Here is a 119943-nt window from a genome sequence, read left to right on the forward strand (position 1 = left end):
CGCCCCGACGCCGTACCCCACCCAAGTGCACAAAGGGAAGAAAAGCTTCCTGGTGGGGGCAGTTGTCCACTGTGTGTCTGCCCGGCCCGCCTTTGCCATTCCCCGCAGATTCTTCCTCACTGTGATGAACGGGGGCCGGGGGGGCACAGTGGGAACAAGAAGGGTCCCCGGGCTCTCACCCAGCGCACCCGCCTTCTCCGCTGCCGTGCAACTGCCCATCAGGGCGGCCGAGGTCACAGGAGCACGTGTACTTATTCCTCATTGTACGTGTTCCCCAGCCCCCCAACCCCACCCCACCCCACCCCGACCTGCCCAGGGTGACTCCCCGGGGCCCGGGTGAGGGTCATGGCCCTAGTCTCCATCACCGCCCCGACCACAGAGGGGGCTCCAGAATCTCCACTTGCAGAGCCTGGAGGGGGCAGGAGGCCTGGAACTGGGATCCAGGCCCCCAGGGCTTCTGTTGATTCACAGGCTGTGGCTTTGGGCCCAGACAGAGTTGGGGGTGAGGGCTGGAGGCCTCCAGCTTCCTGGAGCCAAAGCATCGCCCTGGCTTCAGGGCCTGGGAGGGCGGCAGCATAACAGGGACCCTGGCCTGGTCCCTGTTACGGGCTCCCTGATGTGCCTCCTCATGTGGGGAGGGGCAGCGTGCTTCTCCTCTGGGGTGCAGCGTCCCCTTCTTGGGAAGATGCTCCAAGAGGCATTGTTTCTGTCCCGGGGAGGCCCGGGTCTCTCGTCCCTGGGGTCTCAGCAGCCTCAGAGCTTCCTGCCCCTCTCAGGTCACCACCACAGCAGGGAGTACATCGAGATCAACCCCCTGAGGAAGCTGCCCAGCCTCAGAGACGGGAAGTTCATCTTGTCTGAAAGGTAACTGTCCTCCCAGCGCTCGCACCCCAAGTCTCTGCTCCTCCTGGGGGAGTTTCCCACCCGGCCTGGCCCACCTGCGCTGCTGATCGCTGGCTTTCTTTTACGGAAAAGTTCACACGCACCAAAGTAGAACAAGCGCTAGAGAACCAGGGGCGTAAGGAGCCCAGTAGCCACCCCCAGCTCCGTCGGTGGTCCACCCGGGCTCACTGTGCATCGCCTGTACTCTGCTCAGTTCCTCTGCCTCCGGGCCACCCCATCCTTCACCTGCAAATGTTTAGGAATGACCTCCTAAGGGATTCCCCCACGTGTTCTGCCCTGTCTGAGGCCACCCACCAACACCCCCTTCCCTGCAGGGTCCTCACCACTGGGGGTGGGCTTGACTGCCTTTCCCAGGGCCGCTGGGCTCAGCCCCCTCCAGGAGGGGCGCCGGGTGGTCGGCGAGCAAGGGTGGGCTGGCCTGGGGAGCGCCCTGACCGTCCTCTCTGCAGCGTGGCCATCCTTTTCTACCTGTGCCGCAAGTACAGCGCCCCCTCACACTGGTACCCGCCAGACCTTCACATGCGTGCCCGCGTGGACGAGTTCATGGCCTGGCAGCACACGGCCATTCAGCTGCCCATGAACAAGATACTCTGGATGAAGGTGAGGGGGCCCACGGCTGGGGCTCCGGCCAGCGTCCGCCCCGCTCTGAGCCTCATTTCTGCAGCTCCCTGTCCTTGCCCGCCTTACAGAGCCGTGGGGGTATGACACGGACCACTGGGCAGGAAAGAGCCTTATAGGGACGAGGGGAAGGACACCCAGGAGGGGCTGGTGTCACTCAAGCCGGGATAGGATTCAAGACATTTCATTCTGAACTGGAGGGATCAGAGCTGGGAATTCCCCTGTGTCCAGTGGTTAGGATGGTGCTGTCACTGCCGGGGGCCCGGGTTCAGACCCTGGGTGGGGAACTAAGATCCTGCAAGCCTCGAGCTGTGCAGTGGGAGAAAAGAAAAAAAAAACGTGAAAGGGCCCGTAAAGACCGTCATATTTGAAGCTGACAGATCAACAGTACATGTGCCCCTACTTCTTATGCTACACCTGTGGCAGACGTCACCAATCAATCACAGGATTCCTTCCTGCTGGGACCTCAAGTCCTTCTTTAAAAAAAAAAAAATCTTTTATTAATCAATCTTTTGGAGCTGTGCTGGGTCTTAGCTGGAGCACGAAGCATCTTCGATCTTTGCGGCAGCGTGGGGATCTTTAGTCATGGCCCGTGAACTCTTAGTTGCAGCGTGTGGGATCTAGTTCCCTGACCCGAGATCGAACCTGGGCCCTCTCTTCATTGGGAGCTGAGGGTCTTAGCCGCTGGACCACCAGGGAAGTCCCTCATATCCTTCTGAACAAGGGCCCCAGGCGCCTTCTACCCACTGGAACTGCCAACGGAGGCGATACCACTTCACATCCTTGGCACTGCCCACCACCTGTCTTAGCAGGCAAGGGTCAGACGGGGCCTCCAGAGGCCTGGAGAGTCAGACGGGGCCTCCTCTCCCTCCCCTCCCCCACCCCGGGCAGCTGCTGATCCCAATGATCACGGGAGACGAGGTCCCAGCTGAGAAGACGGAGCAGATGCTGGCGGAGGTGAAGAACAACCTGAAGCTCTTCGAGGAGAAGTTTCTGCAGGACAAGATGTTCATCACTGGGGACAACATCTCCCTGGCCGACCTGGTAGCCCTGGTGGAGATGATGCAGGTTTCCAGCGGGGGCAGGCGGACGGAGCAGACGAGGGACTCCCTTGAGACCGTAACTTGCAGAGAGGCTGGGGAAGGGGGAGCCGTGCCTGGGTGCCTGGCCTTGACCTGGGGGAACCACGGGAAGCCCAGGTTGGGAACCAGGGAGGATCATGGTCGTTAGTGCCTCAGGAAGAGTCCTCCGTGGGGACGGGAGCTGGAGGGTGAGCCTGCTCAGTCAGCCGGGATCCCAGGGGCCTCCTCCTCCCAAAGGACCCTCCAGGAAGAATCCAGAAGCTTCCAAAGTGTCCTTCTGACCAAAGTGCCCCTCTTTTCCAGAGCTCCAGTCAGGGCAGTTGGACAGGGCCGCTCCCTGGTTTTGGGTCTAAGGGTCCATCTGCTCTGCATGGGGGGACACTTCTGGGTGGGGGACATTCATGCAGCTTCTGCGTGCAGGGGAGGGTGGCCACTTGTGACTGAGCTGGTGTGTAGGATGGAGCTGAGATCCTGGCCAGTGTGCAAAGCGGCCACTTTGGCCCTTGGTCAGTCTGCAGGATGGACCAGCCCAGGGAGAGAAACAAAGTCCCAGCTGAGATCCTGGCCAGTGTGCAAAGCGGCCACTTTGGCCCTTGGTCAGTCTGCAGGATGGACCAGCACAGGGAGAGAAACAAAGTCCCAGTCTTTCTGTCGCAGGCGGTGCAGTCCCCTGAGTCTCACCCCCACACCCACCCCAGATGTCTTGGGTTCCTGTTTCTTAGGCTGCCGGCTGGGTGTCTCATCGCAGTTCCTGTGCTTGATCACAGAGGGAGGTTCAACACAGGGAGAAATAACTGAATTCCTCCCACCTCCATCTGGGGGCAGGGGGTTTCCATGGAAGAAGGCAAGACCCCTGGGAGGTTTCACACTGGAGAAGTGGGAACCCCTGGGTCACGGGCCCCTCTGAGAGGGACTCAGGAGCTGTGGAGCAAGACCAGCGACAAGAGAGCCACTCGGGGTCCTCCACCCCCGCCTCCATCTGTTACATGACCTGTGAGCCCCGGCCAGGCCTCGGGGGTCAGCAATCCCACTGGCCACAGGGGCGAGTGGGGAGAGTCTTCTGGCTGTAGGCAGGGCCCAGGTGGGGCTGGTCCCCAGGCTGACCATGCCTACCTCTCCGTCTGTCCACAGCCCATGGCCGGCAACCATAACGTCTTCCTCAACAGTGCCAAGCTGGCCGAGTGGCGCATGAGGGTGGAGCTGGCCATCGGCTCCACCCTCTTCTTCGAGGCCCACGACCGGCTGGTGAAGTTGGCGGAATGGGACTGCTCCACACTGGACCCGATGGTCAAGGAGAGGATCTGCGATTTGCTGCAGAAGTTCAAGTAGAGGCAGCCCACCCCGAGGACCTGGCCAGCTCAGCCCCCGGAACCCCTTTCCTTAAGGGAGACGCTGAAATTCACTGCTTCTTTGCCTAATAAAGAACTGAAACAACTCCCGTGGCTCCCGAGCCTGAGATGCGCCTGGGGCTGGGTGGCAGTCGTGAGTCCCCCCAGCTTCCAAAAAGAACTGGAAAATTAAAGGTTACTCGTGAGTAAACTGTCAGTGTGACAGCTGATGACTTTAGTGCTCCACTTTCACTAATGGATAGAATTACGAGATCGGAGATCCTGCAGGAAACGGAGGTTTGAACCACATTCTAACATTATAGGAGAACTTCCCTGGTGGCCCAGTGGCTAAGACTCCATTCTCCTGATTCAGGGAACCCAGGTTCAACCCCTGGTCAGGGAACTAGATCCCATGTGCCACAACTAAGAGTTTGCTTGCCCAAACTAAAGGCCCCACATGCCACAGGGAAGACTGGAGATCCCACTTGCCGCAACTAGGCAGTAAATGTTTATTTTGCTGCAGCCAAATAAATAAGATAGATAGCTGTTAAAAAATAACCCCATCGGCCTGCCGGCCACACACAGCACAGCACCCACAAATACCTGATCTTCTAAATGGCACATGCAGTATTTTCCAGGATAGACCCTGGGTGAGGTCATAAAATAAATCCCAAGAAATTTAAACTGATTGAAATCATATGATGTGTGTTTTCTGAACACAGTGGAATGCAATGAGAAATCAATAACAGAAGGAAAGCTAGGAAATGAAATACTTTTAAAAATGCATTTAAACAACCAATGAATCAAAGAAGAAATCACAAGGGAGAGTAGAAAGTACCTTAAAAAATTAAAAACACGACAGACCCAAACTTACGGGAGGCAGCAGAAACAGCTAAGAGGCCATTGTATAGCTGTGAACACATACAGATCTCACCCCACTCCAGTACTCTTGCCTGGAAAATCCCACGCACGGAGGAGCCTGGTGGGCTGCAGTCCATGGGGTCTCGAAGAGTCGGACACGGCTGAGCGACTTCACTTTCACTTTTCACTTTCATGCATTGGAGAAGGAAATGGCAACCCACTCCAGAGCTCTTGCCTGGAAAATCCCATGGACGGAGGAGGGGCCTGGTGGGCTGCCGTCTATGGGGTTGCACAGAGTCGGACACGTGTGAAGCGACTTGGCAGCAGCAGCATACAGATCTCAAATCAACAACCTAACTTACACCTGGAGGAAGTAGAAAAAGAAAGGCAAACTAAACCTATAGCCAACAGGAGAAAAGAAACAATAAAGATCTGAGTGGAGACAGAGGATAGAGGAGATCAGCGAATCCAAACAATTGGATTTTTGAAAAGGCTACTGTTCTCCGCAAGACCCTGGATCAAACCTCACTCACAGCATTCAGGCTGTGCTTTTCTCAATAGACAGTTACCATTTTTTTGTTGTTCCTGGTGAGAATCATTAAGAACTACTCAGCAAGTTGCACGTGTATCTCGCAGGCCTGTTAACTACAGTCACCACGCTGTGCGTTAGATCTCCATAACTTATGCGTCTTGGGTACTCAAAGCTTCCTACTCTCTAACCAGTGTGCTGCCATTCCCCCTCTCGCCCCAGCCCCTGGTAACCACCGTTCTAATCCCCGCTTGTAAGAGTCCCACCTTTTAAGATTCCACACAAGTAAGATCAGGCAGTATTTGTCTTTTTGTGTCTGACATTTCACTTAGCATAATAACCTCCAGGTCCATGCATGTTGTCGCTAACGACAAGATTTCCTTTCTTAAAGCTGAATACAAGAGTCCTCGATACGTGTGTGCTCACTCAGTCACGTCCGACTCTGTGCGACCCCATGGACTGCAGCCCGCCAGACTCCTCTGTCCTCGGGGATTCTCCAGGCAGGAATACTGGAGCGGGTTGCCATTTTCCTTGTCCACCTCAATACACGTCCGTGAATAATCTCTAGATTTTCTGGATCCACTCATCCCTTAACCGACACTTAGGTTGTTACCCTATCTTGGCTGCAGTGAACATGGGGTTGGAGATGTCTGTCTGTCTCTTGGAGATCCTGTTTTCATTTTCTTTGGATATATGCCCAGAAAGCTGGATCTTTCCCATCATTTTCAAAGATGGAGAAACAGAGGCCCAGAGGAGGAAGAAACACACTCAGGGAATGAGACGGAGGCACTGTGCTGGAGGCAGGAAGACCTGCTGTCAAACTCCAGGGGTGCGCTGGGGCAAGGGAGTGAGCGCTGAGGCTTTGCCTCTTGGTCGTATCAGTCCTGAGTGTTCACTGGAAGGACTGATGCTGAAGCTGAAACTCCAATACTTTGGCCACCTGATGCAAAGAGCTGACTCCTTGGAAAAGACCCTGATGCTGGGAAAGATTGAGGGCAGGAGGAGAAGGGGACGACAGGGGATGAGATGGTTGGATGGCATCACTGACTTGATGGACATGAGTTTGAGCAAGCTCCAGGAGTTGGTGATGGACAGGGAGGCCTGGCATGCTGCAGTCCATGGGGTCACAAAGAGTAGGACACGACTGAGCGACAGAACTTAGCTTGCTTCTTGATGGCGCCGGATCTCTGCAGCTTGGGGCCAAGATCGTGGATGCTGGAGTCAGACTTTCTGGACCCGTGATCCCTCTGGGCCTCGATTTCTTCATCCCTAAAGCAGGAACTTCTGACGCACGCCGCAGCCGGCATGAGTCTTGGCGAAGTTCTGCTCTGTAAGACGAACCTGGGCGTGACCGGCCCGCCTCCCCGAGGGGGACCTTCCGGAGCCCCCGCCCCGCAGGCCCTCCGGGCGCAGGCGATTGGACCCGAGCGAGCGGCCCGAGCGCCTATGGGGAGCAGCGCGTGGGGGGCGGGCCGAACGCCGCTGGTCGGTCGCGGCCCGGGGCCCTCTGAGTCCCGTGTGCCCTGCGTGGCGAGGCCGGTCCGCCCCCGCCATGGGCCTGGAGCTCTACCTGGACCTGCTGTCCCAACCCTGCCGCGCGATCTACATCTTCGCCAAGAAGAACCGCATCCCCTTCGAGCTGCGCACCGTGGACCTGCGCAAAGGTGGACGCCCGGCCGGGGTTTGGGGGACCGAGAGGTGGGGATGGGGAGGGGAGGTCAGGGGAGCCCCTCCCCGAGCCTCACCCGTCCTGCGGCCAGCCACCAGGAAGATCGGAGATTTGGGGATCCCCAGACTTGGCTGGGTCCCTGGAATGGACGACGAGGAGTGGGGGGCTCAGTTGAAGCAGAGTAAAAGAGCCGGGGGGCGGGGCGCATGAGGAATGCAGGAACCTGGCGAACAGGGCTACCACCAGGCATGGGCTCAGGGACTGGGTGAAGAGACAGGGGCAGGAGGAAAGGAATTTAGGGGGCTGCTTGGGGTGGGGCAGAGCGAGTCCCTCCATTGTGGCCCCAACTGCTGATGCTCTGGCCCTTGCTGCCCTGGGTCCCCTCCCCCTCCCCTCCCCCACCCCCGCTGGCCCCCTTACCGCCCCCCTCCCCCGCTTCCTTCCTCCTCCTGCTTTGCCTGCGCGCCTAGCTTATCCACTGTCTCACTGGTTCTCAGAAGGCGGCACCCGTTGTGGGGATACGGAGAGCAGGAGGGGGACTGCGGGGCGGTGGGCGGGGTGGGGGGCGGGCGTTGATGAGCCCTGCAGGCTGAGGGTTTGTTCTTTCTCTGGCAGATCCCCAGAGTCCCAAGGGCACAGCTGGCATGCCAGGGCAGCTGAGGGTAGGGAAGGCCGTGCTCCCGTGTTGCTAGTGCGGGGCGGGGGAGCGTGTGGGGGGTGCACAGAACAAGTCAGGCAACTCTGCAGGGCTGAGCCTTCCACCTAGCGCCCCCAGCTCGGTGAGGCTCGCCTGCCGTTCTGCCTTTGTGCCAGCCTGTCCTGAGGCCTGAATCGCCATCTCGTCCAGCCTCCTTGGGGGACTGGCCCCCAGGCTTGCCCAGCGGTCACCTCTGCTGAGTGTGGGGTAGGGGCAAGGGAGTGGGCACAAAGGGGCGTCCCAACCAGGCTGTCCCACAGAGGGTACTGTAGGAGGTGTGTTTCGCCAGGAGAGGAGGGGAGGGTCCTGGTGAAGGGACAGTCTGAAGGGTGGGGGGAAAGGGAGGAGAGAGGCTGGAGAGGTGAGGCCGTGGGGGACAGTGGATGGCTTTGAGCAGCTTTGCCTGCTCCTGGGTGCTGGGGAGCCCCTGAAAGCTGTTGAGCAGGGGCAGCAGTGATGACCCGTGCGCCCCAGAAGTTTCTCTCTGGCTGCATCTGAAGGGGCAGAAAACACTCCCTCGAGCTCAAGCAGAGATCAGGGTCCCAGGAGACTCTGGGCTGCACCTTTCCACAGAGCTTCAGTGGGACCCTAAGCATAGGGCCAACTCTGTCCCTGGTGCCCAGGGCGGAGTGAGCAAGGGGACACAGAGGGTCCAGGGGAAGTTGGCTGCAAGTAAGTGGACACCCCCTCATAGCTCAGTTGGTAAAGAATCCGCCTACAATGCAGGAGAGCCCGGTTCGATTCCTGGGTCAGGAAGATCCCCTGGAGAAGGGATAGGCTACGAACTCCAGTATTCTTGGACTTCCCTGGTGGCTCAGCTCATAAAGAATCCGCTTGCAATGCAGGAGACCTGGGTTCGAACCCTGGGTTGGGAAGATCCCTTGGAGAAGGGAAGCGCTACCCACTCCAGTATTCTGGCCTGGAGAATTCCATGGACTGTGTAGTCCATGGGGTCACAAAGAGTCGGACACGACTAAACGACTTTCACTTTCACTTTTCAAGTGGACGCTAGGAAGATGGCACTTGTCTGTGTTTGGGGATCTATCCTTAGGGTCCACAGGGAAAGTGGCATTGAAGGAAGCCAGAGTCCACTCAGGGGACCAGTCTCCCAGTCCCCGCAGCTGCAACACCCCCAGACCCCACGTGGGAGCCAGAGATGCTGGCGATGGTGAAAAGGCAGAGGGTGGGAGTCTGTGGGCCCGGGCAAGGACAGGCCCTGCCCTGGATGGAGCTCCTTAAGCTCTGTTTTAGGGGGGCTCCTAGTGGGGGAGGTTATGCCCACAGGAACTTGGCAAGGGGTGTCGAGCTCTCTTTTGTACCAGCTGGCAGAACCTCCCACTTCTCCCACAGTAACCCCCGCCAGCCTCTCCCACACCAAGAGCGGCCGGGGGCTGGAGACGAGCCACGACATTGCGGTTGGGGCCTTTTGAGGGGGTGGGTACAACAGGTGGGCATAGCCAGGCAGGGCGGGGCATTTTCCTCCCCACCACCCACCACGCTGGGCTCTCTGCAGGCCAGCACCTCAGCGATGCCTTTGCCCAGGTGAACCCCCTGCAGAAGGTGCCAGTCTTGAAGGACGGGGACTTCATCTTGACCGAGAGGTAACTGGGACCCTGGGGTTGCTGGCAGACCCCGCTGGAACCATCTCGTCTCTCCGAGGTGAAGGGCCCTCAGTCCAATATCCCGCAGAGAGTCAGGGCTGGACCCCTAGCTCCTGCCTGCCCACAGTTCCAGTTCACGGGACGACTGGAAAAGCAAGCATCTTACTAGTCATGTGGTGGTTGGTGAGGGGTCCCCAGGCCAAACTTGTACTGAGATCTCCTGGTGGCCCCATCTCTGGACTGCCCGTCCCTGGGAGGACCACCAGACACATGGACGTTTGCCATCACAGCAGGGACCCTTGTCTTGCTCAGAACTCCCTTGCTGGGAACAAAAGGAGAAAAAAAAAAAAAAAAGTGAACTGTTTAGCTTGGTGTGGAAGCAGGATTCCCAGTAGGGAGCTTGGGCCAGGGGCAGATACAGAGGTTTTCTGCCCCTTTGGCTGGGGTGCCCAGCCCCTGGGGTACCCGAAGTTCCTGAAAGCCTTCCCAGTGGCCCCAAATTCCCACATTCACTGTCCTTCCTGGTCGGCCCTGCCATTCCAACACCAAGGCAGCCCGGCTAACCTAGGGCAGGAAGGGGGCTGCAGGAGGCTTGTCTGTCCCGCTGGTCCAAGATCCCACAGCTCCCATATCCTCCTGTGTTTCCAGCAGGATGCTTTAGGGAGAACAGAGGGACGACAGAGAACAAACGATGATGGGTTGGCAGGAAAGCCTTTTTGAAGCGTCAGGCCTCCTGGGGGTCTGAATGTGGGATGATGAGAGTGGACGCAGGCTGGAAAGAGTTGGAAGCAGCTGAGCTTCTGCAAGCCTCCGCTTTGGTGCTGACTCCTCCAGGAAGCTATCTCTGGTCCTCCCGTCAGAAACTGTGCTCCGAACTCTTGGCAGGACTCGCCGTGGAATTTAGCCCGGTGATAGAAGGAGCTTGCCTGTTAGCCTCAGGGAGACTCTCAGCTCAGCCTCCAAAGCCTGTGTGCCCTGAGCAAGTCCCATCCTTGTTCTAAAGCCTGGCTTCCTTGTCTGGAAACGGAGAAAATAGTTTGGTGTGTGGTCAGGAAGATTCAGGAAGGGACTCTGTATCAAGCCCCGGCTCAGTGGGCCCCCCGCCCCCTGCCCTCCAACATGTCCTCCCCTCGCCCACAGCGTGGCCATCCTGCTCTATCTGGCCCGCAAGTATAAGGTCCCCGACCACTGGTACCCTCAGGACCTGCAGGCCTGTGCCCGTGTGGACGAGTACCTGGCCTGGCAGCACACAGCCCTGCGGAGAAACTGCCTCCGAGCCCTGTGGCATAAGGTGAGGTGCTCTCCCTGGGGAGGGGGGGCGGTGAGGGCATCGCCCCATCAGGGCACGGGCAACCTCACATTCTTCCTTTCAGTGTAAGTAGCTTCTGTTGACCCGGCTTTGACTCCCCAGTTCTTTCATCTGTTTGCCCAAGCTGCCGTTAAGCCTGTCTAGTACATTCTTTGTATTTGAAATATGTGTTTTTCCAGTTCCAGAGATTCCATGTGGTTCTTTTTTAGAGTTTCCATTTCTCTGGTGAAATTCACCATCAGCTCACCCACTTGGTCTATCTTTTCTTCTAAATTCTTTAACATATTGATTCTTATAATAGTTACTTTAAAGTTTTTGTTAGCTAATTTCAGCCCCTGGCTTTTCTGTGGGTTAGTTTCTATTGGTTGTCTTTTACCATCTTGATTATGGGTCACGTTTTCCTCTCTTTTTTTCTTTTATATTTTGGCCACACCATGCAGCTTGTGGGATCTCAGTTCCCTGGCCAGGGATTGAACCTGGGCCACATCAGTGACGTCGAATCCTAACCGCTAGGTCACCAGGGAACACCCACATTTTCCTCTTTCTTTACATGTCTTATAATGTAAAGACATTACATTATAATTTCTCACTTTCTTCTTTCTTCTTAATCCTGATAATTTCTTACTGTGTGCTACGTATTCTATAAAGGAGAGTGGACACTGGATGCACAGTAAATCCTGACCCAGGGCTTGCTCTTTCTTCTGCCAAGCATCCTCAGTGGGAGGTTCGTCTCTTCCAGCTAGTCAGGATTGGGGCTGGAACGCGGCTTCAGTTACAGTTCCGTTCCGTTCAAGAAGTTTCAGAAACGTCTTGAGGGTGGAATCAGGTTGCTCATTTTCCTCCAGCAAGGATTTGGAATCTAAGCACCAACTGCAACCAAGAGATGGCCCTGCTTCTCAGCCCTGCTGAGAACCCCACATGGCTGCTCCATCAGAAAACTCCCAGACAGATGTCAGGCTTGCACCCTGACCTGCTTGGACCCCAGGGATGAACGTGGCTTACCTTGGGAGGGTTCATGCCCTCTGGAATTTAGCTCATTTTGTCCAGTGCTGCCCAAAAGTAAAGAGTGAGACACATATGTACTTGAAAATTTTCCAGTAGCCATAATTGAATATATTTAAAATATATTCAGTTGAATATATTTTACTAAACCCAATATACTCAGAGTATCAGTGGTATGATTTTGGCTAATAAACACATGAAAATATGTTCAGTATCACTAATCCTTAGGAAAATGCAAATTAAAACTATGATGAGGGGACCTCCCTGAGGTCCAGTGGTTAAGACTTTGCCATCCAGTGCAGGGGGTGAGTGCAGGTTCGATCTCTGGTTTGGGCACTAAGATCCCGTATGGCTTGCAGCCAAAAAACCAAAACGCAAAACAGAAGCATTATTGTAATAAATTCAATAAAGATTCTTTTTTAAATGACTATAATGAAATACCACTTCATCCTTACTGGGATGGCTGTTACAGAGAGAGAGATAGGTCAAGGATTGCTTGCTCGGTTGTGTCTGACTCTTTGTGACCCCATGGGCTGTAGCCCACCAGGCTCCTCCGTCCATGGGGTTCTCCAGGCTGGAGTGGGTTGCCATTCCCTCCTCCTTCCTGACTCAGGGTTGAACCTGTATATCTTGCATCTCTTGGATTAGCAGGTGGATTCTTTTACCACTGCATCACGTGGGAAGCCCAGATAGGTAGGTAGATAAGCAAAATAATAAGTGTTAGTGAGGATAACAAGACATCGAAACTCCCGTGTGCTGTTGATGGGAATGGTAAGGGGAATAGCTCCTGTGGACAACGCATGGTGGTTCCTCAAAAAAATTAAAAATACAATTGCCGTATGACCCAGCAAGTCCACTCCTGCGCGTATACCCCAAATAACTGAAAGCGGGATCTCAGAGGGATGCTTGTACCCACATTCACAGCAGCGTTACTCACAGTAGCCAGAATGCGGCGGCAGCAGCAGTGTGCATCCCAGGGACGCCTGAGTGCCCCTCAGGGCTTCCGCCCAAGTTTTCTGCTAGGAGTTTTACTCTTTCCGGTCTCAAGTTTAAGTCTTCAGTTCGTTTTGAGTTTATCTTTATGGTGTTAGGGAATGCTCTAATTTCATTTGTCCTCATGTAGCTGCCCAGTCCTCTCTGCACCACTGATGGAAGAGACTGTCTTTTCTCCCTTGTGTATTCTTGTGTCCTTTGTCGTGGATTACTTGGCTGGAAGCGTGTGGGTTTATTTCTGGGCTCGCTGTCCTTTCCATTGACCCGTGTCTGTTTCCTGGTGTGTATTTTACACTCACGGCATATTTCGTCTAAGACCAGTCATATTTTAAGAGCCCGGGAACCTCTCGTGGCTGGTGGTTTCCGTATCAGACAGGCAGGTTTAGGCTTTTTTCTTTCCTACTTTTTGTTCTTTCATTTTTCCTTTTTCTTTTAAAGTTCTGTATTCTTTGATGACTTGAAAAAAAAAAAAAACAAGGTTATTTTCTCTCTAGCGTCATCATGGCGGGTTTTTCGTGATGTTCCGTATTCTTCTCAGAGGTGCACGCCTCCTTTCTGAAATTGTATCTTTAATTTTGGGTCACCAGTTTCATTGTTGTGTCTTCTATCATTTTTGATATATATAAGAAAAGAAACATTAGGGAACAAAAATCAACAGGCCTCTTTGCTGCCCGTGTCCCTTCCTGAAGTCCGCCCCCCACTTCCTGTCCCCTGAGATCTGGTTCAAGTCCTTTCAGTTCATGATCTTCTACATTATTACATTTATGTGTAGCCCCAAAACAATGCTTTGCTTTGAGCGCTTACAATTTTATATAAACGCCCGCAGATCATCATGCAATGTGCGTTTTTCCACAGCGCTGCGGGTGGATCTAATGCATTTTTTTCTAACTACTCTATAGCATTTCCAGACATGAATAAATCAGAATTACTCTCTGATGGTCTTTTATAGTTAAAGACCTTACATTTATATTTAAGGACCTTTTACATTTAAAGTCTCAGGTGCTGCCCTGGAGGTCAGGTAGGAATGCCGGCCCCTAAGGCCCCACTCTGCCTGCCCGCCCATTAGGTGATGCTCCCTGTTTTCCTGGGTGAGCCGGTCTCTCCTGAGATGCTGGCGACCACGCTGGCAGAGTTGGACATGGCCCTGCAGGTGCTTGAGGGCAAGTTCCTCCAGGACAAAGCCTTTCTCACCGGGTCCCACATCTCTCTGGCTGACCTGGTAGCCATCACGGAGCTGATGCACGTGAGTGCTGTGGGTGGTGGTGGGGGTATGAGGCAGGGGGGTCCTGGGTGGCGCTGAAGTCCTGCTCACACCATGCCCCTGGCTGTGGGACCCTGTGGAGAAACCTTCTGGAGTTCAGTGGCCTCCAAACCAGGTTGGTGTTGCGATACGTGGTCACCCATCCCGTCCCCTCTCTCCCTACAGCCCGTGGGTGCCGGCTGCCAAGTCTTCAAAGGCCGACCCAAGCTGGCCGCGTGGCGCCAGCGCGTGGAGGCGGCGGTGGGGGAGGTCCTCTTCCAAGAGGCCCATGAGGTCATCCTGAAGGCCAAGGACTCTCAGCCTGCAGACCCCACCTTAAAGCAGAAGATGCTGCCCAAAGTGCTGGCCATGATCCAGTGAGCCAGGAAGCTTCGCCTCTGCTCTGCCCTTGGCAGTTCACAGAGCAACTTCATTTCCATTGTCCCTTGGGAGGCAGACCCGGAGAGCAGGCATGGCTTGCCTGCCTGAGTCCTCCGCTCCTGGGGCCAGGTTCCCACCCATCTGTCGCTGGGGCTGCAAAGCCACAAAGAGAATGGCACACACAGACCTTGTCTCCTTTCATCTGCGTTTTCTTTCCAGTCTGGGAAATAAACCTGGGCTCAGCCTGAGCCTTTGCTTCTAACTCTGAGGTGTGATTTATTTGACGTTCCATCTGTCCTGGCTGTTGGTTTTGGCCTCTCTTTGAAAGACAGCCAGCTTCGTAGGCCCGGTGGATTAGCTTTCCCCAGACTGGTTGTCCATGGTTAAATTAATGAACGCCCTGTCCTCCACTGGTTCTTCGACAAGGACGGTAGAGGCAGCAGGTCTCCACGTGTGTTGGCTGCAGAGCGTGGGCCGGTCATCCTTTCAGCACCAAGCACTGGGAATCACGAGTCCTGCACCCACCCTGAGGGGGCGGTGGGGAGGAGACATCAAACAGCAGCTCCCCCAGTCAGGACTCGGTCAAGTGGGGCCTGAATTGCCACACCTCAGAGTTGCAGAACCTGAACAAGAATGGAATGCTCAGATTGCATTTTAGAATAACATTCTGACTGGTGGTGGGGGTTGGACTGGAGGGTGGCCAGGGAGGAAGCAGGGAGATTGGATATCGCGGTAGTCTGGCCAAAGGTGAGTTATGGAGGAGGGCAGTCCCCTGGAGGGGGTGGAGAACATGGCCCCATCCAACCTGGAGAAAGTTCTCTCCTGATGGGATAGGTCCTTCTTAAACTGGGAGCCAGGGGCCCAGGAAGGCTAAGCTATTCTCAAGGTTTTGTTTTGTTTTGTTTTCCCCCAGTTGGGCTTTCTCTGAATCTTGGGTTTGGGAATAGGTTTTTTTTTTTTCTTTTTTTAAAAAAATTATTTAGTTATTTATTTGGCTGCCCTAGGTCTTAGTAGGTCTGCAATACAGGAGAGGTGGGCTCAATCCCCGGGTAAGGAAGATCCACTGGAGGAGGAAATGGCAACCCACTCCAGTATTCTTGTCAGGAAAATCCCATGGACAGAGGAGCCTCTCGGGCTGCAGTCCATGGGGTCTCAAAAAGTCAGACATGAGCAGCACAGGCACTCACGAGTCTTAATTGCAGCTTGTAAGATCTTTAGTTGTGGTATGTGGGATCTAGTTCTGTGATCAGGAATCCAACCTGGGTGCCCTGCCTAGAGAGCAAAGAGTCTTAGCCACTGGACCACCGGGGAAATCCCTGGAAGTGAAGTGAAGTGAAAGTCACTCAGTCGCGTCCAACTCTTTGCAACCCCATGGACTAGCCCATGGAATTTTCCTGGCGAGAATACTGGAGTGGGTAGCCTTTGCCTTCTCCAGGGGATCTTCCCAATCCAGGGATTGAAACCAGGTCTCCTGCACTGCAGGCAGATTCTTTACCAGCTGAGCCACAAGGGAAGCCTAAGAATACTGGAGTGGGTAGCCTATCCCTTTTCCAGGGGACCTTCCCAACCCAGGACTGAACTGGGTTAGGGTTAGGGCAGATTCTTTACCAACTGAGCTGTCAGGGAAGCCTGAAGTCCCTGGGGACATGGCTTTTTTCATCTGGGAGACTTGCTTAGAGGATGAAGGCATCACAGCCAAAGACCTCAGGAGCACCAGGCTTGAAGTTGGAAGGGTTTGGCCCTACAAAGGAAGTGGGAAGATTCTGGGCCCACCCGAAAACCTCATAGATCGTTTCACGAGGCTTCTGTTTTGCAGGAGGGAGGCGAAGATTAGCCGGGAGCGTAAAGAAGTTTGGTGAGGGGCGGCTTCTTGAGGTGGTGACCTGGTCTTTGCTGGACGCAGAGGACCACACGCCCTCCCCCGCCTCCACCCTGGGCCGTGGGCCCCCGGGAGGCTGTGGCATCTTTTACTTCTCCTCTGTTTGTGTTCCTGGGGACTCTGAAGTCCCTCCTCTTTCAGCCCCCTCTCTGAGGTGGGAGGTGGCCTGGGCTAACCCTTTGACCCTAAATTCACTGAGTGTCTGCGCTGGAAGCGCCCTTGATCTCATTCCCCTAGTACCCCTCCCATCCCGTTCCATTTGACGCAGGTTAGACACTGATGTCCAGGTGAGGGGACTGACCCGGCGGAGAGACACAGAGTCCGTCTCCCTGAACCCTGCTGGGCAGGAAAGGGAGCCCAGCTCAGAACCCCGCAGAGGGAAGGCGGGAGAGCGAGGCTGCCGCTGATTGGCCCAAAGTTCAACGGCGCCGTCCAATGGGCGGGGAGGGTGTGGCCGGGCTCGGGTACCAGGAGCTGCGCACATCCCTCTGCTGGGTGACCGGTGGAACTCGCCCGCTGCCGTTCCTGTCGTGGGTCCTGCCCGCTGTTCCCGCCCCCGCCATGGGCCTGGAGCTCTACCTGGACCTGCTGTCCCAGCCCTGCCGCGCCGTCTACATCTTCGCCAAGAAGAACAGCATCCCCTTTGAGCTGCGCACCGTGGACCTGCTCAAAGGTGGGCCGGACAAGCAAGGAGGCCCGGGGTCTGGGTGTCCCTGCGGCCCCCCGAGTCGGGCGGCCGGTGCAGACAGACTCCCGTCGGAAACCGTGGCTTCGGCCATCGGTTGTGTATTGTCCGTCTTACCTTTGCCTAGTGAATACCAACCGTTCTTCACACCCAGGTTAAGGGGGAACAGAGCAGGTAGACAGCAGTGCGGGGTGCGGCTGGGGTTGGGGCGGGGCGAAGAAGTGGAGGAAAGTGGAGAGACGGCTCTCCAAACCAAGGCTCAGCTCGGAGAAAACAGTGACGCGGCCTCCTGGTTCCCAGCAGAGGCAGCCCCCATGTGACTGCCCAGAAGACTGTTCACCTATATCTGGCCTCCTCTTTACTCCTACCTGTGCCCGCCTAGGTCCCCTCCACTTGGGCAGAATCCCACGGAGGGGGCAGGGCTGTCACCGGACCTTAGGAGGAGCTCTGGATTCAGAACCCCTCAGGCAGGCTGGGAGGGACACCTGTGCTTGGCTGAGTCTGCCCACCTTCTGCCTCTGGCGCCCCAGCCTGAGCCACCTACTGCTTTGGTGCCACCTTGCTCTGCCTTCTCAGTGATCCTTGGGGTGAGGGCCGGGCACAGAGGCTGTTTTTGGAGGGAGAATGGATCGTGGTGATCCTGCCCACGAAGGAGAAGGAGCAGAGAGTCCCGCAGGTGGTCCTATGACCAGGCTGGAGCCCCGCTCTGCTGAAGCCTCGGGCTTCACACGCACTGCGTGGTGTCCCCTCCGCACGGGCCTGAGCTGGTGGTGGTGGTGGAAGGGCTGCAGTATGCAGAAGGGAGCCGGACAGGGGGGCCCTGGTGGGAAAGGAGTCTGGAAGGTTTGGCACAGGAAGGAAAGAGGAGCAACCTGCGGGAGGCTGAGTGGCTGAGTAGGTCAGGCGTGCTGGTGAGAGTGAGGTTTGCTGAGGCCTGGGAACAGGTGTGTGGACAGGTCACCCAGTTAGCACAGAGAGGGGAGGCTCTGCAGGGGGCAAGCCTAGAGCCCAGGGAGGGGGCTAGAGGGTCTGATGCAGGGATGGAGTTGACCGGGGCGGCGGGTTACAGCTGCAGAAACTCACCCTCCGCCCAAGCCCAAGTTGAGATGCTCTTTGGCCCATGTCCAGAGCAGGTAGACACGGGAACAGGAACCTCTGGTGGGCTCAGGGGATGTCACCCCCTGACCGGCAGAGTGGCCTCCTCTTCCCTGACGCCCCATGAGGACAGGGACCCCAGAAAGTTGGTGGCTGGCTGTTGGGGTGGGAGTGGACAGAGACCTTAGAGGCCTCGCAGTTCTGCCCACCTGCCTCACTGGTCACTCCACAGGCCAGAACCACAGCGATGACTTTGTCCAGGTGAACCCCCTGAGGAAGGTGCCAGCCCTGAAAGATGGGGACTTCACCTTGGCTGAGAGGTAACGGGTCCCTGGGCCGCACCTGTCAGCCATCTGTGTGTCCACCATTGATGGCTTGGCTCATGGCTTGCATGTCCCAAGTCCCTGGTCTGGGTGGAGAGTGGCTTGAAGTGGGCAGAGGTGCCCAGGGCTGGAAGGGGCACCTGGTCACGTTCCTGGCACTGCGTGTGCTCCGGAGATGGCGGGGAATGGTACTGGAGTCCTCTGAAGCCCCACGACACTTCGTTTTTCCCTCGGTGCCCTTAGTTGAGATGCTAGATGGCCCAGTGTAGAGCCGTGTGGCCCTGGCTGCCACCTGACCTCTCTGGGCCTCGCGTTCCTGCTTGTGCACCAGAACCAGGCAGACGCTGAGATGCTCCACCCACAGGATCCGGGGAAAGACGTGTGCGGTCAGGGCCTGGCCTCACCCAGGACCTGGTCCCTGTGGAATGGCCAAAGAGTAACTGGGGCATGTCCCCCGCACCCCATGTCCCCCAGTGTGGCCATCCTGCTGTATCTGGCCCGCAAGTACGAGGCCCCTGACCACTGGTACCCCCAGGACCTGCAGGCCCGAGCCCGCGTGGACGAGTACCTGTCGTGGCAGCACACGGCCCTCCGGACGAGCTGCACCCGGACCATGTGGCAGAAGGTGAGCCCCGGCAGGGAGCCCCCCCGGGACGGCCAGGGGGCCAGGCTCTCTGTCAAAAGTGAGCCCTGGGGCAGGGAGCCCCCCCGGGATGGCCAGGGGGCCAGGCTCTCTGTCGAAAGTGAGCCCCAGCAGGGAGCCCCCCCGGGAAGGCCAGGGGGCCAGGCTCTCTGTCAAAAGTGAGCCCCAGCAGGGAGCCCTCCCGGGACGGCCAAGGGGCCAGGCTCTCTGTCGAAAGTGAGCCCCGGGGCAGGGAGCCCTCCCAGGACGGCCAAGGGGCCAGGCTCTCTGTCGAAACTGAGAACACTAAAAAGGCCAGAGGTGCTCCAGGGCAACGGACTTGTTTCCCAGAGGGGAAACTGGGCACACAGGCTGGGAACGACCCCCACAAGGTGTCTTATCAAAAACACTTTTATTTGCTTAGTTGTTTTCGGCTCCGCTAGATCTTCCTTGCTGGGAGCAGACTCTGGAGCACACGGGCTCCAGGACTCATGGCTTGTGGGCCCCGGCTCGCAGGCTGAAGGGCCCCAAGGCACGTGGAGCCTTCGGGGACAGGGGATGGAAGCCGTGTCCTCCCCTGCACTGGCAGGTGGACACTAAACCACTGAGCCACCAGGAAAGCCTGCCCCCATCAGGTCTTGATTACCGAGTTGCTGGAAACGAATCCTCTGCTTTCCTGCACAGGTCACACTGCCCAGGAATGTTGCCTCTTGTGGGGGAAAAGCATCAAGCCCTCACTTTGCCACACACATACTTTTCAGATGGAGAGATGTTAAGTGAAAAACCTCAAAGTAGGAAGAAATGAGATATTTCACTAAATGTTGATCTAATTTCTGGGTATACAAAGATTGATAAGCCTAATAACAGTGAGAGACATAAAGACAAGGTTCATCAATTTTATGTGGTGAAATCTGTAGAAGAAGGAAAAAAAAAAGAGAATTAAAGCCAGCAAAAATACACTGGGAAAAATCTTGGCAAAGATATGTTAGAAAGAAGTAACATTCTTGATATTTAAGATGTTCTCAGAAGCCCATCAGACAAAGACACAGGAGAGAAACAGGCAAAGGAAACCAGCAGAGATGTAGCTGAAGGACAGAGAGAAAGGGTCAGTAAATGGATGAAAACATTTAACTTAAGTAAAAACCAAGCAAATGCACATTAAAGGAGCATGCAGATACCATTTTTGCTTATCAAATGTGCAGAGGCCTTTGACATGAACCCTGAGCCATGATCAGTGCCCAGTACCCAGCAGTCATCCTGTGTGTGTGAGGGACTGAGCACTGTGCCTGGGTCCTCAGCAGTGCACTGAGAGCGTGGAGTCCTAGCACCGCACCACCAGGGAGTTCCATCTTGGGGGCCATTCGGCCCAAAGAAAGTTTTAAAAGAAAAACTTTTAAAAGAAAAGAAAACTTTTAAAAGAAAAAGTTTTAAAAGAAAGCTTTAAAAGCCATGGGCTTCCCTGTTGGCTCAGTGGTAAAGAATCTGCCAGCCAGTGCAGGAGACTCTGGTTCAATCCCTGGGTCGGGAAGATCCCCTGGAAGAGGAAAGGGGAACCACTCTTATAATCTTGCCTGGGAAATCCCATGGACAGAGGAACCTGGCCTACAGAGGGCCTACAGCGTGTGGGGTCCTAAAAGACTTAGGGACTCAACAATGACAATAAAAGCTGTAGAGGGGGAGGGAGCCTGGTGCCGAATGGAGAGAAGCTGAGGAGAGCGAGTGTAGACCTTTGCTACTGAGTGTGGTCCATGGGCCGGGAGCAAGATGGTCATCTGGGAGTTTGGCAATGCAGAGGCTGATCCCACCCAGGTGCACTGGTTAGGACCATACACCTGAAGCACATCCTAGAGGGATCTGCAGGCCCATTCCCACAGATTCCCATCTGAGAGGCCTGGAGGGGGTGGGGGGTGGTGGGAGAGTGGGAGAGGATGGCTGCTGCTCTGCGTTGAGACCTTTGTGGGGAGGGGGCAGTAGGGAGCCATGGAAGGCTTTATGCAGGGAGAAGCTACAGGCAGACTGGGATTGCAGAGGGATCCCCTGGCTGCCTGATGTGAGGACCCAGGGAGAGGTGGAGGTTGGCCATGCGTGAGTCAGCGATGAGGCCTGGGCTGAAATGCGCAGGATGGCCGGTCAACAGGACGAGAGCCGGAATGAGGCCGGGCCCTAGGCATACGCTGAGCCCTCTCTCTGCCTGCCAGATGATGTTCCCCATATTCCTGGGCCAACGCGTGCCCCCTGAGACACTGGCGAACACTCTGGCCGAACTGGACAGGTGCCTGCAACTGCTTGAGGACAAGTTCCTGAAGGACCAGGACTTCCTGGCTGGGCCCCACATCTCAGTGGCGGACTTGGTGGCCATCACAGAGCTGATGCATGTGAGTGCTGTGGGGCAGGGGGGCTGCTTAGCAGTGGGGTACCCCAGGAGGGAGCCCGTGCACCAGCTCACATCGCCCTTTCTGGCTGGGGGTAGAGGGGGGCCCTGGGTGGGTCACGTCCCCTCTGAGCCTCAGGAAAAACGGGCCTAAAAACCCTCAGCCTGCAGGGATATTGAGCAGTTTCACCGTGTTTCCTCTAGTGGCAGAGGAGGGAAAATCCACCCAGGGGATCCCCAGGCCAGGGGTGGTCTCCTGCTTCCCTGGGCACCTCCCCGCTCCAGTTGGCTCCCTCTCCCGCAGCCCGTCAGCGCCGGTTGTGACATCTTCAAAAGCCGGCCTAAGCTGGCCGCATGGCGCCAGCGCGTGGAAGCTGCAGTGGGGGAGGACCTCTTCCGAGAGGCCCATGCGGTCCTCATGAAGGCCAAGGACCTGCCTCCAGCAGACACTGCCATGAAGGAGAGGCTGAAGCCCTTAGCGCAGCTGTTCTTGTAGTGAGTCCCGGCCAGCCTGCCACGGCACTCTTAAGAAGTGGTGCTCCCTCCCCTCGGCTGTGGGCCAAAACACGGCTCCCCGCTCAGAGTCCGGGCCACAGTGCTCTCCACACGCCAGTCCTGCATGCCTTCCCCGTCTGCCCACTAGCTTCACCCTTACCCCTTGCACGCTGACTTCCATGTGAACTCTGGAAAGAGCTCTAGTAAACACAAAAGTGCCCCTGGCCCTCTCTTGTTTGAAAATTTCCCCTGGTTTCTGCCCTGAGGCTAAAGGACAAAGGATGAGTCCTTTAATACGCCCACTTACATAAAATCTTAGATATGTAGTTGGAATCGTTCATAGGCACCCACATAATTTCAACGACCTTCGTTATTTACAGTTCTAACAACTTTCCAACGCTGATGAAAGTACCACGTTTGGCCACATCAACAGACATCCACGTATTCAATAACAGCTTTTGTTTCATCTATAAGAAATACAGGGCCCCGTAAACATTGCTGGTAATTCGACCAGCTTTGGCTTTGGGGCTTTGGCTGGCTATCACCACCCCCTGGTGGGCGATCCTTCACCGTGAGGCCAGGTTGCCACAGGCACAAGAAGCCACAAGGGTGTTTTTGTCCGTGGGTACCAAGCAGGGATGCAGTGAACCTGAGGGTCTCTGCCCAGCCCCACTCAAGCCCCCAGGCGTCACCTGGTCTAATCAAAAGAAGAGCATTTTAGCACGTCGAATATGAGTTGCCCGACGCAGAGACAACTCATTCAAAAATTTTTTAATACTCAGAGACGATGTAGCATTGTTAGCGTGGAGCCTGGGGATGGCCCCTCCGGGTGTGTGTGTTTGGGCGTTTTCAGACCTCTAACTAAATATTAGCCAAGAAGCGCTGGAAAGCCACAGGGGACAGGAAACCGCGGCCAGCAGGGCTGGGGCGGGGCGCGGGCGGGGCCTGGTGTGTGGGCGGGGCCTGGCGCGCCAATACCTCGCTGGGGGCGGGGTCACACGGAGGGGGCCGGGCTACCACACTTCCGGAAATCAGCGCCAGCCCTCCCGGCGGCTCTCTGCTGAGACCCGGGGGATGTAGCCCAGGCAGCCAATCAGGGGGCGCTGCGTTTCTGTCCAGCCAATGAGGAGAGCAGGTTTCCGTGGCGCCCCGCCCCCGCTCTCCGTCGCCCGACCCTCAAGAACATAGACCCGGACCCCGCACCTTCTTTCTTCCCGGCAACCGTACGCACCCTTCCCGCTAAACATGCCGTTCGTTGAGCTGGACACGAGCTTGCCCGCCGGCCGCGTGCCCGCGGGGCTGGAGAAGCGGCTCTGCGCGGCCACTGCCGCCATCCTGAGCAAGCCTGAGGACGTGAGCCTGGGCCGGGGAGCACGGGGCGGGGAGGAGGCTGGCGGACCGGGGTCGGGCTCTGTCTGCGACCCCGCTTCCCTAGCGTGACCCCGACTCTTCCGCGCCCGCCCGCCCGCCGCCGCCAAGTCCGACCTCCCGCACTCCAGGGCCCTGCGGGCCCCGTCCGCAACACGTGCTCCGTGTCGGCTTGGCCAGCCGTGACCCCGAAGTGACCTCCAAGGACCCCGACCCGTGCCCCCAGCCCTGACCCCCGTGGAACCCGCGCGTCTGCACCCCCGCGCTCCCTCACCCCGCGCTGCCCAGGTCCTCAGCACGATCCCCGCCTAACGCCGGCTTCAGGCTAAACTCCCGTGTCCCCGCAGCGCGTGAACGTGACGGTGCGGTCCGGCCTGGCCATGGTGGTGAACGGCTCGGCGGAGCCCAGCGCCCAGCTGCTCGTCTCCTCCATCGGTGTGGTGGGGACGGCCGAGGAGAATCGCGGCCACAGCGCGCGCTTCTTCGAGTTCCTCACCAAGGAGCTGGACCTCGCCGAGGACCGGTGCGTAGAGGGGCAGGGAGAGGACCCTCTTGGGACTGCTGTCCACTGGGGGCCGGGATCCCACCTCAGGCCCCTCCTAAGCTTGGGGGAAAAATTAATTCCTCACCCTGGACAAGAAGGATCTGGTGCCGCTAGGCCCCTTGACCCCATGGGCCGGTGGACGGCCCACCTTGAGAGTGGCGGTGGAATTGAATGAATTCCTGGCTCTGCAGTGGTTCCTGTGACACCCGGGCAAGATATGGCCTCTTGGACCTCAGTGTTTCCATCTGTGAAATGGGAAGGCTCCCCTTTAACGACTCCTGGGGGCACTGCATGGGATGGCACTATACTGTACCTGCCTTGGCACCTGGCAGGGCAGGATGTTGCTACCCCGACAGAACCAAAGCCACTTATCATCTGCCCTCAGGTTTCTCCATATGTTAGGGAAAGAGGAATAATCTTGTAGAACTTGTCTAAGCTGGACAGGAGGAATTCGGGGTATGTCCTGAGGCTGTGAGCTTTGGGTCCCATGCAGCTGGGGGAGTCCATACAAACCTGGAAGTAAACCGTGTCTGGTTTGTAACCTTCGCTTCTGTGAATAGAGAGGGTGGATTAAATGGTTCCCAGGCAGCCCTTTGCGATTGTTGCTCAGTCACTCAGTTGCATCCAGCTCTTTGCGGCTCCATGGACTGCAGCACACCAGGTTTCCTGGTCCTTCACCGTCTCCTGGAGCTGGCTCAAACTCATGTCCATTGAGTTGGTGATGCCATCCAGTCATCTAGTCCTCTGTCATCCCCTTCTGCCTTCAATCTATCCCAGCATTAGGGTCTTTTCTATTGAGTCAGCTTCTAATAAGAAGGCCCCACGGCTCCCAAACCTGGGATTCTATGGCAAGGTCATGGTTTCTTCTTGGGTGAAAAATATTCCCGAGCTGAGTCTATGCCTATGAGGAACTGACTGCATAAGAATCTTGAAAGAACCTTTCAGAATGGAGCCTTTGTTGGCCCAGAAAGAGTGGGTGAAGAATGGTCACTTCTGGGGCTGCTTAGACCTGGTCCTTAATCTGGGAAGCCATAAGAATTCTAACAATGATATGTAACCTGTGATCTACCGCATACCAGAGATGTGGTAGGTAATCCACACGCAGGACCCCGTTTGATCCTCAGAAGCTTTGTGCCGCTGTCTATACCTTCCCTGTGAGCATGCCATCCCATGATGGGGACATCTCGTCCCACACTGGAGATAGCTCCATTATGCCCATTTACAGACGGGACGACTGAGGTTGTCACATATACCTCCTTGGCCCTAGGCTATCCCAAGTATCCTGTTTCTGCGAAAGAAACTTCCTGTCGCTTCTGGGAGAGGAGCTCATTCACTCACTCCACAGATATGTGGGGATGAGGGGAGGGAGGAGGTTATGCCTGGACTCCTTGAGCCAGGCTTTGCAAAAACGGGCTGGGATACTGCACATGTATGTTCCTGGGAGCCTGCAGTTTGGAAGAGAGAAGGCTCCCCTGTGAACCCACATACAGTGACCGCAGAGGCTGCCTGTCTGTCCTGGGTGGGTGATGATGGTGTACACTCACCATTCCACCCCTGACATGCCCACTGCCCTGTCCGGGCTTCGGGGAGAGTGTTCATGGGGTGAGACAGGCTTGCAAAATGCCTGGTGGGGCTAAGGCAGGCTCCTTGGAGCCCACAGTGGGTATGTCTGGCTGGGGGGGGTATTGGAATGTAAGGCGTTAGCCAAGGAGCTGATGACATCTTTTTCTCCATCTCCTGAAGGATAATGATCCGCTTTTTCCCCTTGGAGCGCTGGCAGATTGGCAAGAAGGGGACAGTCATGACCTTTTTATGATTGGCACGTAGGGCATCCAGGGCCTCTGAGCTGACAGCCCTTCCAGAGAGGCCTCCTGGCAGTGAGGGCCTGGTGGACACCAGCTTCTGGCACCTCCGTGTGGTTCTCCTCCCCATCCTCACAACAAATAAATGAAGAGAGCTTTGTCTCAAACCTGACTTCTCTACTTCCCTTTACCACCACTCCCCCCACACCCCCTGGCATTCTGGGTCGCTCTGGACAGCAGGTTGGTTTATGAGGTGGCGGCCTTAAGGGAACCTGGGAGGCGGGATGTTCCTGTCCTCAGGGGCTGTGTCTCATGTCTTACATTTGGCTGCTGGAATCTGAGGGTGGAGGGCTTCTTGGAGGCGCTCCTCTTCATGCCCCTGTTCAGGCTGGTGGGGAGCAGCAGGCAACTGGTCCAGCCTGGGCCTTTCTGCAGACTCTGCTGACCCGACATTCCTGTCCTCGGCCTGGGCTTCAGGGCCCTTCCCTGGGCATTGCCAGACTCCCATCATCTCCTGTGAGTCTTGCTGAGAATTCTCTGTAGCTGTGTGCCTTGTAAGATCCACATGCCAAATGGCAAACCCAGAAATGCAGCCTCTGCTTCTGGAAACGGAATGAATAGAATCTTGTTACTGCCCCCGCCCCTGCCCCCAATCTAAAGCCTATATCATGCTTTTTTGCATTTCAGAGGATGCGGGGATGGGGCAGGGGTCGGGGGGAAGGTGTGGCATGGAAGTCTCCTTTTCAGCTTTCTTCCAGATGCAGAGTTTACATCTCTGGGCATTACCTTCCCTGCCCCATTAAAGCTTAGATCATTCTTGTGCACCAATGAAATACCAAACTGGTTTGCAGCCTGCCTGGTTAATAAGTTTCCTAAGGAATGTGCCTGAGCCTACCGTGTTTACCTGACCACCGCTGTCATTCAGTGGCTCAGTTGTGTCCCAACTCTTTGGGACTGCAGCATGCCAGGCTTTTCTGTCCTTCACCATCTCCTGGAGCTTGCTCACACTCACGTCCACTGAGTCAGTGATGCCATCCAACCATCTGGTCCCCTGTCGTCATCTTCTCTTCCTGCCTTCAATCTTTCCCAGTATCAGGGTCTTTTCTAATGAGTCAGCTCTTCTCATCAGGTGGCCAAAGTACTGGAGCTTCAGTTTCAGCAGCAGTCCTTCCCAGTGAATATTCAGGGTTGACTTCCTTTGGGATTGACTGGTTTGATCTTGTGGTCCAAGGGACTCTCAAGAGTCTTCTCCAGCCCTCAGCCTTCTTTATGGTCTAACTCTCACATCCATACATGACTACTAGAAAAACCATAGCTTTGACCACCACTGAGAACTTGTTAAAAGCTACAGCTTGGAGGTCCTACCCCTGGCTCCATGTCCCAGCTGTCTCTGCACTCATTCCTTCCGCCGGCATGGATGTCCTGCTTCCCAAAGGGGCTCAGGGAATGTTTGTGGGTTGGATGTAAATGAGTGGTTGAAGCGCTCAAGGAGGGATTCATGCCTAACCTATCCAGGACCACAAGGTAACAGCATCCAATCTGGTCTCCCCGTCATCAGTCTCATCCCCATCAGTGAGTGAGGGTATCTGTTTGCAGTGAGGACTGGCCCCTCCCCGCATGCAGGCATCATGGCCCCCATTCTGCCCCTTGATAACACCGCAGTGCATGAGACTCCTGCATGGCCTGCACTGTTTCTCAGCTCAAACCTTTGCCACACAGCTCCCTGCTGCTTGGACCACCCTCCCCATCTTTTTTCAACTTCAGAACATCTTTTGTGATAAAACTCAGGGGTGAGAGCTGCATCCAAGTTTGCAAATTACCTCTGAAACTTTGAAACCAACTGTTTATGGTCTGTTTAAACCCTCCCACCACCACCACCACCTCCCATCCGATTATACCCAAAATTAAGGTTGGTGACTCAGTTATTTTTGTACTTCCTGGCATATCAATAAAGCTTTATTGTACTTAACTGTCTACGAGTTCTTCACCATGATTTTACTAAAGTCAAAGAGAAAGCCATAACATTCGTCCTTTAAATCATTCTTGCTGGACTCAAGCCTCTATGAATGTCAACCAGTGTGAAGCCCCTTCCTAAAACACGTAGCTCCCAAGACCGTTGCCCTCTGGTCCCAGGCCGCGTGTCGGAAACCCTTCAGATCTGCTTGTATGTTGTGGAAATGGATCCTTTGTCACTTTCATTTGTTGTTATTCTCTCCCATTCTGAGGGCTGTCTTTTTACCTTGCTTATCCTTTCCTTTGCTGTGCAAAAGCGTTTAAGTTTAATCGGGTCCCACTTGTTTACTTTTTACTTCCCATGAATCTAGGAGGTGGGTCAGGGAGGATCTTGCTTTGATTTATGTCATCAAGGGTTCTGCCTGTGTTTTCCTCTAAGAGTTTTACACTTTCTGGTTTTACATTTAGGTCTGCCCTTTTTTCTTCTGCGTCAAGAGTTGCTTGTATCTGTGCCTTTTAGGCTTCAAATCCTTTTCGGAACAGGTTGAGGCACGGGCAACGTCAACGAGGATGCTCTTTCCCTTGTTCCCTTTAAGTGTCCCCACGTTGCCACGGTCTCCACGGCACCTGTCCGAAGGCTGAAACAGGAGTGCGTTACTGTTACTACTGTGCAGGGCCGCGGGCCTGGCCCCTCCAACTGAGCGCCTCCTAGATAACAGGACCGGTGGGAGCTGGCGCCGAGTCCGCAGCCGCGGTCGAAGCTCTGAGCGTGGCCGCGTCCGCAAGCAGCCAGGGCCCCGCGCGCCAGATGGCGCGTGCGCGCTCTCTGATTGGCCGGCGGAGCCGGCGCCTGAGCCAATGGGAGCGCACCTTGTTGTCAGGCGCGCAGCCGGCCGGCGCAGGGGGTCCGGCCGCCCTGGCGGTTGCTGTGGAGACGCCTGGTGAGCCCGCGGGCGACGGGGTTGCGGTGATCCGGGGTTGGGGCGCGACTCTGAGGGCTGGGGTGGGGGCGGAAGCCTGAGGTGCGGCGGGCGCGGGGCCCGGCCGCGAAGAGACCGAGGCCGGGAGCCGGAGCGGCCTGGCGGGGGCCTTTAGTCAGGTCCCTGCTCAGCCCAGCGGCCTCAGAGTGGGGGGCTTCGCCTGGGGACGGCGGTCGCGGCGCAGGGCCCCGCGCTGACCCCCCGCCTCGCGTCCTTCCATTTCACCTTCGCGGCGGTGCTGCGCGGTGAGCGCCCCTTGCGGGTGGTATCCCGCGTCCCCGGCTCCCCCCGCGGCCCGGCGGCTTCAGGCTGCAAGCCGTGGCCGCCCCGCCGCCCCCGGGCCGGATCGAGTCTCCGGACCGCGGCGGGGGGCGCTGCGCAGGCGGCTCTGGGGCCTCTCACTTCTCGGGCGCCTGGGTCACTGCAGGGCATGCTGTGTATGCGGCTTCCACGCGGCTGGGCTTGCCTCCGTGTGACCCTTTTGGTTGTTGCTCAGTCGTGTCCGACGCTTTGCGACCCCAGGACTGCAGCACGCCAGGCCTCTCTGTCCATCGCCAACTCCCGGAGTTCACCCAAACCCATGTCCATTTGAATCGGTGATGGCATCCAAGCATCTCATCCTCTGTCGTCCCCTTCTCCCAACTTCAATCTTTCCCAGCATCACTGTCTTTTCCAGTGAGCAGGCTCCTCTTTGTTTTTTTATAATATTATTATGTCTTGTGACTATAATGTGTATACTTTTAGTGATATAAGTACTTGGGGGCTCTACATTGTCTTGTACTTCAGACACAGCCAAAGACAGTATGTAAGAGTGGGGCAGTGTTTTCATAACATCTTGTTTAAGGACACCGAAGTTTGAGTCTTATGTAAGTTTTATGTAATTTTCATGTGTCCCAAAGTTTTTCAGCCATTTGAAAATGTAGAAATCATTCTTTGCTCACTAGCCCACTGTTTTGCTACAGCCCAAGAGCAGAGGATGGTTTTTACATTTTTTAATAGTTGAAAAGCAAACTCAGATTAGGTCCATCGTCCCCCGCCACCCCCCATCCCCAAGATTGGGAATGCAAGGTCATGTGGTAGCTCTGTTCTTAGTGTTTTAAGGAACCTCCAGACTGTGCTCAGTAGCGGCTGCACCAGTTTACATTCCCGCCAACAGGGTGAGAGGGTTTTCTTTTCTCCATGCCCTCCAGCACTTGTTGTTTGTAGACTTTTTAATGATGGCTGGGAAACAATGGCAACAGTGAGAGGCTTTGCCCTGGGGGGCTCCAAAATCACGGCAGATGGTGATTGCAGCCACGAAATTAAAAGATACTTGTTCCTTGGAAGAAAAGCTATGACCAACCTAGTCAGCATATTAAAAAGCAGAGACATTACTTTGCCAACAAAGGTCCATCTAGTCAAAGCTGTGGTTTTTCCGGTGGTCATGTATGGATGTGAGAGTTGGACTATAAAGAAAGTTGTGCGCCGAAGAATTGATGCTTTTGAACTGTGGTGTTGGAGAAGACTCTTGAGAGTCCCTTGGACTGCAGGGAGATCAAACCAGTCCATCCTGAAGGCAGTCAGTCCTGAATATTCATTGGAAGGACTGATGCTGAAGCTCTAATACTTTGGCCACCTGATGTGAAGAACTGACTCATTGGGAAAGACCCTGATGCTGGGAAGGATTGAAGACAGGAAGAGAAGGGGACGACAGAGGATGAGATGGTTGGATGGCATCACGGACTCTATGGACATGAGTTTGAGTAAGCTCCAGGAGTTGGTGATGGACAGGGAGGCCTGGTGTGCCACAGTCCATGGCGTTGCAAAGAGTCGGACACGACTGAGCGACTGAACTGACTGAATAATTAGTGATGTTAAATGTATTTTCATGCGTGTTTTGCATGCTTAGTCACATCCGACTCTTCGACCCCACGGACTGCAGCACACTAGGCTCCTCTTTCCGTGGGGATCCTACAGGCAGGGATACTAGAGTGGCTCACCATGCCCTCCTCCAGGGGACCTTCCTAACCCAGGGATGTAACCCAGGTCCCCGCATTGCAGGCGGATTCTTCGCGGTCTGAGCCACCTGGGAAGCCCCGTGTGTCTTTTGCGTCTGTATTTTTATTCTTGGCGGTGCTGGGTCTCCGTTGCTGTGTGGACTGGTCTCTAGTTGGGGTGAGCTGGGGCCACTTTCCGTTTGCTGTGCACGGGCTTCTCACGGTGGGGGCTTCTCCTGTTTAGGAGCGCGGTCTCCAGGGTGCCTGGCCTGCAGTGCTTGCGGGTTGAGGACTCCATGGCACAGGCTCAGTAGTCCTGGCACGCGGGCTTAGTTGCCCCTTGGCATGTGGCATCTCCCCTACTGAGGACTGAACCTGTGCCCTTGTTTTGGAAGCATGGAGTCTTAACCACTGGGCTGTGTCCAGGAAGTCCTGTATGTCTTCTTCAGAGGAGTGTCTATTTAGAACTTACGCCTATTTTTTGATTGTGTATTTTTCGATATTGAACTGTGTGAGCTGTATTTGTATATTTTGGAAATTAATTCGTTGTCAGTTGCACCATTTGCAAATATTTTCTCCCATTCTGGAGGTTGTCTTTTAAACTAGGCTTGGATTTAGTGGAAAGTTGCAACAATGATGCAGTGAGTTTCCAAATGTTTCTCCCCCTGCTTCCCTAACTTTAACATCTTATATAACCCTAGCGCAATTGTCAGTAAAAGGAAAGTCACACTGACACAGTATTATCAACTCAACTGTCACTTTTCTGCATAGTCACAACCCTAGTCCTTAAAGTTGTTCGGTGTTTTATTAACTTCTTGGCCTTGCTACTTTTTGTCTAATATTGCTCAATTTAGGCTGTCTGCTGTTTTCTCATGATTAGAGAGAAATTATGCATTTTAGGCCAAAAAACACAAACATGCTCTACCTGTGGGGTAAGATTTTAGAAATGTTCGTATTCTGAATACTTTATCTTCCACTACCAACGTATTCTGTTACCTGTATACATTTTGTGGAGACAGGCATAGGCATTCCACTGATGAAGTTTTCTCCTATTTGGCCACATGAAATGTCCGTTTCTCCTTTATGTGTGCACTGAATTGGTAGGTATGTTATATTCCCAAATAAGATGTGTATAAAGTTCCTAGAATTCGAAGAAATGTCAGTGTTCTCCCAAATGCACCAGGATGCCAGGCTGTACGAGGTTAACTCGGATGATTTTCCTATTGATGCAGAAATAAATAGTTGGATTTTAAAAGATCTGTGTTCTGGACGATCCATAATCCCTTTGCACGTGCTTTTCTCTTGCTCCCTACCATGCCCCTCCCGCCGCCCCCTGACTGTTTGGTGATCACAGTGTCCATCCCAGCGTAGTTTATGGTGAAGCCAGTTTCCAGAGTTAATCAGCAGCATGTTTTGCTTGTTTAAATGTAGAAGCCAGCAGATGAAATGGCTATCGACCTAGTGGGGTTGTGTTTTCCTTGTCTGTGAAGAAGACTGTACTTTTTCCTGCCTTGTAAGAGCCCTTGGAGAACACAGAGCCCGTGTGGAGGTCGTAGCTGAGAGCTCTGTTGGCGGGAGTTGTGTCATTTTGTTTTATACGAGTAGAGCTCGTATTCAGTGCCTGCTGGGCCCGCACGGGGCTCTGTGCTGACCCCCGGGTGCGCCGTTTCCTGTCGCCTTGCTCTGCCCTCCCTGGAGCGTTTGGTGGTGCTGCGTCTTCATCCCACCCCTCAGGCTGGAGCCCGGTGTTCCCCGGCACCCTGCTGCTCCCTGGAGGCCCCTGAGGGCTCAGTTCTGTGGGTTTCCTCCTGGGGCATACCCTCTGCTCCCCACGCTGCAGTCAGGCTCCTGCCCTGTCTTCCTTTACCAGACCCCACAGATCCGTGAGTGTGGGCCTGTCCACACAGCTGTGCAGCCTCCACCACTGTCCCCACCCCAGAAAGGAGCCCTGTTCCCCACAGGAGTCACCCCCGTCTGTCCCTCTCCCCGGCCCCCACCTCCTTCCTGCTTCTGTGACCTCGTGGAGTCTGGACGCTGCACATAAATGGAAGCAGCGGTCTGTGGCATTGGTGATGGCTTCTTTTAATGGCTGTGTCCTCATGGTTCATCCAGGTGGTAGCAAGTGCAGCACTGTGGTCTGTTTTGTGACCGGATAATAATCCATTGGTTGTCTGGACATCCCACATTTTCTGTGTCCATCTGTCAGCTGATGGGCATTTGAGTGGCTCCCACCTGGAGTCTGTCATGAGTAATGCTGCTGTGAACGTTTGTGGGCGAGTTTTGCTATGGCCCTGTCTCCGTTTCCCTTGGGAGTGGACTAGCGTTCTGAGCAACTGCCACTGCCAGCAGGCGTCACTGCTTCATTCCCACCTGCAGGGTGTGAGGGTCGGATTTCCGCGCGTCCTCACCAGTCCTGTCGTTCTCTACAGATTTCACACTGGTCTGCCTGCCTCTAAGTTTTTCCCTTGTATTCCGCGTAGTTTTTTCTTTTGCATTGCCCTCTCGCCCTCCAGGCCCCTGCACCCCTCCCACCTGCCGCCTGCACCCCAGTCTTAGCGCAGGCCTTCCTCCTTCACTTTCCGCATCCCGGCGGGTGACCTGGTCTCTACCTGCTGCCTGTGTTTCCATTTTATTCAACTTTTGAAGAAATAACTGTTTGTCGATCTACTACTTGTGCTGAGCAGTGAGCCCTGGGGGCATGTCAGACTCACTCCTCCGTGTCCCCAGTTGTCTGGCCAGGGCAGGCGCTCCGTCCCCAGGCCAGGGGCTCCCCAGGTGGCAGACCACAGGGCGGTCCCGAGGTGCGCTCGCCTGTGTGCCTGGAGCCAGAGGCCGTGGTTTTGGACCTGGTTCCTGGTGGCCCGGCTCTTCCTGGACCCCCCTCAGCCTGTCCTCCCTCCCTAGGAGCCCGTGGGCCGCCCTGCCCCGCCGCCACCGCCGGGTGGCGCCAGAGGCTCTGACGATGGTATGTGCTGGTGCTTGGCCTCGCCTCCCCCCCCCTCCCCGGGCGAGGGGCGGTGCTAGGGTGGGCCCTGAAGGCCATCCGAGTGGGGCTGTGGGCACCTTCGGGGGTGTGGGTGTCCAGCTGGCAGGGCTGCGTCTCTGTGGCAGAGAGACACAGCCCGTGTCACTGGAGTCAGTTTCCCGATGCCTGGGTCTTCTGCTGCGTCAGGCTGCTGCTGGGTGTCCTCAGCCTGTCCCTTCTGTAGTGGGCATGTTCCCTAAGCAGGTTGGCGTGGTCCTTCAGAACGTTCCAGGTCCCCTTTCCCTGGGTGGTCCACTCAGCCCCACATCTGGGGAGGCCGTAGCTGTTTGAGGCGGAGTGTGTTACAGAGAGCTGTGCGCTTTGTAGGTTAGTGACGAGACGAGCCACGTTTTATCTAAAAGCAGCTCTTCTCCTCCCTCACACCTCTGCCTCTAGATCCGAATCGCAGCCTTAAACGCCAGCTCCACGGTCGAAGACGATCATGAAGGAAGCTTTAAAAGTCACAAGACCCAGACAAAGGAGGCACAGGTGTGCGGTCACGGGCTCCTCCTCAGCTGGCCCTCCTGGGGTCTGCGTGGTTCTGGCTGACGTGGCCACCCTCCCAGGAGGTGTCAGCAGGGCTCCTGGGACCGTGGCCTTGCTCGGGCTGTGCCCTTGGCGCGCTGCCTGCTGCTGTTGAGGCTCAGCTGGGCCCACCTTGCTCGTGTCCACCTGGGGGGCCGCTGAGCAGTGAGCCCCTGGCAGCGTGGGGCCTCAGGGCCGTCTCCACCGCAGCGAGGCTGCTCACACGGCCTGGAGTGCAGCCCCCGCACGCGTGGTCGGTTGGCTTGAAGAGACACACCTTTGTGCTCTTGGAAAACGCCTCCCATCTTGGTTTTCAGGAAGCAGAGGCTTTTGCCTTGTACCACAAGGCCCTGGACCTGCAGAAGCACGACCGATTTGAGGAGTCCGCCAAGGCCTACCACGAGCTGCTGGAGGCGCGCCTGCTGCGGGAGGTGAGTGCCCCGGGCTTTCCCACCTGCGGAACGCCCTCCTCGCGGGGGTGCTCCGAGGTTGGGCGAGTCCGGAGAAGCACGCGGAACAGTCGCAGGCACAGAGACCCCCAAATGCCCTTCCTACTGGGGCGTCACAGTCTACCGGGTGGGGCGCTCTGTCCCCTCTCAGTGTGGAGGCGGCCATGTGAATGGCTCGGGGCCTTATGTTTTGTGAAGTGTCAGAGCCGGGCATGGGGGGGCCACCAGGCGGCTGGGCGCCAGTGCTCTGGACGCTGCCATCCACGCTCGGGCCTCAGGCGTGACAGGCGTGCTGGACGCGTCCCTTCCCTGTCTTGCTGCCCAGATGGCCTGCAAACTGCTTCCCGGGGGTCTGGCCTTTCTCGTCTGTGTGCTTGGAGCTGGGGCGGGGGCGGAGGGGTCCTTGAAAGACCCCCGGGGCCACACTGTTCTCCAGTGGAGGGTGGTTCCGGACTTGCCCCCAGGCCTGCACGGAGGCCAGGGGCCCTGCTGACGGCCTGCGGAGGCTTCAGGGCCTGGCTCTCACTTTGCGGCTCTCTGCCACGTTCCCAGGCGGTTCCGTCTGGTGATGAGAAGGAGGGGCTGAAGCACCCTGGGCTGATGCTGAAGTACTCCACGTACAAGAACCTGGCGCAGCTGGCCGCCCAGCGGGAGGACCTGGAGACGGCCATGGAGTTCTACCTGGAGGTGCTCCCCGCAGGCCTCGGGCAGCCCCTGGGGGCCGGTGGCTCCCCTGTCGTCCCTGGGCACTCTGGGGGGCTGGGCCGGGGCTGTCCCCTCGGACGCCTGCTGGAGGGGCAGGGCTGACTGAGCACGCGTCTGTGGCGTTGCTTGCAGGCGGTCATGCTGGACTCCACGGACGTCAACCTCTGGTATAAGATTGGACACGTGGCCCTGAGGCTCATCCGGGTGCCCCTGGCTCGCCACGCGTTTGAGGAAGGGCTGCGGTGCAACCCTGACCACTGGCCCTGCCTGGACAACCTCATCACTGTCCTGTACACCCTCAGCGACTACACCAGTGAGTGGGGCGAGGCTGAGTTTTGCATGCACTGCGTCGGCATGCAGGCGGGCGGGCAGCTTGGCTGAGCTCAGGGCCTGCGCTGATGTGCAAGGGCTGTCTGCCCAGCGTTCAGGGGAAATGGAGACGCGTTTGCTTCCCCACCATGCTCTGCTGGCTCTGCTGGCTCTCTTCCTCGGTCGCGGTTTGCCGCTGGTGCTGTAGTGGGAAGACAGGCTCCCTTCAGCCTTCACCCCTACCCACCCCCGCTGCCTCCTGCCCCACGCCTGCTCCTGTGATTTGCTGATGGATGGCCTGGCGGCTGCAGCCTCACCCCCAGTGCCAGAAGCGCCCTTTCTCCTAGCGGCTTCTGCTTCCCCCCTCTGTAGAGCCGCGTGGCTGCTGGAAACACCTGTGCCAGATGCAGCCCCCTCTGCCTTGTGGTGGCGTCACTCGCTGCCCTGCCTGGCCCTCTGCTCTGCAGGGGACACATGGCCCCTTGCGGGCCGTCCCGAGGTGGGCACTGACAGGGTGCTGGGCCTCCTGGGCCGGCTCCTCCCGGCAGCTATGCAGGAGGGCCCTGGGCAGGACAGGGTGCAGGGGAGCTGGCCTCGGGCACAGACGTGCTCCAGCACCCAGCCTGGGTGAAGGTTTCAGCCAGGAGGCTGGCTCTGGCGGCTCTTCCTTCCCTTTCCAGGGGCGGGTGGGGCAGGACGGGGTGGCGGAGGCTGGGAGGCTGGGCCCACACCCCTCCCTGGCTCCGTGTGTTCGAGCCTGGCCAGCTGCTGGGTCCCTTCCCTGTGGTCACTGCCCGAGGCGACCCCAGCCTCTCCCCAGGTCCCCAGAGCCAGCTCAGCCGCCCCTGCCCCCTCCAGGCGGGGCGGGCACGTCTCGCCGCCTCCGCTGTGGGGCTTCTGCTGTCTGTCCTCTTCTCTGCACGTTTAACATCTCAGGCTCGCACGTGGGGTCAGCTCCGGCCGCAGGCCCTTGTGTCCCGGCGCAGATGTGCATGTGCGTCTGTGGCCGTCCGCGTGTCACCCTGTTTCCCCGTTTTGACTCTGGCGCTTGCATCTTCCCGTCTCCCTGGGGCTCGTCCTGGAGCTCGGGCGCCCCCTGGAGGCCCGGCCTTCGGTATTCTGCCATCTCTGCACCCCGGCTCAGGCTCTGCGCTTGGTAAACCAGTCTTGAGCAAAAGATGGCCTCGGGGACTGAGTGGTGTGTGTGCCTGTGAGGGCGGAGGGCCGTCCCTGAGCCGAGGAGGCAGGCCTCCCTCTGCTGCAGGCACGGCAGCTCTGCTGCAGCCCCGTCTTTCTCTCTGCTCCCACCCCTCCCCTGGGAGCCGTGCTCTCCTTCAGTGGGTGGCTGGCGGGGCGGCCTGGCTCCGCCCTCCCTCCGGTGCTCCGTCCTGGCTTTCCTCCCCTCTCCCCACTTTGTCCTTCTCTGCTCATTCCTGATGGGAGTGCCTCGCATCCCCACTGACTGTGGAGCTGGGCCGGGCCCTGGGCCATCCCATCCAGAGCAGAGCGAGCTGGCAGTAGTGCTCCGGTTTGCAGGCAGCTGGGCCCTGTAGGGTGGGTTTGCTGGGTCAAGGGTCTGTGTGTGACGCCACCCCCCACCCCGCCACCACCGCTGTTCCCCAGAGAGGTTGTCCAGCCTGTCCTCCCCTCCCCGGCAGCCTCGGGGTTACTATTTTCAGAAGCGGTTCCTGATTGGATGGGTCCAGGTGGTGTCGCATCCTTGTTTCCCCGGCGTCTCTTGGGCCCCAGAGCAGGGCCCCTTCCCTGGCGTCGCTGGCAAGGCCAGGGTGTCAGAGTGCAGCCCGAGGTCACGCCTTTCTCTTCTCCAGCGTGCCTGTACTTCATCTGCAAGGCCTTGGAGAAGGACTGCCGCTACAGCAAGGGGCTGGTGCTCAAGGAGAAGATCTTCCAGGAGCAGCCATGCCTCCGCCAGGACTCCCTCCGCATGTTCCTCCAGTGGTGGGTCCCTTATGGTCTGTCCTGCCCGCGCCTCTGCTTCAGGCTCTCAGGGCTGCCTCTGTCCGCCTTGCTGCCCGCCTTCCCCTCTCTGAGGCTGGGCTTTCCGCACTGCCCGGCCCGCCTCTGACCCGCCCTGCCTGCCTCCGGGATGGGGCCCTTTGCAGCCTGACCGCCCAGTCCTCCTGTCTCCCTCCCCGGGAGGAGAGTGGGCCTGGGCCCGGCAGGCGCTGGGCTGGCCCTGCTGGCCCTGCCCTGTCCGCTTCCCTGGCTCCCCAGCGCCCTCACTGGAGTCCCCACCTCTCCTTGGCCCCGCTCTCCTGCCTCTTTCATGTTCTGGCTCCCAAGTCCCCCCTTGGCAGCTTGCCAAGCTTGGGCTGCCTCCCTCGCCACTCCCCCCGTCCGTGGTATCAGCTTGGCCCCGGGAGTTTTCCACTGGGAGTTAGTGGTCATTTGTCCCGGTGTTTATGTGTCAGGAGACCGTGTCTCTTGTTCCCACCCGTCCGACGGGACTGCCCTTCTTTGGGGAGGCGGGTGATGAGCCCACGAGTGCCGGGGAGCCCTGCAGGGAGGGGCTCTGCTGGCAGAGGTGTGTCCGTGGGCGGCACGCCGGCCTCAAGCTCCCGCCCTTGCTGCTGACTTCCATGGGCTTTGTGAGCTTGGCTGCTCTGAGGGCTGCTTTTGGGTGGGCAGTGTGGGATAGTTAAATCCTTAGAAGCTCTTCAGCAAAGGATGGGAGTAGCGTGTGGTTTTTCTGCTGTCAGTGCGGTCCTGCTGAGGTGGATGAAGGCCCGTTGCCCGGTTGTGAGCAGATTAAAGGGCGTTAGTCATGCTGTGTACATGGGTGTTAAGGACGCTAATTACTGCCCTTTCCAGCCCAAGTGGTAATTTTATTTGTGGGAAGAATTAACACAGACCACAGGGTGTTAACTGCACGCCGGCATGTAGGATCTGCACCGTGGCGCTGTGCCCCGGTCACGCCTCTGTCCCTTGCACTCTCAGTGACATGTCCATCCACGAGGTGTCGGTGAGCACGGCCGAGGCGCAGGCCATCGTGGACGAGGCCCTGGGGCTGCGCAGGAGGCGGCAGGCGCTGACGGTGCGCGAGAAGGAGCCGGACCTGAAGCTGCTGCAGCCCATCCCCTTTCTTACGTAGGTTGTCCAGGGTGCCAGGCGGCCGCTGGGCGCTGCATGGGCGGGGACACGGGGCACACACGGGCAGGTGGCCGCAGGACATGATCCGGGCCTCCCCTGCCGGGATTCCTGGGTCCATGCCGTCTTCTACCTGCCGCTTGCCACGCTCCTGTCAGCCCCGCTCACCGCCCGCCCCAGGAGAGAGGGGGTGGCGGACGGGGGCCCTCAGGGCTCTGAGGGACTAAGGGTGGGTGGGGAGCCCACCCCAGGGCCTGGTGTCCTGCTCGAGAGTCCACGCTCACGATGGGGTCACGCTGCTGTGTGGGTTGGAGAGGGTTTAGGGCCAGAGCTGTAGTGGGCATGGGTCAGGCAGGGGGAAGCCTGTGCAAAGGCCCGGCAGCGTGTGGGCTGTGATTTTGTTTGCAGAACTGAACGAAGCTACGCAGCTGAGGGTGTGTTGGGCGGGGTGGGGCAGTCAGGTCGGGCAGGCAGCACCATGGCGACAGGTGGAGGCCTTGGTTTTTAGTCTAAGGGCCTGGGAAGCTGTTCAGGGATGGGTGGATGGGTACCTTATGCCACACTTTGTCATACCGCAACACCACATGGCATGCAACACGACACGGGATGACACGTAGAACACAGGACAGACAGCGGGCCACGTGGCCATGGTGCACCTCAGCACAACACAGCACGCGGCACGCTGGCTCACGGTGGCACACACGCTCTTGGCCTGTGCCCAGCAGGCTCTGGCCCAGGAGCTGTTGAGCCCCTTTGGAGCACATCCCTGTCAGTAGCCCTCCCCCAGGAAATCAGACGAGTGGCCGCCGCAGGGCGAGGCTACCGGGCGGTAAAGACGGGACCTTGCTTAGAAGGGCTTATCGCGTGAGCCCGCAGCTGCCCCTATCTGGTGGGGCTGAGATGCCTTGGGGCTCCTGCATGGAGTGCGGGGGGTGTGGGCTCCACTCCAGCCCAGCGGCTCCACCTCAGCGGTCAGTCGCCCTGGCCCCCCGCCCTCACAGGGACGGCGGCCTGGGCTCTGGGCCCCCTGTGGTGTGTGCTGAGCCTGCGTGGTGACCCTTTCCCTGCAGCTGGAAGTGCCTCGGTGAGAGCCTGCTGGCCACATACCACCACCTCACCACGTGCGAGCCCCCGCGGCCCAGCCTGGGCAAGAGGATCGACCTGTCTGACTATCAGGACCCCGGACAGCGCCCTGTGTCCCCCGAGGAGGTGGCGCCTGTCAGCGTGCTCCAGCCAAGCCCTGCCAGCGCCAGCCCTGCAGCCTCCGTGGCAGAGCCTGTGCTGACGTTCACCCCCGTGCCCACGGCCAGCTTCCCACTGCACAGCCCCAGCCTGCTGGAGACGGGCGTCCCCACCGGTGAGCGGGCCCCGGGGAAGGCTTCAGGGGACCCCATCTGCTGAGCGGCAGTGAGAGTTGGAGAGCCCTGCCCTCTCCAAAGGCCGGGTCCTGCCACCACCTGGCCCTGCAGGAGAGCTCCGGGCTGCTGGCCGGCCTCCCTCCACAGTGGGGCCCTGGGGGTGGGGTTGGCCTCGGGGACAGTTCCTCAGGCCCCTGCCTGCTGTGCTGCTGGGCACTGACACTCCCAGCTTAAGCAGCAGCCAGCAGTCACTGCCGTCTGTGGTCATGTCCACTGGAATGGCATTACTGATTTTTATCATCATTGGAGCCTTCCAAAAACACTTCGGACCAAAGCTTCTGAGCCTTTTCTTGATTTCTGTGTCACTGATAAAGCCTATGTGGCAGCTGAAGAAGGTTCTGAATGAACACGTATGTAATGGTTTCTAACTTTTTAACTTCATCACGAGTGACACCTGTCTGCTATGAATCACGTGACCCTCTTGCCCGCATCCTGTCACTGGGCCTTGGGCCTGGGCAGTCAGGGTGCCTGCTGCTTGCTTAGCCCCGTCCCAGGACAGCCAGTGGGGGGGCTTTGACCCTGAGACCCTGGCATTCTGTAGCTATGGAAAGTAGTCTTGAGGCCTGGCCTGTGGGTGAGAAAGGGGTGAGGTTAAGGGATGTGAACTGGCCTTTCCTCAGGCTCTGTTTTGATAGAGGGGATGGAAATTTCCTGAACGTCCGAGGAGCCGCACATTAAACGCGCAGGCAGGTTATAAAAGGACTGAGCACTTTGAGGTGCGTTTCCCTGGCCCAGCTCTCCTGAGCTTCTGACTCACTCTCTTTGTAAAGGTGATGTCTCCGGGGGAGATAAATCCAAGAAAGGGGTGAAACGGAAGAAGATTTCCGAGGAGAGCGGGGAGACGGCGAAGAGGCGGTCTGCCCGCGTCCGAAACACCAAGTGCAAGAAGGAAGAGAAGGTGGACTTCCAGGAGCTGCTGCTGAAGTTCCTGCCGTCCAGGTGCGGCCTGTCGGTCTCGGCAGAGGAAGCACACAGCCTCCCGCCTCCCTCCCACCTCTGGTTCTGGGGCCACCCTCCCCTGTGGGTGCCTCCTCCGCCCCTGGATGGGGGCCTCCAAACGTCCTGAAGGCAGGAAGCGGGACTCGCGTGTCTTCAGAGCGGGGGCTGCCTGCTCATGCCTCACGCCTGGGCCTCCCGTTGTTCAGGCGCAGATGCCAGGACAGCCCGTGGGAGGGGCCCGTGCTCAGGGAGGTGCCCGCTTGGCTTCTCCAGGCTCCGCAGGGTCCCTGGAGCTTGAGAAAGTGGATGGCGGGTTTGGGAGGCGTCCCGTTTCTCGGGCTCCTGAGAGAAGCCTCCCAGGAGGAGGTGGGCCCGGCTGCCCGGGGAAAGGGGTCTGCGCCCCCGCGCTTGTCCCCTGGGTCTTCTCTGGCCCCGGGTCTTGCCCTGTCCCCTCCCTCAGACGCTCCAGGCCTCAGTGCCTGTGCTCTCCCGGGTACGGTGCTAGACTTCCTACCCCCCGCCCGAGCGCAGAGAGCAGGCGGGTTCTCTCTGCCCACCGACGTTTGAGGGGCACGTCTCGTAAGCCAGGGTGTCCTCTCCCGTGCCCTGTGTCTGTGTCTGTGAGACTCTACCGCGTTTTCTCCCTCCTGTGGTCCTGGGGTCTGGGAGGTGGCCGTGTGTCTGTGAGCATCCTTCTTGGGTCCTCAGCTGGCTCTGGCTCCTGACCGTCGGCTCCAGGGTGGTGCATCCAGGCTGACGAGGGCGGGGCCGGCCAGGAGCTTCCTGTGGCTTGTGAATCTCTCTGGCCACAGGGTTTGGTTTTCCTAGTTCTCTGCTTTTCTGTTTCTTTGGGGAGAAAGTGGAGCCGTTCTCAGCGGGAGCAGGACGTGGGCTCTCAGGTGGCTTCCTCCCGAGCAGAGCAGGCCTCCCGGCGGGAGCCCCGGGGTGCTTCACCCTACCCCCTCCCGCTGCCCTGCCTGGGTCCTTGTTCCCCAGCCCTGCTGGTGGGGAATAGTGTCTTCCTTCTCTTTTACCTTAGTTTCAACTGCTGGTTTCCTGTGTGGTTTTCACGTCAGCTTCCTCGAATGGCTGGCAGGGGCTCACAGTGGCTTGCTGGGTGTGGTCCCCAGAGAGGGCAGCAGTGCATTTGTGCATCCTTGGGGGGCGGCGGGGACAACTGAAAGCAGAGTCCCTGGGGGGTCTGCCGGGAGAGATCCCCCTCCCCTGAGCCCAGAGCACTGTGAGGCATCGTGGAGGTGCTGCCTGCCCCCCCTGCTCCCCCAGCCTGCTTTGGCCTCAGCATGTGGAGGCTTGGCTGACTGCTGTCCAGGCGAAGTCCTGCGGCTGCTGTCTCCAGTTCCCTGTAGGTATCAATCCTATGTGGGTCCTTTCTGTGTTTCCCACTTGAAGGTCAGCTTCCTGTGGACAGGGGTCGCCGCAACCCCGGCTGTATTCCAACCTTGGCCTGATGCCTGGTGACCACCTAATGGGATGGGTGAAGACAAGCATGGGCCAGACTTGGCCATGAAGGCTTGCAGAAGCGGAGCCCCCTTCCCTGGGGCCAGCCGTGCCGGTGTGAGTCTGGTGTGTTCCCTGCAGGTTGAGAAAGCTGGACCCTGAGGAGGAAGATGACCCCTTTAACAGCTATGAAGTCCCGCCAGAGGCCAAGCTGGAGAGCTTCCCCAGCACGGGGCCCCACAGGCTGTCCTCCGACTTGGCCACGTTCGTGGAGTCTGGTAGGAGGGGCCACGGGCGCTGCTGGGGGCATGTCTGGGCGGTGGCCCGGGGGTGGCCCAGGGCTGCCCGGCTCTGTCCCACCTGAGCTCTGAGCTCGGCCGGCTGAGGCGCTGGACCGTCCTGGCGCGGGCCTTGCTGGTCCGATGGTGCGTCTCACTGTCGGGGGTGGCTGAGTGCTGGGCGCTGTTCTGCCGCCTGAGACCGTACCCCCTCAGGCCTAGAGGTTCAGACAGGTGCACCCACAGCTGTGGGGGGCGTGGGCTCGCCACACTGCTGTCCTCCTCTCCCGAAGAAGGCAGGCCTGGCGTGGAGGACCCCCTCATGTCGGCCCCCCCACTCATGTCGGGCCCCCCCCCCCTCACGTCGGGTCCCCCCTCGTGTCGGGCCCCTCCCACGTCGGGTCCCCCCCTCCCTTCGGGGCCCCCTCACGTCGGCACCTCCCTCCCGTCAGACACCCCCTCATGTCGGGCCCCCCATCATGAGGGCCCCCCCTCACGTTGGGTCCCCCCCCGATGTCAGGCCTCCCCCCTTCACGTCGGGTCCCTCTTGCATCTGGTCCCCCCTCCCGTCGGGCCCCCCTCACGTTGGGGCCCCCTCTCCTTTCGGGCCCCCCACCTCACATCAGGCCTCCCCACTTCACGTCGGCCCCCCCCCCATCAGCCCCCCTCACGTTGGGTACCCCTCCCTCACGTCGGGCCCCCCTTGCATCTGGTCCCCCCTCCCGTCGGGCCCCACCCCTTGCAGTTGGGTCCCGTGTTGGCCCCCCCCCTCATGTCGGGGCCCCCCTCCCGTCGGGCCCCACCCGTGTTGGCCCCCGACTCCCTTCAGGCCCCACCCCTCCCATCGGGCCCCCCCTCCCGTCAGCCCCCCATGTCGGCCCTCCCCTCCCTTCGGGCCCCCGCCCTCACGCCGGGCCCCTCCTGCAGAGGAGCAGGACGTGCAGGCCTTCCTGCTGGGGAACCTGAGCAACGGGGGCATCCTGGAGCTGATGATGCGTTTCTTGAAGAGCATGGGCCACAGGTTCCTGCTGCGCTGGCCGCCGGGCCTGGCGGAGGTCGTGCTCAGCACCTACCACAGCTGGCGGAGGCACAGTGCCAGCCTGCCCAACCCGCTGCTCAGGGACTGCAGCAACCGGCACATCCAGGTGGGTCTGCGGGGCGCTCTGGCCCCTCTTCCTCGGAGGAGGACGGCTGCTTCTAGGGGCAATGCTGGGGGCGTTCAGGGCTCCCAGAGGTGGAGGAGCCCCGGCTCACAGGTGCTCAGGGACGTGTGGGTCAGGGGCCCCTGGGCAGGCAGCCTCTCCTGGGACACTCCTGGGACTGCCTCCTGGCAGCATCTGCCCGGGTCTGCTCCCCCGGGGCAGGGTGGAGCGGTGGCGGTGCCGAGCTTTGGTCCCTGGACGGACTGCTTGGTCACTTCTTAGCTGTGCCGGCACCTCCTTACTGCTGAGCCTCAGCTTCCTGGTGTGCGGGGGAGCCATGCACCCACCCCGGGCGCTGTCAGGGCTGAAGGCCTGTGCTTGGCTGGTGGCAGGGCCACCTCTTGCATGGGATGGTCCCCAGGACCAGAGGCGGGTGGGTCTCACCGGTGTTCCTGAGTCCGTCCCAGGGAGGTCCGTCTGTCTGTCCTTAGATCCAGCAGCAGCCACTGGTTAGGACTCACGGAATGGATAGCCGGTAGAGAGCAGAGTGGCGTCCCCATCAGGGTCGAGTCTAGCTGAGGCTTCTTCTGTCCCCACCCTTGGCCCTGGGCCCCGTTGCTGACCCCGCGCCCGTACTGCAGGAGATGATGCTGATGTCCCTCTCCTGCATGGAGCTGCAGCTGGACCAGTGGCTGCTGACCAAGGGCCGGAGCTCTGCAGGTAGGCCCCTTCCGTGTTCCTGGAGGTCCACTTTCTGGAGTGGGCAGGAGCCGGGGACCGAGTCACTCCTCCAGGAGCACATTTCCTGGGTCACTTCATCAGGCCAGGAAAGACCCGGGTCTCTGAGAAGTGGCTGGGCCCCACAGGAGCCACCCACCTGCTGGTGACTCGGGACGAGGGCCGTGCCATCTCCGTTTCCTCAGTTCATCACAGGACGCTTTGCGTGTCCCCAGATACGCCAGCTCAGTCTGCTTGGTGAGGGCCACGAGCCCCAGGGTTTCTGCATCCCTCTTGGGCCCGTTGGGCTCTGACGCCGGCCACTTGGGGCCATGGGGCTCCGCGGGCTCAGCCTCAGCGAGCAGGAGGGCATCTGGGCCCCGCTCACGAGGTTGACTCCTTCCGGCCTGACGGTTTTCAGTGTCTCCTCGGAACTGCCCCGCAGGCGTGCTGAATGGCAGGTTCGGCCCCGACTTCCCAGGGGCCCACTTCCTGGGGGACCTCCTGCAGCTGTCGTTTGCCTCGTCCCAGCGGGACCTGTTCGAGGACGGCTGGCTGGAGTTTGTGGTCCGTGTGTACTGGCTGAAGGCTCGGTTCCTGGCGCTACAGGTTGGTCCAGGGGCAGCTGCTTGGGGAGGAAGCCTGGGCACCCAGCAAGGAGGGGAGGGGCTGGCCATGTGACGCAGAATGTGTGCACACGCCCGGTGGCACCTGGGCACTGGGCTCGGCTTCAGGAAGCGGGGTGTTGGGGGGACGTCAGGCCCCTGGAGCCAGCACGCCCACCGCCCATCTAGCCACAGCAGCGGGAGGGTCTCGTGGGCCCCACAGACCTAGAGAGGTTGCCTTGCAGCCTTGGCCCTTTGCTTGTGCTTCCCGAGAGCTGTGTGGAGCACCGGGGCAGGCTAACTGGCCCCCAGCCCCCTGAACACCGTGGCACCCTTCAGTTGGTTCTGGAGTGGGGCAGGGCCAGTCGAGTCACAACTCTGCCACCTTCGCTTGAGCTCTGGACAGGTTCTGGGCCGCGTGCCCCGGCCACAGGGGTCACCGTGCCCCCTGGGGCCCTGGTGTGAATCATTCGTTCATTCACCCATTCAGCAGATATGTGCTGAGCCCCACTCTGGCCAGCTGCTGTGTAGGGGGGAAGGTGGGCATTGGCCAGCCCACCCCCATGGTGCCCCCCATGTGAGGGGCTTGGGAGGCAGGCCCTGGCGAGCACGGTGAGTGCGCCTCCTCTGCCCAGGGAGACATGGAGCAGGCCCTGGAGAACTACGACATCTGCACGGAGATGCTGCAGAGCTCGGCCGCTGCTCGGGCCGCAGCGGGGGCTGAGCAGAGAGACGTGGTCATCCGCCTGCCCAACCTCCACAACGACTCCGTGGTCTCCCTGGAGGAGGTGAGCAGAGCTTCCTTGACGGTGTTTTCCTGTCAAAGGCCGGACCTGTCCGTGCGGACTAGGAGACAGGGCAGGAGGGGGCCTGGGAGAGGCAGCCCTGGTGTTCAGGGTGCCGTGGACTTGAAGGCTCCACCCTGATGGAGCACCTGCTGGGGGCCGGGGGCTGGGGGCCGGAACAGGGTGGGGGGTGTCTGCTGGGGGTGGGGAGGGTTTTTGCTTGGTCCCCAGGCCTGTGTGTGGGGGCAGCTCCAGCAGGATGAGGGGAAGCCCCCAGAAGCAGACCACCACTGCTCTGGCCCAGGGCTGGCCAGCGGCCTGCGGTTCTCCTCCTGTCCTCACTGTGCAGCCCCCGACCCCCACCCACAGCTCCGTGTCTGTGACACGTCCTTGGGCTGAGGGTGGCCATCAGGCCCTGCAGAGTGGCTTCAGGGCCAGGCCCAGTGCAGCAGCCTGCTACCCGTGTCCCGCAGGCCTCCTGGCAGAGAGGGCTCCAGGGGTCGGTGGTGGGTGCTGGCCTCTGGTGGGGGCCTGCTTGGTCTCTGAAGCCTCGTACCCCGGCCCAGGGGTCTGGGTTGCTGAAGTGTGACTGGGAGGCTGGCTAACTGTTTTGGCGCTCTCTGTCTGGAGTCTGTGCTTTTGGGGTAGTTGTGTTTTTCGGTGTATTTGTTCTTTGGAGACTGGAACGCCTTGACCCTCACAGAGGTACTGTCTGTAAAGCAGCCGCTTGCTGTGAATGCCTCTCGTCTGCGTCTGATAAGGGCAGAACCCTGGCCGCCTCAGGGGGCCCGCAACGGCTTGGTCAGCCAGTGATCCGGGCCTTTTCCAGATTGACAAGAACCTGCGGTCACTGGAGCGGTGCCAGTCTCTGGAGGAGGCCCAGCGGCTGTACGAGGCCGGCGACCACCGCGCCGTCGTACGCCTGCTGCGCCCCACCTTGCGTCCCAGCGGCTGTGACCGCGCCAAGCACCTGGAGTTCATGACGTCCGTGCCCGAGAGGCCGGCCCAGCTGCTGCTGCTGCAGGTGAGTGCTCCCGCCTCGCCCGCGCCCTCTGCCGTCTCCTCTGAGGGAAGCGGAGCGAATTCCTCCCCGCAGCGGCAGTGGGCGAAGGTGGTCAGAAGGTGCGCTCAAGGGAACCCCGCCTTTGGCTCTCAGCCTCGCGTGGCTAGTCGGGCTCAGCCATCCATTCACCTGATGGTCCATCTGCCTTTTTTTGCTTTTTATTTTCTTTTTTTCTAAACGCATTTTTCTACTTTATTGCTTGGTCTTCTTTTACTGGTTTTAAAATTAACTGTTGAGTACCGATAAAACTAGATGAAATCCGTGTACATCGACAAAAGCACGGTGAGCTAACCAGCCCCGGAGGGTCGCGCCGCTGAGGGAGGAGTGAGCGAGCGTGGGTGAGGCCTGTGTGCCTTTCAGCCCCTGCATGCCCCGCCCCAGCGCCCAGGGCCTAGCCGGGCGTGGCGTCTGTGGGGCAGGGCATTCCCGCATCTCATCCCGGCCCAGATGCTCGCCCTTGCCCCAGAGGCCTGCTGTGGGGCCTCACAAGCTCGGGCGTGTGGGCGTCCTGCCCGGCATGTGGGCGTGGAGGAGAATGCCCGGGGCGTGCTGGGCGGTGCGGGCTGGGCTGGCAGCTCCTCCCTCAGACTCGTTACCTCCCTGGGGCCTTCCGCTTGGGTTTGGGAAGGGAGCCCCGGCTTCTCTCAGGCTTCGTGAACTGGAAAACAGATAAGAGGTGTGGCTGGGAGCAAGTGGAACCAGAAGGGGAGGCAGGGAGTGAGGAGGAGGGGAGAGGAGGTCAGGCAGCCCTGCGTGAGGACGGGGAGGAGCTGCGATGCCCTCGGTGCCCTCACTGGGGGTAGGGGGCAGCCAAGTGTGTCCAGGGAGGGGCCACCCAGGGGCTCAGGTGCTCCTGCTTTGTGGTCTGGAGCTTCTGGGTGAGAGGACAGCACCCCCCCCCCACTGCCCACAGCCCCGGAGGGATGGGCACCTGCTGAGGAGGCACCACGCCGAGCTGGGCTGAGATGAGGCCGGCCGGCTGCCCGGGAGCTGCTGCTGCCCGCGCAGGAGTGACTTGATGTTTGCCCAGCTTCCTGTTGGCGGAATGTGCTTTCTTTTTGGTTTGGACGCTTCTGATAAATTAAAGGTCTTAATCTTTTCCCACTCAAGTGCTTTTGTCAGTTTCTGATTTTAAATTGTAGCTTCTGAAAAAAAAAATAAATTGCAGCTTCTGTTTTCTTTGATGTACAGAAGTTTTGAATTTTTAGCGCATCAAATCTCTTGATGTTTTCACACGGTGGTGCATTTGTTCATTATGCTTGGAAAGCCTTTCCGAGGCTCGAGCAGCCTTCGTCCTGTGGTTGCAGACTCAGGGTGGAGCTCCTGCAGTGCGCCTGGCACGAGGCAGGTGGGGGCCCTCTGACGGAGCCTGCTCTCCACAGCGAGGCCGGCCGGCGGCGTGACAGTGCACAGGCGGGGGTCCGTGCGCTGGGCTTCTCCCAGCCACGGTAGGTGTGGGGTTTGTGCTTGTAACTCGCTTCTCTGAGCGTTTGTAGGGCGGGAGCCTGACTTGGAGCCCCCTCTGGGACACGCAGGAGGCTCAGTCGCCCCGGGTAGATGAGCTGCCTGCCGCGTTCTTCAGCATAGGGTGGTTTCCTCACGGTCGTGTGGATTCCAGTCCTGATGTTTTGGGTTGCTGTTTTAGCACGATGTTACTGCAGGTCGTTATGTCTTCTGACTGTGCGTTTTCAGTTTATAGGCACCCTGGTGAGTTTTGCGTGTTAGCTTCAGACGTAGCCGCTTTACTGCATTCCCATTATCCCTGACGGCCTGTTTTGGGGGGATGGTCTGTTGCCCCAGGCAGGGGTGACCTGTTCTCAGTCGCTAGCAGGTACTCTTCTGCCTTCTGGCTTTTTCTGGCCTCGAGCACTGGGAGTGGTGTCACGCGAGGGTGATGCTGGGGGCCCCAGTCTTTTCCTTGACTTTGTCACAGCCTCACCTCCTGTGTGCTCTCATCGAGAGGGCTCGGCTCCGGCTGCGGCCTCCACCTCTGCCCATGGGCTCAGCACACCTCAGCAGCTCCTGCCCGATGCACCAAGAAACACAGGACGGCCCTGCCATCCCTGCCCCAGGCCCCAGGGCCCAGGGGAGCGTGGCTGCCATGTGTCCTTACCCTCTCCTCCTGCGCAGGACTCCCTGCTCCGGCTGGAGGACCACCGGCAGTGCTTCGAGTGCTCCGACGTGGCTCTGAACGAGGCGGTCCAGCAGATGGTCAACGCCACCGAGACTGCCGCCAAGGAGCAGTGGGTGGCCACGGTGACCCAGCTGCTGCAGGGCATGGAGCAGGCTCTGTCGGCGGATGGCAGCACCCTGCGGGACTTGTCCGCTGCCGGTGGCCTCACCCGGCTCACCAACAACCTCATCCAGGTAACCTGGCCGCTTCCCTCCCCGCCTGCCCCCAGCCAGCGCCTGCAGCCTGGCGAGCTGCCCGCCGTGACACCCCGTCCTGCAGGTCATCGACTGCAGCATGGCTGTGCAGGAGGAGCCCAAGGAGCCGCACGTGACCTCCGTGCTGCCCTGGGTCATCCTGTACCGGGTCATCCGGCAGGAGGAGGACGCTTTCCGCTCCCTGTGCCACCAGCAGCAGCTCCAGAGCCCGGCGGACGAAGGTGCGGGGATGCAGGGGCCTGCCTCTTGTCTGTCTGCATCAAGCTACGAGCACGTCTGGGCTCGGGTGCCAGAACTTTCCTGGACGGAGGCAGAGGCAGCGTCTTCGTGGACCGGGTGGTGGGGCGGGGCCACGGAGCGCGCCCTGCTTCCCATCGAGTGCAGGGGGCGAGCCCCGTGCGGAGTGGGGCCCCGGGGCCTCGAGCCACCGGCTGCTCCTGGCTGGGGGCCTGGGCGGCACAGGGCACGTGGCCACGGGCTCCACTGCGCGGCTATGACCGCAGGCCAGTCAGGCAGCCTCGCCCGCTCTGGGGACAGTGGCACGTCTCAGAGTCGCCGGAGGGCAGCCGGAGCAGCAGAGTCGCAGCCGCAGCGTGGGCTGGGCCGGCTCCAGCGGCGGTGCTCAGGGTGGGCCTGCGGGGCGAGCAGGGCCTTCACAGGCTGGCACTGGAGCCTGGGCAGCACCTGCGGACCTGTGCTCAGAGGGCGAGGCTAGAGCAGACCAGTGGCTCAGTGGCGTTCGGCCAGGAGTGTCGATACCTCCACCAAGTGCGCGCTATCCTTCGGTTTTCTTGCGTTTTCAGTATAAACTTGATGAAGGTACACGTGACTTTTATATAGCTGTGATTACCACACACACGTGTATGTGTTTATTCACCAGCTTGAAACTGCATTTACTGGGGGTTTTCGCTAGTCCCTGGCCGGGTCAGCCAAGTGCGCGAGCAGTGCAGTCAGCCGTGTTGCGGCGCCCACAGAGCCCACGTGCTCTCCTGCTCGGAGGGCTGCACTCTGCAGCTGTCTGTCAGCGGCTCTCTGCTTGTCAGGCCTCTGTGAATGAGAACTTCTGGGCCTGACGGTTCATGGTCAGGGGGAGAAGCAGGACCACCAGCAGCACCCACAGAGCCCTGTCTGAGGCCTGGTGGATGGCCGGGCAGGGGGGACACGCAGCCGTGGGGCGGCTGGGCAGGGCCCCCGGAGAGCCGGGCGTGTGGGCAGGCTTGGGGAGGCTCAGGCAGAGGAAGGTGCCCGCCCGTCTGCAGCCGGGAGCGCCCTGCTTGGCCCGGCCCGCGGCCGGCGGCGCCCGCCCGTCTGCAGCCGGGAGCTCCCTGCTTGGCCCGGCCCGTGGCCAGCGGCGCTGCTGTCTACTGGGCCACACTGGAGGCAGCACCTCATGCGTGCCTTTTTGTTTCTGCTAAATTGACCCTTTTGGATAAATTTTTAGAACAGATATCTTTAGAACTCTTGACAAATAGAGCCTCTATGTTTTCAAAAAAAGTTCTAATGGTGAAAAACTAAGGTTTATACCTATAAACGTGGATTATTTTTTTATAAAAATAATACAAAAAGTTTTGTGGATTAAGAGTCTTCTGTTAATTATGTAAACACAATATAGTATTTTTAAAAAATTGCCAATAAGCAAACAAGGAAAGGAAGACAGTCCAATGCCATAAACCTTGAACAAGTGGGTGGGGAGACAGGAATCCCAGTGGGCTGGCTGCCCGTGTAAACCAGAACAGCCAGGAGCATACGACTGGACCCGTGGGGGGCGGTGGAGAGCTCACGGTGCTGGAGAAGGTGGAAGACGTGGAGGACAGAGGTGGTCCAGTGTGGGGTGAGGGAGCCCCCGTGGCCGCAGGGAACCCTGCGTCAAGTTCAAGAAGAGGTCCCTGAGTGGTAGCTTTAGCGCCGAGCCTGCAGGTCAGAAGCGTGTGGTGTGTCCCCTAAAGGCTGATACACAGCAGTCTATATCCAGGTCCATCGTGGCCAAGGGGGTCTTCTGAGGACAAAGGCATGTTAGGTTTCTAAACTGAAGAAGCAGTTAAAACGAGGTTTGTTTCAGATTTTTCCCTGGCACGGTTCAGTGCCATTGGAGTGACGTCCGTGTGTCGACGTGGTTCTCACAGCAGGCACGTGTGGGCCGAGGCACGCAGCCGGGTCGTTTGTAATCACAGTGGACTCCAGCTCCTTGAGGGCGTCTCAGGAGCATGGCTGGAGGACAGTCAGTAATCCAGCGGGAGGCAGGAAGGGAGAGCGCTGGGAGAGAACGTGCCTCGGGAGGGAGCCAGCAGCCAGGCTGAGCGCGTGCAGAGCGGGACGTCCGCGTTATCCTGGGCAGCACCGGAGCAGTGTGCACGAGCTGGCAGATGGAGCCGGGACAAGCCGCCACCGACCCAGGTGGCAGAGCATCCAGAGGGCTTGAACTTCCTTGTGTTCTGACTTTTTTAAGCAGTGCTTTTCAAAGTTTTTTTGGCTGGGACTGACCAGTAATAGAAAGTCTGACACAGGTGTCGTGAAGGAGCCCTGGTTCTGCTGGGCGGGGCTCGCCCTAGTACTCTCTGTCCTGAGCCGACGGTTTCGGCTCAGAGTCTGAAGCACACCAGGAGTCCAGAGCAGCTGGCGACAGTGCCAGCGCGCACAGGCATTAGCCGGGACTTGGTCGCTCTTCCTCCTCCTGTGACAGTTAGGGAGACCTAAATGTGAGGGTTTGGAAGTTAAGCAGTGGTGTGTGCGGTGTGGGCTCTACCGTTGTACATGACTTACCTGTGTCTTTCAAAGTGCCTCACACGTGCATGGAGAGATGCTTCCTGGGATGTTCACCAGATGTCAGCCCGGTTATGGCCGGGGCCGGCGGGCGGGGCGCCCTGCCGCCTGGGGATGGGCCCTCCCTGCTGTATACCTCCCCGCGTGAGCTGAGCTGCTTTCTGATAAGCGCCTTCTAGGGTGGTAAAGCCAGACACGTCATCACTGATTTAAAAAGAAAAAGATGAGAAAGGAAAGTGGGGCAAGCAGGGGGCCCACTGTGGGGCCCTTGGTAGATGGGGCGGGGGCCCGCTGCTCCCCGCTGCGTGCACGCTGACACCCCGTCGCCCGGTCTCTCCCCAGCGTCGGCTGAACCGCCCATGCTCCCCTCATCCCTCATGCTGCTCAACACGGCCCATGAGTACCTGGGCCGGCGGGCCTGGTGCTGTAACTCGGACGGGGCCCTGCTGCGATTCTACGTAAGTGCCGCCCCCCGCCCGCCGTCAGCCCTGATCTGGAACGTGCGTGCACGTCCTGTGTGGCTCTCTGCCCTCTCCGCCTCTCTCTCTCTAACACTTAAACTTGTTGACTCTGTTTCTTTGGTGATTATAGAGTCATTCAGACTAAAGTCTGAATTCATTCATTCTAAAGTCAGTTCTGTTTTTTGGAGTAGGGTTCACGTAAGCATGAAATTGTTCAGGCGTTTGCTTCGGATTTTACAACCTCTGCAGTGCCCCTCGCCACTCCAGTGTTCCTGTCTGGAGAATCCCAGGGACGGGGAGCCTGGTGGGCTGCCGTCTACGGAGTCGCACAGAGTCAGACCCGACTGAGCGACTTCACTTTCACTTCTCACTCTCATGCATTGGAGAAGGAAATGGCAACCCACTCCAGTGTTCTTGCCTGGAGAATCCCAGGGACGGGGAGCCTGGTGGGCTGCCATCTATGGGGTCGCACGGAGTCTTATCTGCGCTTCCTCGTCCTTTGTTGAGAAGTCTTGCATGCGCTTGGTTGCAATCAGTTTCTTCACCTAAACCAGCTGTTGGCTAACCAGTGTTAACCAGCTGTTGGCTAACCAGTGTTAACCAGCTGTTGGCTAACCAGTGTTAACCAGCTGTGAGCCTGCTTTCTCTTTGCTTTCTGGGTCGTTGAGTAGCACTCTAATATTAATTACTTTTTACTGTGTGTGGATTTGCTCTGCTTTTTCTAACTTACTGAAGTAAACGCTTATGTTGATCACTTTCTTTTTTTTTTTTTAATTTTATTTTATTTTTAAACTTTACAATATTGTATTAGTTTTGCCAAATATCGAAATGAATCCGCCACAGGTATACCCGCGTTCCCCATCCTGAACCCTCCTCCCTCCTGCCTCCCCTACCCTCCCTCTGGGTCGTCCCAGTGCACCAGCCCCAAGCATCCAGTACCGTGCATCGAACCTGGACTGGCGACTCGTTTCATACATGATATTATACATGTTTCAATGCCATTCTCCCAAATCTCCCCACCCTCTCCCTCTCCCACAGAGTCCATAAGACTGATCTATACATCGGTGTCTCTTTTGCTGTCTCATACACAGGCTTATTGTTACCATCTTTCTAAATTCCATATATATGCGTTAGTATACTGTATTTATGTTTTTCCTTCTGGCTTACTTCACTCTGTATAATAGGCTCCAGTTTCACCCACCTCATTAGAACTGATTCAAATGTATTCTTTTTAATGGCTGAGTAATACTCCATTGTGTATATGTACCACAGCTTTCTTATCCATTCATCTGCTGATGGACATCTAGGTTGCTTCCATGTCCTGGCTATTATAAACAGTGCTGCGATGAACATTGGGGTACATGTGTCTCTTTCCCTTCTGGTTTCCTCAGTGTGTATCCCCAGCAGTGGGATTGCTGGATCATAAGGCAGTTCTATTTCCAGTTTTTTAAGGAATCTCCACACTGTTCTCCATAGTGGCTGTACTAGTTTGCATTCCCACCAACAGTGTAAGAAAGTTCCCTTTTCTCCACACCCTCTCCAGCATTTATTGCTTGTAGACTTTTGGATTGCAGCCATCCTGACTGGCGTGAAATGGTATCTCATAGTGGCTTTTATTTGCATTTCTCTGATAATGAGTGATGTTGAGCATCTTTTCATGTGTTTGTTAGCCATCTGTATGTCTTCTTTGGAGAAATGTCTATTTAGTTCTTTGGCCCACTTTTTGATTGGGTCATTTATTTTTCTGGAGTTGAGCTGTAGGAGTTGCTTGTATATTTTTGAGATTAGTTGTTTGTCGGTTGCTTCATTTGCTATTATTTTCTCCCATTCTGAAGGCTGTCTTTTCACCTTGCTAATAGTTTCCTTTGTTGTGCAGAAGCTTTTAAGGTTAATTAGGTCCCATTTGTTTATTTTTGCTTTTATTTCCAATATTCTGGGAGGTGGGTCATAGAGGATCCTGCTGTGATGTATGTCAGAGAGTGTTTTGCCTATGTTCTCCTCTAGGAGTTTTATAGTTTCTGGTCTTACGTTGAGATCTTTAATCCATTTTGAGTTTATTTTTGTGTATGGTGTTAGAAAGTGTTCTAGTTTCATTCTTTTACAAGTGGTTGACCAGTTTTCCCAGCACCACTTGTTAAAGAGGTTGTCTTTAATCCATTGTATATTCTTGTCTCCTTTGTCAAAGATAAAGTGTCCATATGTGTGTGGATTTATCTCTGGGCTTTCTATTTTGTTCCATTGATCAATATTTCTGTCTTTGTGCCAGTACCATACTGTCTTGATAACTGTGGCTTTGTAATAGAGCCTGAAGTCAGGTTGATCACTTTCTAATACACCTGCAGTAAAGATTACTGGTTTTCCCCAAGTACATTTTTAGGTGCATGCCATAAGTTTTGATATTTGCTGTCTTCATGTAACCCATTTCTAACTTTACTGAGTTACGTTTAGAGGATCTGGTCTGTACTGTGCCTGCTGCTGCTGCTAAGTCGCTTCAGTCGTGTCCGAGTCCTAGCGACCCCATGGACCGCAGCCTACCAGGCTCCCCCATCCATGGGATTTGCCAGGCAAGAGTACTGGAGTGGGTTGTCTGTGGAGACTCGCTTTTTATTTCTAGTCTTGATGGAAAATGCCACTGATAGTTGAAGAGGGCTTGCGTTTGCTAACAGCAGGGCATAACGATGTGGCATAATCTGTGGCTCTGCCTCCACAGATTCACCCATTGGCTGTTGAGATCACCTTCTCTGAGGGCCTCACTGGTGTCTGCCATAGGTCCCTGCGGCCCTAACGGGACTCACCGTCTGCCGCGTGACTAACTCTAATTCACACCCCTCCGGGGCAGCCTGAGGGTCCCACGGGCAGCGACGGTGTCCACCGTCATCCTGGACGGTGCCCAGCATGAAGTGGTGCTCATGTAGAGGCCCGGGGGGTAGGCAAATGGTGACTTGAATGAGTGTGGCCAGAAGCTGCCTGGGTGCTGGCAGCAGGAGGCTGGGCGGGCCCTCCTCAGGCCCCGTGGAGTGGCCCCAGGGCTGGCGGGCCTCCCCCAGGCGCCTCTTCCCACCCGCCCGCCTGCTAGGTGCGCGTCCTCCAGAAGGAGCTGGCTGCGCCCACCCCCGAGGACGCCCACCCGTACAAGGAGGAGCTGGAGACGGCCCTGGAGCAGTGCTTCTACTGCCTGTACAGCCACCCCAGCAAGAAGAGCAAGGCCCGGTACCTGGAGGAGCACTCAGCCCCGCAGGTGAGCGCTGCCACCCCGGCAAGAAGGGCAAGGCCCGGTACCTGCAGGAGCACTCGGCCCCGCAGGTGAGGGGCTGCCACCCCGGCAAGAAGGGCAAGGCCCGGTACCTGCAGGAGCACTCGGCCCCGCAGGTGAGGGGCTGCGGCGTCAGGGCAGCAGACCCAGCAAAGGAAGGGCGTCCTTGCAGGAACGGGTGTGTGACTGTGAACTGATTATCCAGAAACGCGGCAGCGTGGCAGTTCTTCAGTAGATTTTTCCCCCTAGTTGGAGTCATACAGATAATTCCTTAGAGAGTTTCCATTCATTTGGTGTTGGGTTTTCAGACTGCAAGTAGGTGTTAGCTTGTGGCCCCTGAACACAGTCAGTGAAGCTTTGATCTGAGGGAGCCCACCCCCAAAGTGCGCGCTCCTGTGGGCACAGTCCTGCTGTGACCCCTTCGCTGTGCAAACTGCCCCGGCCCAGAGCAAGCCCTTGCTCAATATTTGGCAGCCAGGTGACTGCCCTCCAGTGCGGCCGTGTGGACTCACAGGGGGAGCCCTCAGTCCCGGCGTCTGTCTTTGTGGAGGCCGGGCTCGTGTTGGTTCACGTCCCCCGTCACGCATGTGGGTGTGGGGTCGCTGTCCGTGAGCCGTGTTTCAAGTGCACAGGTGTAGTTTCCGGCTTTCCCGTGTGTGTGACCTTGCTGCCAGGGGCCACCGAGCGTTCGCATGAGGAGCTCTCACCGTGCATGCCCCGATTGCACTCCGACCGCCTGTCTGCCTGCAGGTGGACCTGCTGTGGGAGGACGCCCTGTTCATGTTCGAGTACTTCAAGCCCAAGACCCTTCCCGAGTTTGACAGCTACAAGACCAGCACCGTGTCCGCCGACCTGGCCAACCTCCTGAGGAGGATCGCCAGCATCGTGCCCCGCACCGCGCGGCCCGCCCTGAGCCTGGACAGAGTGTCCGCCTACATCGAGGGCACCTCTGTCGAGGTCGGGGTGGCTGCCGGCCGGGGCCCGTCTCCCGCACCGCGGCGCCTGTGCGCCTCAGCCCCTCACGCTTGCCCTCTCGCCTGCCAGGTGCCCTGCCTCCCTGAAGGGGCCGACCCCTCCCCTCCAGTGGTCAACGAGCTCTACTACCTCCTGGCCGATTACCACTTCAAGAACAAGGAGCAGTCCAAGGCCGTCAAGTTCTACATGCACGACATCTGCGTCTGCCCCGACAGGTGAGCGGCTGGCTGCGGGAGGGCGGGGCTGGGCGAGGTGCCCCAGAAAGAGGAGGGCGAGGGCACGGAGCCCTCTTCCCCGGTCCCGGGCGGCCCTCTGCTCCTGGCCCGCGGTGGGGGGGCTGCCTGGCTCCAGCTTGGGCGCAGCCTCTGCTCCTGGTCCCGCCCCCAGCCCTGGGGAGTCGGCTGGACACCTGCTTCCTCCAAGGCCACATCTCTCATCGTGGCTGTTTGCATCTTTGGGGCGAGGCTGCCATGGTGGTGCTGATCTGCGAACCGGTTGTACCTGAGGCCCAGGCTCTCTTCCCAGTGAGCAGGCCCTGGTGGCCTCTGCCCGAAACACAGGGCCTGGCTTGCCCCTCCCGAAGGGCCAGCTCAGTCATGAGGTCCGGCTCGCTGGACTGAGAGCCAGCAGAGAGCCAGCAGAGAGCCAGCCATGCCTCAGAGGGCCAAGGTCGAGAGAGGTCCCTCTGCGGGTGACCTGTGTCTGAAGGGTCTGAGGGGCACTCGTGGGCAGCCTTCCTGGGTGTTCTCGGGGATGGGGAGGTCTGCCTCATCAGTGAGTGGGGGGCTGGGGTGTGAGGGGAGAAGCCAGCATGTGCCTCTCACGGCTGAGGGAGAAGCTGCCTGGAGGAGCCCTTGGGGACCCTGTGACCCCGTGTCCGTCCCACACACTCGTGTTGGTGACCAGGGTGGCGGAGCCTGCCCTGGCTGCAGGCAGGCCCGTGGGTGCTGCTGTGGCAGGTATGGAGGGACCTGCCCAGGCAGAAGGCCCCCAACTATTCCCACCGTGCTCCCCCCAGCCTCCTCCCCCCGCCTGGCGAGAAAGGCTGCTCACCATCTGCTCAGGCCTCCCCTTCCCTCATCCCCAGGCCCAGGGGGCGGAAGTGCCCGGGAGAGAGCCAGGGAACTTTGTGAGCCGGCAGGCTCCCCGACATGGCGTGGCCCGGGGACGCCAGGGGCCGGCTTTACGGCTCCGCTCAGATGGGTGGAGACTGAGCTACCGGAGGGCAGTGTGTCCATGTGGACGCTGCTTCTCTCTGTTGTGCACTGAGAATGCTGGCCTCTGAGGGCCCACATGTGGCCTCGGGTCTGAGAGAGGCCCCTGCGTCCCCCCCGCAGCCTCTCTGGGGTGGTCTCAGGATGCTGGGTCTTGGGCATCCCATGGTCCCCGCGCTGTCATCTGGCTGCTGGGGCCTGCCCTGGGTCCCGGGGACAGCTGGTGGAAGCTGGGTGACGGGGGTCTCAGGGTCTGAGCTGCCCCAAGCTGAGGCTCAGGGAGGCTACGGGGCATGAGGTCCCAGCTGCAGGACAGCCCCTGTGCACCCCTCGGAGCTGCCCTGTGGGGCCACCTTCCAGGCAGGGAAGTGGAGGGCAGCAGGGTGGCAGGCCTGGCCTGTCAGGGTAGTGCCCGGGCGCTGGTGAGGGGCCTGGAGACCTGTGCCCTGCACGCTTCTCGGGTGGGTCTCTGGCTCGTGGTGCCTGTGGCAGCAGGGTGCTGAGCCGTGCCCCGCCGTGCCTGCAGGTTCGACTCCTGGGCGGGCATGGCCCTGGCCCGGGCCAGCCGCATCCAAGACAAGCTGAACTCCAACGAGCTGAAGAGCGACGGGCCCGTCTGGAAGCACGCCACGCCCGTGCTCAGCTGCTTCCGGCGGGCGCTCGAGATCGACAGCTCCAACCTGTCCCTGTGGATCGAGTTCGGCACCATGTCCTACGCCCTGCACTCCTTCGCCTCGCGCCAGCTGAAGCAGTGGAGGCCCGAGCTGCCTGCTGAGCTCGTGCAGCAGGTGAGGGCGGTGGGGAGGGGCTGAGGCCCTGCTCCCTGCACGCCCTGGCCGGGGGGTGAGCGCTGGTCAGCACAGGCTTCAGGGCCGTGGCAGAGCCGTTGTCTCCTCCCTCTTCCTTCCGAGGGGCTTGTTGAGTCCTTGTGAGACTGTCAGCACCGTGCTGGGGTGTAGGGTGGGTGCTGTCGGGGCTCCCGTGGCTCCTCGAGGGGACGCAGAGGAGCTCCGCGGTGCGTCCAGGCACGTGTGGCAGGACATCTTTGTCCAGGGAGGTTTCCCTGGAGAGTAGGCACGAAGGGGCCTGCATGTGGACTGTCTGTGGTCAAGGCCGCTGATGGTCGTGGGGCCGCAGGGAGGCCTGGGGACAGCAGACGCTTAGCCAGTGGGACCCTCGCCCCGGGCGAGCACCGTCAGCTTGCGCTTGAGTGAGGTCTCTGTCGCCAAGCCGATGACCCCCCAGCACCTGCAGAGCAGCACACGGGCTTGCAGGGCCTTGGCCTCATGCCTCCCCTGACCTCTGCGCAGCGCGCTGATTTGAGGCGGCCTGGGCCTGCGGAGCCGTGAGGAGCGCGCAGCGTAGGGAGCCGAACTGAGGCAGGAATGCTTGCAGGAGAGGCTAGTGTAGAGCCCTGGGGACTGCCCCAGGGACTGTAGAGGGCTGGTGGGGGTCCCAGAGTCAGATGAGGGCCCAGGGTGGTCCGGGGGCCATCTCAGGGCTGTTGGGGGTCCCAGAGTTAGATCCGGGGGCCTCCTTCAGGGCTGTTGACCCCACAGTCAGACGAGGGTCCTGGGGGGTCCGGGGGCTGCCCTCAGGGCTGTGGCGACCCCGCAGTCAGACGAGGGGCCCTGGGGGGTCCGGGGGCCGCCCTCAGGGCTGTTGCGACCCCGCAGTCAGACGAGGGCGGGCGTGTCCCCTGCAGTTGGAGGAGCGGCGGGACAGCATGCTGGAGACGGCCCGGCACTGCTTCACGTCGGCGGCGCGCTGCGAGGGTGACGGGGACGAGGAGGAGTGGCTCATCCACTACATGCTGGGCAAGGTGGCCGAGAAGCAGCAGCAGCCGCCCCCCGTGTACCTGCGGCACTACGGGCAGGCCAGCCACCTGCTGCACGAGGAGGCCGCCCGCTACCCCAAGAAGATCCACTACCACAACCCCCCCGAGCTGGCCATGGAGGCCCTGGAGGTGGGCTGTGCCGGCCCGGGCGGGCGCGCGCTCCCGTCCCAGCGGCCATCCCCTCCAGGGTGCTCACAGTCCCTTCTCGGGGGCAGCGTCAGCCCAGCACTGCAGCTCCAGGCCCTTGTACCTGCAGCCTGCTCCCTGGGTGCTCGGCGGGGCTCCCAGCTGGGGCACGGGGGAGCCGAGGAACTGCGACCCTCTGGACCCCTGGGTCACGGTCTTGCATGCTCCTCCCGAGCAGACTGTGCGCCCTGCCTGGGTGTGCGTGTGGGTTCAGGTGGCGCGCTCGGGGTCCTCCCTGGCGCGCACGTGGTCCACGAGGCGGGTTCCACGGACATGGTGCAGGCCTGAGGGCTCCTGGCTTCCTGGGCCTGGGGCTCGTCAGCGCCTTTTCAGGCTGCGTGTCCACCCCACCATTCCTCTGCCCAGAAAGCAGCTGGGAATCTGGGGCAGAGTCTGCTTGCCTACCCCTTTTTTGTATTTATGTATTTGCTTCAGTTTATTAAGTTAACAATCGTTAGTGGTTAAGGAAACTAAGAATCGAATTGTTCGAAAGGATTTAAACTGAAAAGTTGAAAGTCCCCGGCAGTCCCAGTTCCCCGCTCGCAGTACTCTACGTTAACAGCTGGGTCCTGTCCTTGTCTTTCTGGACGTGTTTCCTGTTAACACGCAGACACGCAGTGACGTGCTCAGCACTTGATAGCCAGTCTTTCTCCCCTGTTGAGACGTAGTGGGAGGGCCTGGCAGGCCCCCCCCCGCCGCAGGCACCCAGCCCCTTCTCTGGTGTGGCCTCTCGTCTCGGTGCCCGCAGTGCAGGGATGCCTGTGCAGGCGCTGTCCGCTCTCCACGGTGCCGGCCGGAGGAGGAGTGCAGGGAGGGCGGTACTGGATGAACCCTGGGGGGGTCGGGGGCGGGCAGCCCCGCTCGGCCTCTGGGGGCGCTGCTCACACCGTGTCATCGTCGTCTCAGGTGTACTTCCGGCTCCACGCGTCCATCCTGAAGCTCCTGGGGAAGCCAGATTCTGGGGTCAGCGCGGAGGTCCTGGTGGGCTTCATGAAGGAGGCTGCAGAAGGGCCCTTTGCCAGGGGTGAGGAGAAGAACGCACCCAAAGCCTCAGAGAAGTGAGTGGGGTGCTCCTGGCGGCCGGGTAGGGTGGGGTCTGCTGCGCCGTCGAGAGCTCAACAGTCAGGCCAGGCCCCAGGCACCCAGTGACAGCTGGGGTCCTTCTGTTGAACCCCAGATGCAGAGGCTGCTTGAGCGCCCTGCACCTCCCCGTCACCTCCCAGCACAGCTCTGCCTGCGTGGACGCTGCTCAGTGCAGCGTCCTGCCCCAGACCCAGGCAGGGGTCCTCTCTAAGCCTCACTGAGCTCAGGGTGCTGGGGCCGTGGTGTGATTGCCTGGCGGGCCTCCCCGGGGTGTGGGTTACCTGGTGTCCATGTCCTGGAGCTCTGGCTTGGTTCGCCCCATCTCTGAGCCCACGCCCAGCCGGGCTCCGTGCTCTCAGCTTGTGGGACAGGTGGGCACACGTGTGGACGCCACCCAGGTGGGACGCAGTGTGCCCAGAGGTGATCGTCAGAAAGGGCCCTCCAGGCACAGCAGGAACAGGCTTCGTGTGATTACAAGTCTTTTTTTATTTTGACTTGAAAACTATACAAGTGATGCGCACAGACGCTAGTTGCAGCAGCTCCGGCGGGCGTGAGCGTGGACTGGCATGTGGCGACCTACCCGGCTGTCCCCAGGGCGCGCTCTGTGCGTCCGCACACGCTCCAGGGCCGCACTCAGCTCCCGGCTCCTGGACTCTGTGGAAACGCGCCCCCACAGGAGCTGGCGGGTTGGCGGCCCCACAGTGGGTCTGGGACTGACTCTGAGACACTACCCACCCGCGGGCACGTGCTACTCCCGAGCGGAGCCCCGGGCGCCGTGCTTTCTGCGGCCTTTTCCTTGTGCACATGTGAGCATGGCCACACACTGACCAGGATGAGATCCCTCAGGCCCCGGGCGTCACACGAGGTGCTGGGGGTGTGGGTTGGGTGCTTCCAGGGAGGCATCTACCTGCTGTGAGACTTGAGCTGGCAGCAGGCGCAGCCGTAAAGATTGGGCTGCGACTGGCTAGGGCTGGTGCCCGAGTGGGGCCCTTGGGGCTACCCCTCCAGCCCTGGGACGGTGTCACTCAAGGAGACGGGTGCCACCCGAGGGGACAGTTGCCACCCGGGGACAGGGGTCACCTGAGGGGCTGGTGCCACCCGAGGGGAAGGGTGCCACCAGAGGCACGGGCCCCGCTCAGGGGAGATGGGCCCTGACGTACCTGCCCTCCGGCCCGCAGGGAGAAGGCCTGCCTGGTGGACGAGGACTCCCACTCTTCAGCTGGGACACTGCCGGGCCCCGGAGCCCCCCTCCCCTCCTCTGGCCCAGGTCTGACTTCCCCACCTTACACAGCCACTCCGGTTGACCACGATTACGTCAAATGTAAAAAACCCCACCAGCAGGCCACGCCGGACGGTACAGTCCCTGTTCCCCCTCCCGCCAGCCCAGGGCGGCACGCCAGTCCCGGGGGGGCGCTTTGGGCAATGAGTCGCTTTGTTGTGTGAGGGGGTGCTGGGTGTGGGGTGACACGGGCAATGTTGCGGTCTTCATCAACCTCATGGACTCACTGTGACCCTCTGCTCCCCACATGCTCAGGGCCGCCACCTGCCCTGCCCCCAGGGGCCTCCCCGAGCTCGCCTTGCCCGCTGGGGGCGGGGGACCTGAGAGGCCTCGGGGATGAGACGAGCTGGCGGGGGATCGGCCGGCTCCCCCCGCGGGCCGGGCAGGCGGCGGCCGGTCACGCATTCTCACCGACACCGCAGGCCTGCATGCCGGCCTCGCAGTGCGGCCTCCTCGTGCTCCCCGCCTGCGCAGGGCACACCTGCCCGCGGGCCTGGGGGCCGCCCAGAGCCCTGGTCCCGCGTCACCTGGCACAGCAGGACCCGGGCAGGGCCCCGAGGGCAGGCGCGGGAGCAGGGCCCGCAGAGCCGCAGGAGGGCCCGGGGCACGCTCGACCTCCTGGGCTGCCGTCTGTGCCCTGAGGGGAGCGCGTGCTGGCTGGGTCCCCGCCAGGGCTGTGGGTGTGCGTGTGCAGATCTGCGTGGGTGGTCTGAGTGTGTGCTGTGTGTCTCCGTGCCCTCTCACCCGCCCACCCCGAGCAGGGAGCACGGATCCGGAGCTGGCCGGCCTGTCCTCCCACTACGACCCCACAGACATGCCCCAAGCAGGGCCTTCCCCACCCCGCACCTCAGGGTGAGCCCTCTTGGGACCTTTCATCTCGAGGACACTGAGAAAACACTGGAAACGGGTCCCTGCTCGGGAAGTCCTTTCTGCCAGGTGCTCTCTGGAGGACTCGGGGCCAGGCCAGCCTCAGGGTTGGCAGCACCGCTCGGGTGCCCCGCCCTGGCACACGCCTGTGCGTGGCGCTGGGGAGCAGAGCACTGCAGACAGGTGCTGGTGTCACGTGTGCTGGGCACCTGGCTTTGGAAGCATGTGCAGGGAGCCGTGCACACAGCCCAGGCGCCACCTCAGCCCTCAGGCTACCCTGCTGCCCACTGGACAGGGCGCTGAGCGCCGGGCCCACCTCAGGCCGCACTGCTCCTGAGGACAGCTCTGCCTCAGCCCCAGAGGGCGGATGGGTCAGCTCTTACCTGGCGAGACTGGGAGAGGTTCCGGAAGGTGGCCCGGGTCTGTGTAGGGAGCTTGACGACTGCTCACCATCTTCATGATCGCTTAGCATAGCGTCAAAGGCCCGGGTGCTCTCTGAACTGCCCACACCAGGGTGGGGAGCTTTCTGCTGCCCGCCCACAGCCCTGGGGAGAATCCCTGGAACCAAGCAGTTCCCAGGCAGCGGGAGGTGCGCATGGCTGACCGAGGGCCCCGGCTGGGCCAAGAGGGGCAGGCAGACAGCGCAGGGCCTCTGCTCCGCAGCCCTGCAGCCTCGCCTCTGCCCGCCTCGGGAGATGCTGTGGAGGATCTCAGCACCAGAGTGCGCTGGCGCCTTCGGGGTGCTTCCAGAGATGGCTGTTGACACGGGCTTGACCCAGCAGGATGAGAGCCCTGAGCAGGTCCTGTGCTCCCCAGCGCTGCGGTGGGGTGCCAGGTCCGGGTCCCTGCGGGAAGCTCTGTGCGGTGGCTCCGGGCCGGGTCCCAGGTGTGGCACCGGGCACCCGTGCTCGCGGTCACCTGGCAGGCTTGGCCGTGGGTCCTGTCCCCTCTGAGGGAGCGGGCTGAGGGCAGGAAGCTGCAGGGCTAGCTGGGGCAGGGCCAAGGGCGGCTGGGGTCTCAGGTGGGCAGTGGGGAGGCCCCACTGGGAGGCCCCTGCAGGCCGAGGGTGCTGGGTGTGTGTGTCTCCCTGGTGGGGGGTCGCTGCCAGCAGGGTCCAGGGAGTAGGCCTGACAGAGTAGCCCGGCCCTGGCATGGACTGGCCAGGGCCCTTGCTGTCTCCTTACTTCCTCCACGTCACCTTGGAGTCCCAGAGCGGGCGGGGGCCTCAGGTGGGCCCTCCAGGCAGCCTGTGGCCCTGCCCTTGGGGAGTCCTGCTCCCTGAGCCAGGTGTGGGCACCGCCCTGGCCCACTTGGATAGGAGCAGGTGTGAGTCTGTGAGCTGTGGACAGAGGGCCTCCCAGGGTGGGAGGCCTTGCCAAGGGCGAAGCTCAGCCAGGACGGGGGTGTGCGGGTCAGGAGGGCAGGAGCCGCCGGGCTGGGGGCTGTGGGGTGCCCGTGGGCCCATGTGCAGCAGAAGCCCCGGGGTGGGTGGGCCGTGCGGGCCCTTGGGCAGCCCCCGCAGCACGCATCGTCACTGCCACGCCACCATTCCCCCACCTGTGTTGTGTCCACCTGTGCCCGTCCCTGTGGTCGCCCGCACTGCCTCCGCCAGCATTGCCCGTGCCACCCCTAACCCTGAGCGCGCTGCCCCGGCCGTCCCGCTTGCGCTGCCCAAGCTCGCTTCAGGGACCGAGCTGACGCATGCTGGCCCTCGGTGCGGCTCCCTGCTGCCCGCGGCCGGGGCGCCTCCGTGTCGCTGTGCTGTGTTTGGAGAATATGCGTCTGATGTGCTTGGCTTCCGTCCCGGCTCCAGCCGGACGCACCGCAGCCCCGGCCCCCTGCACCGCCCGCCTGCCCGGCAGGCCCCTCTGTCCCAGCTCCAGCTGGACGCACCGCAGCCCCGGCCCCCTGCACTGCCCGCCTGCCCGGCAGGCCCCTCTGTCCCAGCTCCAGCTGGACGCACCGCAGCCCCGGCCCCCTGCACCGCCCGCCTGCCCGGCAGGCCCCACCGTCTGCACTCCTGTCGCTTTGCTGCTTTTCGCTTAGAAAGGCTGCGAAGGCAGCAGACTCTTGCGTGGTCTCCCAAGGACAGGGCCTGGGCGTGTGTCTGGGTGGGGCGGGGCAGCGTCCTTGAGGACAGGTGGACGCAGGGCAGGCTGTGTTCTGGGCACAGACCAGCCCACGGCTCCTGGGCGCTCCTGCATCCCATAGGGCGGGCCCAGCGTCGGGCCAGGGCAGGGGCTGGGAGAGGGCTGGCCCCTGCGCCTCCTCTTCCCCCCTCCCCTGCGCCTCCTCTCCCCCGCTCCCCTGCGCCTCCTCCCCCCTCCTCCCCTGTACCTCCTCTTCCCCCCTCCCTGGTCCTCAGGCCGCAGCTCTTCCTGGTGTCTGGGGAGTGCCTGCTGGTGCTCAGCCTGGGAGAGGGCGCTGTTGGGGGAGTCTAGATGAGGCCTCGGTTGGGTCTGCGTGTCCCTGGGGCAGTGCTCAGTGCCCCGAGGGAGCGTCGTGAGCTGCCTCTGGGGTTTGGTGGGTCAGGAGAACTTCGTGGAGGAGGGCCATTTCAGGCGAGGGACCGTGGGAGCAAAGACATGGAGCTTGGAGTTTGTCATGGTGTTCGGACGCTGAGTGACCAGGTCGGAGAAGAGAGACCCTGAGGGGAAGCTGCTGCTGCCTTTCTTGGGAGTGTGGAGTGGGTTCCCGGTGTTTCTTCTCCGGGGCATCTGTCCAGTCTCCTAGGCCTGTATGGGGGGGCCCTGTTCCATGGCCAGCCCTGCTCCCGGTGGACGAGTCCTTTCCTGGTGGTCATCGGGGCCTGACGGGGCAGACCTCGCCAGTTTAAAGAGTTCTGAAAATACTGACTGCGCTCAGGTTAACTTTTCTTAGAAGCCTGTTGTTTTCTGGCCAGCGGAACAGGGTCATCCTGTTGGGGTTCAGCAGCCAGAGTGGCCACAGTTCTGACCACACCGGCATATGGTTCTTTCCTTGAGCCTTCATGTAGCCCAGCTAAGGGACTGGATGGCTGTGGGCCATTTCCAGTCATCCTGCCAGAGCGAACGGAGAGAACACAGCAGGAAGCACGCGTCTTGTCAGCAGAGCTCTTTGGGGCTGGCCTGGGAGTCCTCAGAGTCTAGGGGGTGTGGGCTGAGTCAGACCTGCCTGAAGAGAGCCCCAGGGGACGGGCCCCCCCCTTAGTCAGCGGGCCGGGCCCTACTCCCTGCACCCCCAGCTCTGTTCCCTTGCCCTGGGCTCCCCCTGAAGGTTGGGGAGGGGTGCCTGGGTGGTGGGTGGTCCCCAGGGTCCACCGTGTGCCTCTCCCTGGAAGGCCCTCCCGTCCAGCCCTGTGGGTCTCCCGGCTCTCCCCTGGGTCTGGCCCTGCCTTAGGACTGGGGCCTGGAAGCCCCCAGCATAACCCCTGCAAAGGCCTCACGGGGGCTTGACTGGCTTCTTGGTGTGAAACCTTGCTTGCTTCGTAGTACTGGAAATCAGGATCGTTTTCAGCAGCCTCACGCTGACCCTCTTAGACACACAGAAGATAGGAAAGACCTGTCCCAGGGCCTGTAGTCCCCAGTGGTGGCCGTCTTGGCAGCGACACACGTGTCCTCTCGTTCGCAGGCATGAGCACCCACATGCTCTTGCCCCCCAGGCCCGTCTTCCCTAGAGTTGCAGGGCGCTGTCCGACGGTGGCCCTGCAGGCTTCAGGCCCTTTCCCTGTCCCTGCTGAGCTGCAGCCTCTTGTGACGGTCGTATTTTATTTCTCTGATTGGTTTATTCACAAGTCTTTTTACGGAGTAACGTAGCATCTGCACTGGGGTTGAGACGTCTTCAGGGACTGAAGTCTGTCCTCGGGTGACGTGGTCCCGCGTCATGGGCGGCGAGCCCCTCCCCTCCGTCAGGCTCCTGCCTCGAGCTCGGTCAGCTCACGCTGCGTGGCTGCGGTTCTTCTGCGGACAGCGATAGTTTAGATAAAGTAAACGTGGAGAGCAGGGCGGGGCGTCTGTGACGCGGTCGTGTCGATTCCTTGTGTCTCGACAGTGCTCTTTCTACTTGTGTGTGTGTGTCTTAGATTTCTCGGGGACTTGGGATAGCACGTGTAGGACAGAAGACACTGAAGGCAGTGAGGTTCGTGCCCAGAACGGGCTTCGGTCTGTGCTCCCAGGCGTGAGGTGGAGGCTGGGCGGGGCTGGGCCCTGCTGTCACTGGGCCTCCTCAGGGGCCCCCCGCCCCGGAGTCCAGTTCCCCCGACGCTGCCTTCTGCTCAGGGCCGGCTGGTCGGCCGGAAGGCTTCTCAGGGTCCGTCTCTGCCTGCCACTCACTTCGGCCTCTGTGTGCCCCTCAGGGGGGTTCTTCCGTGTCCTCACCCCTCTCCCTGCAGCAGAGTTCTTGTCCTGGAGTCGGCACCTGCTGGCCTGGGCTGGGCCTGGCTGGTCCTCTGCGGTCTGGGTGCCGCCGCGTAGCCAGGGGGCCGGGTCCCTGCGTCTTGCGGTGGGAGCGCTGGGGCCCGGGGCCTCGTGCAGGGCAGGCGTTTCCCGCGGGGCTTCACCTGCCCTGTGCGGCCCGGTGCCTTTGGCTTTGCTCCCTCGAGGAGAAGGTCCAGCCAGGGCTTCACGCCCTTCCCCCAGCCGTGGCCCGCACCCCGGGCGGGGCCCCTCGTCTCCCCTCCCCTCTCTTCCTCAAGCAGCTGAGAGGTGGTGGAGAGGCACCCGTGGGCGAGCCCAGGCCTCTGTACTGTCACTGCAGACCCACCACACGTTAGCTAATGGCGTGGGCTGAGCCCTGAGCTTCTCAGTCACGTGTGCCTGTTATGGCAGGAACGCCCTGCGGTGGCGTACGGCCACTACCGCGCGTCTCCTCCCAGCCCCACGTTCCGCCAGATCGTACTGGCAATGCGTGGTCAGCCTCGGCGGGAGCACTCATGGTGCAGGAGCCAAGGATGTTACAAGCACAAGCTTGTCCCTCAGAGCCAGCTGTCAGACACGCACCGGAGCACCGCTCCCCAGGGAAGGAAGCCCTGGGAGACTGGTGCCTCTGGGAGGGGCTCGATGCCTCCAGGGCGGCAGGCCGGGCAGTGAGCAGTGGCTGCGGGGGGCTCCCGGGGAGGCCCCTCTGGGCCCCGCTGCGCAGCTCACCCACCGCTGCTCTCCTTCTCCCCAGAGCGCAGCCAGGACAGCACAGCCGTGGCACTCTCGGACTCCAGCTCCACCCAGGACTTCTTCAGTGAGCCCGCCAGCTCCCAGGAGGGCTCCCGGAGGCCCTGCACAGAGAAGAGGCCGCCCGCTCCTGTCTCCCAAGCAGGACTGCCTGGTAAAGACCTTCCGGCGACCACAGAGGAGAAAGGTACGCAGCCCTGACTCGGCATGGCTGGTCGGCCGGGTGTCCTGCGAGTGGCCTGGCCTCTGCCCTGGCGCCTCCGCCAGTGCCCGGGACCACGGTCAGCCAAGTCACTCACAGGCCGGGCCTTGGTGCTTCTCCCGAAGGGTGGGAATGACCCCCAGGCCTGTTTGTGGGTCGTGGAGTTCAATGCAGCATCTCAGGAAGGTGTGTGACGCTCAGTGAGCACTGGTGACCCTGTCCTTGTCAGACCCCCGGTGTCCCGTCTCACACGTGCTCCTTGTCAGACCCCCACACGGTGTCCCGTCTCACACGTGCTCCTTGTCAGACCCCCGGGCCCGTGCAGGCCCCACGGTGTCCCGTGCATCACTTGCTTTTTGGTCTGAACCCCCCCGCCTTTCTTGGCAGGGCCCTGATCTGGCCCTGGGGTCTGCCCAGCTCCCCACTCCTGTGATCCCCAGGCCCCACTGTGGAAGCCAGTGGTCAGCCCCACTTCTGGCCTTGCTGGGAGGCTGCAGGCAGGCGGGCAGTCCTGGCCATGCTCTGAGGCCAAGGCTGGTTGGCCAGCCATGGATTTTGAAAGCGTTTCCACGCTGGCCCAGCTGGGGCTCACAGCTGCTTGGCAGATAGCAGCAGCAACAGCCAAGCCTCCTAGCATCCCTGGGAAAAGCACTGGCTGTTCCCATTTACTGGACAAGTACCTGAGGTCCAAAGGGCTGAGTCTGCACCCTTATCTGCCCCCCATGCTGCCTGTCTGGTGGGAGGGTGGTAACCTGTCCTTGGGGTCCAGGCCTGGCTCCAGAGTCACCACACAGGCCCTGGATGGGACAGCCTGGGCTCAGGGGCTCATGTGTGGGTGTGGCCATGTGGCCAGAGCCGTGCGTGCTAGGGAGGCCCCCAGCTGTGTGCTCCCTGCCACCTGTCCCTGCTGCCTCACCACATCCCCGAAGGGTCAGGGACGGGGCATTGATCGCGGGTGGTGGGTGTACTGGGTTGGTGCAGAGTGCCTCTGGTCTTTCCCTAAGATGGAGAGGGAGACTGGGGTTGGGGCGCTGAGCCTGGAGCCGCTGCCCTGGGTGGGGGCACCTCGCCTGCCCCTGCGGACCGTGTCCTCGCGCCCCTGCGCCGCCTGGAGGCAGACAGCCTGTGCCCCATCTGCGGGGCGCCCCGCGCACAGCCCCAGCTCTGCTGCACACCACCTGGGATGCCTGTGTTGTCAGGGAGGAGGCGGAGGCCACAGGGGCCTCAGTGGGCCTGGGGGCAGAGCCCCTGCTGCAGGGTCTCCCTGTCCCGCTGTGCGGCTGTCAGAGGTGTTCCTGTCGCTGGTGCTGCCGGCCACGAGGAGGGCTCTGGAGCCGAGGTGACGCTCTCTCCTTGTTCTCAACGCAGGGAAAGCCGAGGAGTCCTCAGAGAGCAACGAAGGCTCCCGGGCCACCGAGCAGGGCAGTCAGAAGCCTGCCGCCGACGCCCCGGGCCCCGCTGGCGGCCCTGCCAAGCCCCAGATGCCTGGGCCAGCCCCGGGGGACGGGAGGAAGCGGGCGGACACGCCCGGGGAGCCGCTGGCATTCCCACAGGGGCTGCCCACCGGGGCAGAGGAGCAGCGGCAGTTCCTCACTGAGCAGTGCGTGGCCTCGCTGCACCTCTGCCTCGGCCGCTTCCCACAGCACTACAAGAGCCTCTACAGGCTGGCCTTTCTGTACACGCACAGCAGGACCCACAGGGTGAGCCCCCGCAGCAGCCCTGGGCTCGCGTGGGCGGGGCGGCTGGGAGGGGGCGTGGCTCGCGTGGGCGGGGCGGCTGGGAGGGGCGTGGCTTGCATGGGCGGGGCGGCTGGGAGGGGCGTGGCTCGCGTGGGCGGGGCGGCGTGGGCCTCCTGGCCCTCTGCAGCCCTGGCGGCCTCCTCCAGCTCCGGAGGCAGACAGTGTAGACTCAGCAGCAGGGCCCCAGACGTAAGGGCTCCCGTGCTTCCCTCCAGGCCTCTCGTGCAGGCGCTTAGCGTTGGTGGGGGAGTGGGGTCTGTCTGCGTCCTTTTCTGGGCTCCCCACTCACCCGGAGGAGCTGGGGAGACAGCCTCCCAGAGCTGCATTCACACGGGGCAGATCTGCAATACACCAGTGAGCCAATGAGGCGAGTCCCATCGTGACGGGTCCCACAGGGAAAGTAGTGGGGCCCAGGCAGGCTGCGGTGCTGCTGTGTCTGGAGGAAGGCACCGCTCTTGGAGCCCGAGGGTGGAGGAGCCCTGGTGGCTGCAGGGAGGGGAAGGTGTTGCCCAGGCAGGCGAGGGGCTGGCAGGGTGGCCCCCGGGTCTGGCTGTGGCCTCCACTCTTGTCTGGCTCCCCCGCTCAGTAAGGCCCGGGCTCAGGAGCCGCTCCCCCCAGAGGCCCGTGCTGGGGGCCTGAAGAGGCAGGGAGGGCAAACAGCCTGAGCAGAGCTGACTGTGGCAGGAAGCCCCCTGACAGCTGCTGTGGGGCGTGGCGCGGTGTGGAGTGGCTGTGCGTGCGGCAGGCCGGCTCCCCAGGGCAGGGCACACGGGCACTGCAGCCTGGCGGGGGCTGCGGGCTCTCCAGCTTTCCCGGCCCCTGCTGCACGTCCCTGCCAGCCCGGCCGTGCCCGGGCCTTCTGCACCTGGCAGACCTGGGTTTGAATGAAGCTCCTCAGGAGCAGTCTGTGGGGCCTGCGAGCGCTCTTGCCTCCTCTAGAAGCAGGGCTGAGAAGGGATCTGGGGGGTGAGATGCCCTGAGAACGGAGGGGCGGTCACTGGCTGCTGGAGGGAGAGCGGGGCTGCCGCGCAGGCCCCGTGGGGCCCCGGGCGCCTCCGCACTCCCACAGATGGCTCTAATCTGGGCCTGGGGTTGGGCCGTGCGGGCTCCTCAGCCTGTGTCCTTGCTGGGCGGGTTTTCAAAAAGCAGGAAACCACAGTTATGTCAGCTGTAGAACTCGGGGGCGCCGTCCACAGTCCTGCTGGTGTGAGACAAAGGCCGCCCTGTGTGTGTATTTGCACACATGACAGTGACCGTCAGTGGTCACATCCTCTGCTCGACGTCAGGCAGCCCGGCTCCCGGGGCCCAGCCGTCTCCACCGCGCCTCCCCCGACACTCACCTTGGGCCTGTCCCTGCTCACTGTTGGCCCTGTGCTCTTCTGCAAATTAGCCCAGGTCGTTTGGGTCCCCTGTGCTGGGCTGATGGGCTGTGGGGCCTGTGGGGTGGGTGTGGGCCCAGTGGCAGGGACGAGGCTGCCCAGCTGTCTGTTCTGTGGGGCCATACCGCACATCTGCAGCTCCTCAGTCCCCGCATGTCCCACCTGGTGGCCTGCTTCCCCAAGATGGACTTCCCTTTCTGCAGCAGCCGGGGGCCCCGCAGGCTGCTGTTTGCTCTGCACAGAGGCCTTGCTGGGTGGCTTTCAAACACCTCGCTGCCTCACAGGCTGAGCGCCGGGCCCGGTGGGGCAGCCTGCCGTCCTGGGGCCTCGCCAGAGCTCTTGGTGGCCTGTCTCTGACCAGCGGTGACCACCTCCCACACAGCTGTTGGGTAACAGACGCTTCCTGCTGTGCGGGCTCAGCAGCAGTCCGTTTCCTTGTCGAGCCCGCCTGGGCGTGGTGGTGGCATCTCCATGCTCCCCGCTTATGGCTCTGTGGCTGCCCCCGGCAGAGCGGCCCCAGTGGAGCCAGCCTCAGAGCCCTCGGGTCCTGCCCAAGGGCCCCACCCGAGGACCACAGCCCGTCTCCTCCGTGTTGGCACCACACGGGCTTGCGGCCCCCCCAGCCCTTCTGTAGTCGTCCGTCCCTGGGGACCCTTGACATCCCCCAAGGCTGCTCTCCAGCCCAGGGTCAGCTTTGCTATACACCAGACTCCCGCCTTGGGGCCCCCCAAGGTGTGGCTTCTGCTGGCCCGCGGTGGGGGGCACGCCTGAGGACACAGGCTCCTAGGTGCTCCCACGCCTCGGGGAAGGCCACCGCCCCCGAGCCCGGTGCCTGCTGCTCGTGGTTCTCCAAGGGCTTGGTCTTGGCAGGAGTTGGAGTCCTAGGCCGTGGCATTGCTCATAAAATTGTGGTTCCCACCATCCACATGGGCCACGCAGAGACCTTGCAGCACAGGGGTCCTGGAGCTCGCTGAAGAATGACTCTGTGTGCTCCACCAGCCTGCTGCCTCTGGCTCGCCTGGAGAACCGGGGACCCCACCTGCTGCGAGGGATCAGGACTGAGTGGGTTACAATGTGCTCCTGGAGCCAGACAGTCTTGGAAAAGGACGGATCTAGAAAACTCACACGTCCCAATGTCAGAGCTCACTGCAAATCTCCAGTAATCAAAGCAGGGTGGAATATTATTCAGCCTTAAAAAGAAAGGACACTCTGATGCCTGCTCCAACACGCATGTCCTCAGTGAAATTAGTCAGACACAAAAAAAGAACAAATCCGGTGGAACTCCACACACGTGTGGTCCCAGGACCTGCTGTTGAATGGGGACGGGGCTCAGATTGGCAAGGCGAAGAGTCCCAGGGGGGCTCGAGACACGCTTGCACAGCGGTGTGGACGCACGGCGTCGTGAGCTGCTCACTTGAAAGTGGTTCCTCTGGTGGAGTTTGCATTACGTGTTGCGTCACAGCTAAAAGGAGAACCAGTGTGGCGCTACTCTCAGGGGCGATCACACATCAGCGCAGGCGAGTCGGGAGTCCAGCAGTGAACGGGTGCGTCTGTGGTCACTAGATGTTCAACGAGGCCGCCACAGTCCTTTCGTGGCAGAAAAGGACAACAAACGGCGCTGGATAACTGGACAGCCAGAGTGAAGTCGGAGGCCTGCCTGTGCGCTCAGTCGTGTCTGACTCTTTGCGACCCCATGGACGGCAGCATGCCAGGCCTCCCTGTCCATCACCAAGTCCAGAGCTTGCTCAAACTCATTTCCATGGAGTAGGGGATGCCATCACAGTGTGTACAGAAGTTAACTTGAAATGGATTGAAGACCTCAATTTCAGAGCTGAAACTACAAGACTCCTAGAAGAAAACATACACGTAAATCTTAGTGATCTCGGGTTAGGCGATGATTCCATAGATACAACGCTAAAAGCACAGGTGACCGGAAACAGATGAGTAAACCAGACACCATCAAAATGGGAAACTTCTGTGCTTCAAAGGACACTGCCAAAGCGGGAAGAGGACCGGCAGGGTGGGAGAGAGATGTGCAGATCACGCATCTGACAAGAGACTAGTATCCAGGAGCCACGAAGAGCTCTGACAACTCGTTAATTAAAAGCCAGCCCAACTTAAAAATGGGCAAAGGCCCTGAATAGACATCTCTCCAAGAAGACACACGCAGGGCCAGGCAGCAGCAGAAGAGACACCCCACGCGATGACCCATGAGGGAGATGCAGCCCAAGCCACACCGGGACGCTGGCGCCCCCATGCATGGCGCCTGGGTGTTGCCTGCCTGGAGGTGCCCGCCGACCCCAAGCAGCGTGCTTCCCCGTGCGGGCTTCCTGCTTCTCCCCCAGTGGTGCGGGGTTCCCGTGCCAGGCTGCTCTTGCCATCCTCTGCCCACTCTGGCCCTCCTGGGTCACGGATGTCCCAAGAGAAGCCGAGCCTGGGCCGGGCATGGAGATGGCCCGGCCCCTCCGTGCCACTCCCTGCACCCCACCCAGAAGCAGGGGCTTGTCTGGGCCTCCTAGTGAGGACAGACAGAGGAGGGCCTGCCCGGCCCGGCCCCGCCCGTACTCCACCGCGGGGCCTTCCCCGTGCCCCCCAGCCCCGTGCCCCGCAGCCTTCCTGAGCCTTGCCCGCTTCTGGGGTCCTCCCCTCTGGGCCGTGGCAGTACCCTAACAACAGCTCCCACCAGCGTGTCACTAAGAGGCTATGCCCAGTGACAGAGAGTGAGGCTGGCAGAGGGGCCTGAGCCACGTGAGGTGAGGGAGGGGCCTCAGACCCCTGAGCATGGGCCAGCCCTCCCCCTCAGGCTCAGCTGGTGCAGCCCGCCCGGGTCTTGGGAGAGGGGTGGCCCACAGCCTCTCTGCTCAAGCTGTGTGAGGACAGGCAAGTTCATGCTGCCCGCCAGGTAGGGACGTGCGACCGGCCTTGTGAGACCTGAGGCATCCCCACACAGAGGGAACTCAAGGGAGACACTGGCCTCACGCCCGCCCCAGCCTCCTGCCTCCCAGGGATACCTCCCTGAGAGCTTGGCAGGGGGGAAGGCAGGGCAGGCCAGAGGCTCATGTCGCCAAGGTCAGGGCAGGCCAGCTCCTAGGAGGAGGAGTGGGTGTGCAGACAGAGGCTTTCCTGCTGGCATCCTGGCCCTAGGAGTGGCCCAGTGGCCACCGGCATCCTCCACGTGGGCAGCGGAGGCCCGGAGAGGGTGGTCTACTCCCCAGGGCTGCGGGGCACCCCCACACGGGCCAGCACGTGCGTGTAGCTCTGCCAGCAGATCCGGGCACCCGCGAGCCTGTTTGGGGGGCAGCGGGAGTGTTTCTAACAGCACGGCCTCATGCGCCAGCCTCCTGGCTCCCAGGAGCTGTCTGTGGGAGGCTGACGGATCAGCCCCGTCTGCGCTCCCCTCAAGGGCCTGGTGTTCAGGCCTCGCCCTCCCTGCTTCCACCGAGAGAACCGCGGCCTGAGCCGTGGACGGAGCCCCTCCCACAAACTCGCTTCCCCTGGCGGCTTGTAGCCCCGGCTCCCCCGGGCCTAGGGCTGTCATCCGCGGACTGACAGGTCAGCCTGGACCCTTTAGGCTGCTGGGGGACCCCGGCCGACAGTGGGGTGCTGGGTCCGTGCAGCATCTTGCGCAGCTGGGCAGGGCCAGGCATCCCTGTCTGTGCCCTCCCTAGGCAGTCCGCGGCCGTGCTCTCCTAGGTCAGCTGTGCGGGGCGTGAGACCAGCTCGGAAATGTACCCGCGGCCAGGTGATCAAGCCAGGGCCGTGGGCGCCACAGGACGGCTGTCTGTGGGCGCTGCCGCTTGGCTGGCGCAGCCTGGAAGGAGGGGACTGCCCCCCTCCCCGTGGGTGCCCGGAGCTGCCCACACACTCACTCCCAACCTACTTCTTGCTTCCCCAGAACCTCCAGTGGGCCCGCGACGTGTTGCTAGGCAGTGGTATCCCGTGGCAACAGCTGCAGCACATGCCGGCACAGGGGCTCTTCTGCGAGAGGAACAAGACCAATTTCTTCAACGTGAGTACTTTGCCTTGTTGATTTCCGCGGCTGCGGGCTGCTGGCGCCTGTCATGGGCGGCGGGCGCGGGAAATGACCCCGGGGTAGGCGGGAGGGCAGCATCCTCAGAGGCCTTGCGGGGTGGCGCAGGCGAGAGCGCGCCAGGCTGGGGAGCGCGCCCTGCTTGTCGAGAGGCTCCTGGCAGGTGGCTGCCCCTCCCCGCACCTGTGGGAGAGGCCTGGGGAGCTTGGCGGGGCTCTGGGGCCGCACAGGGGGCTCCGTGTGAGGGTTCCCAGGCCTGTGCCCTGCTCCCCCCGTGGGGACCTAGGCACCGGGGTTGGCTGGGGCCGCGCTGCTGCAGAGAAAGCGAGTGTGGCCAGTGCTGGGCTCTGAGTGCCCTCTGGTGCTTCACACAGGGTGGGGTCCCGCCCCTGGGGCCCCGGGAGCTCGCGGCTGCCCCCCGGCCGGGCCTCGCTCCCTCGCTCTGCTGGCACAGAGACTGCTGGTCTGCACTCTCGCCATCTCACCTCTGGATCCCCGGCCTGCCCACCCTGTCCTCAGGGGGGTGCTTTGGCATGTCACACAGATCCTCTGAGCTTTGCTTTCTCCTGTGTTTTCCTGGGTTCCTTGTCACGTCTTGGGAAAGCGATCGGCGGGACTGGCCTCGGCCAGAGCTGGTGGGGGGCAGGACTTAGGTCTGGAAGGGTGCGGCAGACGCTGGCTCTCGAGCTGAGAGGTGACCAGGTGGGGGTTGTCTGGGTCCACGACACTTCCCCTCCTACTCAGGCGTGACCTGGGGTCGAGCGGGGCTCTCGAGCTGGGAGCCTGTCCCTGCCAGCCTCTCCCTGAGAGTGTTTCATAGGCAGGTGGTGGACAGAACCCACAGTCAGTCTGGGTGGTACTGGGGGTTTGCAATGCGCGAGGGCCTCCCTCCCACCCAGATGCCCAGGCTGCAGCCACCGGCCCTCGTCACGTGGGTGTCCTTCCATGGCCTGCCCACTGTGGAGCCCACTGACGGGGCTGGGGGGTCAGGATGACCCCTTTTCTCCCTCCCAATGAGCTGAGGTTGCCGCCTTGGCCAGGGGTGGGGCGGAGGCCTGGGGGCTGGCCCTGAGGAGGTACCGGCAGGGCCATCGTGGCCCCCTCGTCCTCAGGGCTGGGGCCGGGAGACCCATCTCCCGCTTGTCATGGGCAGCGTCTGACAGCCGTGGAGCCACGTCGGGCACGCTGTAGCTGCCAACAGCTGAGTCGCACGGCTGAGCCCAGCCCTGGGCGCCCTGCCCTCCGTAGCAGCATCGTGGGGGGCAGCTGCCGCTCCTTCCAAGTGTTCGTGTGCAGAATCAGGCGTGCCATTCACCTGAGAAGACATGCCTGTGTGTCTGTGTGGGGGTGTTTTCTGGTGGTGGTATCTTGACCCTGAGTCTTGGGGATGTTCCCCGAGGGCTGCAGGCCACCCGCGGCCGTGTGTGCGTGCTGGCTGCGGGGCTGGGGGCCCGATACTACGCGCCCCTGATGTGGCCCCGCCCAGACGCGGGTGGGAGGGCGGCCAGGGCAGAGGCAGCACCGGGCCCTCCTCGGGGCGTGAGGGGGCTGGGGGCCCACAGCAGAGGCCACATGCAGCGTCTGAGGGAGGGGCATGGACTTGGCACGTATCCAGCCCCCCTACCCCCGCCCCCAGCCTGACTGGGGCCCCGGCTCCCACCCACCCCTTCACTGCCCTGGAAAGTCCCACCTGTGGACTGAGCCGGGGCGGGCTGGGTCCCGGCCCAGGCTTGTCTCTGGGGCGGCCATGGCCCCAGCACCCCCACCCCCGACAGGCAGGCCGGCCGGGCCTTCACCAGAGCAGACCCAGGGCTGCTGTGCAGTGCTGGCTGAGGCTGCAGCCCTGTCCGCCTGGCACGGTCTGGCCTGGGCCCCAGGGACGGACGGGCAGACGGCATGTGGCCGCGTGACTCAGTGGTGGCTCCTCAGGACAACCGTGCAGGGAGCAGGGAGCCCAGCGTGGGCACACAGGCTGGCAGGAGGCAGCGAGGCAGGGCTGGGCCTGCGGGCGGTGCCCTCCTGACCCAGTGCCAGCCTTGAGGGTCTGCAGAGCAGACCAGGGATGCAGAGGCCGGGGGCACGTTTCTGAGGCCCAGAAGCTTCCAGGGCTTCTTGGGCAGGCGTTTGCACGTCTGGTGGCAGGCCTGTGATGGCTGGAGCTGGGCTGCTCTGTCCAGGGCGCACCTCTTTCCCCTGGTAGTCGATCCAGAAACATTCCCATGGTAACGAAACCAGAGACGGCGCTCCTTTCTTGCCCAGAATGCTCACCGATTTTAGCAAGCAGGTTCTTTTCCTGTTTCAACCCAGTTTCCAGGCTGAGTGAAAGAAGGGACGGGAGCGCCCCAGCGGGCACTCTTCCCGCATCCTGGGCTGTGCTGGCAGCGAGGCAGGGACCTGAGCGGGAGGGAGCAGAGTGGAGGCGCGGGCCACCCCTCCCCTCAGGCCCGCCCCCAGCTCAGGCTGCAGGGACCCACGGCACCCGGGCCGGTCTCTTGGCCTGGCCGGCTGGGCTCCCGCCCTGCCCTCCTCACAAGGCCCAGACCCGGCACAGGACTGCCCCCGGCAGGTGATCATGACAGGTGGGTGGGAGCCCTCGGCACGCTCTGGGCCCTGAGGACCGGAAGGCGGCCTGCTTGGGGCTTGAGGGTGGGTGCAGCGGGGGGCCTGGTACCAGACGGGCCCGGCTAGAGGGTGGGGGCTTGCCCGGCTCAGGTGGGGCAGCCTGAGATGCGAACGTCGCTGTCCACACGCACCCCTGGGCCCGCCTGTGCGGCCTGGCGCCCACGCCTGCCCTCCCGCCGCGGTCGGAGGCTGTGGCTCTGCTGGTACGGCAGCGCCCCGACCCATCTGCCCCGCTGCCCGGGCTCTCAGAACCAAAGCAGCTTGCATCTTGGTCTGCCCGTGGGGTGCCCAGGGCGACAGGGGCCCCTTCCCATACCCAGGCCTGTCCCTTTGCCCCAGGGGCTCTGGCACACTCGGCAGGCACCACACCCGGTGGTCCTGTCCCAACTCCACGCTGCTCAAACCGACAGGAAGCACGGTCGTCAGGAGTCGTCTCTGTGTCGCGACGTGCCTGTGCCTTGGAGCTGAGTGCTCCCCAAGGGCCCTGGTGGGAGGAAGGCCCCTGCTTGGGAGCCCGCGGGGAACACCTGCCGGATGGGCAGAGCAGGAAGAGGAGTCCCTCCATCCCTGGCGCCCTTGCTTCTCGGCAGGTGTCTGTCCCACCCTGACTGCCTCCAGTGGTGGGTGACTGGGGGTCCGCCAGCCCCACCCAGCTGCAGAGGCCGGTGCTAGGGAGGGCCAGGCCCAGGTCCTGGCCAGGAGCCCCTGAGTTCAGAGACGGTGCCCAGCGTGCAGGTGCGGCCTCCAGGGCCCAGAGCTCCCCAGCAGTACCTGGCGGGCAAACATGACCCCCTCCTGCCCTCGAAAGCCCCGGGGGTCTCTGCCGGAGCCGGCCGCAACAGCAGGCTTGGCTGTCCTCCCCCCGCCCTCCCTGCTCCACGCCTGGGGGCCAGTGGGCAGTCCTGCCTCGGGGGCTTGATCCCCCCCTGCCACTGAGTCACCGCACCGCCCCGATCAGCGGCCCCAAGTGCTGGCCCTTCGCAGGCTCAGCCCAGGGAAGAGGTGCTGCTCTGCACACACCGCATGTTCCTGCCCCCCGGCGCCCGCTGGGGCCAGGGCCAGGCCAGTCCAGAGAGCACGCCGCCACTGGCAGCAGCCCCCGGCTTGTCCGAGGCTGGGCCCGCCACGTCCGCATCCCTCGGCTCAGCTGGCTGTGACCAGTCCCTCTGCCCACACCTCGAGGCGCGTGTCGCCGGGTGTGGAGCTGACTCGTGCTGGGCCGGGGGCAGCTGGGCTGAGAGAGGTCCCGGGGCCCCAGACCCAGGCGTAGTGGAACAGGCAGTCCTGTCTCACGGAGGCGCCAGCAGGGGAGGCGCCCGGCCGGGGCCGCACTCCCAGTCTGGGCTGGAGGAGGGACGAGGGCTTCGCTCTGTCTCGTGCCGAAGTGTGGCTGGCGGGAGGGTGAGACTGGCACTGGCCCCACGCTGGGGTCAGCCTGCCGGCGATGAGGGGCGCATGTGGCCTGGGCAGGAGACCACAGCTTTCCTGGGCACGGGCCCGAGGGCACACGGCCACAAGGGGCAGGCGTGTCCCTCCCCACAGCCTGCACCGCTCCGAGCCGCCGGAAGGGAGGCGGGGGCCGCGAGCGCAGCAGCACCGTCCTGACGTCGGGGTGAAGGGGGGACCAGGGGACACAAGAGAAGTGGGCGTTCAACCCGAGGACACCCCAGCCCGGGCTGTAGTACCGGTCCACCCGCCGCAGCGGTATTTTTAGCATTGTTGAAATGATCGATGGGCTGGTTGCAGAAGCAGAGTAAACAGAAGAGTCACTTCAAGTTCTCCAGGGAAAAAAGGCCCAGTTTTTAAGAGCCTTTAAAAGGTTAGCACACTTGTGATTTCTTAGCTGCGCCGAGGTCTCCTTCCTTCTCGGCCCCCGGCTCTGCAAGCTTGGTGGACTTTGTGGCCTTCTCGCGCTGGGCCCGGTTCGGTCTGGAGCAGGTACCTAAGGCCTTTGGGTGCACAGGATGCCCAGGCCCCGCCCAGACAGGAGCACGGCGGTCATAGATCTCTGCACTCCAGGTGGGCTGCCCCCGCCGGCATGCTCGCCTGGCCCCTGGAGGCCAGTGTGGGCTCACCGTGCTGCCCCCTGCCAGGATGCTTGGGCAGAAACAGGCAGTGGGGGTCTTTAGCCCCTGGCATCCTTGAGCCTACTGTGACAGCCCCCCCCAGGGGGTGCAGAACTCAGCTCAGGGCCCACGTCCTGCAGGCAGCCTCCGCGCCAGTTTCTGACCAGCCCAGGCCAGCAGCTGGGAGCTTGCCATGTCATGTTCCTGAGAGCAGTCTCCAGCGGGGACACCTTTCCCACTGCAAAGTCCTTTCTCAGAAGCCGGCTCCCGGGACTGGTGGCCCTGCTGAGCCTTTCTGAGGCAGGCACGTAGCAGGCTCAGCTTCGTCCCCTGGGATGCCGCCCCGGGCCAGGCGCCGTCTGGAGGACTGCAGGGGGGCAGCTTCCGGAGGAGGCCCAAGGTTTGGAGCTGCTCAGACCAATGATGGAGAGGGCCGGGGCGGGGTGTGTCTCCTGGGGCCACGGGAGCAGGACCCGGTGGGACTCCCTGAGGCCCTGGCTGGGGTGGTGGTGCCGCAGGGACCTGTGCTGGGGGAGGGAGGCAGGGCTGCGCCAGTCCGCTCGGTCCTCTGGCCCCATGGGGCACCCGGCTCACTCCAGGTCCAGGCCCTCCCCATGGCGCCCAGCCTGTGGCCGGGTGGTGGCCTATAAGCCCGGGCACAGGGTGGGCGGATCCCCCAGGGCGTGGAGCCGACCCGCCATCGTTCCCTGAGCTCAGGAGTGTCCCGCGTGGTGGCCACCAGGGCTGGGCTTGCGGGCCGCCTCCCTTGCTGTGCTGGTCAGCCTGTGGGGGCCTCCATCCACGTGCTGCGCCTTGTGGACACCCCGTCCACGCCAGGCCTGACCGTGGGCCTCCTGTACGCCCACGGGGGGCCTGGCATGCCGCCCTGCCCGTGGGTTCACCCTGCTGTTGACTTCCTGGTCCAAGCCGTCTGAGCTCAGTTTCCCCATGTCCAAAGGCCAGCCAGCTGGATGAGGTCAGTGGTTTTCCAGCCCTTTTTCCAAAAGCGCCTTCTCACACACCCCGTTGGCACACACGAAAGGGCAGCAGCTCCCAAAGTCAGGAAGGGTTGGGCCCACCTGCTCTGGCCGTGTGCTCCCTGTTGGAGGGGGCCTGAGCCCGGGGGAGATCCAGGGTCCCTGCCCTGCCACCCCTCTGCTTGCCAGCCAGGGCTTCCCTGCTCAGATGCCATGCTACCTTTCTTTCTACTTTTCCTACTTGGAAAGTTTGACCGAGTGGCTTCTGAGAGAGTGGCATGGAGTTTGAAATCCGAACCAGAGTGGCAGGCTCTAGGAGCCCCCCGCCTGGTTTCCACGGTGACAGGCTACGGCTCCCAAATGCCCCTGAGGGTGGAGCACGGGCTCCCTCACAGGCCTGGCCGGGGACACACACACACGGCCAGCCCCGGGCCTGCCCCACACCTGGCCCCACCTGTAGCTGGTGGCTTTGGACAAGATGGTCAGCACTGGTTAGACTGTTTCTTGTCTGCCAAGTGGGCCTTACCAGACTCACCTCAGGGGGTTATTGAGGACCGCATGTGTCTTGGGGCCACCGCATCTAGGAGCGGGTGCAGGAAGGCCCCACGGGCGGGCACAGCCACAGCTGGGACAGGGACCTCGTGGAGCAGAGCTCACCGGCCCACTGGGAGGGGGTGCAGGGGCTCAGGGCCAGGTGGGAAGGATGTTGCAGGAATGTGGTTGATTAAAAACAAATTCTGAAATGTCGACCCCTGATCACATGTAGGAAGCTGGAAACTAGGGTGTGCCAGGGTAGGTGGAGCTTCCCCAGCAGGCCCAGCCCAGCACCAGGCTGGCACAGGCTCAGGCTCCGGCCCGGCCCGGGCCCCGGCAGCGCTGGCCTGGGCTTCATTTCCAGCAAGAGGCCCAGCTGGCCCTCCTCAGGTGGGCTGGGGCGCCCTGGGCTCCAGGAGCCCCGTGGGTGGGGATGACGCCGCACACCTGTGAGGGGGGCCGGGCTCTGCGGGCCGAGCCTGTTCCCCTGCGGCCGTTCCGCTGGAGCTGCTGGCTGTGTCTGGGGTCCGTGCTCGATCCCTGCCCGCCTCAGCTTGCCCCTCCCCGCGGAGGACCCCAGGTCAGTTGTCCAGGAGAGACACCGGGCACAGGCTGAGGCGCAGATGCCCCCAAGCCCATGCAGGCCCGCGTGGAACCGGGGTTGGGGTGGGAGGAGTCGGCCTGGTTTCCTCTGTGTGCACGTCAGACCCGGCTTTTCTAGGATGTGGCCCCTCCTGAGATGAAACGGGGTGGCTCAGCAGTCCCGCTGAGACGGCCGCTCTCGTTCCCAGGCCCCTGATGTGGGGCGGGCGTAGAGGAGCCGAGCCCTGGCACCCTCTTGTTCCACGGAGATGCTGGTGAGCCCCGGCCAGGTCACCAAGACCTCTGAGCCTGCCAGCCCCTTGCTCCATGCTGCCCACCCCCCCAGACCCCTGGCATTCTGCCCACGTGGGCCCCCTGACCGTCCCCCCTCCATTTGGGGGGTCCTCGGCCATCAGCACCCAGCCCGGACGCCTGCCCCTTCTTCCCGAAGCCACTCTGGCCCCCACCCTGTCCTAGACCTACCAGGTCAGCCAAGCTGGCCGTGGCCATGGCCGAGCCTCCCCACGGCAGTCTTGGCATCCACGGTTGGGCCTGTGGGTCAGGCCCTGGTAGGCGTGCTCAATGCGGAGCTGAGTGTGGCTGCAGGCACAGCCGTCTGCTGAGGTGGATGCCGCCCCAGGCCACGGGGACAGGGTAGTCCTTGCACACGGCCCTCCGTTTCCCCGGGTAGGCCCCCGTTCAAGCCCGTGTCCTCACTCACAGGTCAGATAGGCAAAGTAGCTGGACTCGGTGCTGCCCGCGACCCTCTGCAGAGCACAGTCTGAGCTGCTCCTGAGCACCAGAGGCTCTAGTGGGAACATGGCAGGGTGGCAGCTGGGGTCTGTGCGCCCAGGGGGGAAGGCAAGTGCCTTTCCAGGCCACTGGGGGAAGGAGAGGGGGCTGGCGCGCTTCCAGCAGAGAGGCTGCCCCGGCGCACGACAGACGGAGCCGGCACCCCACAGTGGGGAGGCCCACGCCTGCACGCCAGCTGGCAGCATGAAGGCCCGGCACCGAGAGCGTGGGCTGGGAGCTCCGAGACGCGTTCCTGCCTCTTGGGCAGAGCTGGACTCAGCCCTGGGAAGACGGGGGTTAGGTCGGGGGAGGGCTGGGTTAACAGCCCGCAGGCAGGAACCAGAGCAGTCTGCAGGCCTGTGTTGGCTCAGGTCTTACAGGGTGGCTGTGCGGGGCCCCTGGGCCACGTGGTCCCCGTGGACAGCACAGCCCTGAGTCTGGGGGTGCGGGCCTCAGGTGTGTGTGGCGAAGCACAGGTGCATGTTTCCAGGAGGGGGTGGCCACTGGAGAGGCCTGCGCTGCCCAGCGAGCACGAGGGGTCCAGAGAGGTGCTAGCAGGCCTGCCGTGTGCCCCGCCGGCCGCAGGCCTGGGGCCTTGCCCGTGTTTGTCTGGGTTCCACACCCCGGGCCACCACACGCCTCTTGGCCTTGGAGTCTTCCTTTCCATTCGCACACAGATGACAGTCTCCACCCGAAGGCCTCTATTCGTTCTCTGCTGCTCATTTGACAGGGACACCTGGAGACTCCTGGGCTTTACCTCTGGTCTTCTTGCTTTTGTCTGCCCTGCCAGGGGTTACTCGCGCAGACGAGTCGAGCAGTCCCACCTCCTGTGGCTCCCTCTGGCTTTGGTGGCCACCTCTGGGCTCTCAGGCCCCACAGGGGTGCAGGTGTTTACCCGAGAGGTGGTGGGGAGCAGAGAGCAAGCAGGGATGGCCAGGTGGGGCCGCGCGAGGACAGCTGGTGGCCCGAGCTCCCAGCAGGTGACGATACGAGGCGTGGCTGCTGCGACCTGACACGCGGCCCAGGCTCTCCTGGCCTGAGACCCAGCGCTGTGGGCACAGCCTCGAGGTGGCCCATCTCCCTGTGGCTCTGTGCTCTCTGGGAGCCCAGCCCAGGTCCTTCCAGTGCCAGGCGGAGTTATGATCCTCCAGGGGGGTGCCAGACTGCTGCTGTGGCCCTGGACACAGGGTGGCCCGGGAGTGCAAAAGCTGCCGGCTGAAGGCTGGCCTTGGGCCTGTTTGGATCAGGGGCACGTGGCAAGCCCGGGAAAGCTGGTGGGCAGGAGCCAGCCTGGGCAGGACAAGTGGAAGCTACTTGGCTTGGGGGGGCTGTCACCAGGATGGGCCAGGCGGCCCTGAGGCCTCTGGGTGTCGGTCAGAGGAGAACGGGTCAGTCCTGGTACTGCTGGGCTGGGGAAGCAATGGTGTGGGGGCTGGTGCCCGGCCTGGGCTGGAGGCAGCGTCTCCCATCAGCTCTGCCCCTGCTGTGCCTCTCAGCCGGGGAGGGGGAGAAGCAACCAGGGGCTGGGGGGTGACTCCACGGGGCCGCCCCACGGAAAACGCTGGGGAAGGCGCTGTGTGCTCCCGGCGGCTTTGGCTGCCCTTCCAGGAGGGACACCCACTCTTCATCCCTGAGCACTGCGGAGCTCTGCAGAGGGGTCCTGAGCCTGCCGGGCCTCTTGCCCAGCCCCGCTGCTCCCCCCAGTCTCATCTGCTCCTGGAACTCACAGCCCAGCTGGCGAAGCCGCCCCTCCCAGCTGGAAAGCCCCCTGCAGGGCGCAGTGGCTTCTAGCCTGCCCTCCCTGCTGGAGGATGGTCCTGGGAGAGTCGGCATTCCAGCTCCCAGCGCCGCACTGGGTCAGCAAGGACAGCCCCCCACTCACCCAGGCCTCTGCCTCGCACAGGGCACAAGTCCAGGAGCCCCGGGCTCAGAGCTGCGCGGTGCAGGGTGTGGACAGCCCGGCCCAGCGCACGCTGGCTCCTGTCGCCCTGCCGTCCACCCTCCTGGACGTCCCTGCCCCACTGGGCCTGGGACGCCCGGTCCCACAGCTTCCCGTGGCAAGGGCTATGCCCCCCGGTACCGCCGGGGGCCCGGCCCGGAATCTGCTCCGATTGGCCGGCCAAGTCAGTCGTGCCGCTGGGCCTGCTTCCAGGCCGAGCAGCGAGCGCCCGCGCCCCGTCCGGCCCCGCCGCCCCGCCCCGGCCCGCCGAGCGAGCCTCCGCGCCATGGCCCGGCGCCCGCCCTAGCTCCCTGCACAGATGCCACGGCGGAGCCGGCGGGTAGGAACTTGCCTGGGGCGGGCCGCGGCCGCCTTGCCCCTCTGCCCGCGGGCTCCCCGCACTCCGGAGCTTCGGCTCAGTCCCCGGGGCCGGCTCGCGCGCCCGACCCCCCGCCCGCCCACCCGCCCGGCGCGGCAGGAAGCCCGCGGGCCGCGGTTTCCCGGGCGCCGCGGCGGAGGAAGTCGGCAGGCAGCGGGGCCGCGGCGCCCCCTGCCCCCGGCCGGGGCCCGCACAGCGCCAGGTGGGCGGCGGATGGGCGGGCGCGCGCGCGGGGGCGGCGGGGGCCGGGAGAGAAGCCCGCCCGCGAACCCCAGGCGAGCCCAGCCGGCCCGCGGATGCCGCGAGTGGGCGCGGGGGTGTGCGCTGCGCCAGCCGCCCGAAAGCGAAAGCCGCCCGCCCGCCGCCGACCCGGCAACTTCGCGGCGGGCGGCGCGGGCCCGGAGCTGCGCGGGCCGCTCCCGGGGCTGGTGAGCCGGCCGGCGGGTGGGCAGCGGCGCCCGGCGCGGTGCTTCCCCGGCTATAAATAGCTGCCGTGCGGGGGCGGGAAGCTGGTGCCGGGTCCGGCGAGCGCAGGGCCTACTCCCCGCGCGGGCCGGGCCGCTGCCCCGCCGCGAGTGGGCGGGAGGGCGCGGGCGGGGCCCCGGCGCAGTTGCCAGGTGGGCTGCCTCCGCGCACTTCGTTGTTTGTCATTTCTGTTTCTCCCCGGAGGGGGAGGGGACGAACAGTCTGGCAGTTCTGGGGACCCCGTGTTGTGCGACGTCTCATCTGGCAGAAGAGCCTGGAAACGGGCGGGCGCCGGCTGCAGGCAAATGGCAGGCTTCCCCAGCCCCTGCCTGCGCGGGGGACTCTTCCCGGTGGACGGCGCGGGGACTCCCTTGCCCTTCTCGGCCCAGCCTGGAGAGCTCCCGGGGCCAGGGCAAGGGCGCCCCTGGCGGCTTCTGTGCGACCCTACGGCCAGAGGCGGCCCTCCGGGCTTTGCAGAGGAGGCCTCAGGACTTCCTGCCCCCAGGGGGTGCTCAACTTAGCCCGGCCCTGGCAGGCCCTTAACCCAGGGCCTGGAGCCAGCTGGTGGCCCTGACTGCTGTGGGAGGCGCCCGGCCCGTGGCTCAGCAGGGCTTCAGGGAGATGGGGAGCAGACAAGCTGGACACTGCGTCCTACTCCACCGGGGCAGTTCCTAGAGGAGATGGAGCCGTCTGGGCCTGAGAGGGGAGAGGTGGTGCCCGGCTGGCCAGCCCCGGCTCTGCCGCTGCCCCCCGTTGGGGACAGGCCAGGTGGATGCCGGGGGCGGGGCGGGAAGTAGGCTGAGATCTGCTGCCGCGGGTCCTGGAACTGGTCTCCCGGGGAGGTGTGAGTGGGGCAGAAATGGTGGGCTTGCCCCGTGAGTACTGTCGGCCTGTGGGCAGCGGGTGCAGCCTTGCACAGCCCTCCCTGTTGCTCTCCAGGTGGTCCTGCTGTTGGGGAGGTTTGCATGGGTACAGGTAACAGGTATCTCCCAGGACAGTGGAGGACGCTGGTATCCTCCCCAACAAGGCCGTTCTTGACCTCAGAGCCTCACTGTCCAGAGACCGACCCCTTCCTGGCTCCGCCCGGGGTCAGCCTGCAGCACCGAGGCTGTCCTGGAAGCAAAGTCTTCGTGTTTCTCTGGGGGAAAGGCCCCTGCCCTCCCACCCTGGCACCCACCCCCGCCCCCGGCGCCGCTGAGGGTTCCCTCTAGGCCCCTGCTGCGTGGAGTGGGCCGGCAGCAGGCTGTCCTGGCCTCGCCTGCTGGGAGCGCTGAGTCACCGCTGCGCCCTTGCCAAGGAGGGGCAGGAATCCCTCTGTTGGGGAAGCGGGTTCTCCCTCGGGCGCTCTGTGAACTGAGCAGCTCTGGGAAGGGGGCCGGCTCGGGGCTGAGGGCTGGGCTGGCCGGGACAGACGGAGTCCTCCCCGCATCTCTGGGCAGGCAGCCTCAGCCTCTGTGGGAGGGGTCCAGCCCCAGGGGAGGGAGAAGAGCCCTTACCTGGCCTCCTTCCTGCTGACGGTGAAGATGCCTCCCTGGAGGTCCCCCTAGAGGGGACTTGGGGAAGTCAGGGCTCCCCCGCGGGGTGATGTGCTAGGGTCACTTGAAGTGATGGGGAGTTTGTGATGACGAAGGAGAGTCTCACGTGTGCTCCATTACCGAGTTAAATACTAGAACGAGAACTTCATGTTCTCCACGCCATCTGCTCAGGACACCTGGGGCACGAGGCCAGCCCTAGGGGGCTGTCCCTCCCCCGCCTCCCCACTGGGCTGAGGCTCCTGATGCAGGCTCCCTCCCTGGCTTTTCCTGAACCACCCCCTCCCCAGAGTCCTGGCTCTCTCCCCGCTTCCTCCTCAGCCCAGCCTCTCTCCTGTCCCCTCGCCCTGGGGCACAGACCACCCCTCCAGGATGATTGCCCAGGTCCTGGGATGCACTTGGCTTTCTGTGCAGTTGCCCAGCCAAGCTGCCCTGGGGGACCCAGGGGCCCCCCTCACACCAGCGGGGCTCCATCCGGGGCGCAGACCGCCCAGGCCTGCCACCCATGAGCTGCCCCAAGGTGGAGGGCACTCGGAGCAGGGTTTGCGGCCTTGACCTGGAACGTTCCTTTTCTGGAGAGTCTTGTAGGTCGGCCAGGTACCCCCCCAGAAGGTCACCTCTATGCAGGCAATAGCAGGCCTACTGACCGAGAGGCACACAGAGGAGTTCAGGGTCCAGGGGGCCGAGGGGCAGGAGGCAGGTCGGCCCCTGACACCGCCCTGGAGCCCCTGCTCAGGCGGGCTGGGCTTGGGAGAGCCCCAGGTGGACGCGGGCCCTTGGGAGCCGCCTGCCTCTTTCCACCCGAGACCTCTGGGCCCGCGGGCCCGCCCTCCTCGCTCCCTCCCCCGGGCCCCAGGCACAGCTCTTCTCGGCCTTCCTGGGTGCTCCCAGTGGGGCTTCTCTCCCCTCTGCCCACCTGTTAGAGCTGCGCGGGTGCTGGGGCACAGGCGCGTCCCGTGCATGTGGCAGTGGGGGTCAGTGGGGGCAGCCGGCAGCCGGAGCTGGAGGACAGGCCCACACCGGGGCCCTGGGGCTTGGTCAGGAAGCCTCTGAGGCCCTTGGGGTGCTAGGGAGGCCCCTGGCTTCCCCGCACGCTGTCCCCCTGGTGGGAGACTGAAGTGACTTGGTGTCGCTTCCTGGTTCCCCGCAGCCCCAATTCTCTGTAAGTCACAAGCCGCGTTGCTGACTTCTCAGTCCTTTGTGAGCGTCCAGGGAGGGTGCGCAGAGCCCAGGCCAGCAATCTGGCCCCGGCACCCCGGTCCCGGTCCCACCCCAAGCTCCCTGGGCCACCCTGCACACGGTTAGTTACATACTCCGACTGTCCCTGCTGGTGTGGACACGAGACGAGTCCGGGTCTCCACTCAGCCCCCACGGCCTGAGCCTCGCTGTCCCCCCTCCCAGAGGAGCCTGGCCCCCGGGGCTGAGCAGGGCTCGGGCTGTGTGTCTCGCGGCCTTCTCTCCTGGCGTTTCCCGGCCACATGCTTTCCCGGGGGAGGCTCTGTCTCCACCCTTGGTGTGAAGGGGCCTTGACTGAAGGGCAGGGTCCGTGAAGGCAACAGGTGGGCCTGGGGCCCTGGAACGACCCCGAGGTCTGGGATCCCGAGCGGTGGCCCAGCTGGTGGGTCTGCTGTGAGGGCCGGGACCGGTCTGGGTTGCTGCCCTCTGTCTGCCTGGCTCAGAGCCGGCCCTGGGCCCATGGAGAGGCTGTCCGGCCGCCCTCCTCTGCCCAGGGAGTTGCGCTCCTCAGTGGCCCACGCTGAGGCGTCTAGGGAGGTGTGGACCGGCGGCCAGCCGGGAACTCCGGGGCAGCAGGGAGAGGAGCCCTGGCCCATCCAGTAAGAGGCTCTCCTCAGACCCCGGTGTGCTTGGCTCAGGCTGAGCTGTGGGCCTTAGCAGTGCCCCGTGCCCAGGGGGGCCTCTCCCGTCCGTCCCCTCCCCAGGACCCCCCTCCAGGCCCCGCTTCCCAGCAGCCCTTGAGAGCGGACTGCCTGTCCGTGGATCAGCTGCTTCGGCCCGCTTTCCTCAAGAGCAGCAGAACGTGCCCAGCTCTGGGCTGCAGGGAGGGTTCAGGAGCTGTGTTAAGCGCTTGGGGCTTCCCTGGTAGCTCAGCTGGTAAAGAATCCGCCTGCAATGCAGAAGAATCTCAGTTTCTCATTCCTAGGTGGGCAAGATTCCTTGGAAAGGAGATAGATTACCCACGACAGTATTCTTGGGTTTCCGGTGGCTGAGACAGGAAAGAACCCGCCCGCGATGCGGGAGACCTGGGTTCGGTCCCTGGGTCCGGAAGATCCCCTGGAGGAGGGCATGGCAACCCACTCCAGTATTCCTGCCTGGAGAATCCCCACAGACAGAGGAGCCTGGCGGGCTGCAGCCCATGGGGTCGCAAAGAGTCAGACAAGACTGAGTGACTAAGCACACGCATTACGCTAGGCCTAGAGTCTGGGGCTCCATGAATTATCCAGTAGGTGGTTGCGGTTGGTCTCAATGACCTCATCCACCCGCTGGCAGCCTGGAGCCTGAACAGCGGGCAGCAGGGTCAGCTGAGATCCTGCAGAGGAGCCGCCAGGCATGCGGGTGAGCTCTGAGCACGCTGAGGCCGCCACTGAACCCCAATGCCCCCCAGTGCCCACGCGGGCGTCTTCCTGGCCAGGAAGGAGCCCCCGCCTGCCGCCCGGTGGCGGGCGCCTTGAGGAGCAGGCGAGCCGTGGCCCCCAGCCCCACCAGTACCACCGCCCTTGGTGGGGGTCCAGCTCCCCACCGTCCTGATCCAGCCTGTCCCTCGGGCCCCCAAGCGCATCTGGGTCTTCCTGTCGGGCCCTGCTGCCCACGCCCTTTCCTTGGTCCCAGTGTGACCCCTGCCTCCCCGGGGCCTGCACACAGCCCTCTCTGGGTGGTGCAGGGGCCTCTGCTGCGGGAGGGGTGGGACGTGGCCGCTTCCCTTCCCTTCCACACATGGCGTCCTCACCCGGTGCCTGGTCACTCAGGGGGCTCCCCGTCTCTGCAGGGGCTTCCGTGGGAGGCGCTCCCGCCCCACCCTGGGAACGGGACGAGGCTCACCTTTCCCAGATGCCGGGCTCAGCACAGCCCACAGAGGCGGGGGCGGGCCTGTGGGCTTGCTCACCACCTGCCCACCTGTGGCCCTGCAATCTGCCCAGGGCTCGTGGTAACCGCTTTCCTCCTGACCTTCTGTGCACTCTGCCTGATTTCTTTTTACCTCCTGATTTTCTGAAGTTGCTGGTCTTAACGTTCTGCCCGCATGTCTTTACCCGGCCTGGGGTTAGTAGGAAAGAGCCTTGTGTGAGGGGGTGGGAATCAGGCCCGTCCCAGGAGTGCTGCCCCCGCCCCAGGAGGCTGCGTGAGGGCTGTGGCCTCCAGGCTGCCTGCTCCTTGCTGACCTTGGCTCCCCCCACCACCGAGAGCAGGTCCAGCCAAGCCGTGCACCCGGAGTCGTGATGGTGACACCCCAGACTGGGCGGGCCCCACTGGGAGGAGCAGCGTGTGGGAAGCGGGCACGGGGAGGGCAGCCTTGGAGGGCGAGATGGGCAGTCGCTGCCTCCACGTGACCAGGTGGGCGGCAGGCGACTCCTTGGTGCCATCCGGCAAGTGTCCTCATCGAGGCCCTCGCTGCCTGCAATGACCCCATGGGCTGGCAGCAGCGGGAGGCCCAACCCCACCCCCCACCCCCCCGTGACTCTGTGCCCTCCGCGGAACATCTGTGTGCACCCTGGCTCACCTCGCACACCCCTCTCCCCACCCCAAGTGTGTCTCCATCACTGGCCCTGTGCAGACTGTGGCAGGGACCACAGGGATGCCTACAGGGGCATGGGGGGGCATGGGGGAGCATGGGCCCCTCCTGGGTCTCACTCGGCTGCCCACGATGCCCTTCTAGCCCCTGCTGTTGCACCTCAGGTGGGCTGCGCCCCCGAGCTGCTGCAGAAGCTGCGCCCGCCGGTAGGAGATGCAGCATTGGGACCCCGGCCCCATGTTGGCCGGATGGTGCTTGTCGGGCAGCGCAGGGCTGGCTGCTCGGCCTTCTCCAGAAGGGCCCCCGTGTCCACTGCAAACCGGTGGCCAGGCTGCAGGACCTGGCCCCGAGGGTGTGGAGCTCCTCGCTTGCCTGAAAGGCTTAGGGTCGGGGGTGGCCTCGCTTCCCCCCAACCCTACCCCGGGACTGCTGGAGCAGGAGGAGGGGCCACAGGCGGTTGTCCGGCTCCCCAGGACACGGCACCATGGGCCCCACAAACAGGAGGCAGTGCTGGGGCTCATGGTGCCATCCTTCCTGGGCAGGAGTTTCTCCAGGGTGCTGGCCACGGGGCCCGCCTGGGAGCCTGCCCCGGAGACACAGTTCCTAAGGTCCAGCACCCAGCCTGGGGCAGCTCAGAGGCATGAGCTTCTTCTGTTCACTGGCCCCCCTCAGCTGTGCTGGCCGTCATCCCCCCTTGACTGCTCCTGTGCAGGTGGGGAGGTGCCATGGGAGCCATACTGGGGGTGCTAGCTCTGATCCAGGCGTCTCCTGGGGCTAAGCACGGCACAGGGTCAATGGGGGGGCTCCCACCATCTGGCAGACAGTGGGGTCAGCCAGGAGGGCAGTGGAAGGGGTCCCGGCCGCACCAGAATGCTGGGCAGACAAGAATTGAGGGAAGGCGGCATCCAGTGTCCCCGGGAGCGGCCGCTCACTTTTGGAGGCCCTCAAGAGTCTCCAGCACTGCTGGTTGGAGCGCTGGGGACGGCCAGGCCTGGGGCTCGCCTGGCCTGCCCAGCTGCTGCGGTTCACTTGTGATCTCCCACTAGGAGCAGGTGCCCCCGCACCGTCAGCCCGTGTGGTCCTCTCACACCCGGCTTATCCGTTCCTCAGGGCATCTGGCGGATCCCCGTGGACGAGATCGACCGGCCGGGCAGCTTTGCCTGGCACATGAACCGCTCCGTCGTGCTGCTGCTCAAGGTCCTGGCCCAGCTGCGGGACCACGGCACCCTGCTCAAGGTCTCCTCCATGCTGCAGCGCACCCCGGACCAGGGCAAGTGAGTGTAGCCCGCAAGGGTCGGCCAGAGTCCTGTGTGACAGCCAAGAGTAGTGGGCCGAGCCCACTCCCCAGCCCTGGGGCTCAGAGCCTCACCCCGGGGACCGGGGACACACGCAGTGCCGGTGTGCGGAAGGAGGCCCCGGGAACACTTCCGGGAGCAGAGGGGCACGGACCGCCGTTGCTGCGCGGCTCTGACCCGTGGCCTCCCCTGCACGCTGCAGGAAGTATCTGCGAGATGCTGACCGCCAGGTCCTGGCACAGCGGGCCTTCATCCTCACTGTGAAGGTGCTGGAGGACACGCTGAGCGAGCTCACGGAGGTGCACACCCCACCCACCAGCGCCATCCAAGGGGCCCTCAGCCCACGCCCTCACCCAGCCAGCCCCCCTCCAGGAGCTGCGCTCACCATCTCCTCATGGCTGGGCACTCTGAGGCCAGTCACCACCCTAGCGGGGGGGTGACCGTGAGCCAGGGCTGTCGGCCGCCATGCCCCCTGCCCAGTGAGCCTGTCTGGGCCTGGTGGGGGGCCTGGGTGGGCTCATCCCTGCAGCCAGCGCACTTGCCGGCAGGGCAGGGCGGCTGCTCCTCAGAGGCAGAGCCATGGCCAGGGCCCTGCAGGCAGTGCTGTGGCCCCAGCCCTGACCAGCGGGCAGACGGGCAGGCCCAGAGTGGCCTTGGTGGGAGAGGCCGGGGTGGGCACTGCCGGTGCCTGGGGCAGGAAACACCAGAGACCACGCGTCTAATTCTCGCTTTCCTCGTAGGGGTCGGAACGCCTCGGGCCCAAGGCCTGCGGCTTCCCTGGAGCCAGGATGACCACAGACGTCTCCCACAGGGCCAGTCCCGAGGACGACAAGGAGGGTCTCCCGCACCCCAAGAAGCCCCCTCTGGGCGACGGCTCCGGGCCAGGCGCCGAGCCAGGGGGCGAAGCGGGTCCCCTCAACCACCGGCCCGTGGCCATGGATGCAGGGGAGGGCGCAGACCGGGCCGGGGCGCGCAAGGACAAGGGGAGCCCCCGGGCCGGCCCCGCTGAGCCCATGGACACGTGTGACGCCACCGCCCGAGGCGCGGACCCTGAGCGGGGGCCACCGCCCCTGCAGCCAGGCTGCCCCCCCAGGGACCGGGGCCCCGAGAGCCGGCCCACCGAGCTGTCCCTGGAGGAGCTCAGCATCAGTGCCCGGCCGCCCGGCCCACCTGCTCTGGCCCCGCCCACCGCCACCCCCACCCCCGGGCCCAGGCCAGGCACCCACCCCGAGGAAGCACCCCTGCGGCCCAGCCGCAAGAGGAAGCTCCTGGAGGACACGGAGTCCGGCAAGACGCTCCTGCTGGACGCCTACCGCGTGTGGCAGCAGGGCCAGAAGGGCGTGGCCTGTGACCTGGGCCGCATCGAGAGGATCATGTCGGAGACCTACATGCTCATCAAGCAGGTGGGTGGCCTCAGGCGGGCCCCCGGAGGCCTCGGAGTACACGTCAGGTGGCGCCCCGCAGTCCCTGATGGTGCCATCCTCGGTGCTCCGCAGGTGGGCGTCTGGTCATCCCTGGAGGCCCCGTGGGTGGGCGTCATCATTGCCCACCAGGCCCCACCAGTGGGTGTCCAGTCATTCCAGGAGGCCCCACGGGTGGGCGTCCAGTCGTCCCCAGCCACTCCGAGGTGTCCTACTCTGAACCCCAGAGAGGTTCAAATAGGTTACTGCTGCTGCTGCTAAGTCGCTTCAGTCGTGTCTGACTCTGTGCGACCACATAGATGGCAGCCCACCAGGCTCCTCCATCCATGGGGTTTTCCAGGCAAGAGTACTGGAGTGGGGTACCATTGCCTTCTCCACGAATATGTTACAGTTTTACTTAACTATATCTCGGGAAAGCTGGGGAGGTATGTGCTGAAAGAGACAACTCTCTTCTAAACGTCTGTAACTAGTCTCAAAGGAAAGGAGGCCGCCTTGCAGAAGCCTGGTCAGGCCGGGCGGGGAGGCCCTGCCACCTCTCTCCTCTGCTGCCTTTTGTGTTTTTCAGTCCCTCAGGCATAGGTTTTTATTTTCCCTCTAATTAGAGAAAAATAGGTTCTTTCCACAGGAAGAGCCCCGGGCAGTGTCAGGCGGGCACAGGGTGAGCCCCTGACACCTCCCTCCCGTGTCCCTGTACTGCTGTCTCTCTCAAGCATCAGCAGTGACTTTGTAGTTGTTGCTGATAAACTAGGAAACATAAGCCCTGGGTTTCCTGCAGGTGAGGGCAAGCCCTTTCCCCACCCCAGGCCGGCGTCTCCCCCACCCAGGGCCACCGCCAGGCCCCCTCTCCCCGCCTCACGCCCACCTCTGTCCCCTGGGCTCCCTCAGCCCAGCCCACCACCCAGATTCCAGGGGGTCAAGGGGGCAGCTTGTCACCCAGGCCCCCCCAGCCTCCGCCCCCAAGGGTGAAGTCCCGCGGCCACAGATGTGAACACAGCATGGCCAGCTGGTCCCTGAGCAGCAGCCCTGGGGGCTGGGGCCCGGGGCAGGGCTGGGACCCCCCCAGGAGCAGCATGGGGGGCTTGTCTTGAGAGCCGTCGTTGAGGCCCACTGACCGCAGGCATGTCCTTGCTCAGGTGGACGAGGAGGCTGCCCTGGAGCAGGCCGTGAAGTTCTGTCAGGCCCACCTCGGGGCTGCCGCCCAGAGGCAGGTAAGCGTGGCCCCACCCGTGCCAGCCGCCTGGTGTGTGGCACGCAGCCCCAGGCTGCAGGCTGGGACTGTCCCTGTGGTCGGGGGGCCCAGGGCAGGTGGGCGGCAGGCAGCTGAGCCTCAGGTCCTGAGGGAGGGACACAGGGTGGGGCCCAGACCCCGGCGCTGAGTGCGGGCCGCGTGAGGGTCCCGTCACCCCTGCAGCCCCCCAAGCCCGGGCACGGTCCCCGCCCCGTGGACCTCACCTGCGGAGGCGGCTCCTCGGCATGGAGGTGGCACTGGGGTGGGCCAACGGGAGCCCACAGGCAGGGCCCAGCCTCTGTCCAGCCTCCTTTGTCTGGGAAAAGCTGGCTGTGGGGCCGGGCTGGGGCAGGGCCGGCTCAGGTGACCCTGGAAGGTGGAGCTGGCCGCAGGCTGGTCTTGGTGTGGCCTCTCGGTCTCCAGGGCTAGCCTGGCCACCCCACCCCACCCCAGCAGCAGGAGGGCAGGGACCCCACTCTCACTTTCTGCCCCTGGGGGACAGGTCTTGTCTCGCCCGCCCTCTGCTGGAGGTCCACTGGAGTGGCAGGGGCGTCCACACCAGTAGATCCAGGGACGGGGCACCTCCCGGAAAGCAGATGTCAGGAGAGACGGGGTCAGGGTGGGGCGCCAGGTGCCCCCAGGACGCTTGAAGCTCCTGCAGCCTCAGGCCAGGGTCCCCCTGGCGATTCAGAGGGGACAGTGGGCCCAGGGCCGGGGCTCTGCCGCTGGGCACCGTGCGGGGCCCCTGCCCCACCTCACAGCTGCCTGCGCAGAGCCGTGGCCGTCATCCCCCGAAGTGGGGGGCTTCAGACGAGCAGGGAGCTGTGTGCCTGCGGGCGGGAGGCCCCGGAGGGCCCGGCTCCCTGAGGGCCGAAGGGCTGTGTGGGGGACTTTGGGGCTGCAGCCTTGAGCCTGGGAACCGCCTCCAGCAGACCCCGTGTCACTCCCACTCTGAGGCCCTTCCCACCAGTGGCCTTGGGAGGTCACTCTCCAGGACTGACCTGTGCTGCAGCCGCCGCCTTGGGTGCCCCCGTCCTGTGCCCCAGCTCCCAGCTGCACCATCCTCCCAGCTGGCACCCAGCAATGGGAGGGTGCAGGTCCCGGCCAGCCTGGGGCCCCTCTGCCTTGCCCTGGACGTCCTCAGGCGGGGCCCCCGGCCCCCCCCGGCCCCCGACGTTGGCAGGGTGTGCCCCCCTCACCCCCACTCTGCCCCCCCAGGCAGCAGGGGACATGCCCACCACCCCGAAGCACCCCAAGGACGCCCGAGAGAATGTTTTCCCCGCGGCCACAGCCCCCGTAGCCCCTGAACCCACGCCGGCAGACGCCCCGCCGCGGCCCAGCGACGGCCACGCCAAGCCTCGCCTCGTGTCAGCCACTGCCTCCATCCCAGACCCGGCCAAAGACCCCGGGCCCCCGCGGCTGCAGAGGCCTGAGGCCGCCCCCAGCACGTCCTCCCTGCGCCCAGGTGAGTCTGTGCCCTCCACCCAGCGGGCAGGCCCAGCAGAGCCACGGCGGGCCCAGTCCCCCAGCAGGCCTGTTGCTGCAGAGATGTGGGCGCCTCCCGTCCGGTGACCCCCGAGTGCCATCTCCACCCTCTGCCCGCGTGTTCCTACTCCCATGGAGGCTCAGCAGAGTGCAGGGTCCGGACCCCAGGTTCACGCGCCCTCTCAGCAGTCTGCGCCCCCGGAGACGGGCCACAGGCCAGCGGACGCGGGGCTGGGGCTCCATGGGCAGGAGGAAGCCCCGATTCCTACCACACTCAGGTGCCCCTGGGAAGCGCAGCCCGTGGCGGGCAGGGGAGCCCGGCCGACCAGGGAGGGCGCACATGCACGCACGCACACTTGTGCCTCTCCCTGCCGGCTCCGCACGCCCAGGCCGGCGCCTGGAGGCGGCGGTCAGCTAGGAAGCCCCCGCCCCTGATTGAGCAGCTCCACGGGTCACTCAGCCAGGCCCCCCGGGACAGCTGTGTGAGGACGGGTGTGCCCAGCCTGGCGGGGACAGCTCAGCACAGCCCCTGGGGCCACTGCGGAAGGGCCTGGAGCAGACGCCCCCGGGCCCGCGTCACGGCTGTGCCACCCGCTCCTGCTCCTGGCCGCAGGGTGCCCGCCACTCCGCCTGCTCTGTGAGGCCCAGCAGGGCAGCTCCGGGCCCCCCAGGGGTCGTGTCTGCCTCTGCCGCACGTGGACTGGGCCCTGGGAACCCAGAAACAGCTGGGCAATCAGAGCGAGAGGGCAGGGCCAGCCCATCGTCCAGGGGCTGGAGCTGACAGCCGGGTGAGGAGCAGCTGGCCAACCCCGCTCCTGGGGATGTGGCGGGCGTGGCAGGAGCGGCCGGAGGAGGAGGAGGACAGGAGGCCCCGGCCGGGGGCCTGGGGGCGCACTCCCAGCCCCCTCCTCGTCCAAAAGGTGTAGCCTGGCAGGAGGGCCCATTTAGCCCGCTCCGTCCTCAGCTGGGTCGTTCGGGTCCAGCGGCCACTCCTGGGCGCTGGGGTGGGGCCCTGTGGTGTCGGGCTCACCGGGTGTTCATGTCCAGGCGAGTGATTAGCAGCCTGGCACCACCCGGGCCATTGTGTCGGAAGAGGCCTGCACGGTCACGGGCATGGTCGGGGTGGAAGGCCCTGTCCCGGGGGGTGGGGCGCACGTCCCCCACGGCCGCTCTGTGTCCCCCCAGGGGCAGAAGAGCCGGCGGGAGGCGCAGAGGGCCCGGGCTTCCCGCCCCAGGAGCCGCAGGACAGCGAGCATGTGAAGACGGCCCCCGAGGGCCCCGCGGCAGAGGCCGCCCCCCGGACTGGCACCCAGCCCGCCTGCAGCCAGGGTAAGGCCCAGCATGACCCCGGGGCCAGCAGGCGGCGGGGGTGTCCCAGCAGAGGGACCTGGAGACGGCGGGGGCGGGGGCAGATGAGAAAGGCAGGGGCACCCGAGTCCCCTGCTCCACACTCTGCCGCGCAGATGGGAGTGGTTCGGGTGGTGCGAGGCCCAAGCCGAGGCCACTTGGCCCAGATGGAGCTGAGGGGAGGCCGGGGCAGCCGGGAGGCCGGGCTGGGCAGGGGACATGGCGTCGCGTCCACGGCCCTGCCTGAGTCAGAGCCAGTTCCCAGCAGCCAGGCCCCCGGGGACTCCGTGGGGCGGGGCCTCTCTCAGACCCCTCTTGGGACAGCAGGGCCGCTCCAGCTCCTTTTAAAGCCGCAGGGTGGTGGACGGGCGTGGACACCAGCCAGCCTGCGGCTCCTGGGCGCACAGGGGTGTGGACGTGGGCCAGGGCGGGCTCTGGGACGTGAGAGCTGACGAGGTCTGGGAGGCTCGGGGCTCCCCGGCGCCCCCAGCGGACACACTGCTCCTGAGCCCCCCACCCCCACCCCCACCCCGTCTCCGCTTCCGCCAGCCAGAGCCAGGCCCTCGGGGAGGCAGGGAGACAGGAAGCGGCCTGGGAGCCAGCACCCTGCGGTCTAATACGGCCAGAGGGGAGCAGGGTGACGAGGCTTGCAAAGGACAGGCTGGCCTGGGAGGCTGCGGACCCTGCTCAGCCTTCTGGGTCCGTCCCGCAGTGGCCAGCTCCAAGGCGCCCGGCGGCGGGAGTGCCCCACCCCCCGAGGGCCCCCTGAGCAAGGCTGAGCCTGGCCGGGCCAAGTCACGCCTGCTGCCCAACATGCCGAAGTTGGTCATCCCCTCGTCCACCACCAAGTTCCCCCCCGAGATCACCGTCACGCCGCCCACCCCGACCCTGCTGTCACCCAAAGGCAGCATCTCGGAGGAGACCAAGCAGAAGCTGAAGGTGACAGCAGGTCCTGGGGGGCCCCGGGTCGGGGGCGCGGGTGGGCTGAGGCTGGGCCGCCACTGACCCCTGCCCGCCCGCCCGGCGCAGTCGGCCATCCTGTCTGCACAGTCAGCCGCCACGGTGCGGAAGGAGAGCCTGTGCCAGCCGGCGCTGGAGGTGCTGGAGACGTCGAGCCAGGAGTCCTCGCTGGAGAGCGAGACGGACGAGGACGAGGACTACATGGACATCTGAGGCCCGGCCCGGCCCTGCTGAGGACGAGGACCACATGGACGTCTGAGGCCCGCGCCAGAGCTCCGCAGGGCCTTTTTTATGACCTGTCGACTTTGTAAACGCGCCCCCTCCCCGCCCAGGCGGCGCGTCCACGCTCCGCGGGCTCTGCCTGGGTCAGCGGTGGAGGATCCGTTTTTTTTTGGTTGCTTTTCTAATAAAGATGAAACAGTCACCTCGGTGTCTTTGTCCCTCAGGGCGGGGTCCCCATTCAGGGCTTCTGGGCCCCCTCCCCCGGGGACCGTCAAGGCAAGGCAGCCCCCACCCCTGGACGGGGCACAAGGCTGAGGGTGCAGGAGGGTCCGGCTGGGCGCAGGGGCTGGCCTGCACCCCTGGGTGGTGGGAACCCAGAGCGTGGGTCTGCACTGACCGCCTGCACACCGCACTCCCCCTCCTACGGGACCGGCCCTGTGCCTGTGGGCTGAGTGTGAGACAGCAGTGTGGGCCCCCATCACAGAGGGAAGCGTCTGTAACGCAGCGGCAGGGCGGCGCTGGCCGTGTCCTGCCACCCTGAGCCCGTCCGTTCTGGGCATGCATGTGCTGGAGGGGCCCGGCCTGCCCCGGGGCCTTGTCTGGACGGCCAGGGTGGCAGAGAGACCCTCCCTGCTGCCCGCTGCCCCTCTCCCTCCCAGGGGCCACTCTGTGCCCCTTCCCCATCCTGAGAAGACAGACACCCAAGAGGCTGGGCACTGCCAGGGTCCCCAGCCCAGCACGGGCGGAGCCACGCGGGGACCCAGGGTGCTGGGCTGGCCCTAACTCGGGCCCCTTCCCGGCCGCAGGGCTCCGCCGCTTCCCCACCCGGCCACCCCCACCGTGCAGTCCTGGCCTCCCCCGGCCCTCCCGTCCAGCTCTCCTCTCTGTGCAGCCAGAGCGCCCCCTCCCCCTCGTCCACAGACCCCCGGCCTGGAGTCAGCTACACCACGCTGGCATGCTGCAGTGGGGAGTCTGGCTAAAAGACACCAGGGATACCCCCCCAGTAGAAAGGTGCTCGGTGGGGCTTGGCCGAGAATACACGCCCCGCCCCGCGCAGCTGCGTGAAAAGGACTGGTGAGGGCTGGTTAACAGGTACCGGGCGGCTCTGCTGGAGGAATCTTGAGTGGTCAGCTAAGAGGCCAACCCGGTGCTTCTGTCAACACAAGGGGCACACCTTGGCCAGGGTCATGTCCGTACAAAACTTCCACTTGCAAAGTACCTGCTTAACTGGGGAAGTTATGCTAAAAGGAGATTCCCAACCTAAAACGAGCAGGTTGGGCTTCCTTTAATATTCCAAAGTTTATATTCTTGCAGTTAGAAAAAGCTGGCCATAAGATCAAACAGACTGAAAGGATGACTGATATCTGGAAACTCCTCTTAAAACTATATCAGAACCAAAAAAAGGCTGCTAACGGCCTGTCACTGACTCACTCTCTCCCTCTACCTGTATCTTCTTCTATCTGAATTACTTGGTCAGATGCTAGCTCATTTTTTTCCTTTCTCTTCCAACTCTTCCACCTCCTGCTGTTTGCCTTTACGCAGCAAAGGAGAAGTAGAGAGAGAGGGAAAAAAAGCACCTCTTAAGGAATACTCTGGCGTGATACCCAGTCATCACTCTCTAATCAGCACAATCATCCTTTGCTTGACTCCACCTTTTAGAAGGTTTAGACGAGGATGTAGCTGCTCTGGTCAGAAAGACGGTCTAGGTTGGTCCGAGTTACACAATTAACGCTTGTTAGACTGCTGGACCAACTTTTCAGAACCACCAAAAGAAAGAAAAGGCGGTAGCTACGAAAATTTATGAACGCTCAGTTGTGCCAGCTGAGTACACAATGCCAGCTGAACGTGAACCAAGTCCCAACCCGCTTAATTCCAACCAGTAGAGAAACTTAGCTTGAAAAACAAAAGGAAGTCCCGAGGAAATAAGTCCTAATGAGGAGAACCTGATTTTCTATCCCTGTTGCCTTGAGATCAGAGCTCCCAGGGTCACTTACCTTATCATGAAAGTGAAGAAAGAGAAACAGGGAATGAAGCCTTTAAAAATATTTCTTACATACTGGTGAGTTTCATACTGAGATATCTGATTCACGACTAAGTTGAGAAAGTGAGGCTAGGTCTCTTGTGTCTGAATGTATGGCTCTGTATGTGTCTGTCTGTCTTTGTAATTCTAATGAAGTTTAATTTGTAAGTGAGCTCTGATTTAATAGGCCTAAAGAAAAGTAATTGCCTACAAATCAGAAAAGTCTAAGTTCAAGAGAAATTAAGCTAAGTGAATTTCAGGTTCACATGAACTGGGAAATATTCAATATTAAATTATACCTAGTATTTAATGTTTAAGTTTGTTGGCCTAATTAATATAGAAATGTATGCATTTATCAACATCAAATATAAGACTAAGTATACTCCTATCATTCGGCCTAAAATAACATTATATCTGTTACAACTTTGTCAGCAAGGAAATTAACTTAATATGAAGAAACTTTTTAGGAAAGAAAATGTAAATGGGTTAAAGCTTTTCAATAAACTCTACTAAGAGTAATTATGTTTTAGTCTGTCCAGATTTTAGTAAATTGAATTTCTAGGGTTCTGCTAAATTAAGTGATGGAAGTTTACTTAAATGGGTAGGGTACTCCCAAATAAAATGATACATTAATCACTGATAACTGGCTTCCTCTTACAGAGAAACTCACGGCGTTTTGGACTATTAATGAATGTTTGATGCCTTCTTGAGATGTTCTCTATGAGAAAGCACATGTTTTTTAGAAATTGTCATTGGTGTTTACGCTCACCAGTCTACAGGATGCTAATATAAAGGTCAGCCCATGGTTGCTTACAGAAAGTAGGATGTGTGTTCTCAGTACAGAAGGCGTGAGGAGTGGAATCACATTTTATTAAGGGAAAAGGAAGGATGTCTGACCTAAGAGGTGATTGTTTTTGAATGGGCAAATTAAGTGATGTCTGCAGAAAAGTTTTGGAAAGTGGACTCCAAGAGAAGAATTTTGTGCATGGTACAAGTTTTCTTAACATGTTGAACTGCCTTTGATAACAGACTGTAATTTCTTTACTTTTAGGTAATCTGCTCCGTATTTACCTTTGAAATCTTTTATTGTTACTTTGGTTAAGTGAATAACTTGTTTCACAATGACCTGTGATTATCTCTGAGTGTTTTAAACCCTTTTGATATTCTTTGCAAAGTTTCCTAAGTCTTTTTGACCTCTCGCTAACTTTGAGTGCTTCAAAGAGCCTTCCTGAAACATCCCAAAAGTGAAAGTGAAACATCCCAAAGAGAGACACAGACTGGCTTCATCTGATGCGTGGCATTGCATGGGAAGCATTGTCAAATCCTAAAATCTGATACGTGGCATTGCATGGGAAGCATTGTCAAATCCTAAAATCTCATACGTGGCATTGCATGGGAAGCATTGTCAAATCCTAAAATCTCATACGTGGCATTGCATGGGAAGCATTGTCAAATCCTAAAATCTGATACGTGGCATTGCATGGGAAGCATTGTCAAATCCTAAAATCTCATACGTGGCATTGCATGGGAAGTATTGTCAAATCCTAAAATCTCATACGTGGCATTACATGGGAAGCATTGTCAAATGAGCAATAGTCTTCTCGGGCTATAGTGTATGGCAAATGTTACTAATATACATATTTTAAAATGTATATGGAGTTCCTAAAATTCTGACAGGTGCTGGTCAAATGTCAGTCATAATTCTAGTTATTATCTGCAAGTGAGGTATGTCACAGCAGTAACCCCGTTACTTTATCAACTGTAATCAGAACTTACTGGGTTGAATCTGTTTTACAGGAGTAAGGAAAACATTCCTTTCAAACTAATTATGACTTATAGTAATTTGGTAAATTATACTTTTGCAAGCAGAATTGAAATATTTAGCTTTTTTTTCTCTATTGGCTCCCTCCAGAGTTTGTAAACTCTCAGGTTTCCAGCAGCTTTAACAGACAAATTAGGTAAGCTACTTCACCATCAGGTATAAAAATCTCAAGGTATTTTGGCAACCTTGTAAAGGGAGGAATTCACCTCGATATGTAGGTAAGACATGTGATAAGCTCTTGGCCTGACCTTCCTGGCCCTGAGAGGTCTTTGTTTTTTTAAGAAGTTCAGTCTGACACTCCTTATAAAAAATTTCAGTAAAGCAAAACCCTATGACCAATTATAGTTATATAAATTTTCAGGCCAAGGTTTTTTTTTTTTAGATCAGACTTATTTTTGCAAACAAATTAGTTTTAATTTGAATATATTTGGTAGAAATGAGAATAATTTTAGAGAGAAACAGATTACATTTCAATGAATGTTAAATCCCAGTTTTGTTAACAGAGGTCTGTATTTACTGACTCACTTCCCAGATAAGTTCCTTGCTGTTATGCTATGTTAATGGAAAGTTAATTGAATGATTAAAAGGACATTCTAAATTTTATTTCTGAAGCTTATCTCAGTAATCTCAATTTCCACAACCTCCAAACAGGGGATTGTGTATACCAGAAAGGACTGTCTCCAGCCTGGGTGGAAGGGCTTTCTATCAGTGACTCTTAACTAGCTCATGTGCAGTGAAAGTGAAGGGAAATTGACCCTTGCAGTAATTCCCTCTTCTATTGGCCCCTGCACCAGCCTGGTCTACAGACAGCATTGCCGATGTCAAACTCACCTTAAAAGGATGCTCAGAGGCAATTACACTTAGACCAGGACGAGAGGAAGATGACCTCAGAAGTAGCTCACCCAGGACGCTGGACCTGACGTGTATGATCGTTTATGATGTTGTCTTGACTTCACAGACCTTTGCGTATAAATCAAATGTTTTTCTGTCTTGAACATGATCCTATGCTAGTTTTAAAAAACCGATCCAAGTCCTGGGTTGTGGCCAGTCACCTGTGTCTAGAACGTCTAGGTTCCCTGGTGGGTTTCTCCACCCCAAGGCTCTAACGGGATGACCCTTAGAAACGTTTTCTAGAAGAAAGTCCAGTCCCCTGTGGGTTACTCTTGATATCACTAGGTGGGACCCTCTCAGCTGGCCAATTAAGAATGCCTGCTCTGACCCCAGCCGTAATATGGATCCCTCCAAGTCACTCAAGCTCAGTCGGAGCAACAAGCAAATTCAGTCAAGGAATAAAACAACCAGGCTGTGGTCATTTAAGATTTAAGGCCTCCTTTATCTTGGAGGCAGTTAAGTTATACTAAGGATAGCCAGCCTAGTAACACTAGGAAACACTAGGCTGGGAGCCTGATGCTAATATCCCTGAAAGATAGAGCTGTACTATGTCAGACGGCCTGAGGATATACTGGGCTACACCTAATGGAAATTCCTGGCTTAATTCTTACTTGTGACTTTAAAATACTGCTAGCTGTGTTAGTTGTACTTTGAATGTTTTATGAGATTATTGTCTCTTGTGTTAGTATTACCAAATGCGCGACTGAACCTCCGACAAAAATGATGACTAGGGGATGTGAAGCAGTTGATCCGCATGCGATCAACGATTGTGATAGTGCAACTCTAGATATGGCAAGACAGAACAGGCGGGGGTTTTCCCGGACCTTCCCACACGGGGTAAGACAGCTGGTCCAGAGTCCTCGGTTCCTGTTGACAGACTTAGTCCAGTAACAGCCCACCGAGTGGCCTGTCTGCAAAGTCTTTGCAGACCCAGGAATGAGCCCTTCTAGCAAAGTGGCACAAAATGGTCGCAAACGGCCTGCGAAATGCCTCCCAAAGTACGGTCAAGTTTATCACTGTGAGGGAGTGGCCCCCGCTAAGGGTGCTCGCATCTGCCTCCACAAGGATTAAGTCATGTGCCCCTGCAGCAGCTGACCTCCAACCCCCGCTGAAGGAGTTCAGGGTGGAGAGCAGGAACCAGGCCCTCTGTGCTCCAGGAAACTGGCAGGACAGGTCTTCTCAGGAGCTGACTTGATAAGCCCAGTTCTTATACCTCCTCATATCTAGAAAAGCTCTAAAATCCTTCATGGTGACAACTCTTCTTGTGACCAGCGAAGGCTTCACGAGACTCTGTAAAAATACGTCCTTGATTGCACGCGCCTCCCCTGCAGCAAAGTCACACGTACAGCGGGCTCCCCGCTGCTGCTTTGGGGCGGTCTCTCGCAGCCGTGTGAGGAGCTGTCTCCTGGCTGCAGGCCTCGGTTGTCGTTCGGTGGCTCCGTCATGTCCGAGTCTTTGCGACCCCGTGGACTGCAGCCCGCCAGGCCTCCCTGCCCCTCAGCATCTCCCAGTGTTGTGCCACGCGTTCCGGGAAACAAGCTCACTCAGAACAAGAACAACGCAGATAGCGGACTGCAGTTTACCGCACCGGCGGGCCCGAGGCAGTCTCCTCTTGGCCGAGGACCCGACCAGCATTTGTGAAATCTTTTACGCCCATGTGTACGTGTCTGAACCCACCACCCCAAAGTCTCCTTGAGACTCACATAAACCAAGGAAAATGCAACCCCAGTCACCCTCAGAGCAGTCACGGGCTCTGAGCTCATGTGTCAGTCAAACAGTTAGCCGATAATCAATAAGCCCGAGGCTACACTCCGATAGATACAGAAAAATTTATGGCCTGTCTGGAGGAAAGGGTGATCAGTGTATGTTTTCTCTTGGGCTATGAGTAACCTAGAAACGATCTTCAAGGTTCCCCTGTCTGGAGGGGGTCTTATCCTTCTATTGTTGTTTTCATAGGCACTAAACACAGAGGAATATTCTGAAAGAGATGGGAATACCAGACCACCTGATCTGCCTCTTGAGAAATCTGTATGCAGGTCAGGAAGCAACAGTTAGAACTGGACATGGAACAACAGACTGGTTCCAAATAGGAAAAGGAGTACGTCAAGGCTGTATATTGTCACCCTGCTTATTTAACCTATATGCAGAGTACATCATGAGAAACGCTGGGCTGGAAGAAGCATAAACTGGAATTAAGATTGCCAGGAGAAATATCAATAACCTCAGATATGCAGATGACACCACCCTTATGGCAGAAAGTGAAGAGGAACTCAAAAGCCTCTTGATGAAAGTGAAAGTGGAGAGTGAAAAAGTTGGCTTAAAGTTCAACATTCAGAAAACGAAGATCATGGCATCCGGTCCCATCACTTCATGGCAAATAGATGGGGAAACAGTGGAAACAGTGTCAGACTTTATTTTTCTGGGCTCCAAAATCACTGCATATGGTGAGTGCAGCCATGAAATTAAAAGACGCTTACTCCTTGGAAGGAAAGTTATGACCAACCTAGATAGCATATTCAAAAGCAGAGACATTACTTTGCCAACAAAGGTTCGTCTAGTCGAGGCTATGGTTTTTCCTGTGGTCATGTATGGATGTGAGAGTTGGACTCTGAAGAAGGCTGAGCGCCAAAGAATTGAGGCTTTTGAACTGTGGTGTTGGAGAAGACTCTTGAGAGTCCCTTGGACTGCAAGGAGATCCAACCAGTCCATTCTGAAGGAGATCAGCCCTGGAATTCCTTTGGAAGGACTGATGCTGAAGCTGAAACTCCAGTACTTTGGCCACCTCACGCGAAGAGCTGACTCATTGGAAAAGACTCTGATGCTGGGAGGGATTGGGGGCAGGAGGAGAAGGGGACGACAGAGGATGAGATGGCTGGATGGCATCACTGACTCGATGGATGTGAGTCTGAGTGAACTCCGGGAGTTGGTGATGGACAGGGAGGCCTGGCATGCTGTGATTCATAGGGTCGCAAAGAGTCGGACACGACTGAGCGACTCATCTGATCTGATCTGATCTGAAACACAGAGTTCAGAGTCCATTGGAAAGGTGGCCCAGCATGATCAGCATGAACAGGCCTAAGATGGAGTCCAGGCCCTATGAATTCCTTCTTCACCAGAGCTTGCTCAAACTCACGTCTATCGAGTCGGTGATGCCATCCATCCATCTCATCCTCTGCTGTCCCCTTCTCCTCCAGCCTTCAGTCTTTCCCAGCATCAGAGTCTTTTCTAATGGCTCTTCCCATCAGGTGGCCAAAGTATTGGAGCTTTAGCTTCAGCATGAGTCCTTCCAATGAATATTGAGGACTGATCTCCTTTAGGATGGACTGGTTGGATCTCCTTGCAGTCCAAGGGACTCTCAAGAGTCTTCTCCAGCACCACAGTTCAAAAGCATCAATCCTTCGGCTCTCAGCCTTCTTTATGGTCTAACTCTCACATCCATACGTGACAATTGGAAAAAGTCCTTATTTTGCCCCAAATAAAACTTAACTCTCACGCTGTGCATTTTTTCAAGTCCGTGTTCCCCAAGCCATGGTCAGGGCCCTGGAGCAAGTCCCAGTACCAGCCCCCCCAGGCTGGCTTGGGGACCTGAGGACCACCGGGGCAGCTGGCCCCAGCAGTGCTGTGGGTGCCCAGCATCTGCTTAGCAGTTGTGGCTACACCCCCCTCCCCCACCCCTGCTGGCTCTCTGGATCGCTGCGGGGGGCGGGGGGCAGCAGGGCGGGCCACGACAGGGAACCAGGCTGGCTGACCCCCCAGGGCCCCGAGGCCTCTCACAGCCCAGGGCCCCCCCCCAACCCCCCACCGCTAGCGTCAATTCCCTAAGGGGTCCAGGGCCCTGTGCCCTTCGGTTGCCTTGAGAAGCCACCACTGTCCAGACCCGGCCCAGGTGGCAGGGCCCGAGTGAGTCTCCGACCTGGCTCCTCGCCGCCTACCCTGGCCTTGGAGGCTCCCGGAAACCACCTCTCCCAGGGACCTCGCTGCCTCTCCCCGTCTGGGCCTCAGTTTCCACACCTGCATAAACAGAACAGAGGTGTGGAACAAGGGAGAGATTATGCAAACGCAGAGTGACAGGGCAGGGGCGGCTCCTGTTTGGCTCCCAGCTCCGGGCAGAGGCGCCGCAGGAGAGCACAGATGACCTCGTTTCTTCCCAGAACCCCGCCAGCAGCCCAGAGAGCCCTGCGGAGAGGAGACCAGGGTCCGGGCCTCAGCCCCCCACCCTGCCCCCAGGGTTCACCTGCAAGGGGCTCCCGGCCCCGCCCCCTCCCCCCTTCTTTCCCCTCCACCCACCGGGGGCATCTCCGCCTTCGCCCAGCCGGGGCCCTCCCCTAGCGCCTACACAGCAGGCTGCAGGCAGGCACCAGCAGGAAGGTGCCAGCTCCCACACCCCACCCCGGCTGTGGGGAGGACCTGGGAAGCCCAGCTCCCTGTGGGGCAGCTGAGGTGCGAGGCCTGTGGCCCCAGGACCCCGGGGGGCTGGAATCCCGGGATGGCAGGGACCACCGTGCCTTCTCCCCACCGCAGCATCATCCCTTCCCTGGCGAAGAGTGTGGCCCGGCGGAGCAGGCCTAGGGGGTGGGGGGTGGGGACTGGGATCCAGGGTCTGAGCGGCCGCACCCGGACGTCCGGCTTCAGGATGCCGGTCCCCTCCCCTGGGTCCGGGGCCGGAGGGCCAGGAATGTGCTAACGGGGCAGCTTGAGCCCTGCTAGCGCTTCAGGCACCTGTGGACTTTGAGAGGGGACCGGGAGGGGCGGGGCGGGGCGGGGCGGCAGCGCGGGGCGGGGCGGGCTTGGGGAATATTTGACCCGCCACCTCCCGGCCCCTGCTGCGCCGTCTGCAGACGCGGGCCGCACCATGAAGCCGACCCTGCTGCCCTGGGCCCTGCTGCTGCTGGCGACTGTCCCCGGCCCGGGCCTCCGGCCTGCTGCAGGTATGCCGCTGCCCTGCCCTTCCGTCCCCCTGTCTGCCTGCTGCAGTCAGACCCAGCGCAGAACCTCCCCGGGCTCAGACTCTTGTCCATCCGTCTGGCTGTGACCACACTGGGGTTGATGCCGTTCAGCCGCTCAGTCGTGTCTGACTCTTTGCAGCCCCATGCGCGGCAGCGTGCCAGGCTTCCCCGTCCTTCAGCATCTCCTGGAGTTTGCTCAGATTCATGTCCATCCTGGGGCGTGCTAAGAAGAAGAAATTCTGGGGAGCCCAGAGCCAAGGGGCTGCTGGTCGGGATTGGGGTGGGGGTGTTCTGGGCTATGCCTACTCTAAGCTAGCTGGGAGCCAGAAGGCGGGTTGCGGGCCGGGAGGGAGGTCGCCAGGGAGGGTGAGCACAGCCAAGCCCTTGGACTGAGTGAGACCCGAGCCCTGAGGGAGGAGCCCTCAGCCCCACTGGGCCCCCTGGCCAGCTGGAGGCAGGACAGTGGGTCCCTCTCAGGGTGGGCTGAGCCCGAGGAAGTCCTGGGAAAGGCCCTGGACTCTGGAGCCAGGCCCCTGACCCCCGCCGGGCCGGGCCAGGCTGGTTTTCACCCGTTCCCCAACCCCCTCCCGGCCAGCTTCCCATCCTAGGAAGCAGCGACATCCCCCTGCCGCTTATCTTACTTGGGGCTTCACTCAGCCTCCTGCCCCACCCTCAGGCCATCACAGCCTCGGTCAATAAATATTTATTGACGCTCCTGAGTGCCAGGCCCTGCACTGCGCGAGGCACGACCGCAGTGGTGGCTCAGGCCCAGGCTTGGCCCTTGACCAGCCCCGGGGTGGGGATGGGGGGAGGCTGGGATGGGCCAGAGGGGACAGGGGCCTGCACCATCCCCTAGGCTCCACCCTCCAAGCCGCGTGGCCAGGCCAGCCCCAGTGGGTCGGCTCCCCACAGCGCCCCCCCACCAAACTGCCCTCTCCCCTCTCCTGGCCTGGCCGAGTCCTCTGCCGGAACTGTCCCCTAAAAGGAGGGGAGTACCCCTTGCCTTGTCCCCCGAGGGTGGGGCAGGCTCCCTTCAGGACCTTAACCCGTGGTGGGCAAGCCTGCAATGCCCAGCAGAGAGATGGACAAGTTCAGCCCGGCACCGGCCCCTAGTGGGCCTCCAAGGGGACTCTTCGCAGCCACATTCCCAGACCCCAGGCCGGCGAGCGGGGGGGGTCCTTCTCCAGGCTGCCGGTCCACTGATGTTTTAGGGAGTGGACGCAGCTCCCGGCCCATGTGGGGGGCGGTCAGGCACTTGTGGCCATCGAACACACCGACTTGGATGCTGAGAGCCAGTCTGCCCGGGGAGGGAGGCGGAGAAGGAAATGGCAACCCACTCCAGTACTCTCACCTGGAAAATCCCATGGACGGAGGAGCCTGGTGGGCTATACAGTCCACGCGGTTGCAAAGAGTTGGACACGACTGAGTGATTTCACATGTCCTCAGATCTCCGCCGATTCCAGCCAGTCATTCAGGCCGTCGAACTAAGAATTAACCGCCAGCACCTCCCCCACCCCGCCGCCCCCGACTCTGAGCCCTGCGGGTTTCCGCTGTGTCCCTGTGGTGGTCAGCGCCGTTCCCGGCTAGCTTTCTCCTGGGGCTACTTGTAAGGGGCTCCCGGGGAGAGCGAGGCGGGCACCCTGTGCCACATGGCCCTCCATGCCCTCTACTCCAGGTGCCCAGCTGAGCTGCTCCCAGCGCTGCGGAGACCAGAGCGGGCCATGTTCCTGCCACCCGACCTGCTTTGGCCTGGCCAGCTGCTGCGTGGACATCCGGGATTTCTGCCTGGAGATCTCGCCCTACTCTGGCTCCATGATGGGGGGCAAGGACTTTGTGGTCCGGCATCTCAACTGGTCCAGTCCCGCTGACAGCGTGATCTGCAGGTGGGAGGCCCCCGAGGGGCACTCTGGGGCCCACCCCCTGGTGGGCTGGGTGGGGCCCCAGGACCCAGGGCTGGGGCTGCTGGCCTGATGCGTTCCCTGGGAGGAGGCTGGGAGCCTTGGAGAGGGTCGGCCCCCGCAGGCCCAGCCTGTCCACCCCCTCCGCCCCTCCAGCTTCAAGGAGAGCATCCAGACCCACGGCTACGTGGACGCCTCCGGCCGAGTGCACTGCGTGTCGCCCCTGCTCTACGAGTCCGGCCGCATCCCGTTCACGCTCTCCATGAACAACGGCCGCTCCTTCCCGCGCTCGGGCACCTGGCTCTCTGGTGAGCCCTGATGGTGACGCACCCTCCCGGGCCCGGTGCCCTCACAGGGACTCTCCTGGGTGATAATCTGGTCGAACCGGTCACTCTGGAGGTCTGCCCCGGGTGTGGGCTCCCCAGACTCCTTTCTCCACCCACTGGCATCCACACGGGGGTTCCAGCCCAGAGGGAGGAGGACTGTGGGGGGGTCTGCTCTGGCCAAGGGAGGGGAGGAGCCAGCCCGGGGGCAAAGATCAGGGCCCCTCCTCTCCCAGCCCCTGACCTTTCCTACTACAAGGGCACCATGGCTCCCGAGGGACTGCCTTGGGACGTCCCCACAGCTCAGAGAGGCCCGGACCTCCTCCCCTGGACGCCCTGGGCCCCAGGCCTTCCCTCAGCTCACCTCCCGCCCCCCGCCAGTGCACCCAAGTAAAGTGTCGGACTCCGAGAAGAGCCAGCTGGTGAACGAGACCCACTGGCAGTACTACGGCACTCCTGGCACGCAGGGCAACCTCACCCTGACCTGGAACACCTCGGCCCTGCCCTCGGACACCGTCACCATCGAGCTGTGGGGCTACGAGGAGACGGGTGAGGCTGGCAGGGGTCATGCCCCGACCCCCACTGGGAGCCTGGAGCTCACGGACATGGGAGAAAGGAGATTCCAGGTGGGGGGAATCCAGCCAGGGATTTCGAGCCGGAAGGTGTTGGCAGGAGAGGGCAGCTGGCTCGAGTGGCACAGGGAGGAGTGGCCGCCTGGGTACCAGGGCTGGAGGGGGGCTGGAGGAGGTGCAGACATTTGCAGCTCCTGGATACACAGCTTGTCCTGGAAATAGGAAAGACGTACCCCGCCCCATCCTCAGAGCCCCTGGAGGACTAGCAGGCCTTGGCCTGGCTCCCTCCCCCAGCAGGGCAGGCCCTCGTGTGGGGGCCATCTGTCTGTGGCACCCACCTCCACCTGTGCCCCCGGGGTTCCTGGGTCAGGCCCCGGGGCTGATGAGGCCTTCTCCCCCTGCCAACCCCCTCAGGGAAGCCGTATTCCCAGCAGTGGGCAGCAGCGTGGTCATACCTGTATTCCTTGGCTACCAACATCCACAACTCCGGTTCCTTCACCTTCACGCCAAAACCTGCCCCGCAGAACTTCCAGAGATGGGAAGTGGGTTCCCTCCGCATCGTGGACAGCAGACACAGCGCAGGGAAGCCGTAAGGACCGCCCAGGAGGACGAGCCCAGGGCCTGTCTGCTGCCCTACGGGAGAGGGGGGTGCGGGGCGGGGCGGGGCCAGGGCTGGGGCAGGGAGGGCAGCCCCCAGCGTGCGTGCGTCCCCCACAGGGATGTGCAAGCGATCTGGAGCAACGAGCACGCACTGGCCTGGCACCTGGGTGAAGACTTCCGGATGGACCCTGTGGCCTGGGCCCGAAACCAGTGCCTGGCCTGGGAGGAGCTGGAGGACCAGCTGCCCACATTCCTGGAGGAGCTGCCCGACTGCCCCTGCACCCTGGCCCAGGCCCGGGCTGACTCCGGCCGCTTCCACGTGAGCCCCCCAGCCCAGACAGGGACGGGAGTGGGTGAGGGGCAGGCTAGGGCCGGCTGCCCCCACCAGCAAGGGCCACGCTACTGGAGGCATCACAGGGAGGGGAGGGGGAGGCCTGGGAGGTGAGGCTGGGGGTCCGAGGCCCCGGAGGGGTAGGGGATGGCGGAGCCCCGAGCCCGTGCAGGTGACAGCCGCCAGCCCCTCTGCAGACAGACTACGGCTGTGACCTGGAGCAGGGCAGCGTGTGCACCTACCACCCGGGCGCTGTGCACTGCGTGCGCTCGGTACAAGCCAGGTGAGCCCGAGATGGAGGGCGGGGCGCGGGAGGGGGCGGGGCGCGGGAGGGGCGGGGCGCGGGAGGGGCGGGGCCGGACCCAGGGCCGTCCTGACCCGTCTGTGCCCGCAGCCCCCGGTACTACTCGGGCCAGCAGTGCTGCTACACTGCGGACGGCACGCAGCTCCTGACTGCTGACTCCACCGGGGGCAGCACCCCGGACCGCGGCCACGACTGGGGCTCACCCCCCTACCGCGTGCCACCCCGCGTGCCGGGCCTCTCCCACTGGATCTACGACGTCATCAGCTTCTACCACTGCTGCCTCTGGGCACCTGAGTGCTTCCGCTACATGAACAGACGGCCCTCCAGCGACTGCCGCAGCTACCGGCCCCCGCGCCTGGGTGGGTGCTGGGCTGGGCGGGCGCTGGCCAGGGCAGAGGCAGGACAACCCGCCTCACCTTCCGATCCCCCCAGCCTCCGCTTTCGGGGACCCACACTTCGTCACTTTCGACGGCACCAACTTCACATTCAACGGACGTGGCGAGTACGTGCTGTTGGAGGCAGCGCTGACCGACCTGCGGGTGCAGGCGCGGACCCAGACCAGGGTGACGCCAGAGGGTGAGGCTGGGCCCCGGGGGCTCTGGGGGGCACAGGTCATCCCTGGGGAGGGGGAGTCTGAGCCCGGTGGACCCCATCTTGTACCCATCATCCCAGGCTCTCAGGACCGAGGCACGGGGCTGACTGCGGTGGCCGTCCAGGAGGCCAACTCAGACGTGGTAGAGGTCCGGCTGGGGGACGGGGCGGGGGTCCTGCAGGTGCTGCTGAACCAGGAGGTGCTCAGCTTTGCGGAGCAGCGTTGGATGGACCTGAAGGGTGAGTGGAACGTTGGGGGCCCCATCTGGGGGTCCTGGCAGGAAGGGAAGGGGGCGCAGGGTGGAGTCAGGGTGTGAGGGCTGACAGCCAGTCCCCCCCTCACAGGACCCTGGTGTGGGAGCTCCCTTCAGGGCCTGGGCACTCAGACCCGCCACCCGGGGTGGGGGAGTGTCAAGGTAGGCTGGGCCCTGGGGACTCCCTCCTGGCCCTGAAGCCCACGGTGCTAGCCCACGCATCCCAAGGCTGTGGGGTCAGAGCCCAGCGCCCACAGGGGCGACCCTGACCCCACCTCCACGTGTGCCCAGGTATGTTCCTGTCGGTAGCCGCTGGGAACAGAGTATCAGTCATGCTGACGTCAGAGGCCGGCCTGGAGATCAGCCTCCAAGGGCCATTCCTGAGTGTGGCGGTCCTGCTGCCTGAAAAGTTCCTGACCCACACGCAGGGCCTCCTCGGGACATTCAACAACGACCCAACCGATGACTTCACCCTGCGCAGTGGGGAGGTCCTGCCACCCAGCGCCAGTTCTCGAGAACTGTTCCGGTTCGGGGCTGACTGTAAGAGGCCACAGGCAGGAGCACAGAGGGCACGGCCCTGGGAAGGGCTTGGTGGAGGTGCGGGGAGCCCCCAGACCCTCCCACCCGCCAGCCCTGATGCTGTCTTCCCAGGGGCCGTGCAGAATGCCTCCTCCCTGCTCACCTACGACTCCAAGTTCCTGGTGGAAAACTTCAAGGAACGGCCTAAGCATGACCCCACTTTCCTGCCCCTCTTCCCCGAGGAAAGCTCCGCGAGCCCCAGCCAGGCGAGTGCGGCAGCTGACCTGTGTGGGGACGACAGTTTCTGCAAATTCGACGTGGCGGCTACCGGGAGCCTGAGCGTGGGCAACGCCTCGCGAGTGGCCCACATGCAGCACCGGCTTCGCGTGCAGAGCCTGCAGCCCGGTGAGCGGGGCGGGGCGGGGCTGGGGGGAAGGCGCGGGCGAGGGGGAGGGCGCCTGGCGCTGGGACACGGCCCCCCAGGCTGGTGGCAGCAGGCGCGAGCTCAGGTCCGATGTCTGCGCCCCGCCCCTACACTAGTGGTGTCCTGCGGCTGGCTGGCCCCACCTGCCAACGGACACAAGCAGGGCGAGAGGTACCTGGTGGGCTCCACCGTCCGCTTCCGCTGCAACAACGGCTACAGCCTGGCTGGGGCAGACGCCAGCACCTGCCAGGCTGACGGCACCTGGTCCTGGCCCACCCCCACGTGCCAGCCAGGTGAGAACACCCCGCCCACCAGAAGCCCCGCCCACAAGTCCTTGCCCTACCCACACTGCCTAGCCCCGCCCATCAGTCGGCCTAGCCCCGCCCACCGGCCCCTGGCCTGCCCACGCACACTGCCTCGCCCCGCCCACGCGCCCGCGCCCCAAGTCCGCCCCACGCGCACGTGTGCGCACGCCTGCGCCTGGTTGCTAGGCGCACTCACAGCCCACCACCTCTCCAGGACGGAGCTACGCGGTGCTGCTGGGCATCATCTTTGGAGGCCTGGGGCTGGTGGCCCTGGTTGGGCTTGGCTACTGGCTCCTACGCCGCAGGAAGAGCAACACGTGAGACCCCTCTCTCCTAGGCCTGGTCCACTCCTCCTCGGTTCTCATGGGCCCGCCCCCGCACCCCCACCCCCACCCCGGGCGCGCGTGGGACCACCGTGCCCGCGCTAGACCGCAACTCTGTTGCAGGGCCGTCTGGGGTTCGCAGCCCTGAGCGAAGCACACTTGGCCAGTGGCGCGAGATGCACGGGGCCTCCCCGAGGCCAAAGCCGAGCCTCCAAACTTCCAGGAGCCTGCACCCCAGTACTTGAATCCTCGGGTTCCTAGCGCCAGACACGTGGAACCCGTACACCCGGTACCTGAGCTTTTCAAGCCGAGTGCCCTGCTCTGTCACCGAAGGCCCGAACCCCAAACTGTAACCGGGGAGCTCCCGTGGCTCTGTTCCCTGCATACCCCAAACCCTAGTTCTCCAGGCCCTGGGCTCTGTACCCTCGAATCCTGAGGCCTGTCTCCCGAACCCTGACATGCCAGCACCTGATGTGCAACGGCCAGTACCTCAGATCCCGTGCCCCTGACCCCCAGTGTGAGCCTGCTGACCCAGCAGTGAGCCCCAGGGCCGAGCTGCCTTGATTCCCAGGCCCTGGGCCTGGCTGCCCGGGACTGTGGCTGGGTCCAGCCTTGGGCATGGACCTTCTAAGCTCCAGTCTTGTAACTCCAAGTCTTACGGAACGTCTCCTGACAGACTCCTTGCCTGTGGAGGCAGAAAACAAGCTTTGGTGCCCCTCTGTGGTGTCTGTGCTCGTGGCGTGACTTATCCCCGGGAGTCCAGTGGTCGCCCTGGGCGGTGCACGGCACCGAGAGTGACCGGCCTGTCCCCAGGCTCCGACCGTCCGTTTGTAAAGTGGGATCTAGAACAGTGACTGTGTCATGGGAGCGGAAGCGTGCATGGGGCACTACGCTGGGCACCCAGCTCTAGCCCAGCCCCAGAGGCAGTGTGGGAGCGCCATGCCCAGCTGGTCCAGGCCCCTGGACCCTTTGCCTAGGACTGTCCGGAGGCAAGTGTACAGGACCCAGGCCTCTCGTGAGGGTACTGAATGGGTGCTCTGGGGGGCCTGGGTAGGATGGTGCCGGGTTTCCATCAGAGGTCTCAGACAGGGAAGTGCCGGGGCCTGTGGATTGGAGGTGGGTGCTTACTGCCTGCTGCCCAGGGCTGGTGGCTCTGCCTGAGAGGAGCGAGGGTCAGGGAGCAGCCTGGAGACACCTGGCGCCCTGGGTAGGGCCTTGGGCAGAGCCTTCTCGCAGCCGTGCTGAGTGGCCACGTGGGGGCAGCAGAGGCTAAGAATTGCGGAGGTGGACGCTACCGGGGACCCAGGCCACCAGGGAGGGCCGGGCAAATGCCCCAGCAGGCTTGTAGTCACCGCCTCGGCCAAGGTTCATGCAGGCCCACCTGGGTGGGGGACGCCTCGAATCCCCAGTCTTGGAAGTTGTACAGGTTACCCAAGGTCCAGCAGGCTCTGACCTCCCTACCTCCTCAGCCCTGCCTTTGGCAGAGGGTCCTGGGCAGAGAGGCCCAGGCTGGGAGGGGGGCGGGCAGCAGGTCCCCCTGCCGGAATCCGAGGGTGCTGCGTGTGGCGGGGCGTGTTTCAGGGAACAGGGCAAAGGTGGGAGGGTCCCGGGGGTGGTGCCCAGTCAGTGCATGTCCTTCCAGACCCCACCTGGCACCTCCCCACCCCTGGCTTCCAGCTCAGGACAGGGGGGCTGAGTGCCCACTCCTTGGCCCCTGGGAAGGTACTTTCCTCCCTGGGGATGAGGTCAGGCTGGGCTGGCCCCCACCAGCCGAGCCCCGCACCTCCCTGGCAGGGCCAGGCTGGGCACTTGTGGGTGAGCAACATGAGGGCGGCAGCTGAGGCCTGAGAGGGAAGCCTGGCCTCCTCCTGGCTCTCCACCCACCCCGTCCCTCTGGGCCCTGGAGCCGCCCCCCACCCCCACCCTGGGCAGGAGAAGGGATCCATTGTGGCCCTGGCCCCAGACGTCAGGCTTTCCCAGTGCCAGGGGCCAACCAGCCTGGGAAGCCCCAACACCTGGCAGAGGTTTTCCCAGGGCCCTGAGAGAGTCGGGGTGCGGCCAGGCCTGTGTGAGGCTGCAGGGTCCCAGGGCTGGGCACAGGGCCCCTGGAAACATCAGCGGTGGGGACCCTGGCCTCAGAGAGGTGTCCTCCCCAAACCATAGCCCCAGGGCATGACAGCCCCAGAGCCCATTGCGGGGGGAGGGGAGGAGGCCACGGAGCCACATGGGGGCCTGGGCCTCAGCAGCAAAGGCCCCTGACACCCCCAGCCTCCCGAGGAAGGAGCACTCACATCCCCTCCAGCTTCCCCCTCGGGTCTCCTGTTGGCTGAAGTCCAGGCAGGGACCCCTCGGGCAGGCTGCTGCCTCCCACAGAGCCCCAGGTGACCCAGTGCCCGCCCCGGGCCAGGCCCTTGCTGGGAGACCCCCGTCCCCGTGGTGTGTCCTGCTCGGGAGGAAGGGGTGACCAGGCCCTGCACTGTGGGGGCGGGCGGCGCTTCCTGGGGGAGTCCGCCTCCGGGCAGAGGATGGAAGCCATTTATCTGAGTAGGGGCTCAGCAACCTCCAGCGGCCCGTGCCCCTGGAGCAGTCACGTTGCTGCCTGCCAGCAGAAGCAGGTGGGGAACTTTCCAGGCTGGCCCTTAACGCCTCCCCAGGCAAACCCCTCCACCCGCCCTTTCCCCTGCTCCCACGGACTAGAAGCCGTGCCAACCTGTGAAGGGGCCCTCGCCCCAGCCTCTTCAACGCATCCAGTCCTGCTTTGGGAACAAAAAATAAACTTGTCTGTGAGTAAGCCGTGGCACGTTCTGGGTCTGTGTGCTGCAGCACTTGGTCCTGTACACCAGGCCCAGAGGCGAAAAAGACCTTACATCTGTCACCAGCGCTGAGGACACACACTGTGCGCAAGGCTTTAAATCGTTCAGACGGACCCTCCAGTGTTCACAGCAGCAGAGTCAGTCACGACAGCCAGAAGGCGGAGGCAGCTTAAGGGTCCATCAGCAGATAGATGGGTGAACAGGTGCGGCGTGTCTGTGTACAACGGGATACCGCTGGGTCACACACGTGCTTCAGCGTGGATGAACCTTGAGGCTGTTGTGCTGAGTGCAATAGCCAGACACAGGACAACCACTGTCTGAGCGGGACCCTGAGAAGTGGTCAAGACGGTCCGCTTTCTGTCGTGTGTATTTCGCTGCTGCTCTTTAGTTGCTAAGTCACGTCCGACTCTTGGTGACCCCCATGGACTGCAGCCCACCAGGCTCCGCTGTCCATGGGGTTCTCCAGGCAAGAGTACTGAGGTGGGTTGCCATTTCCTCCTCCAGGGGGTCTTCCCCGACCCAGGGATGGAAACCCGTATCTCCTGCACTGGCGGGCAGATTCTTTACCACTGAGCCACCAGGGAAGCCCCACTTGTATTTTACTACAATTAAAAATCTTAAAACCCGAACGGAAGGATTTCCTTACCACTCAGTCCCCAGGCGGTGGACCTTGAGCCACGCCCAGGATCTTGTTTCTTCAGGACACTGCTGTTCTTTGTAAGTTCACTGCTGTTTTTTCTGTTACGCTTGGGGCCTTCTGCGTCCTCTTTGCCCCTCCCAGTCGCCGAGCTGCTCTGTGGGCTCCTATAGAGAAAGGCGTTGTGGCGTCCGATTTTACGATGAGACGTCTGTGCCGTGTGTGAGGCAGGTCAGGACACACCTGTCTCACGTGGATATCTGATGGACTTGGCACTGTCTTTTGAAACACAGTCCCTTCCGCACTGCACCGCTCTGTCTCCTCTGTCAGAGGTCAGGTTTATTACTGTACTGGAGCCTGATCGCCTTAGTCACCGTAGCTGGCTCCCGACCTCTGGTGATGTGCGTCCTCTGTGATGCTCTTCCTTAAGACCGACTGCAGTGTGGGAGACTTGGGTTTGACCCCTGGGTTGGGAAGATCCCCTGGAGAAGGGAAAGGCACCCACTCCAGTATTCTGGCCTGGAGAGCTCGATGGACTGAATAGCGCAGGGGGTCACAAAGAGTCGGACACGACTGAGCGACTTTCACTTTCACTCAGGACTGCCTGGGCTAGTCCTAGCTCTTGGTGTTTCCACATGAATTTCAACATCAGCTTACAATTTACACACACACACAAAACCCACAAACAGAGCCCCCCGGAAAAAGTGAGGACTTCTGTTAGAATTGCATCGGATTTACGGGTGGACGTGGGGAGAATTGGTCTCTTCGCCGTCCTGACTCTCTTAGTCCGTGAACATAGTACAAGCTTCCGTTTATTCAAGTCTTCTTCACATCCTGCAGTTATAGTTCGCAGCCTTGGTCAACGTAGGGGTCTCGAATACCTGTTTCTTTTACTTTTAGGCTTGGATTTTTCAAAATGCTATCATAAGTGATTTCAGTCCAAAAAGAAATGTTTTCCGTTTGGGAGGGATCCGTAGAGAGAGCGGTGATCTTTGCGTGTTTCCCTGGCTCCAGCGGCCTTGCACGTGTCACTGGGGTTTCTCCCGCTTCCCTGTTAAGCGCCTGCACACACGGACGGCTTCTGTCCTCCTTGCCAGCTCTTTCTCCTTCTGTTTGTCTTTCCCACCTGACTGCCTGGGCAAGGACTTCT

The 119943-nt window shown here is 61.5% G+C and overlaps 6 protein-coding genes and 1 long non-coding RNA gene across 18 annotated transcripts in view; 6 read left to right on the plus strand and 1 right to left on the minus strand.

The window, feature by feature from the left end:
• Positions 1–4038, plus strand: part of LOC133229151 (glutathione S-transferase theta-4) — a 4798-nt gene extending 760 nt beyond the window's left edge. The window contains exons 2-7 of one of the 5 annotated variants that reach the window (XR_009730494.1): positions 109–263; positions 777–864; positions 1353–1503; positions 2413–2589; positions 3326–3596; positions 3735–3848. Coding sequence is in view for 4 of the 5 variants with exons in the window: in XM_061385508.1 (XP_061241492.1) it covers positions 109–263; positions 777–864; positions 1353–1503; positions 2413–2589; positions 3735–3932 (769 nt within the window). In the remaining variant the exon portion in view is untranslated. Of the gene's footprint in view, positions 1–108; positions 264–776; positions 865–1352; positions 1504–2412; positions 2590–3325; positions 3597–3734 lie in introns of all 5 variants that reach the window. The other 4 variants (XM_061385509.1, XM_061385508.1, XM_061385511.1 and 1 more) reach the window with 4 other exon arrangements.
• Positions 4039–6611: 2573 nt separating this feature from the next.
• LOC133229154 (glutathione S-transferase theta-1) lies at positions 6612–14475 on the plus strand. Of its 4 annotated transcripts, XM_061385513.1 has the most exons (6): positions 6612–6985; positions 7606–7652; positions 9201–9288; positions 10429–10579; positions 13659–13835; positions 14019–14475. In XM_061385513.1, the coding sequence occupies exons 1-6, from the start codon at positions 6627–6629 to the stop codon at positions 14211–14213; spliced, it is 1017 nt and encodes a 338-aa protein (XP_061241497.1). In that variant the 5' UTR covers positions 6612–6626; the 3' UTR covers positions 14214–14475. The 4 variants fall into 4 exon arrangements, with proteins under 4 accessions (XP_061241497.1, XP_061241499.1, XP_061241501.1 ...); XM_061385515.1 differs by lacking the exon at positions 13659–13835; XM_061385516.1 differs by lacking the exon at positions 7606–7652 and having other exon boundaries at positions 6777–6985.
• A 2037-nt stretch (positions 14476–16512) lies between these two features.
• LOC133229155 (glutathione S-transferase theta-3-like) lies at positions 16513–21907 on the plus strand. Of its 2 annotated transcripts, none has more exons than XM_061385519.1 (5): positions 16513–16765; positions 18105–18192; positions 18670–18820; positions 21016–21192; positions 21393–21907. In XM_061385519.1, the coding sequence occupies exons 1-5, from the start codon at positions 16528–16530 to the stop codon at positions 21510–21512; spliced, it is 774 nt and encodes a 257-aa protein (XP_061241503.1). In that variant the 5' UTR covers positions 16513–16527; the 3' UTR covers positions 21513–21907. The 2 variants fall into 2 exon arrangements, with proteins under 2 accessions (XP_061241503.1, XP_061241502.1); XM_061385518.1 differs by having other exon boundaries at positions 21493–21907.
• Positions 21908–22819: 912 nt separating this feature from the next.
• Positions 22820–25564, plus strand: LOC133229156 (D-dopachrome decarboxylase). Its single transcript, XM_061385520.1, has 3 exons — positions 22820–23036; positions 23399–23574; positions 25339–25564. Exons 1-3 carry the CDS (start codon positions 22929–22931, stop codon positions 25409–25411), a joined length of 357 nt encoding a protein of 118 aa, XP_061241504.1. The 5' UTR covers positions 22820–22928; the 3' UTR covers positions 25412–25564.
• Positions 25565–27998: 2434 nt separating this feature from the next.
• Positions 27999–99422, plus strand: CABIN1 (calcineurin binding protein 1). Of its 4 annotated transcripts, none has more exons than XM_061385525.1 (37): positions 27999–28291; positions 33211–33271; positions 33728–33820; positions 34174–34287; positions 34858–34992; positions 35143–35323; positions 37149–37278; positions 38278–38427; positions 39498–39784; positions 40616–40784; positions 42384–42520; positions 43448–43665; positions 44304–44382; positions 44801–44988; positions 45620–45772; positions 46599–46793; positions 48963–49199; positions 49285–49441; positions 52323–52438; positions 55518–55679; positions 56445–56651; positions 56739–56884; positions 58410–58671; positions 59589–59849; positions 60813–60964; positions 62168–62343; positions 68284–68466; positions 69850–70181; positions 75495–75608; positions 92373–92536; positions 92760–92856; positions 93298–93960; positions 95112–95186; positions 96425–96671; positions 97877–98020; positions 98751–98977; positions 99068–99422. In XM_061385525.1, exons 1-37 carry the CDS (start codon positions 28209–28211, stop codon positions 99209–99211), a joined length of 6639 nt encoding a protein of 2212 aa, XP_061241509.1. In that variant the 5' UTR covers positions 27999–28208; the 3' UTR covers positions 99212–99422. The 4 variants fall into 4 exon arrangements, with proteins under 4 accessions (XP_061241509.1, XP_061241506.1, XP_061241505.1 ...); XM_061385522.1 differs by having other exon boundaries at positions 28194–28291; positions 62168–62256; XM_061385521.1 differs by having other exon boundaries at positions 28194–28291; positions 44825–44988.
• A 6928-nt stretch (positions 99423–106350) lies between these two features.
• Positions 106351–112237, minus strand: LOC133229159 (uncharacterized). Its single transcript, XR_009730495.1, has 3 exons — positions 112148–112237; positions 110251–111904; positions 106351–109122 (listed from the first exon to the last, which is right to left on the minus strand). It is a non-coding gene; the product is annotated as an uncharacterized LOC133229159 (long non-coding RNA).
• SUSD2 (sushi domain containing 2) lies at positions 108798–116062 on the plus strand. The gene is made up of 15 exons (XM_061385526.1): positions 108798–108881; positions 110575–110782; positions 110954–111105; positions 111502–111669; positions 112107–112281; positions 112410–112611; positions 112821–112906; positions 113018–113286; positions 113360–113503; positions 113600–113758; positions 114064–114312; positions 114424–114696; positions 114832–115008; positions 115235–115337; positions 115467–116062. Exons 1-15 carry the CDS (start codon positions 108806–108808, stop codon positions 115489–115491), a joined length of 2466 nt encoding a protein of 821 aa, XP_061241510.1. The 5' UTR covers positions 108798–108805; the 3' UTR covers positions 115492–116062.
• The last annotated feature ends 3881 nt before the right edge of the window (positions 116063–119943 follow it).

This window comes from Bos javanicus, chromosome 17 (assembly GCF_032452875.1).
Source record: "Bos javanicus breed banteng chromosome 17, ARS-OSU_banteng_1.0, whole genome shotgun sequence".
Taxonomy (NCBI): domain Eukaryota; kingdom Metazoa; phylum Chordata; class Mammalia; order Artiodactyla; family Bovidae; genus Bos; species Bos javanicus.

Bases quoted from the DNA above. Each gene is read 5' to 3' on its own strand.
- LOC133229154 (XM_061385513.1), top strand. From the start codon at position 6,627: ATGAGTCTTGGCGAAGTTCTGCTCTGTAAGACGAACCTGGGCGTGACC. The intron at 7,653-9,200 runs GTAGGGAAGGCC...GGCTCTCTGCAG, and splicing joins GCATGCCAGGGCAGCTGAGG to GCCAGCACCTCAGCGATGCC. The intron at 9,289-10,428 runs GTAACTGGGACC...CCTCGCCCACAG, and splicing joins GACTTCATCTTGACCGAGAG to CGTGGCCATCCTGCTCTATC.
- LOC133229155 (XM_061385518.1), top strand. From the start codon at position 16,528: ATGGGCGGGGAGGGTGTGGCCGGGCTCGGGTACCAGGAGCTGCGCACA. The intron at 18,193-18,669 runs GTAACGGGTCCC...CATGTCCCCCAG, and splicing joins GACTTCACCTTGGCTGAGAG to TGTGGCCATCCTGCTGTATC. The intron at 21,193-21,492 runs GTGAGTGCTGTG...CCTCTCCCGCAG, and splicing joins CCATCACAGAGCTGATGCAT to CCCGTCAGCGCCGGTTGTGA.
- LOC133229156 (XM_061385520.1), top strand. From the start codon at position 22,929: ATGCCGTTCGTTGAGCTGGACACGAGCTTGCCCGCCGGCCGCGTGCCC. The intron at 23,037-23,398 runs GTGAGCCTGGGC...GTGTCCCCGCAG, and splicing joins TCCTGAGCAAGCCTGAGGAC to CGCGTGAACGTGACGGTGCG. The intron at 23,575-25,338 runs GTGCGTAGAGGG...CATCTCCTGAAG, and splicing joins CTGGACCTCGCCGAGGACCG to GATAATGATCCGCTTTTTCC.
- CABIN1 (XM_061385525.1), top strand. From the start codon at position 28,209: ATGGGAGCGCACCTTGTTGTCAGGCGCGCAGCCGGCCGGCGCAGGGGG. The intron at 49,442-52,322 runs GTGCGGGGATGC...GTCTCTCCCCAG, and splicing joins CCAGAGCCCGGCGGACGAAG to CGTCGGCTGAACCGCCCATG. The intron at 58,672-59,588 runs GTGAGGGCGGTG...TGTCCCCTGCAG, and splicing joins CTGCTGAGCTCGTGCAGCAG to TTGGAGGAGCGGCGGGACAG.
- SUSD2 (XM_061385526.1), top strand. From the start codon at position 108,806: ATGAAGCCGACCCTGCTGCCCTGGGCCCTGCTGCTGCTGGCGACTGTC. The intron at 108,882-110,574 runs GTATGCCGCTGC...CCTCTACTCCAG, and splicing joins GGGCCTCCGGCCTGCTGCAG to GTGCCCAGCTGAGCTGCTCC. The intron at 115,338-115,466 runs GTGAGACCCCTC...ACTCTGTTGCAG, and splicing joins CGCCGCAGGAAGAGCAACAC to GGCCGTCTGGGGTTCGCAGC.